The sequence below is a fragment of the Daphnia pulex genome, chromosome 5 (genome assembly GCF_021134715.1).
Source record: "Daphnia pulex isolate KAP4 chromosome 5, ASM2113471v1".
NCBI lineage: Eukaryota > Metazoa > Arthropoda > Branchiopoda > Diplostraca > Daphniidae > Daphnia > Daphnia pulex.
Genome location: NC_060021.1, coordinates 5,086,304 through 5,225,178, shown reverse-complemented (window position 1 = coordinate 5,225,178; position 138,875 = coordinate 5,086,304). Strand labels below are relative to the sequence as shown.

The 138,875-nt window shown below is 40.1% G+C and overlaps 13 protein-coding genes across 28 annotated transcripts in view; 4 read left to right on the top strand and 9 right to left on the bottom strand.

Annotated features, from left to right (window-relative positions):
- The window catches only part of LOC124195006 (formin-like protein 20), a 9,889-nt gene extending 1,508 nt beyond the window's left edge, over positions 1-8,381 (top strand). Inside the window, exons 1-4 of one of the 3 annotated variants that reach the window (XM_046589459.1) lie at positions 3,731-4,012; positions 5,475-5,561; positions 5,871-7,547; positions 7,632-8,381. In XM_046589459.1, coding sequence (XP_046445415.1) covers positions 5,873-7,547; positions 7,632-7,762 — 1,806 coding nt within the window. In that variant the 5' untranslated portion in view covers positions 3,731-4,012; positions 5,475-5,561; positions 5,871-5,872 and the 3' untranslated portion in view covers positions 7,763-8,381. Of the gene's footprint in view, positions 1-3,730; positions 4,013-5,474; positions 5,562-5,870; positions 7,548-7,631 lie in introns of those variants that run through there. The other 2 variants (XM_046589461.1, XM_046589460.1) reach the window with 2 other exon arrangements.
- Positions 8,382-10,590: 2,209 nt separating this feature from the next.
- Positions 10,591-16,144, top strand: LOC124195005 (cullin-associated NEDD8-dissociated protein 1-like). Its single transcript, XM_046589458.1, has 20 exons — positions 10,591-10,800; positions 10,918-11,087; positions 11,156-11,324; positions 11,400-11,737; positions 11,815-12,031; positions 12,097-12,195; positions 12,259-12,367; positions 12,435-12,613; positions 12,671-12,792; positions 12,858-13,041; positions 13,105-13,282; positions 13,342-13,570; positions 13,648-13,913; positions 14,005-14,309; positions 14,362-14,811; positions 14,874-15,002; positions 15,086-15,251; positions 15,322-15,497; positions 15,566-15,673; positions 15,751-16,144. The coding sequence occupies exons 1-20, from the start codon at positions 10,759-10,761 to the stop codon at positions 15,838-15,840; spliced, it is 3,726 nt and encodes a 1,241-aa protein (XP_046445414.1). The 5' UTR covers positions 10,591-10,758; the 3' UTR covers positions 15,841-16,144.
- On the bottom strand, positions 15,755-17,568 carry LOC124195007 (GTP-binding protein Rheb-like). 8 transcript variants are annotated; one of them, XR_006875103.1, is made up of 8 exons: positions 17,427-17,568; positions 17,157-17,272; positions 17,025-17,096; positions 16,750-16,957; positions 16,545-16,674; positions 16,368-16,464; positions 16,246-16,309; positions 15,755-16,170 (listed from the first exon to the last, which is right to left on the bottom strand). XR_006875103.1 is itself a non-coding variant. In XM_046589465.1 (7 exons), exons 2-6 carry the CDS (start codon positions 17,209-17,211, stop codon positions 16,372-16,374), a joined length of 558 nt encoding a protein of 185 aa, XP_046445421.1. In that variant the 5' UTR covers positions 17,212-17,272; positions 17,411-17,565; the 3' UTR covers positions 16,216-16,309; positions 16,368-16,371. The 8 variants fall into 8 exon arrangements, 4 of the variants coding, with proteins under 4 accessions (XP_046445421.1, XP_046445419.1, XP_046445418.1 ...); XR_006875102.1 differs by having other exon boundaries at positions 15,755-16,136; XR_006875101.1 differs by having other exon boundaries at positions 16,246-16,464.
- Positions 17,569-19,194: 1,626 nt separating this feature from the next.
- Positions 19,195-23,239, bottom strand: LOC124194812 (transcription factor SPT20 homolog). The gene is made up of 6 exons (XM_046589198.1): positions 23,212-23,239; positions 22,932-23,159; positions 22,791-22,885; positions 20,100-20,363; positions 19,520-19,705; positions 19,195-19,440 (listed from the first exon to the last, which is right to left on the bottom strand). The coding sequence occupies exons 1-6, from the start codon at positions 23,237-23,239 to the stop codon at positions 19,195-19,197; spliced, it is 1,047 nt and encodes a 348-aa protein (XP_046445154.1).
- An 11,134-nt stretch (positions 23,240-34,373) lies between these two features.
- On the bottom strand, positions 34,374-37,032 carry LOC124194811 (activating signal cointegrator 1 complex subunit 2 homolog). Its single transcript, XM_046589197.1, has 2 exons — positions 36,916-37,032; positions 34,374-35,152 (listed from the first exon to the last, which is right to left on the bottom strand). Exons 1-2 carry the CDS (start codon positions 37,030-37,032, stop codon positions 34,511-34,513), a joined length of 759 nt encoding a protein of 252 aa, XP_046445153.1. The 3' UTR covers positions 34,374-34,510.
- Positions 37,033-74,123: 37,091 nt separating this feature from the next.
- LOC124195004 (survival of motor neuron-related-splicing factor 30-like) lies at positions 74,124-75,189 on the top strand. Its single transcript, XM_046589457.1, has 3 exons — positions 74,124-74,697; positions 74,760-74,886; positions 74,974-75,189. Exons 1-3 carry the CDS (start codon positions 74,261-74,263, stop codon positions 75,121-75,123), a joined length of 714 nt encoding a protein of 237 aa, XP_046445413.1. The 5' UTR covers positions 74,124-74,260; the 3' UTR covers positions 75,124-75,189.
- On the bottom strand, positions 75,182-88,748 carry LOC124195003 (serine proteinase stubble-like). Of its 4 annotated transcripts, XM_046589452.1 has the most exons (10): positions 88,096-88,269; positions 87,068-87,930; positions 79,205-79,344; positions 78,877-79,140; positions 77,960-78,127; positions 77,186-77,654; positions 76,617-76,763; positions 76,313-76,455; positions 75,840-75,994; positions 75,182-75,568 (listed from the first exon to the last, which is right to left on the bottom strand). In XM_046589452.1, the coding sequence occupies exons 3-10, from the start codon at positions 79,287-79,289 to the stop codon at positions 75,410-75,412; spliced, it is 1,590 nt and encodes a 529-aa protein (XP_046445408.1). In that variant the 5' UTR covers positions 79,290-79,344; positions 87,068-87,930; positions 88,096-88,269; the 3' UTR covers positions 75,182-75,409. The 4 variants fall into 4 exon arrangements, with proteins under 4 accessions (XP_046445408.1, XP_046445410.1, XP_046445411.1 ...); XM_046589454.1 differs by lacking the exon at positions 77,960-78,127 and having other exon boundaries at positions 88,096-88,748; XM_046589453.1 differs by lacking the exon at positions 88,096-88,269 and having other exon boundaries at positions 75,226-75,568; positions 79,205-79,340; positions 87,068-87,756.
- Positions 88,749-89,304: 556 nt separating this feature from the next.
- On the bottom strand, positions 89,305-92,950 carry LOC124194999 (WD repeat-containing protein 3-like). Its single transcript, XM_046589447.1, has 4 exons — positions 92,626-92,950; positions 90,874-92,564; positions 90,489-90,807; positions 89,305-90,061 (listed from the first exon to the last, which is right to left on the bottom strand). The coding sequence occupies exons 1-4, from the start codon at positions 92,794-92,796 to the stop codon at positions 89,369-89,371; spliced, it is 2,874 nt and encodes a 957-aa protein (XP_046445403.1). The 5' UTR covers positions 92,797-92,950; the 3' UTR covers positions 89,305-89,368.
- A 173-nt stretch (positions 92,951-93,123) lies between these two features.
- Positions 93,124-96,033, top strand: LOC124195001 (importin-4-like). Of its 2 annotated transcripts, none has more exons than XM_046589451.1 (10): positions 93,124-93,274; positions 93,339-93,511; positions 93,569-93,920; positions 93,986-94,264; positions 94,326-94,428; positions 94,492-94,927; positions 95,062-95,194; positions 95,261-95,435; positions 95,522-95,613; positions 95,786-96,033. In XM_046589451.1, exons 1-10 carry the CDS (start codon positions 93,212-93,214, stop codon positions 95,804-95,806), a joined length of 1,827 nt encoding a protein of 608 aa, XP_046445407.1. In that variant the 5' UTR covers positions 93,124-93,211; the 3' UTR covers positions 95,807-96,033. The 2 variants fall into 2 exon arrangements, with proteins under 2 accessions (XP_046445407.1, XP_046445406.1); XM_046589450.1 differs by having other exon boundaries at positions 95,522-95,634.
- A 798-nt stretch (positions 96,034-96,831) lies between these two features.
- LOC124194998 (extracellular sulfatase Sulf-1-like) lies at positions 96,832-108,883 on the bottom strand. Its single transcript, XM_046589445.1, has 14 exons — positions 108,438-108,883; positions 104,907-105,406; positions 104,441-104,846; positions 104,202-104,307; positions 103,878-103,965; positions 103,233-103,680; positions 102,620-102,925; positions 101,935-102,470; positions 101,230-101,864; positions 99,452-100,075; positions 97,885-99,365; positions 97,701-97,829; positions 97,457-97,633; positions 96,832-97,390 (listed from the first exon to the last, which is right to left on the bottom strand). Exons 2-11 carry the CDS (start codon positions 105,168-105,170, stop codon positions 99,257-99,259), a joined length of 3,522 nt encoding a protein of 1,173 aa, XP_046445401.1. The 5' UTR covers positions 105,171-105,406; positions 108,438-108,883; the 3' UTR covers positions 96,832-97,390; positions 97,457-97,633; positions 97,701-97,829; positions 97,885-99,256.
- Positions 108,884-109,822: 939 nt separating this feature from the next.
- On the bottom strand, positions 109,823-113,332 carry LOC124195000 (polyadenylate-binding protein 4-like). 2 transcript variants are annotated; one of them, XM_046589449.1, is made up of 8 exons: positions 113,240-113,332; positions 112,403-113,166; positions 111,876-112,348; positions 111,459-111,816; positions 111,084-111,391; positions 110,679-110,936; positions 110,343-110,609; positions 109,823-110,279 (listed from the first exon to the last, which is right to left on the bottom strand). In XM_046589449.1, exons 2-8 carry the CDS (start codon positions 112,596-112,598, stop codon positions 110,190-110,192), a joined length of 1,950 nt encoding a protein of 649 aa, XP_046445405.1. In that variant the 5' UTR covers positions 112,599-113,166; positions 113,240-113,332; the 3' UTR covers positions 109,823-110,189. The 2 variants fall into 2 exon arrangements, with proteins under 2 accessions (XP_046445405.1, XP_046445404.1); XM_046589448.1 differs by lacking the exon at positions 113,240-113,332 and having other exon boundaries at positions 112,403-112,649; positions 112,798-113,063.
- A 1,347-nt stretch (positions 113,333-114,679) lies between these two features.
- Positions 114,680-115,592, bottom strand: LOC124194997 (fas apoptotic inhibitory molecule 1-like). The gene is made up of 4 exons (XM_046589444.1): positions 115,374-115,592; positions 115,090-115,315; positions 114,962-115,011; positions 114,680-114,896 (listed from the first exon to the last, which is right to left on the bottom strand). The coding sequence occupies exons 1-4, from the start codon at positions 115,497-115,499 to the stop codon at positions 114,741-114,743; spliced, it is 558 nt and encodes a 185-aa protein (XP_046445400.1). The 5' UTR covers positions 115,500-115,592; the 3' UTR covers positions 114,680-114,740.
- Positions 115,550-119,189, bottom strand: LOC124194996 (helicase POLQ-like). Of its 2 annotated transcripts, XM_046589443.1 has the most exons (8): positions 118,635-118,755; positions 118,002-118,573; positions 117,784-117,944; positions 117,388-117,723; positions 117,130-117,312; positions 116,754-117,068; positions 116,393-116,680; positions 115,550-116,315 (listed from the first exon to the last, which is right to left on the bottom strand). In XM_046589443.1, the coding sequence occupies exons 2-8, from the start codon at positions 118,567-118,569 to the stop codon at positions 115,656-115,658; spliced, it is 2,511 nt and encodes an 836-aa protein (XP_046445399.1). In that variant the 5' UTR covers positions 118,570-118,573; positions 118,635-118,755; the 3' UTR covers positions 115,550-115,655. The 2 variants fall into 2 exon arrangements, with proteins under 2 accessions (XP_046445399.1, XP_046445398.1); XM_046589442.1 differs by having other exon boundaries at positions 118,002-119,189.
- Between the last annotated feature and the right edge of the window lie 19,686 nt (positions 119,190-138,875).

The window sequence follows — 138,875 nt, the reverse complement described above, 5'->3', positions numbered from 1 at the left end:
CAGGTTTGCAGTCTCACAGGGATCTCCGAAACGGAAAGCCATGTTGATTAATAACTCTGTTTTGGCCGCGGCCACAGGGGGGAATCTTTCGGACAAAAACAAGACCCCACCCGTGTTATTAGGACGGTTAGCTTATTTTGGATGATGGGCTACGCGCGCGTATTCAATCTCTCGCGGATCCTTGTGCCTCATCGGTTATCACTACTAGGCTACTTTGAAAGTGTGCTGGCATTCACATCGCGGTGGCACGTAGTCATTCTTCCTGTCGGGGGGTTCGAGGTCGCCCTGAATTTTTAATAGATTTTCAGACTATTGTTTATAAGAAGAGAAATATTAGACCTAATTCACAATGCCATGAGTTTCCATCCTTCTGGGCTCGTGGCCCAACTGGCGTACGTGATGTGTAGCACGCTCCCTCATCCAGTTGTCCGTCATCCAAGTCAAAGATTGCTATCGAGTGAGCGGTGGATGGAATCCACTGGTTACCTCATGCAGATTCCGACGGGTTTATTAACAGCATAAAGGCGCTACGGTTGGGTGCGTGTCGTTCGACACGGACACATCCAACCAACCGTCCAGCGAACGTGTTCGGTACTTTGCTCTGTCCTGCCTTATACAAATCTTCGTCTCATTTGGTCACTTGATCGTTCCTGCTGGTTCGATGGGTCCGCTTCTTTATAAACCTAAACCAGCCAAACTATTGGGAAGTGTCCAACAAGTTTTCTTTTTTCTTCGAGCCTTATATACGGCGTGTATGTTTAAGGCTTTCGTTGTTTGTTGTTATTATAATCAAACTGGATACACTTGACAAGATGGGTGTTGTTACGCCAGATCCTCGATTGGCCCAGCACAGCAGCAGGAGGGCCTTTCGCTTTCATCTTTGTCCATCTTTCATCGCCTTGATCTGAGCTGGTATTCGGATCGCGAAAGAAAAAAATTTAATTAAATCAAATCAAAGAAAAGTAGGGAGACATGTCAATGCTGTTGGCGTTACAAGGACAAGTTTGTACGTAGTTCCTCTGCTGGTTCCACGAAGGATACGCAACAAAAGACCACGCAACCGCAACCAATAACAGTCATGTCCAAAATATCAAATCAACAAACAACTAGGTTACTTTTGAGATTAAGTTTCCTTTTTGAAAGTGGTTCAAAATTATTCTAATGTTGTTAAGCTTAATATATATAGACTGCAAGACTATTTGGGAGGGTTTGATTAACCTCCATTTTTGCCATGTAAATCTTTGCAAACAAAGTGATCGGACAGCTTGTAGCTTACCTCAAATTCTAGTTAAGGAGGTTGGTAACAAGTACCAGCAACAAAAAGCACTCAGTCAGATTACATACATGTGCATGAAGAAAACCGAATTAGAAAAACGAGTTTTTTTTTTAATTTAAAAAGAAATAATATGGTGTCATTCGATCGAAAGACTACGATATAAATGAAGGAGTTGTTGTGTGAACACGAAACCTTGCATAACGCCATGCAAATGACCGAACTGTAATCGCAGATGACTAACCTAACATATGATCGTGTCTGTTGAAAATTTTACTAAATAGGCCGGTTGGACTGGTTTTCAAAGATTCACTTTGGTAGGAAATCTTTAAGACAGAACAATATTCATTCCATATTCGTGGATAGTCCTATTTGCATGGCCTATAATATTATGCGTGAATTTTTCCCAAACGGCTGATGAATTATATGAGCCAAGACGACGAGCAATTGTAAATTCAAGATAATGTCGGGCAGCAACTTTTCGAAACTTGCTTGACAGCTGATTCTTTTAAAAAGTGTCTTTTACGTGGAACGGGTCAGCTGTTGCGCGAAAAAACTCGGGGAAAAACCGCTACTTAAACTCGTAATACTATCGTACTGAGCACACCTGCAATTTTTCTCACAATAACCATTAAACCTGCTGCATTTATCAAGATATATATGGCAATAATAAAGGTGGTCATTACCATTTTAAAAAGTTTAGGAGCAATTGAAACTCATTCGGGGGTACGCATAATTTATTGTACACCCTTTGCATAAAGCCTTGACAAGACTCGATCCTATAGACGAGAAGTGAAAGATATTCGCTGATTGATCATTGTCATAGCAATTTGAATAACTCCATCAGTTTGGCAACCCGCCGATATAAACCGGGTTCGGGTGCAGATTCTGACACTTTTCCCATTATTGGTGGACTATTTTACATATATTTATTGGGCATTCCAATCAGAGCAACCCGTTTTTGTTTTGTTTGTTTTTCTTTTTTCTTTTCGGGAACTCACCAACTTTTCTCAACTTGGAATGAAAACAAATTCGGCCACAAATTCAAATGAAAAATTGTGTCTTGGACTTTGAAACATTGAATCGTGTGTCATAGTCCTTCAACTTCACTCAATGTGCCAGAAGATGGATGCTATCTTGACAATCTTTTCAGGTCATCAGTATCTGTCTTTCTGAAATTTCGTATTTGATTACGTCGGTAAATAATAAGTTTATCACGAAAGAAGAGCGAAAGGGACAACAAGTGGCTACAACAATAAAAATGGAAACTTTGCCCAGCGCTAATACATAATGCTATATCAACCGTTTTCTATAGTTAGTATATACGCCGCCAAATTATTCAAATGTTGTCCGTCCGTCGCTTCTCGATCGGGATACGGAATCAGACAGCCGCGAGATGAAAGTGAGTTGGCCGCGTCTGGCCGCTATCGCGCGCGATCTTTTCACTCTTGTCCGTTCTTTTTCCGAGGAAAACCTAATTGCCGTCTATTTCGATCTTTCCAGCCGCAATAACACAAGAACTCTTCTGTGAAAGAAGGGACTTTCGATGCCGGTGGCGCATTATATGGCCACCATCATGAATTCATGACGCTATTTTGCAGGGGAAATTACATATGCATTTGGCTATGGCGCGCTATATCTCTGTCTGAAATCAGCACGAAGCTCAAGTCTCCGCCTAGCTGCTACAATCAATATTTTCGTCGGCACGACAACACGGCATGAATCTCGTTATCGCCCAGATATATTTATTTGACTGCTGCCGAGAATGCCCGGTTATCAAAGTTGATTTGCATCTCTAATGCATGTGATTTGTCTCGCCAAAGTGCCAGGACGGGGGAAAAAAATCCAAATTCTATTGAAAAAAAAAGAACATTTTATTACCTAATACACATTGTGGAAAGATTCAAGAAAACGTTTCTCAAAAGTTCAAAGTGTTTCTAGGAAACGGTTAGTAATTTATTGGCTGTCAAGATTCCGACCGAAGCGCAGGACTGGAAATATCTTTCAGGGGAAAATCATAATTCCAAAAGCCACGATGAAAAATATTTGCCCAACCTGTTCTCAGTGAACTGATACGCTCTTTTTTTAGTCCTAATAGGTGACGCGTGCCATGGCTCAGCTCTAATAAGCCGACCGCAAACCCCAAAACGGCTCCATGCCATTCACTTTGGTATAAAATAAAAATAATCCTGTAATTTCCAGCACCGCGCTTAACAAAAAACTTGCCACTTACAAATTCAAGGTACATTCCGGTACAAAAAACAGGTGCTAGTAATTTGTCTCGTCACATAGGCGATGCAAAAAAGAGAAAATCATTTGATCTATAAGCGGAGAAAAAAAACAACAAACAATTAACTAAAGGTAAACACGTAAAGGTTGGGCCCTGAATGGGTAACATTTCAAATAAAAAAATAAAAAAAAAGGGCCGAAGCGAGGAATAAACCGGTCCTGGACGGGTTCTCCTTAAAACCGCCATATATACAACATCCACGTTGAGAAGTGAAAGAAATGTTCAAGTGCTATCCAGGCGCGCACGGGAGTCCGTGTCTGTGTAATAATCAGGTTTCTAGGAAAAAAAAACCAGAACCCCCCAAAACAAACGAACGGACGACTCTAGCAGTAGTAGAGTATAAGACGTAGGAGCGTTTTTTTCTTTCGTGCAGAACATGTTTGATATCTCTTGCGAGTTAATGCAACCGCCAGTAACTCTGTCTGGATTTCCGACCATCAGCAATTAAGGTAGGCGTTATATTGATTGATTGTATCACACACCACACATCAGAGCAGAAGCCTAGCGCACACAAAAAAAGTGACAGATTCGTGCCTTTCGTGTTATTATAGAGCAGTTCCGCAGATGTTATTTCGAAAGGGAGTTTTGTTCTACGAAAAGCTTATACCCAACTTTGAATGATTGGGTGTGTTATTATTTCCCTGTGGTCCGGGATATTAACAAAAGATGGATATTGTTTTGACAACGTCGCTGAATATTCTTGTAGAAAAAAAAAAAACATGTTGAGAAGACATTTCAATGTCAGCTCCGAACCCTGGACAACAAAGAAATCCGAAATTCGACCTATTTTCTACGGTCAACAACTGCCAATGGCAACGGCGATCTAACGGGGCAGGCGATGTTAGTTGCACTCCTCAATCTGTGAACTTGTCAATCTTTCAAGAAGAAGAGCTGTGATCACGCAGACTCAATCTTTTCGTCGTTTCTAATTGGAGGGAAGGAATAGGTACTACACTGAAATGGGGGGGAGCGTGATGGTTTGGGTCCCGTAGGGTATGCACTACTGTTGCCTACAGGGCTATACAGCCGCATCTAAATGGTGCAAAAAAGTATAACAGGTATTCAACGGCATATAAGGGAAGCCCAAAAAATAAAATAGCCAGAAAAACAGGTGGGCACGACCCCACATTACACTGCTCGAACGGGATGGATACCTACATAATATATTACATTTTATATCAACTGGAATGGCTGGTATGGAATTTGTTTTTATAAATTCTCTTCGTCCAAAAAGTCGAACCAACATCATTCAACTGCCGGGGAGATTTAGTAATCTGTCGGAATGAAATGGCAAGATCCCAAAATCTATTACAGAATGCGAAATAATGTATATTCGGCGCATCTCAAGTATTTGGGAAATTCGGTACGCCCAAATAGTTTGTCGTCAAGTGCACAACGTTTAGCCTTGGGAGATGTTACAACCGTCGGTTGGCCAACAACAGCAGCATTTCGAAATGAAACGTTCAAAAAGAACTGGATTCTCGCACGGAACCCACTCCGCGAGCTGCAGCGTATCGCAGGTGGTCGACTGGTCGCCATGGTGAACCATTCAAAGAAAACCCCTTCGACTGATGGTACTAACCAGAGGTATACACAGCGTGCAAGGGCATTCGCGATGACCCAGATCGTATATATATAACAGAAAATCTAACGGAGACAAGGCGAGCAGGTTGCTCACTACTAACCCTCCCCATTTTTAAGGAGAAGAAGAAATGTTTGATTTTCAAATGAAAATCAAAAGTTTGTCTTTTGTTTCTTTCTCCCGGGGTTGGATTTCCCATATCGACGATGTTGTATCAGCTAACAAACGTACGACGCAGGCTGTCATTGGGTCGACCAGCCAAGATAACAAAACGATAAGAGCTAATGCAGAGACAGTGAAATTCAGGTGTTATTATCTTGTTTCTCCAGAAGCCAACGAGAAGTCGAGCTCATTCCACGTAGACACACTCTCTTCATGCCTCATCACCAGCCACTGCAGTCCAACACATAAAACAGGTACGATATTTCTTGGCTTCATTTTCCTACTACCGTTTCCCTTCGTCGCACGCCCATCTCAAATTCAATTCACCCCCAAAATTGGTGTGAATACCCTATGTTTAAAAATTAATTGATGCATTACAGCATCCAAAATATCCATAGCCGTCAAATAAGTTGTGTGACTTTTGTTATCTATTACATAGTCGAGAGATAAGAAAACGATCGAGGCAGTTGAGATAAGAAATCAAAAGAGACGGATGACAGTTGACTGATTCGTTTTGTGTTTGCGCTTTTCCTCTCTCTCTACTATCTCTTTCTACACTTCAGATATGGAACAGCGCACCGTAACGGCCGTTACGGCCAAAATGACGACGGCCCAGTCGCGGATCCGCAGCGAACTTGGCAATTTCCCATCGGGGCCTACCAAATTCACCGTGGTGCACAGGCGGCCAGTCTTCTTCGTCCCTCCCCAGCAGCAGCAATCGCCGCAGCCCACTTCTGGCGCGTCGGTCTTGCTGGCCAACGCCATGTGTCGCTTCGCTCATCACCCCGTGGCCGGCACTGCTCAAAAGTCGACCGCGCCCGAATGCAGCCGGATGAGTTCGGCAGCCAACGCGACGACAACAACAACATCTTCCTCGGGCTCCGTTCTAGTCAGCAGCCAGCAACAGACAAATGGAATTGGCAAACGGGCGGCGGCCGACGCTGTGGCCCGTCAAAATAGCGGCAGTGACATCGTCAAACCAGCAGCGGCCCGCATCAAGCCCATCCTGAAGCGTTCGCTCTCGGCCGACCACTTGGACAGTTTCCAACCTGTGCCGGCCAAGCGTCCGTTCCCCGTTCAGATTTGGTTCAACAATCCACCGCGAGGTCCGCGTCCGCTGGTGGCCACGGCTTTCTGGCTGGACAGTCCGCTGCACGACAGCCAGGCCTTCGTCTACATCAAACTGTTGGAAGCGTCGCAGGCGCGTCGCTATCTCCAGCTGCAGAGCAAACCGCGCAAGTACCTTCACTTGACCAGCGGATGGATCGTGGTGATCAACAATCCACCAGCGGCATCTCGCAAGCCCGAACTCATGTTGCCACCCATGACGGTCAAACTGATGCCAGCACAAGTCAAACCGGTTATTTCCACCGCAGCGGCACAACGTCCATTACCGCAACAAATAGCAGCAAAAACTGCGCAGCAACCGGTGTTGGTGGGGAAATCAGCCCAACCAACGCCACAAAACCAACCATTTAAAAAGTCATCGTCGAGTCAATTGCCACCTCCGCCGCCGCTCATCAGCCTGCGACCTCAGAGCCAATCGGCCCAGCCGCAGCAGCCGACCATCCCGAAAAGAGAAATTGAATCGCCGCCTCCCCTTCAAGAGCATCCGCTGGAATTATGCAACAACAAGCGAAGCCGAAAACAGTCGACCGACGACTGCGATTCGCCACCGGATAGTCCTCGGCTAGTGATCAATCATTCGGCTCCCTCGTCTCCGCTCAATCTCGCCATGAACGGATTGAATAACTCGTCGATCCCTGCCACCTCCAATAACAACAACAACTCGCCAGCCATTGCGGCGGCAGCGACGACAACCAAGCGGAAGATTTCTCTTCCAACGCCTTTCACCCTGACCGAGAACAATAGAAGTCAGAATGAACCGCTGGATTTGGCTTCGCCAAGCCCGACGGCCGTTTTCAACCGCATGACTCTGACTGATATTCTGTCGCCCGCATCTCCTGCCACCGAGAATTTCCGACGTCGATTGATTCTCGTCCTACAGGTCCTCCTCGGGAAAAGGCGATTGCTCAATTTGGGCCACCCGGAAGCCTCTGTCGAGGAAATCCTAGCCAGAATACTGAAAAAGGCCGACGTCGTTCCAGCCAAGAGCTCCGACGTCCGTCTCAATTGGCTCAAGTTCCTGCGGCTCTGCGTCAAGAACGAGGACGCCTGGAAACGCGAAGGTTGGGACCGAAAATCGCCCGATGCCATCCTAGACGAAATCTACCTACAAGGTGAAACATACGCTACTAATACTACTACTCATTGGCCTATTTTTAATGACTGTGTACACTCTGCAATGATTTATACAACAAAAGAGACTTCAATGACTAACAAGATACACTGTGGATTTCATGCAGATGTTATCCCAATCCTTCGAAAGTCGGAGCCTTCCAGGCGAATCAACGAATACCTACAACAGGTTGATGCCGAGAAAAACGTTACCTGATCAGCACAATTGTCTCATCGATCCAACAACGAGACAGAAACGATGACACGTACTAACTCCCCTGACGTATATGGCTTTGTTTTTGTCCACTTGTTTTTTCGTCCCCTTCTCGTTCAGGTTTCCGTGTTTCGAAAGTCAACAGATTTTGATTGCGCAAAAAAAAAAGTTCAAATGAAAAAACAACAACACGCAGAACTGCTCTCCTATTATTTGAAACGAGCAAAATTTAAATGACAGTAGATTCGTTAGTTTTCCCAGTCTGCTGGGGATTCAGAAATCAGATAACGAGTTGTACACTGATTGCCAAAACGAGCTCAACCAAAGATTTCCACTTAACTAATATATTGTGTCGCTGGTCCCTTTTAAAATGTGTTTTTTAATAGAATTGAAAGTTGCACGAAAAAAAAGGCAACTATTATTTCTTGATTTATCAGTGAATGTTTCTCCCATTTCGCTTCGATGGTGGTAAAATTCGCCATCGTGGCCAGATTTCATCCTTGCAAACTTGTTGTGTAGCATACCTATCCTACAAAGCGATCCAACCTTCTAGCAAATTAAATTTGTGGGCTCTCCCCGCTGATGTATGTCTCTCTACTTGTAATAAATGAGATGAAAGAAATATGACGCTCGATCTCCACAATTTTCTCTGCTTGAGAGCAACAATAATGGCATCTTCTGCCGGTTGAAGTGAACCCAAGTGCCTTGTCCACAACGACTGATTCGATCGCAAGACCTACTTTTCCAAGTCGTCGGAGAGAGGGAGAGAGAGAGAGGGGGTAGCACGAGCCAAACGAGCCTGACGATTATGTCCTTGCTGTCGTTGTGAATAACAATCAATCAAATGAAATGTTGTCATTCTTTTCTCCAGCCCCTTGACTGGCTGATTGTGTAGCTTGATAGCTAAGAATGATACGAAAATGAGGAATGAAGGCTGCTCCGTCAAACCGTTCATCATCCCATTTTGAAACAGCGAGTCCGGTTGAGAATTTTCTAGAGGAGTTCACAATAAGATCAAAGCCGAAGAATTGACTGAGTGGTAGTTCAGCAGGTTCTGCCTTCGTTTCATGAGACAATCAAAACAAGTTTAAGAAGCTAGTGTGAACTGGAATAGGAGTGAAGTCATAAGGGAACTTCTTATTAAGTCAAAGATTGCTACATATTCCCATCCATAAAAGTAAATACTTCTTCAAAAACTGTGTACTGCCTTTATAAGTCGACGGAAAATATATGCTGTTATCTCAAATTTTACCCTATAAGTAAGAGGAATAAAACAAAAATCAGGTTGCTGGGTTCACAAGGAATTGATGGAGAGCGCGCGCGTGTGGGACTTGATCGGCAACTACAAATTAATTTATGGAAATGTTTCCTTGAAATAATTTGTTGAAGTCACGTAGGCCACATGCTGTGGTCTACGTGACGTTTCTTCTCCAGGTAAAACATGCCAAAAATAAGAGTAAACAATTTTGCAGCAACGAAAAAGGATTGAAAACTTGTTACTGTGGTAGAAGGGAACTTCAATCGACCAGTCGGTAGAAGTGATGGGACGGGATCAGGGACTAAAGAGATTTCGACAGTCGACGCAGGTGCTATTTTGCTCCGAATCCTTCAAAAAGACTTGCTTATTGCTACTGCACAGAATAGGGCAGGAAAGTAGAGAAATGTTTTTAAATTTTGTGGCCAGTTAAACCGTTTACTTTCACGATTTCGAAACTCACACACCTTTCGTTTTTTTTTCTTGTTCCTTCATTCACGGACCCGCATAGGAAAACACTAGCTAGCTGCCAAGAGATACCACGAAAATAACCGTTAATGGAATTGAATCTTTTCCTAATGAGTGAGCTGAGCCGAGAACACGCGATCTCCAGGCCTTTTGGGCAAGAGAGTATTAATTGAATTGAATCTCGATTTTTAGAAAAAGAAAAATGGAAACGGAAAAATTCAAATTTCCTAGATGCACCGTGCAATGAGGTTCACTTGAAATTTGGGGTGCTATCATGCAGCGCAGCTCAAAGTATAAAAGGACCGAAGGACTTGTAAGTTAACTAAACTTTGTGACTTGACTGTCCGAATAGTAAACCAACCAGCACCCTTTAGGGGTAATTTACCTTTTTCGGACGGTAGCAACACAAACTTATAAAGTAGAACACATTTGCATTTGCTATCCTCATTATAACCTGGTCATGTTGTAATAACATCACCACAACAACAAGAAACATCTATCATTCACTAGTACAAGGTTATCTCCATAGCCAAAAAATGAAATGTCATAATAACTAAATTTCTACGATAGGTGCTGATGAAGACTAGAAATTTTACAAAAGATTCCCGCTCTTCGATTAACTAAACCTTGGCCATGTGTCTCAATCGTGATATTGTTCTGATTTTTTAAACATCAGGATTTGATTTCTACCTAGGGCTTTCAAGTTTCAACAAGTTCTTTTCTTGGAGCTTTTAAATGGCTTAAAAAAGTTGCGATGCTCATATATACGAAAGAATATATTAGAATAGAAGCCCATATCGCGATCGGGCCATTGAAAACCTGTCCCTGCAGAAGGTATTTCATAATCGATATAACGCTCCAATGCACCAGAGAAAATAATAACAATTCCTATCAAATTCGGCGGCGGGCGGTTGAACGAGTCAGCGACCAAATAAATAAAAAAAAGGCTAGCCCTTCACTTAATTAAAGGAATTTCTAAAATCCGCAATTCACATGTAGAATCCTTACAAATCGTCATGTAAATTTTATAATAAAAAATGAATAGGCCTATCTCATCTCTCCATACCCCATGGCCTACCCTGGCTGGCCTACCTTTTCATTACGTCGGTTTACGTCTTCTCATCAGTGCAGACTGCAGAAGAAACCAGAAGAGGCTTCTCTTCCTTCTTTTCTCTTCAACCGGCGAGTCAGCACATAACAGATACACACTCGATTGAAAAAAAGAGACGTCGTAGTTTTTTTTTGCCTCTCACAATTCTGAATTCAAGGCTAAAGAATGTCGAACGTCTCGTACCATATCGCCAATCTTTTAGAAAAGGTCCAAATCTTAATGTCAATTATAACAAATCACTTGAAATGCTTGCTCTTCAGGAGGCAATGCATGCTCTCTACTGTATCCAAACAGTCAATGTAATGCAAAAAAATTCACTTACAGATGGCTTCCAGCGATAAGGATTTCCGATTCATGGCAACCAATGATTTGATGGGAGAGTTACAGAAAGATTCCATCAAGTTGGATGATGACTCTGAGCGAAAGGTTGTTAAGATGCTTCTTCGCTTGTTGGAGGACAAGAATGGCGAAGTTCAGAACCTGGCTGTCAGATGGTATGTATAGTTAAACCAGAAATGTACAGAAATTCACTCAGCACTTATAATTTTAATTGAATTCACAGTCTTGGACCTTTAGTCACAAAAGTGAAGGATGTTCAAGTGGAAACGATTGTTGAACATCTTTGCACAAATATGTCATCAGACAAGGAACAATTAAGAGATATCTCTTCAATTGGTTTAAAAACTGTTATTAGTGAACTCCCTTTGACTGCATCTGGAATGGCAGCATCTGTAAGTTCTACAGAATGGCATATTCACTTTCTTTTCTATTGATGTTTTAAATGCTTTGGTTTGTTACCCAACCAGGTTTGTAAAAGAATAACAGGTCGCTTGAACACGGCAATTGCCAAGCAAGAAGATGTGTCAGTACAACTAGAGGCCCTTGATATCTTGGCTGATTTGCTTACCAGATTTGGTAGTCTCCTGGTCTCCTTTCACGAAGCTATCCGCGAAGCATTATTACCCCAGCTAGCTTCGCCGCGTCTTGCAGTACGCAAACGTACAATCCAGGCTTTAGGCCACTTGGTTATGTCGTGCCATCATACTCTATACGTGAAGATTATGGAACACCTTCTTGATGGTCTGGCCAAGAACTCTACCACTTCAACAACCAGAACTTACATTCAAGCAGTTGGTGCTATATGGTATCCAAACACTTGATCAGTTGACAACTTAATTGTTGCATCATAAATGCTAAATGTTTTCCTCTAATAAAAACTAGTCGTCAAGCCGGTCATCGCTTTGGTGAGAACGTGGAGAGAGTGGTGCCGTCTCTAATTCAGTTCATTAACGTAGATGATGATGAACTCCGAGAGTTCTGTCTTCAGGCTTTTGAGGCACTCGTTCACAAATGCTCCAAAGAGATGACACCTCACATTGGTACTCTCACTGGTATCTGCCTGGAACTATTAGCCTATGATCCAAACTACAATTACGAAGTACGAAACATCAGCTAACATTTATTTGAATTATCAAACTTACAGAGTGATGATTTTTGTTGTAGGAAGAAAACGGCGAAGATGACGAAGGAGATATGGAAACTGAAGAAGAAGATGAAGAAAATGAGGAAGAGTATTCGGATGATGACGACATGTCCTGGAAAGTGAGTAAACGATTTCATCATCGGAAAAAAAAGGAAAACATTTATTTTATTTCTTCCCCTCAGGTACGACGATGTGCTGCAAAATGCTTAGAGGCGATTATCAGCACCCGCCCAGATTTGCTAATAGATTTTTACCGTACCATTTCTCCTGTGTTGATCGGTAGATTTAAAGGTTCGTAAAATTCAGTTGTTCTGATCAAAATTGGAACAATTAATCAAAACATTTCTGGCATTTTCAGAGCGCGAAGAAAACGTAAAAGCTGATATCTTCCATGCATTCATTGCTCTTTTGAAACAGACCAAGCCATCTGGATCTGTTCGCGACGATGGTACTGGCTTCGGCGCTAATCAAGAGATTTACAGCGTGTTGATGCAACAAGTCCCTCTCATTATTAAAGCCACCAGTAAACAAATGAAGGTAACGAAAGGTTCCCTTTAGTTCTTGGAATGGTAAATACTTACACTTTTAATACAGGACAAAAGCCTAAAAACTCGACAAGGTGTGCTTGCCCTTTTGACCGAGCTAGTCTTGGTTATTCCCGGGTGTTTGAGCCCTCATTTCAGTCAGTTGGTCCCAGGAATCCTCTTCTGTCTCAAGTATTTTTTTTTCCCGCTGGCATCGTCGTAACACACCGACCAACTAACTCTTTGATATATTACAGTGAAAGGAATGCGAGCTCTCCGATGAAAATAGATACTTTGCAATTTGTACACACGGTACTAATTCACCATCCGCCCGAAGTGGCTCACGAGCATATTGCAGCATTGTTGCCTTCTTTGTTGAGTGCTGTATCCGATCCGTTTTACAAGATCACATCCGAAGCTCTTTTGGTTCTCCAGCAGTTGGTAAATGTTTTTGACTGAAATATTTATTTGGAATTCACTTTAAATGCTTCTATTTTTATAAAGGTGCGAGTGATGCGTCCATTGGATTCAGCCACCACATTTGACTTTACACCATACACAGTCTCCATTTATGATAGCGTACTAGTCCGGCTAAAAGCTGCTGATTTGGACCAGGAAGTCAAAGAGCGCGCCATTTCATGCATGGGTTTCATAGTTTCTCATCTGGGAGATCACCTTGCTGGTAAGAAATTAAAAATGATAAATTCTGCATACTTTTGAATTCACAACTTCTTTGCTCAGATCAACTAATGGTATGCCTCCCCATCTTTTTGGATCGTCTTCGAAACGAGATTACCCGGTTAACGACAGTCAAAGCTTTAACAAAAATTGCTTCGTCTCCGTTACACATCAATATAAGCCCATTGTTGCCCGAAGCACTTCCAATTCTTGCGGGATTTTTGCGTAAGAACCAGCGGGCACTTAAACTAACTACCCTTGCTTTGCTCGATCGTATCGTCAACAACTACAGGTAATAACTTACTTAAAAGTTTTATGTTTTTCCTCTTGGTTCCCTTTAAGACTTCTCTTTCTTTGTTTTTTTTTTAGCGCTGCGCTAACACCGGAACTACTGCATGCGGTTTTAACCGAAATACCGCCTCTGCTGTCGGAATCTGATTTGCACATCGCGCAGCTAACCCTTCATTTGCTCACTTCTGTTGCGCGGAATCAGCGTTCGGCGTTTCAAACCGGTGGAGTTAATGGAGGCATTTTGTCCGAAGTCTTCAATCTCTTGCGCTCACCTTTGCTTCAAGGTGTGGCTCTGGGATCCCTTCTCGATTTCCTACAGGCTTTGGTCGAGTTTAATGCTCCGGGTTAGTGATTTTTTTTCTCTTAATTTCAACTGTATTACTTAGAAGACAACTTATTAACAATATTAACTGTTCACTTTTACTTTCCATTCAGGATCTGGTCTTGGCTACCGCGATTTGTTGATGTGTCTGATGAATTTGGCGTCAAAACCTGGTCTCCACAAGACTGCCCATCATTCTGTCGCCCAGGCTGTTGCTTCACTGGTTGTGACGCAACCTGTTTCTGAAGCTTTTACTTTGGTACAGAATTTTCTTCAGGAAGCTCAGAGACCTCATTCTGATTGGCAACACATCTTTGCCCTGCTCTGCATGGGAGAAATTGGCAAAAGAATGGATCTTCACCAAGTCCCAGGGTTGGGACAAGCAATCATCGATTCCTTCGGCCCACCAAATGAAGAAGTATTTCTAATCTTTTCTAACGTCAACATCAATCTATATCCGTTTTCTTTAGGTAAAATCTGCAGCTTCGCACGCCCTCGGTTCAGTAGCAGTGGGAAATCTTCCAGCTTTCTTGCCCTTCATTCTTACTCAGATTGAAACTCAATCACGGCGTCAGTATTTGTTGCTCCACTCGTTAAAGGAAGTGATTACTTCGCTGTCACTTGGAACCGAGGCCATTGCACAACTGCGCCCTTTCGTACCCCAAATTTGGGATCTTCTCTTCCGTCACTGCGAGTGTAACGAAGAAGGAACACGCAATGTTGTGGCGGAGTGTTTGGGAAAGCTTACTCTCACAGACCCAGAGGGATTGCTTCCACGACTTCGAGCAGCTCTGAACAGCCCTAGTGCGTTGATGAGAACCACGATCGTCACAGCAGCCAAATTCACAATTTCTGATCAAGTCCAGTCCATTGATCCTCTGCTGAAGCAATGTATGGGCGATTTCCTTCAAACCTTACAGGTAATGATCAATTTCATTGGGGTTGATTAGAACGGATCAGTATTTAATTGATTCTGTAATAGGATGATGACTTGAATGTGCGACGAGTGGCATTAATTGCCTTTAATTCGGCAGCACACAACAAGCCTTCCTTGGTCCGAGACTTACTCGATTCCGTTTTGCCTCAGCTCTATAACGAAACCAAAGTCAGAGTAAGTATTCTAGTGATGGAATCAATTTCTTAAAACTAAAATATGCTAAATAAAAAAAAATTATAACTAATTATAATTTTTAGAAAGAGTTGGTCCGCGAAGTGGAAATGGGTCCCTTTAAGCACACCGTTGACGATGGTCTTGACCTTCGTAAAGCCGCTTTCGAATGCATGTATACCCTTCTGGATTCATGTCTTGATCGATTGGATGTTTTCGAATTTTTGAATCACGTTGAACTGGGATTGAAAGGTTGGTGTTTTGTTTCTTGGAACAAAAACGATGTTACTTACAGCTCACGTTCATTTACAACTTCTTACAGATCACAACGACATCAAAATGCTGACTTATTTAATGGTTGCCCGTCTGGCCACGTTGTGTCCTACTGCCGTTCTTCAACGCCTCGATCGATTAGTCGAACCCCTACGAACTACTTGCACGGCTAGAGTTAAGGCGAATGCAGTCAAACAAGAATATGAAATGCAAAATGAACTTAAGGTGATTGATTTATTACTTTATAGAACCGAATCAAATGAATTGGTAATCAAACGAAATATTTAAAATAGCGATCTGCCATGCGAGCCGTGACTGCATTGCTGATCATTCCTGATTCGGACAAAAATCCACAACTTAACGAGTTCGTTCTGCATATTCGTTCATCACCCGATCTTCAGGTAACTAAATAACAACTGCCAAAAACCAGCACGTACTATTCGCCTAAACTTAAAATTTTTACACTTACCATTTTCAGACTCTTTTCGACTCGATCCAGAAAGATGGCTCCGGACATCATGGAAATGCTGCAGGTGGATCCAGTGATTCGAACATGGATTTAAGTTAAAGTGGTGTATAATTATGTATCTATTATCGAAAAAATCGGATCGGGGAATTGTCACGAATGAAACATTGTTTCGTTCTTTTCTTTGAAATGTCTATGGTGGATGAAAGGGAAGTAGGGGTACATGTATTAACCATTCTTCTTGAACGGATGCGTTGAACATTGTTTAAGTTCAGTTCCACTACGATGCACTTTTCAGCACGGTGTGTATCTTTTTCTGAGAAAAAAAGATCTGTTGCGTTATTTCATCTTTTCCCCCATGTCATTTTAGATATTCAAAATCGAGAAATACAACTTTCCTGCAAAATGTTAATCGTATTTAATGTTCAAAACCTAAATTTGGTGAACATCGTTTATACAAGATAAGAACCACTTACATAGTACAAATGATAAATGTATTTCGCTCACCATGAAAGCTTTTCAACGTTGCTTCACAAATCCAAGAAACCGAGATAACGGTCGTTATGAAAAACTGCGTAATATTAGAAGGGAAAAAAATTGGCGCTGGTAGATTTTTCTACATTTCATACCCGTTCAGGACAGAACACAACTGCTCTTTTCGTTTCCATTACTGCTATCTGCTTTCTCCATTTCCGTTATCAGTCGGTTAAAAATTTCGCAGACAGACTAGAGATGAAAGGAAAAAAAAAAAAATTCTTAATAGAAAGTACAATTTCAAATCTCCAAATGAATATTAATCAGCATACCTCGTGTGACCTAGCAGAAACTTCATAAAATGAGGCTTTCCAAGTGTCGGCAAGCCTTTTGCCCTCTTCTGTGCTGACTACTCTTTCACGGTGAAGGTCTGTTTTATTACCAACAATAACAAGAGGTATTCTATAGTGATGAAAAGAAACTGGTTGTCAGACATAAAATTATTGAGTGATGAAATGCTACCTTAGAGAAACTTACGTGATTTTACCAGTCATATCCATAATCTTTTCTAGCAAAACTTGTAACAGCTCAAAGCTTTGAACTGAAGTAATGGAATATACAAGTACATAACCATGCATGTCCATTGAATGTTGAGCTGGGAAAATAGCATATTCATCTTGACCAGCAGTATCCACCAACTTTAGCTCAAAATCTTGCCCTCTTACTTTCCATGGTTTGGTGAAGGCTGGATTTCAGTCAAGACAAAACAAAAATTAAACAGTGTTCCTTTACAACACAAACAAGGAGCATACTGTTTTCAATTGTAGGGTCATAAGAATCAACAAATTGATTTTCAACAAATTGGATGGTCAGTGAAGATTTTCCTAGGTAAATGAAAATTATAAAAAATAATCTAACATGATCTTTCAACTGCAACAACTTACCAACTGAGCGGTAGCCCATAATTGCAATCTTCCTCTGTTTTCTTTGAGGTGGCATGTTGGACTAGTATTTCCCAAGTTATGCAAGTATGTATGGCGAGTGCTTCTTACGTCATGCACTACAAAATACAAACAACACTTATATTTCAAAGCATATACTTTCAATAAGGAATGGTGAAAGAAATCAATGGCCACCACTTGCAACAGCATTTAAAAAATATTTTCATAAGGTACTTCATTAAGTTCATTATAAATACCAAGTAAGTTTAATACCTTCTTGTTCTGTGCTGCTAAAACGTTTCCTTTTAGATTTTTCTTTTGCAATACAAGAAAAGATTTTTACGGATCAAAATAACGTGTTTTCTGTTTAGTTAGTTGGACAGCTTCTTTACTGATTACAGCGTTGCAACAAGTACTGTTGTGGAGATAACAAATATGCGTATAAAATTTAAATAAAATATAAATAAATTAGAGTTTAAATTATAAATTTATAATACGCATCTTAAATGAACTTTACACTCAAATCTAAATAATATTACATGTAAAAAATACCAAACAGAGACTCCGTCTATAGCGACTGTCCCAAACAAGTTTTTTACTATGCTCTGCAAACTGTTTTGTTTTTCTGAACTTACAGATCGAGCGCTAGATGGCGAGCAAACTTCTGCACGTGAATCAGCACACACTGAAACAGTTTGCCGAAGGTTTGCACGTGATCAGCACACGCCGAATCGTGGCAAGTCGAAAATGGTAATTTCAATGCCAGATATTACCAAAGCCGAAACTGTAAATGGAAAAACTTACCATGAGAATTTCGTCAAACTAATTCGATTTCGTTAATCCTTCTTATTGCACAACTGAATGAGCCCTAGACATTATGAACTTTCATGTCCTTCGGGGAAGACCAATTGGTATCATGTGGTCACAGCATGGAGTATGCAGAGACATGATCACTTGGCTATGCCTACGTCAATTTCCAACAACCAGCTGATGCTAAGATAACAATAGTGAGTGAAGACTTATCGTTTATCCTTCTTATCGTACAACTGAATGAGCCCTTAGTCTACTGTATTGATTAAGTGAAAGTTGAGGAGTTGAAAAATTTTATTTGTTTAGTAGCAATGCAGTAGTACAATTTCTGTGTTTTATTTCAATTTGAAGTAAAATTATTCGTAATTGCGCCTACGGTGTTGTATGTCCAGTTTGCTTTCTCGCTGGCGACGTTGATGTTCTTCTCTTAGTTGTTCTCATCTATTATCTTCATCATTTTGACGCTCGAACTGACGACGCGGATCAATTTGTGGCTCCCGTTGTTGTTGAGAGTCCCGTTGTTGTTGAGAGTCCCGTTGTTGTTGCTCCCTTAGTTGTTGTTGCTCCCTTAGTTGTGGCTCCCGTAGAATGAGACGTGGTGGTTGTAGGACAAATCGTGTTTGTTGTGGTTGTTGTTGTAGGGAGTATAGATTTTGTTGAGGAATGTTATGGGGCGGTTGAGGAGTGTGTTGAGGCAAATACTGAAAAAAGTTGAAAAGGTCGGCGAGTAATGGAGGGAGCACAAACATGAGCATATGGAGTACTGGCACTGTACACAGTACCGCAGTCAGTATTTTGGAGGGACCGGGCAGGAGCGGCCGGAAAAAGGATGACCAACAAGAAGAACAAAAAAGACGGGCAACGTCATCGCCACAGCAACGCAAAGTGGAGTTTAACGCCAAAAAATTCCGCATGTACACAAAAAAAAAAAATGAAAAATAGAAGAAAAATAGTCAGTTTTCAGCTGTTTACTTTTGCTTCTTCCTAGCTTGAGTAGGTCGTATGAGTCTCGATCCTGATTCTAAATTATTAAATATTATAATTTTCTTTTTCTTTTAAGAAAATGTATAGGAAATTTAGTTACCTTTAGTCATTCCGGAAACGTATCCCTCAACTGTTGCTTCTCTCGAAGTGGGGAATCCCACAAAGTCAGTTGGCACATAGGGTTTAGTTTTTTCCATGAACTCTTCACCGGTGACCAATGTGAAATTCGGCTCAACACCTTCACTGTTCAATACATGTACGCCAGTTGTATACGCTGTAACTGACGACGCGGATCAATTTGTGGCTCCCGTTGTTGTTGAGAGTCCCGTTGTTGTTGCTCGTGTTGTTGTTGTTGCTCCCTTAGTTGTGGCTCCCGTAGAATGAGACGTGGTGGTTGTAGGAAAAATCGTGTTTGTTGTGGTTGTTGTTGTAGGGAGTATAGATTTTGTTGAGGAATGTTATGGGGCGGTTGAGGAGTGTGTTGAGGCAAATACTGAACAAGTTGGTATGTCGGTATTGGAATGTTGGGCATGAATGGCATGAATATGGGAATGTTGATTATTGAAATTTGCTCGAGCATGAAACTGTTGAACAGGTGGGAATTGTTGAGTGGATGTTCCACGAGTTTGAAAATGTTGAGAATGTGTAGCATGAAAATGGACAGCTCGACGATAATTAGGCTCCTTAGGTAATGAATAGTATTGCCACATCAAAGTTGTTTTCCTGGGTCCCCATCCAAACCCTTCAATTGGTGGATACTATTGAAGGATGAAAACATAAGTTAAGAAAGTGAAATTGTTGTTAACAAGGTGAAAATATAATGTACCAGGTGGTGAGGGAAAGCCCACGAATATTGAACAACAGCGTTGTTAAAAAGATAATAAAATCCAGGACGATACAGGGGATCCAGAACTTTCAAACTGCGTTGAATCTCTCTGTGTGCATTGCATTGTTCTACAAAACTGAGGGGTTGTAACAGTAAGGCTTTGAAATGTTGAATCTTTCTTTGATGATAACTACTTCCATTCACAACTCCCGCTTTTGCAATATCTTGCATGGAAATCACCATTTTTGACTTAGCACGACTCGGCGTGTGCTGCTCACCTGATGCTGATCACAAACGTTTGGCAAACTGTTTCAGCGCGTGCTGACCTTGCCGCCTTCAAAGAGTTTGCAGCTTTTGATGAAGATTGGTTCCTCACCCGCATGGTATCTCTGGTCAGGCATATTTACATCAGGTCTCCCATTGGAGTCAAGAACGTTAAGAGAATCTATTGAGATTGAGCGCACCTGATGTTGTTGTTGAGGGCGATGGTTCCGGTTAAAAAGTTGCTGTTGTTGCTGAGAGCGTTGGCGTTGTCGCACCTGATGTTGTTGTTGAGGACGTTGGTTTTGGTTCATATGTTGCTGTTGTTGCTAAGAGCGTTGGCGTTGTCGCAGCTTTTGGCGTTCACGATTGCGTTTCCTTTTTTCTCTTGGGAGAGAGTGGTAGAGCAACATCAACTCCACTCTTCTTCCACCCCAGCCAGGACCAACAATCGGGGTTTGATGTAAAGGTTAGTAAGATGAAGTGAAGGCAAGATATGATGAATACATAACCAAAATATAAATACATACCGTATCAAAATACCATGTGTTGTGTACTACAGCATTATTAAACTGGTACTCAATGCCAGAGCGATATGTTGGTTCCAATTGGTTCAAACTTAAAAAAAAAACTGCTGAAATTTTATTTATTTTAAATACAAAGGATATTCTCTCATCTGTCATGGTGGATCCAGCAATTAATAAAACCCTTCTGTTACGAGTTTGATAGGCACACCCATGAGTAAGGTCGGTATAACGATGTTTAATTTTAAAATTTATTCAAGAAGAAAAATGCGATTTAACGAAAAAGTAATTGTTATTGTCCGAAAATGTTGGTTTGAATTTTTAACTGCATGCTACGACTTGTGTTTCCTTCTTTTTACCGTCTCCCCATGTGTCTCCGAAAATGTGGGTTTAAATCTTCAACTGCATGCTACGACTTGTGGATTTCCCTTCCTTTTCTGTTTTTTTAAAAATACGTCTTCGGATAGTGTTATGTAGTCTTTGCTGGACTTGTCTTTTTTTGAATTTTTTGTCGTTTGAAAAAAAGCTTAGCTAAAATCGTGCACGGCGACCAGCCGACTATCCCATTCGAGAACAAGCAATGGTGCTTCCTAATTAGGTAGGTAAGTGGAAAATTATAAAGGTAAGGTAAGTGATTAAGCTCGTGCTCATTGAAAAATACTATTAGAAAGTAAATGAAGTTGTGCGAAACCTCTTTATTCATGCACTACTCAACTCTATAGTACGCAACGTGGGATTAATGTTCTTCCGCGATCGTTGAATTTTTCTGTATACTAGATTTTCCGTTTAATTTCCACATTTTTGCTAAATTACCTGTTTTTTTTTTTTAAATAATTTTTTTGCAATTTTTTTACATTTTATTTCAGCAATTGTTATTAAGTATAACTTTACCTTTGACGTCATCACTATTTCATTAATTTTCAATCGTTTTATTGTGTTTGATCTCTGTTAGATGTGGTTTGATTTTTAATCGCTGTGAAAAACATTGTTTTTTTAAATCAGTGTATGATTTGGTTTGATTTATGTTTGATACATTTGATCCATGTTTGATTTATGTTTAAATATTTTTGTATTCCTTTGTATGCTTATAGAAAGACAAAAACCGCACCTTATAAGAACGATTGATTTTTTTGACACGTTTATTTGTCTTTCAAGTTCCAAGTCAGACTAAGCGCCTTTTAATGATAAAACGCTTCGCATGTAAGGTTTAAAAAACTAAGGAAATTTAATTGCACTTTTAATTGTAAGTTGTAAGTAATTAAGTAAAGCTGTAAAGTGGTAAAAAATGCATCGTTCTTGGCGTCGCTTGTACTACTGTTTAGTACACTTATTTTTACTCTGAAATTTCAGTAGCTTCTGCTCGAAATTTTAATTGTGTGCTCGAAATTTGTCCGCATCAGCAAAAAGATTGATTTGTCGTTCGCAACGACTGCAAATTGGCCCACTCATTATCGGCAACGGCTTCTTTGATATCACGATTCTGGATTGCAGAATAATAAGTAAACCGACTGATAGTGTTACTTGCCTAAAAAAAGAGGAATTATGCGAGGGGTCGCCGACTCATTTACTAAGTGAACCAAGGGGAAAATTGGCAAAAATGTTTCCCCTCCTTTTCCCATTTTCCCTTTTTTTCCCCTTTTTTCAAATTGTTTCGAATTTTTTCGAATTTTACGAATTTTTTCCAATTTTTTTCCAGTTGCTACTTTAACCATTTTCCCCCTATTTTTCCCAGGTTTTCCCTTGTTTCCATTTAATTTCACAAATTTTCTCAGAATTTCCCCATTTTCGTATTTACCGATTGAATGTACAAAAATATTTTGTATTCGCAGATATTGAGCAGTTGCAGGGTATTTACTTTAAATTTTATAAGAAAGGTGTATTAGCATGTACAATATCTTCTCGATACACGACGTTATTACATGACGGAATTGATGGTGGAGGGAGACTGCAGATGTAGCTATAAAACGGGTGAAAGGCATGGGCAATAACGGCTAATTTACTTCCCGTTGAAGATATTGTTTTTCTAATTCTGGTTTGGCCATCAAATTTATACCATGTACAATTCACACAAATGTATTCATCGGCTTTCTTGTCTTTATACCCATTTGCCATTCGTATATCAGCTTTTGTTTATTTCCTGAACAAAATTGGAATTGTACGTCCTAGTAAAAACAAATAATTCCTATTTTTTCCGAGAGGAGTTTCAAATAAACACCAGTCTCCGATTCTTACGATCATTTTTCGAGAGTCAGGAAATGAAGCTGCATAATGGCATGAAATGGCGACACGTAAAGTACAGTTATTGCTCAATTTCTTAGTTTGTTGTTCTAGAAACCAAAAAGATCATTGTCTTTTGAACGAAGCGTTGGTTACCTTCTGCATCAGCTATTTTAACAAACGCAAAAAAGTGAGCACCGCCTTCACCAGAAAAATGTTCACTAAAATCTCTGGAATCTCCTTGTTCTACCGAGCGAAGGACCTCAAGATCATACGGATCTTGTTCAGCTACACTTTTGGCGCTTTCGTCGTCTTTTTGACAGTACTCAGGAACTTCCTCTTGGTCTTGCTCTTGCAATTCTTTTGTCTGATATCGTTCTGTTGCTTATGTTTTTCCCGTACGACGAATCAAACTGAAAATTTGCTGTGTCGCTACCATCTAATCCGATTCCTAGATCTTTCATTTTTTTCTTTGTCTTGAATTCAATTTCTAGATCTTTTATCTTTTTCTTTTCAATTTGCATGCATATTTTCAGTCCCTTCGATCTCAACTGAGTCTCATCTGAGGGTAGAATTATCTTTTTCAGAGTGTCACATGAGCCACCACTTCGGTTTCTTTTTTTTGACATCACGACGATAAATAACACAATCTTGGGCACCCTGCTGCTGGAGAACAAGATTTCGCATCTATTTTCCTGAAGCGATCTAAAAATTCCGATTCCGTGATGCTTGGTTGGTTCAGGCCGACTGGACACAATGAACGCAATTTACGAAAAAAAACTCTCGCACTGTTGTCTGCTCAGTAGCCATGGAAGCAGTAGGGCTGGATTGTTTTCAGTTCGGCACTTCCGTATGAGAAGAATAAGAGAATGGGTATTTATCTCGATCGACAGATACGCATTTGAAGAAATCAAATTTTTTGCTAGGGTATACATTTTGTCGCTTGTTACTCACAAACACCAGTATTCAAAGCAAAACAATACTGTCCAAATCTGGTTGATGCGCTGCAGAGGCAAAAAATTCTTTTCAAGGAAAGCAGTCCTTGCCAGGTACATCATCTCTAGATAAAACGATGTACCAGCAGCATCCCCCTATTTTTTCAAAAATTTGGATCATTACATGATGTTTAATTTGAAATTTTATATTCTCGGCTATGGTTGACCTTCCAAAATTTGGCCAACATCTCACGAACTATGGGATTCGAAATTCTATCAGCTGCGCCAAAGTTCATCTTATCCAGATAGATCGACAGCAAATAAAAGAATAAAATAAGAGTATATATTAGGATTATAACATTGATCAAGCTAAATGAAACGTACCTTTTCGAATTAACACCTTTTCTTTAGACTTATTTTCCATTAGGCAGTGGATGTCGTTTGAGGTGGCGAAATTGTTCCCAAGAGCAATGAAGTCTGGATTCAGCAACTTTGTTTAAAGTTTTGTTAGGATATGGGGAACATCTTATATAAAATTACAAGTCCGGATGTTACACGACAGCCCCGGACATAATCCCAAAAAACTATGTTCTTCTGAGTTTTTTCAGGAAGCTAGAAATTGGCCTTTCAAGACCTGTGTGCTCGAGCATGAACTTCATTTTTCTGCTATCACCATCGGATCCATTTGCTATTACTTCAATTCCCATCTCCTTTAGGCATTGTGTAATATAAGTATGCCTATTTTTTACGTCAAGTGATTTCATCTTGTTGTCACTGGCAAAAGACCCGATTCGAATAGCAGGAGAGAAATCTGCCAGACGAACATAACTTTGGCCGCCTTGTAGATCTTGAAGTCGAGTTCAGCTTGAGTTATTTGCCTAATAAGAGAGAAATTATGGTAGTGGTTATTTAAAACCAATGGAAAGAAGTAGAAAAAAAACAAGAAAAAAGCAATATTCTACGCAGTTAGGTGCCTGGAGGTCCTGGAGCTACAGAGGCGAGCAATACACAAAAATTTTGATGACATGGACCAATGGCCAGCACATACAGTGCCAAAATACTAGCCACACAAGATTTTTCACCAATTGATGTAGATTTTTTTTCTCTGATTGTTTTGGAAGAAGTACCCCGTCAACGAACTATATTCTCTCTTCCGTGTGTAGTCGCAGAATTAGCATTTTTTTCCATGTTCGTTTTTAGATGACACTTGAATGCCATATTTCGCGAACAGGGAAGTTTTTCCTGCTCCACCCTTGCAACTAGCTGGTCACCACCTGGTAGTCTCAATCTGGAATGGCATGTCTTCTCTCGAGCGTAGGTGACCTTATGTCAAAGAAAAAACAAAAATTTGTAAAATTCTTGGATAAGGGGGAATGTACAATAAAATATGATCTGTGACTTACGAAGGCAGCGCACTTTCAGCGATTCATTATCTTCGCTCTTTGGATATTGGAGGGAGCTATGCATTCCTCATCCGTGTACTCGTTTTCATTTAAGTCGCTGCAAATATCCCTGAAGAAAGTTTGATTTGCTGGAGCGGTTGCGTTATAATACATGTTAGGTTTGTATCCTTTATTTGGTTCGAAATTAACTCCAAAATAATGCAACGAAGAATCAATTAATGCCGGATTCACTTTACATATGGTACTCTGTACTCTGTAGCATCCTCATATTGAAACACACTGAAGGATAACATAACCAAGTACTGCATATCTGAGTGATCTTGTACGTATTTCAACAAATTTGCCTTTCATGCGATAGAGCGTCCATTTCTATACTGGAATAGTATGAAACATATCATTTGCTCAAAGTTCACTCCATATATAAGTATTAAATAATTAAACTTATATTTGATAGACTGCCCGTCTATCTGCATTTTTTGTCAAATTACTAACAAAACAATTCGGTGTCCCAGCTATTTGCCGCCATTGTTGTCATCTTTCTTCAAAAATTCAGGCATTTCCTATTACATAATGAGAGAAAGTTATGGGTTTTTGCTATTATAAATGCTATGACAACAATCAAGCTTTGAGCTATAGCCTCGATGACATACACACGAGATAGAGAGGTAATCCAACCCCGGAGAAACGGATCTTTCATCTCATTCCTTGTCATATTTCCTAACATAAATTGGGTGGCCAAAACGCTTAAACGGCTGAAACGCCCCTCAACCATTAAACGTTGGCGTTGATGTGATTGCGTAAGCATTTCACGCCATAACCGAGTCATAGAGGGGTGGCGTTGTGTTCATCTGATGCTGCAATTTTTTTTCTGTGTGACTCTTTCAGAAAAAAAAACTTGTTTTGTTTAACGTTCGTCAAATATTGATCAGTCTAAGAAAGATGATACACTTCTTTTGTCAGTGCCTGTTTCACACCTACAGTATATTCAACTAAGATAAAAAGTTAACGATACCAATATTTTTATCTATCAATCACTTTATTTGAGGGATAAATTATGAAGCACTGTTTTCAACGGTTGGCTCTTTATCAGTAAAATTAATGAAATTGGATAGATATAGCTTTGTTTCGAGTAAAATTTTCTACTGCGTCGTGAGTTGTAATTTTACCGACATTCTGTTTACATTGGATGTAAAGTTCGTATTTTTGCAACGTTTATTACGCTATCTGTAGCTATTGCAGCTAAAATTGATTTTCTTTGAAGGAACTTGCCACTGGCCACAGCAATGAACCATGTCATCTGATTCCAATTTGAATGTGTTTTGTAGAGAAGATATAAATGTTTTGTTACTTTTAAAGCCATATACAAGTATTATTATCATGTTAATTTTGGTCGTAACTGCATGGGTTGCAGTTAGTATTTGGTTGTTGCCACAAGACCTTTCCCAAGATAGTATTTGATAGTTAGAAATTTTTATATATTGCCTTTTGTTTGGGCAGCGTTTTATTTACAACACATCGAATCCGATCAAAATACACTGTATATCTTCCAATGGTTTTCCTGTCAGTTTGATAATGTTTGCCATTTTTTGAGGAATTGAGTTTAAAATTTCTTTAATGAGGTATAACTGTACCAATCAAATCCGGTTTGCTTTTTGTGGTCTACATCTCTAGCTATTGAAAATTTTTGTTACTCTATAGTTTTAATTTGTTCTTATTGTTTGTAAAACAGTCATTACAAATTGTTGTTGGGGTTTCAAGTTGGTTGTGTTTTATCACCAAGAGTTCTGGTTGCAGGTGATAAAACAAAAGGAGTGCATGTGCATCTCTTTCTCAGTTCTTTTTTGTTGTTTTACCTGATCATAACCAAATAAGCCTTAGAAACCTAAAAAGGATGTGACAATATCCACTTGAGAATGTAATTGTTTAAGTTTGAATACTTGAACTGGGCCAAACAACATTTTTTCATGAAATCTTGAAATGATTTAAATAATACGGACATGTCAAATTTTTGGTTAAACTAATTTTCATCTGATCTTTCAATTATCAACCCAAACTGCTGTCAAAGAGATACAAACAACGAGATTAAAAAAAAAGAAGACGCAAAGCACCACAAGGAAAAAAAAACAGCTCTACTGCCCGCCGTCTCCGTAACACTGTAGAAAATCAGCACGTTTTGCAACACACATTCTTCTTCTTCTTGGTGCACATTACAGAAGTTAAAACCATGGCATCAATGTAGATTGACGTCGAGGCCTCTGTCATCGATATTCAAATTATGACAAAGATCCTATTGTACCACCAAACGACCGTAGTTTTACCACCAGCATTGGGCAGCTTGCCAGCTGCTTAGAAAACCACGCCCCACCCATTTACTTTCCGACTTTTAAAGGAAGAAACCATGGTGAAAAGGTGGTCAAGGGGGCTGCAAATGCCGTGTGATTTGTTCAAAATCTCCCTGAAACCACTGCTACTTGGTGGAAGATATGTTAGACAACCCAAACTTCAGGATTCTCAAAGCTCTTGCTGTAAAGGACCACACAAAGCCATCCATTGAAGCAAAAGAATAAAAGATGATATGAGGCCAAAGAAAAATAAAATTGTGATCCGAAATTGGCACAAAGGATAAGAAACCCACCCTACGACAACATCGAGTTCAGTTTCCTTTCTGACTTCACTTATTTTGTCGTTAACTCTGTTTAAGACTGCTGGTATTCTAATTCGGGAGCCACGCAACAAATGACCGGTAAACGCTTTTTCTTTAGAAACTTTGTTACGGTAAAGCACAATTTGGTTCGTGAATGATATAGGAGACACACGTCTCCAGGTCCACTCTGATAGCAACATTGTTTTAACATTAACAGTGGATGAATCAACACTCACTCAGTATCCGTCTCAATGGTGCTTTATATTCCCCTGTGGATCGAGATTATATGGGCCTGTAGTTCCTAAGAGGAAGTGCAAGCAGGACGGAACGACAAGCCGGGGAATTTGGAACGGAATTTGAAACAAACGAAAGGAATATATGATGCTGCTCGTATTGATGCAGATCGTCGTGATGACGACGACTGATGCAGCAAGCAGCATTTAATAGTAGAATGGGGCTCTCTGGTGAGAACATCGTAATGCACTCCAAAGTAATGAAAAAGGGGGCTCACAGTAAATCAGGAACTATGAAGGGTGCTCAGTTGAATGCGTTTTTAAAGCCACAACAGTTCCTTAAGTTTGCATAACCCTTTTCCTTCTCTTTTTTTTTCTTTTCCGATTTTCTTTGGGCAATTGGATGTAAATGTTTTTGGGATGCGATTGTTACCCTTTGTCAGAGTTTCCTATAGTGCATGTGGATGTACCGTGTGTGGTGCTGAGTGGCAGGTTATCAGCAGCCAGTATCCAAAAAAGATCATTGAGTTTGGTCTCCTTTTTTAACATTTTTTTTCAAAATATTTCATTGATATATACTAATTTTTTTAAAGGGTTGTATTGATAGAAGTTCTCAAAGAAGTCACAATCAAAGATTTGGTCGATCAATTCCCCGACGTAATTACATTTGTGCTTTATGACAATACGTTCCCTGCCACCAAGTTCTGGTATTATATAAAATATTTATAAAGAAACCTTAAAATAACGACATTATTTTTACAGCCTTGCTTCTCTCCGTTTTAAAAATGACGAAACGTAACGTAACGAAAATGACAGATTCAAAAATTTCCGGGAAAAAAGTCTATCCTTTCCCTGTCTACACCGAATTCCTCCGTGACTTCCCCATGATGGGGGAACCTACAAATAACATTATTTGAAGAAACAAGAAGAAGTGACAAAGTCGAAGAAGAATGATTGTTTAAAACATTTTTGCTTTTAAAAATTTTCCTGAGCAGATTTTAATGGATTGCCTCGCAACAAGAACCTCCGAGAAAAAAGAGGAAAGTCACACAAGAAAATGATTATAATGACAATGGAGAAGATGAGAGTGGAGACGTTGAAGATGAAGAAGAGGATAAGGATGGAGAATAGGATAAAGAAGAAGAGGATGAAGAAGAAGAGGACGAAGAAGAAGAGGATGAAGAAGAAGAGGACGAAGAAGAAGAGGATGAAGAAGAAATGCTGGACCATCTTTCATTGGGGATGCTGTACTGGAACGAGGAGAAAGAAAGCAAGATGATTCCGGCGTTATGCAAGAGATTATTAAATGCCCGAAAAACAGCCCCAGAATCAGACGAGAAACTGAAATTGCTTCTACGAGAAAGAAATTCGGGAATTGAGGATATTCCCAAAATTGCATGTATTAACTGTTAAACTGGCATTGTGTCAAAACGAGGCTCTCTAGACGGATAAAGAGAAATAAAAAAAAAAATTGTCTACTATAACAATTAAAAAAGTTTTGGGAGGTATGCAATAAAGAGACGCCATTTTTAACCAGTCTTCTTCTTTCCCACGCTCATTTGCCACGAGCCAATGCACGCTCCAATTACTTTTAGTTAAAATGGTTATTCGTGAGATTTAATCAGAGCTAATTCTGTTACTGGGAATGGATACCATCAACGGAGAATTAATCAATCCATGAGGTTTTTGAATACAAATCATTCCTTTTTGAATCAATGCAACGCCCATCGTGAACGAGATCCAGAAGAGTCTTAAAAAAATTGATCACACCTTCACAAATGGAATCGAGTTCAAATTCAAAAATTGCGTTACACACAACACCTGGCTTTTTATCATGGTAGGTTTCTTCTTATTCTTCAACTATCTCCTCTCTTACTCTTGGACTTTTTCTTTTTTGGTATTTTTCCTATCACACTCACTTACCTCTTTGCAGGAACATCCGATAATTGGTCCTGGCTGGGGAGGAAGGAGTGTCCAGCTAATGATGATGTTCACTTCTGTACAAAGAGAACCAAAGGTTCGTCGACAAAATCAACAAAGTGGACGACGACGTGGTCAACAAGCTGACCCTAAACGCCAACAACTTCGACAACGTCAACAGCAACAAACAGCATCATCAACGAGTTGGCCAACAACGAGGTCAAAGAGGAGGTCAAAGAGATGTCCAACGAGGTCTTCAAAGAGGTGGTCAAAGAGGTGGTCAATAACATCACTATTGTCCAACACAAAATTTGGAAAGCTATGTAGTGCGTTGGTTGAATGACACTAACTACAGCTCTTTTTTTGCCCCAATTCATGTTCTCGTGCAACTGTTGTAACCTAGAAACTAATACAATGTCTGCTGTCGTGTTCAGAGAATGAATAACCTTTGCTTTCTGTAATTCAAATAATCAATACAGTGTACAATAATTACACTTCGAGAATTTCATTGTTGAGAAATTGATTTTATTGCTTGATATCAATTTATACCAACTGATTAGTGATTGTAAGGCCAAGGATTGTACTTTAATAACATTATGTCCCTGTAAAAAGAAACAACATTTTTTAAAAAGTAGCCTGAATTGAAGTACATTTTTAGTTTGAAATTGGGATCCACGGTTACTGCAACTGCATCAGCAAGAACATCTACAACCTGCAACATTCAGGCTCGTACATCAGCTGCAAATGGAACATCTTTAGTAAAATAACTGTATGCTTGAGCGATCTGGCGAAGAGCTGCTGTTCTCAGAAGACTTGGTAGACGATACATCTATCAAGTATCAAAAGAAGTTACAGATCCACACGTTATACTGATCCCTTCATGATTTCGCTCATGTTTTCAAACTTTTGAAAAATGCTCAATTTTTTAAATGTCCAGAAATAAGTGATAAAGAAAATGGAATTACATTGTTTTGTGTGCCCACAAATTTTGTAGAGAAATGGAAAGATGCAATCCCCTTTTTGAACAAATCGTCTCATGTTTGCTAACATCCTTTTGATGAGTCAGATATTGAAAAGGGAAAGGAGATTTTAAATGTTTTTTACCCATTTTCAAGATGGCAACTAAAGCCTGGTTCATTTCCCAAACGAATGATACTTGACAGTGTTTATCCCCAAGAATTAATAAGGAAACGGTCAGGAGGAAATGATCAACTTGCAAAAAAGTTAGTGTCAAAATAAGGAAAGTGTTGACAGACTTAGTAATTACTTAATGTATTAAAATAATATACAAATAAACAGAAATAAAAAAAATTAAATTGCATTACAGTTATTTTGCAATATTTTGATGTTGTCTGGCTTACAAAATTGAATTTTTTACTTTGTATTCATTCTAACTTTTCCTAGCGCAAACGAATAAGCAGGATTTTTCTGAGAGCTTTGGCATGAACTACTTAAGCTAGAGGACGGGACTCTCGTCCTATCCCGCCGTGTTATAGCTTGTCGGGTGGATTTTTCATAATAATTTTGAAATGGGGATCAATCCATAGAGTTTAAAATGCTAAGTCTCCAGAGCACCTTTTTGATAAAGTTAAGAGATAAAAAAATATTTCCGTTTTAATTTAGAGGGGAAGGGAGAGTTGTGCGTTAGTTGTCTCCACCTAGCGCTAAGAATTCTAAACTCTTCTATGGTTTTGGAGAGAAAACAAGCAGAATACGGATCACAAACACAAGATTCCAGAGAATCACCAGAGAATTACAGGGTGGTCAACCAACAATCACCGCTAGGCGGGGACAACTAACGAACACCTAGCCCTTAATCCACCATCTTAGAATGAAAATATCACCGAAATTAAATATTTCCCGCATAGGGACAATTTATTAGACTTTAGCTAATTTTTTAAACTCAACTTTTTAAAGAAATAAAAAAAGGGTAGCCGACATAGGAATTGTCGAAGTGTCCCGTCCTCTAGCTTAAGTAGTCCATGGCTTCGGGACTTGGGAAAAAAGAAAAAAAAAACAGCGTTTCCCAACACGCCCGCTGTGGCTCTGTCAACTAAGTGCCAGCCAGAACACTTCCAGGCGGAAAATGCAATGGAAGGCCTTTCAATATAAATGGCTTTACCATAATCTATAACTTTGGTTCTAGTATAGTGGTTCTTCGACATCTTTTTTCGCATTTGATTTCATCGCGCAACGCAGCATTTGAGTAAAGATGATGTCTGCTACAATAGCCTGCTCCGCCTGTCTGACGTTTGTCTGACCAATTGACGAAGGTCAGACAAACTTTATCTGACTTATACTTTGTCAGACTTTATCATCTGACCTTCGTCGATTTTGACTATCTCGTGAACGAAAAGAGATAAAAATGTGGACTTTGAAACGAAGAGATAAATTTGTCCCGTAGAATCGCCTAACAATTCTGAACAGGATAGACTTATTCCGGAATTTTAAAGTCTCTTTCCGGATTTCTTTCCAAAAACTAACTCCGGAAAAAGAGGGTTTTTCGGACGCTTTGATTCGGAGATCGCTTGTAATAATGATATTTGATGGTATTCAATATACTATAGCGACCTTTCGTATTCAAAATGGACGATATACACCCATTCTTTTTAGGGATTACACAACTGCTAAAAAACCTACTAACAAAACAAGTCAGGTTGAGGAACTTTAAAAATGCGAACCTCTTCTGATACCGAACGGATGATCCACTGATCATTCGTGAGCGTTAGCCAAAAAATTGATGCTAAAAAAACTCGATCACCAACAGAGTCCAAATCGATTGTAAAGAAACCATATGGATTGACTTGAACCTCTTCCGCTGGAATTCTACGAGAAATTGGAGCCCGTTGACTCTGAGAAAAATGGGGTTTTCTTAGTTGAAAACACTTTATGATTTGCATATTTTTCCAAACACGTATTTGCTAATAACAAATCGTGGTGTTTGCTATTGGCAAGCAAAAAGGTTTGATATTTGAAGGTATGTTATGGGACGGGAAATAGTCCCGGAGCTATCAATTCAGCAACAAAAACTTATAGTTTGAGAAGCGCGCCTTCGTTGTGATTGGACAACAAAATTCAAAAATGGCATCCGCAATAAAGGACTGTATTTTAAAAACTAATTGTCCGAAATGGGCGAAATTTGGAAAATAAGTTTTTTAGGGTAGTATAAACCTACTGTCCAAATTTCGCTCAATTCTAAAATATGAGCGCGCCTACGATTCGTTGACATCGGCTGGATTGACCCCACAAAATTTTCATTCGGTATCAGTTTTAAAAATATAAAGATGTACTGCTGTTCAGCTTGTAAAAAAGATATCCCCCTTAAATCGATTGAAGAGCTTAGAGCCGATTTGAATAGTCACAAACTTTTCCTTCGGTTACGTTTCCCCATTCAATGTAACCAAAAACCTTGTCGGGCCTCTACTGGTGGCATTAAAGAATATGTTAATAAATTAATGAATACTAGTTGGACAGTTTCTTTACTGATTACAGCGTTGCAACAAGTAGTGTTGTGGAGATAACAAATATGTGTATAAAATTTAAATAAAATATAAATAAATTAGAGTTTAAATTAAAAATTTATAATACGTATTTTACATCTTAAATGAACTTTACGCTCAAATCTTAATAATATTACATGAAGAACCAAGAACGTGCAATAAAAAAATTTCAAAAAATACCAAACAGAGACTCCGTCTATAGATGTTATACCAATGAAAAAGTAGTAGACATGCCAAAAAGTCGTGCGCAGTTTACGCCGATGCGCACCACAGAGGCCGATAGAAGAACTAAGATTGTTATTACGCTTTACCACCTATGTACCACAAGAAACGAGACGAGAACCGACTGCTTGTCGAACAAAGGACTTGAAGTAGATAGGGAGTCAAGCGTAATAACAATCTTAGTTCTGCTATCGGCCGCTGTGGTGCGCATCGGCGTAAACTGCACACGATTTTTTGCTCGACTACTACTTTTTCATTGCTATAACATCTATAGCGACTGTCCCAAACAAGTTTTTTACTATGCTCTGCAAACTGTTTTGTTTTTCTGAACTTACAGATCGAGCGCTAGATGGCGAGCAAACTTCTACACGTGAATCAGCACACACTGAAACAGTTTGCCGAAGGTTTGCACGTGATCAGCACACGCCGAATCGTGGCAAGTCGAAAAAAGAAATTTCAATGCCAGATATTACCAAAGCCGAAACTGTAAATGGAAAAACTTACCATGAGAATTTCGTCAAACTAATTCGATTTCGTTAATCCTTCTTATTGCACAACTGAATGAGCCCTAGACATTATGAACTTTCATGTCCTTCGGGGAAGACCAATTGGTATCATGTGGTCACAGCATGGAGTATGCAGAGACATGATCACTTGTCCTTCACTTGGCTATGCCTACGTCAATTTTCCAACAACCAGCTGATGCTAAGATAACAATAGTGAGTGAAGACTTATCGTTTATCCTTCTTATCGTACAACTGAATGAGCCCTTAGTCTACTGTATTGATTAAGTGAAAGTTGAGGAGTTGAAAAATTTTATTTGTTAAGTAGCAATACAGTAGCACAATTTCTGTGTTTTATTTCAATTTGAAGTAAAATTATTCGTAATTGCGCCTACGGTGTTGTATGTCGAGTCTGCTTTCTCGCTGGCGACGTTGATGTTCTTCTCTTAGTTGTTCTCGTCTATTATCTTCATCATTTTGACGCTCGAACTGATGACGCGGATCAATTTGTGGCTCCCGTTGTTGTTGAGAGTCCCGTTGTTGTTGCTCCCTTAGTTGTGGCTCCCGTAGAATGAGACGTGGTGGTTGTAGGACAAATCGTGTTTGTTGTGGTTGTTGTTGTAGGGAGTATAGATTTTGTTGAGGAATGTTATGTGGCGGTTGAGGAGTGTGTTGGGGCAAATAGTGAACAAGTTGAAAAGGTCGGCGAGTAATGGAGGGAGCGCAAACATGAGCATATGGAGTACTGGCACTGGTACTAGAATGTTGGGCATGAATGGCATGAATATGCGAATGTTGATTATTGAAATTTGCTCGAGCATGAAACTGTTGAACAGGTGGGAATTGTTGAGTGGATGTTCCACGAGTTTGAAAATGTTGAGAAGTTGAAAATTGTTGAGAATGTTTAGCATGAAAATGGACAGCTCGACTATAATTAGGCTCCTTAGGTAATGAATGGTATTGCCACATCAAAGTTGTTTTCCTGAGTCCCCATCCAAACCCTTCTATTGGTGGATACTATTGAAGGATGAAAACATAAGATAAGAAAGTGAAATTGTTGTTAACAAGGTGAAAATATAATATACCAGGTGGTGAGGGAAAGCCCACGAATTATGAACAACAGATTTGTTAAAAAGATAATAAAATCCAGGACGATACAGGGGATCCAGAACTTTCAAACTGCATTGAATCTCTCTGGGTGCATTGCATTGTTCTACAAAAATTAGGGGCTGTGTAACAATTCGCCCAAAACGCACGCTGCCATAACAATGTGATTGAACTCAGCAGATCGATCTGCATACACATGGTGACCAGCGCCATGAAGAACATTGAGCTTGACAGTAAGTCCATTCCAGCGCTCTTTGATACTCCGGCCCGGCTGCCTATCAATCCAAGAGTTCACTCCGTATATAAAGGTAATGGGAACGAGTGGTGGAAGTTTCATGATACGGTCGACCATGGGAAATCGTGCGTAGTTCGAATTGACCATCATAGAATGGAAGGCCGATTCTCCAGTTGGGGTACGTGCATTGCACTGGAAAAGATATTGGGATAGTGTTTCAACGGCGTTTTTCACCGCTCCCTCAAACTTTCGATATAGGTAGCTTCCACATCTTCTCGTCATTGTGAGCACTAAGGGTCCAGCCGCTCGGAGAAGAAACAGTGGATTAGCCATGCGGTGGAGTAAATCGAGAAGTTTCCACCAGAGAGGTGTGTGGAGTTGGGCTGCATCGTTCCCAGGTGGTTCAGCAGGATCCGGAAACCACCAGGGATCTGCCAAAACCAGGTGGACAACGCGATCGGGATATTTTAGAGCAAAGGCAGACGAATAAATCCTCCCATGCTGTGCCCGATGAGAATAAATTTCTCATATCCAATAGTCGTCATCAACAACGCGATCGATTTGACAATTTGATCCTCGGCTTCACGAGCATCACTGCTGAACTTGGGTCGGCTGTTGCCGCCAAAGCCTAAAACATCAATAACGATCACCGGCCTATCTCTTGCAATTGCGTCAATGTTGAGTAGCCAAGTTGCCAAGGCAGCGGCGAACCCGTGTATGAATAGCGCTGGCGTCCCGGTTCCATCTTTGTTGAGAATAAGTGTCCGGATTAGATTGTCCGTTTCTCCAACACACCTCCCGATGTTGACTAAGCGGACTTCTTTTGGAGCAGTGAGGCCTTCCAGAATTTTTTCTTCTGAAGATATGAGCAGTTTCATTGATGTTGGACACCACTGAAACGCCATCATTGAACGTATCCAAATATGACTCGCAGTCACTTCCCAATAAAATGGGCCTTGGCTTTCAGGTCTTAAGTAGGAAGTGGAACGTAACCAGTTAAAGCTCGCTCTCACTTCCCAATGAAAATGGGCCTTGGCTTTCAGAATATGGAACGTAGCAATGTAAGCCTTGCTCGCAGTGAATTCTCAATGAAAATGTGACTTCCAAGTCTTACTCGCTCTCACTTCCAAATGAAAATGGGCCTTGGATTTCAGGTCTTGAACTCTTACTAGCGGGCTTACAAGTTACAATTTACAAGTCGGAAGTCTCTGCTGAAGTAGGAAGTTAGGAACTACCACAGACTATTTTAGACGGAGATAGATGTGACGTAAGCGTAACTACAAGAGGGGCAAGCTTGGACTTGTTGTTGTTGGGAAATAAAGTGGGTGGATGTGAAGTTAAATTGAATGTTCGTAACCAAAAACTGGCACGTTCACCAATTTGTGATGATACACAATAAATGAAAACTATGGAAGACTTGTCGAAAATGTGTATTTACCAGTTCGGAGCTTGTTGGAATTACAGTTGCCGGTGAAGATCTGCCGGGACTAGGCAGACGTCGGGCTTTTATAACAGGGGAAGACAAAGAGAAACTTAGGGGAACATATTGCACCATAACTAATCGTTATGGTCCAATAGAGAAATACAAAGAAAGGAAAGTAGGAGACTTGGTCCAGTGATCAGTCACGGCCAATGAAGAGAAAAGCTGAGGCAGAATGTCTAGTAGAGTGTCAAGCAGGTGCAAGTTGCTTGGCCTCTTACTAGAAGTGTGAAGTGGGTGGGGCGAATTGTTACAGGCTGTAACAATAAGGCTTTGAAATGTTGAATCTTTCTTTGATGATAACTACTTCCATTCACAACTCCCGCTTTTGCAATATCTTGCATGGAAATCACCATTTTTGACTTAGCACGACTCGGCGTGTGCTGCTTACGTGATGCTGATCACAAACGGTTGGCAAACTGTTTCAGCGCGTGCTGACCTTGCCGCCTTCAAGAAGTTTGCACCTTTTGATGAAAATTGGTTCCTGATCCGCATGGTATCTCTGGTCAGGCATATTTACATCAGGTCTCCCATTGGAGTCAAGAACGTTAAGAGAATCTATTGAGATTGAGATTGAGCGCACCTGATGTTGTTGTTGAGGACGATGGTTCCGGTTAAAAAGTTGCTGTTGTTGCTGAGAGCGTTGGCGTTGTCGCACCTGATGTTGTTGTTGAGGACGTTGGTTTTGGTTCATATGTTGCTGTTGTTGCTAAGAGCGTTGGCGTTGTCGCAGCTTTTGGCGTTCACGATTGCGTTTCCTTTTTTCTCTTGGGAGAGAGTGGTAGAGCAACATCAACTCCACTCTTCTTCCACCCCAGCCAGGACCAACAATCGGGGTTTGATGTAAAGGTTAGTAAGATGAAGTGAAGGCAAGATATGATGAATACATAACCAAAATATAAATACATACCGTATCAAAATACCATGTGTTGTGTACTACAGCATTATTAAACTGGTACTCAATGCCAGAGCGATATGTTGGTTCCAATTGGTTCAAACTTAAAAAAAAAACTGCTGAAATTTTATTTATTTTAAATACAAAGGATATTCTCTCATCTGTCATGGTGGATCCAGCAATTAATAAAACCCTTCTGTTACGAGTTTGATAGGCACACCCATGAGTAAGGTCGGTATAACGATGTTTAATTATAAAATTTATTCAAGAAGAAAAATGCGATTTACCGAAAAAGTAATTGTTATTGTCCGAAAATGTTGGTTTGAATTTTTAACTGCATGCTACGACTTGTGTTTCCTTCTTTTTTCCGTCTCCCCATGTGTCTCCGAAAATGTGGGTTTAAATCTTCAACTGCATGCTACGACTTTTGGATTTCCCTTCCTTTTCTGTTTTTAAATACGTCTTCGGATAGTGTTATGTAGTCTTTGCTGGACTTGTCTTTTTTTGAATTTTTTGTCGTTTGAAAAAAAGCTGATCTAAAATCGTGCACGGCGACCAGCCGACTATCCCATTCGGGAACAAGCAATGGTGCTTCCTAATTAGGTAGGTAAGTGGGAAATTATAAAGGTAAGGTAAGTGATTAAGCTCGTTCTCATTGAAAAATACTATTAGAAAGTAAATGAAGTTGTGCGAAACCTCTTTATTCATGCACTACTCAACTCTATAGTACGCAACGTGGGATTAATGTTCTTCAGCGATCGTTGAATTTTTCTGTATACTAGATTTTCCGTTTAATTTCCTCATTTTTGCTAAATTACCTGTTTTTTATAATTGTTTGCAATTTTTTACATTTTATTTCAGCAATTGTTATTTAGTATAACTTTACCTTTGACGTCATCACTATTTCATTAATTTTCAATCGTTTTATTGTGTTTTATCTCTGTTAGATGTGGTTTGATTTTTAATCACTGTGAAAAACATTGTTTTTTTAAATCAGTGTATGATTTGGTTTGATTTATGTTTGATACATTTGATACATGTTTGATTTATTTTTAAATATTTTTGTATTCCTTTGTATGCTTATAGAAAGCAAAAACCGCACCTCATAAGAACGATTGATTTTTTTGACACGTTTATTTGTCTTTCAAGTTCCAAGTCAGACTAAGCACCTTTTAATGATAAAACGCTTCGCATGTTAGGTGTAAAAAAACTAAGGAAATTGAATTGCACTTTTAATTGTAAGTTGTAAGTAATTAAGTAAAGCTGTAAAGTGGTAAAAAATGCATCGTTCTTGGCGTCGCTTGCACTACTGTTTAGTACACTTATTTTTACTCTGAAATTTCAGTAGCTTCTGCTCGAAATTTTAATTGTGTGCTCGAAATTTGTCCGCATCAGCAAAAACATTGATTTGTCGTTCGCAACGACTGCAAATTGGCCCACTCATTATCGGCAACGGCTTCTTTGATATCACGATTGTGGATTGCAGAATAATAAGTAAACCGACTGATAGATTTACTTGCCTAAAAAAAGAGGAATTATGCGAGGGTTCGCCGACTCATTTACTAAGTGAACCAAGGGGAAAATTGGCAAAAATGTTTCCCCTCCTTTTTCCATTTTCCCTTTTTTCCCCTTTTTTCAAATTGTTTCAAATTTTTTCGAATTTTACGAATTTTTTCCATTTTTTTTCCAGTTGCTACTTTAACCATTTTCCCCCTATTTTTCCCAGGTTTTCCCTTGTTTCCATTTAATTTCACAAATTTTCTCAGAATTTCCCCATTTTCGTAATTACCGATTTAATGTACAAAAATATTTTGTATTCGCAGATATTTAGCAGTTGCAGGGTATTTACTTTAAATTTTATAAGAAAGGTGTATTAGCATGTACAATATCTTCTCGATACACGACGTTATTACATGACGGAATTGATGGTGGAGGGAGACTGCAGATGTAGCTATAAAACGGGTGAAAGGCATGGGCAATAACGGCTAATTTACTTCCCGTTGAAGATATTGTTTTTCTAATTCTGGTTTGGCCATCAAATTTATACCATGTACAATTCACACAAATGTATTCATCGGCTTTCTTGTCTTTATACCCATTTGCCATTCGTATATCAGCTTTTGTTTATTTCCTGAACAAAATTGGAATTGTACGTCCTAGTAAAAACAAATAATTCCTATTTTTTCCGAGAGGAGTTTCAAATAAACACCAGTCTCCGATTCTTACGATCATTTTTCGAGAGTCAGGAAATGAAGCTGCATAATGGCATGAAATGGCGACACGTAAAGTACAGTTATTGCTCAATTTCTTAGTTTGTTGTTCTAAAAACCAAAAAGATCATTGTCTTTTGAACGAAGCGTTGGTTACCTTCTGCATCAGCTATTTTAACAAACGCAAAAAGGTGAGCACCGCCTTCACCAGAAAAATGTTCACTAAAATCTCTGAAATCTCCTTGTTCAATCGAGCGAAGGACCTCAAGATCATACGGATCTTGTTCAGCTATACACTTTTGGCGCATTCGTCGTCTTTTTTACAGTACTCAGGAACTTCATCTTGGTCTTGCTCTTGCAATTCTTTAAGTCTGATATCGTTCTGTTGCTTGTGTTTTTCCCGTACGACGAATCAAACTGAAAATTTGCTGTGTCGCTACCATCTAATTCAATTCCTAAATCTTTCATCTTTTTCTTTGTCTTGAATTCAATTTCTAGATCTTTCATCTTTTTCTTTGCAATTTGCATGCATATTTTCAGTCCCTTCGATCTCAACTGAGTCTCATCTGAGGGTAGAATTATCTTTTTCAGAGTGTCACATGAGCCACCACTTCGGTTTCTTTTTTTTGACATCACGACGATAAATAACACAATCTTGGGCACCCTGCTGCTGGAGAACAAGATTTCGCATCTATTTTCCTGAAGCGACCTAAAAATTCCGATTCCGTGATGCTTGGTTGGTTCAGGCCGACTGGACACAATGAACGCAATTTACGAAAAAAAAACTCTCACACTGTTGTCTGCTCAGTAGCCATGGAAGCAGTAGGGCTGGATTGTTTTCAGTTCGGCACTTCCGTATGAGAAGAATAAGAGAATGGGTATTTATCTCGATCGACAGATACGCATTTGAAGAAATCAAATTTTTTGCTAGGGTATACATTTTGTCGCTTGTTACTCACAAACGCCAGTACTCCAAGCAAAACAATACTGTCCAAATCTGGTTGATGCACTGCAGAGGCAAAAAATTCTTTTCAAGGAAAGCAGTCCTTACCAGGTACATCATCTCTAGATAAAACGATGTACCAGCAGCATCCCCCTATTTTTTCAAAAATTTGGATCATTACATGATGTTTAATTTGAAATTTTATATTCTCGGCTATGGTTGACCTTCCAAACTTTGGCCAACATCTCACGAACTATGGGATTCGAAATTTGCTCAGCGGCGCCAAAGTTCATCTTATCCACTAAAGATAGATCGACAGCAAATAAAAGAATGAAATAAGAGTCTATATTAGGATTATAACATTGATCAAGCTAAATGAAACGTACCTTTTCGAATTAACACCTTTTCTTTAGACTTATTTTCCATTAGGCAGTGGATGTCGTTTGAGGTGGCGAAATTGTTCCCAAGAGCAATGAAGTCTGGATTCAGCAACTTTGTTTAAAGTTTTGTTAGGATATGGGGAACATCTTATATAAAATTACAAGTCCGGATGTTACACGACAGCCCCGGACATAATCCCAAAAAACTATGTTCTTCTGAGTTTTTTCAGGAAGCTAGAAATTGGCCTTTCAAGACCTGTGTGCTCGAGCATGAACTTCATTTTTCTGCTATCACCATCGGATCCATTTGCTATTACTTCAATTCCCATCTCCTTTAGGCATTGTGTAATATAAGTATGCCTATTTTTTACGTCAAGTGATTTCATCTTGTTGTCACTGGCAAAAGACCCGATTCGAATAGCAGGAGAGAAATCTGCCAGACGAACATAACTTTGGCCGCCTTGTAGATCTTGAAGTCGAGTTCAGCTTGAGTTATTTGCCTAATAAGAGAGAAATTATGGTAGTGGTTATTTAAAACCAATGGAAAGAAGTAGAAAAAAAAACAAGAAAAAAGCAATATTCTACGCAGTTAGGTGCCTGGAGGTCCTGGAGCTACAGAGGCGAGCAATACACAAAAATTTTGATGACATGGACCAATGGCCAGCACATACAGTGCCAAAATACTAGCCACACAAGATTTTTCACCAATTGATGTAGATTTTTTTTCTCTGATTGTTTTGGAAGAAGTACCCCGTCAACGAACTATATTCTCTCTTCCGTGTGTAGTCGCAGAATTAGCATTTTTTTCCATGTTCGTTTTTAGATGACACTTGAATGCCATATTTCGCGAACAGGGAAGTTTTTCCTGCTCCACCCTTGCCACTACCTGGTCACCACCTGTCTAAATCTGGAATGGCATGTCCGTCTATGGTTTGGGCCAAGAATGTTGTATTTCATCCTTCTGGATTGGAAATAATCAGGGAAATAGCTTATTCAATGCTGCATCGCATGTTTTTAGGAGTAGTTAATCTTTTGTTAACTTTCTAGTTTAATTTACAAACAAGTCTTATACCAACAAAAAGATGTACAAATTTAATTGATGATGTGCAGTGTGAAACCAATCAGTGAAATTGAGAGACATTTTAGAAGTATTTTAAAATATTTATCTTTCTGGAAGGAAAAGTATTTTTATTTTTTTATACGGTCGCAGTTTTTGAAATTTACTTCCTTCGGCTAATTATTCACATTGGTTACTTTTAGTAAATGCAGTGCGATTAATCTTTAAACAATAAATTAGTAAAGAAGACATCCAGAATAGTAAATTATTAATATCTAAATTGTTTCCCAAATGCCAGTGCTTTATTCCTTGCACAACGTCCTATACAATATCCACATTCTTCAGCATGTAGTTGAACTGTAGAATATTGTGGCGCACCTTGGGCTTCATCTGCTTCAGTTTACGTTGATTGTGGTGGAAAGTTGAAAAAACTTTTCCATTGTATCTGCTATGCAATTCCTGAGCAAATGCTTAACAACTTTTTGCTCCATGAAATAAAAAAAAGCGAATAAAAAAAACTATATTCCTGTTTAGGGATGACAATGGGCGATCTCTTTACAAATCACTGGATGGGTTGATTACGGCCACAGTCTGAACAGATTTATGTGACCATGGCGAAAACGGTAAAACAAATAAAAAACTACTTCCCTCAGATTATTTAGAGATAGAGGGTTTCTTGAATTTGATCTTTCTTGCAAATTCTATTTATATTTTAATAGATTAAGTTTTAATGGTAAATTATACTTCACATATTCATTATTCAGTAAATTTAAAGTAGATTGTAGTAACCCTTGTAGTAACCACTTTTTTCCGCAATAAAATTTAAAAAAATTGAAAATTTAAAAAAAAAATACTCCTACATGGACATTCAATCTCGCAGATGAAAACTGTGGCACGTCAGATATTTATTTTATATCCCCAGCAGAAGATACCATTTTGATTTTAGCTAGAGAATATTGTGTCAAATCTTACCATTATTCGATTGCATACCAATATTCTGGTATAAATCTTACATCGTTAAAACAAGGTGGACTTATCTCGCAACATAAACCCACCCTTGGTTGCATCAAATCACAGAAAAATAAAGTAAGTACATAAACATAAAATGCATACAAACAGAAATCGAATTCTAAAAGAAAATGATGTTAGATTTGAATTACATATACATAAATGTGTATGTAAATGTATGTATAGACATGCTGATTGCCGTAAGTGTATATAGTCTTTAATAATCTGATTTGTTTTCTATTATTACGTTTGTACCTAGGAAATTTACCTTAGTTAGGCCATAGGACTTTATTTGGTTATATTGGACTCCAAAGTGTTAAGTGTGTGCAGCAGATGGAAGAAATTTTGGGCCTCCTGTGTTTCAAATTTTCATTTTTTTCGATGCAATTGATAGTTTATTCATTCAGCATTTAAAACTATGTTGCTTTGGCTAATTTCCATCGTGATAGATTTCTTTGTAAATAAATCATGAAGTTTTCAAGAAAAATCTAGGAACAGCCATGTGTTAAGTCGGTTAGTCCTTTGTCACTAAAAGCCTTTATCAACTTGTTGAATTACGGACCTCCAAAATATTCAGACGTTGATTAGGAATGTACAGGGTATATATTAGTCCTCATGCGATCATTTTATTGTTGCGATCACTTCCCACGGGAACTACAATACGTTCGAGACCTTAAATCTGTGAAATCTGAAAATGGAATATTTTCATATGCAGTTTGATAGAAAAAGAAGTAAGTCAAAACATTTTTTCTAAAAACTTGCCGGGGAATTTAATAAAATTCAAGTATTTTTATTTCAGTAATCTATTAAAATTTTTATCGAAATTATATACTGGGTATTTCTGGAAACAAAAACAAAATTTAAATTTTATAAGTAACCGAATTTAACTTAATTGTTCGACTGTTAAAAAGTCTTGCAATTGATGTTTCTTAATATATACGTATACATCCCCCATTCATTGTGACGTAAGAAACATTAAAATCCGTATTAAATATGATCATTTATGCATATTTATGCAAACGACCCTTTCTCATAATGCATCTAATCGAATATCCTCTAGGTAAAATTTTTCGAGGTGCTTTGCCTAGGAAAATGTAGTGGAAATCAAGAAAAATTGAAGATTATTGTTTAGAAAAACACAGTCAGAGCTTACTTTAGAATAATAATTATTATTTCCAAAGTGTGTGAGTAGATTAAAAAATTATTTCATTAGATAATTGATTTAGGTAATGTTTTTTCATTCTTTACATTTTTTTTTCGATACAGATTTCGTTCTGAGATATAAATGAATAATTTTCTTAGACACTCACAAACCATAGAAAGGGAAATGGGCTTAGTTATCAAGAAATCTTCAATCTCAGCATCCTACTTAGCGGCATTCAAAATAGCTTTCAAGCTGAAAAGTCGAATATTAGTGAAAATTTTTGGAAACTAGATGTCAAGTTTCCAACAAATATAAAATAAATCACAGTAACATTTTACCCTAGTAAGCTGAAGTCCCAAAAATTTCATTTTCTGTAAAATTGAAACATGATAGATTTGATTGGAAGCTCAAAGTCTTAAAGGGAGAGTGTGTATTGGGGGAGGGGATGGTGTAGCCAATGCAATTACTTTTGGCGCAATTGCTTTTGATCTACACTTCAATGCTTAGCGTTATAAGCAGCGGTCTGAGCTCAAACATCCGTCCTACGGCCAGTGTCACATCGAGATGTGTATCGCCGAACTAGGGCGATACACATAATGGTACACAAAACGATTTTTATTCTTTCTAAATTCAGCAAGGGTTTTGTTAACTTGTAGCTTCAGTGAAAACAATTCTTCAGGCAAGTAAGATCAATTTTCTTGTGGGCGTTTTAAAAATTGTTGTTTGCTCCCAAGAGTTTCATTGCATCTTGCAACTATGATATTCAACGTAATAATAATAATAAAAATAATAATAATATATTGAATTTGATACCGCGCTTTTTCAACAAAAGTTATAAAAGGCGCAGCTCCTGTGACATGCATATACATATTTACAGTGTTGTTCATTCTAAATATGAAACGAACAAGTGGGTTTTTAGACGATTCTTGAAGATGGAAACTGATGGGGAAGAGCGTAGACGGAAGATTATTCCAAAATTTTGCGGTATGAACAGAAAACCTGATCGCCATAGATTTTAGTGCGAGAAGAAGGTACAGCTAGCTTTTGTGTCGAAGAGGAGCGGGGAGATACAGAGCTATTAAGTCTATGGAGCTGCAGAAGATTAGAAAGGTAGAGGGGGCGCAACCGTTCAGACACTGATAGCAAAGCAGAGCAACTTTGAAATCGATTCTGAGCTTGATGGGGAGCCAGTGAAGAGACTTCAGATGAGGTGCTATGGAGTTACACCGTCTAGTGCCAGTGATCATACAGGCAGTGCAGTTTTGGACTGTAATGTATTACAGGGTGATCAAATAGTTGTTGGCTTACCTGCTGTCATCAACAATCTTCAATACATACTTTTTCCCTTGCCAGTCAATCATTTTAAAGTTGAGAAAATGCTCCTTCGCCTCAGTGATGAGCTATCTTAGACAGTCGTAAGAAGAAAGTAAACAATCGCTGATCCCTCTTGCCCTCCACGAAGAAGTTCTCCTCCGTCTCATATATCCTCTTCGAAAGCTTTCTGACCCACCAGATCTGCTCAGTTATCGATTGGTTATCCGAAAGCATCATCCCTATTTTCCTAAGTAGTGGCACATGTCTGTCCAGCACCGAGACGAGGTAAAAATTGTACTGGGTTAATAGATTATCAACATAATATATCTAGATTTATTTTTTTTTCTTTTCATTTGCTAAAAAATTGTCCTCAAAGTCATGTTTCTCAATTCTCAAACTATATAAATCTACTCTACTTTTGTGCACTCCAAAAGTGACCTATATGTATCCTAGCCTCTATATCTGCCATAAAATCCCACATTTTGAAAAATATCCTTGAAATAAAATTAAGAGGCAACCAATATAACTGAAAACGCGTCGGTAAATTTTCATCAAAAAACATCATCAACACCAGCTAGGTCGTTGATTAGAGGTAGGGGGTAGCCCTAAAACCCTCGGCATCAATTAACTTAAGTCGCCTAAAATTAATGACTATTTTTGGGCGAATAGGACGATGGACACGAAGAATCGAACTGTGGACAATGGACAACTGCTTTAGCAGAAAAACTATATCAATTGTTTTAATGGAACAAAGACTGCATATGAAGAAGCTTGTGCATCTTTTATGGAGTTGAACTTTTTCACAACAGGATCATATCGTACATGGACATGTAAATTTAAAAATACTCCACAATGACTAGATGGAAAGGTGATTCAGCCATATTTTCAAGAAAGTAAGCGAATTCACACAGCCACCTGTGGAGCGACAAACCACAACGACTCGGATGTAAATGGAGTTCACAGAAAGTGAACTTGTATGGGATGTAGCTTGATTCAAACGTTGACTGCACAATAGAATTCAGTAAGACATTTTCAATCCAAAGCCAGGCATGATAGAGCTGAGCTTATCTTCTTCCACCACTGCTACCATCATCGAGTGAAATAAAAACTGAGTTACTCATTTCACCAAATATATTCAACCATTAGAACAGAGAAAACCGCTAAAACTAATATGAATCACGAGCCATTGGCAGGTGCAACAACTCAAAGTGCTCGACTGCAGACGACTTTATATTTTTAATTAATTTAAGAATATAAATGCAAATGTATCCTGTATAAGGTCATATCCTTGAAGTAGGGGAAAGGGGCCAGTTGTCAGGTAATTTTTCCTGAATTTTTTTGAGTATACTATTGGTAAAATGAATGAATAAAATAGATTCAGATTCCAATTCTTTTTGAATTTATCGTATTTGTTTACTTTGTTCATTTTCACAAAATTGTGAAATTGAGAAAAACTGCAAAACAGTCAGTCAACTTTTCCCACATACGACGTGTAATTGAACATACCTCTATCGCACGAGTTACATACAAACCGCTTTCCAAGTATTTGATTCTATTCAACACTAGTCATTCATTTTGCTCAAAGGAAATAAGACAAATATGCTTTTCAACCTGAAAAACAGGACCTACAATATTTATCAAGAAATAGAAAAAGGTATCAAGACAAAAATTGGAAAGAAAAAATTCCACAAATAGATCACATGATCTTCTTGAAAAAAACCGAGGATAAAATGAATGTAGATGATGAGTCTGGTAAAAAAATTTACTACTCCCGCACACTCCTCCCGCACACTCCTCCCTTCAAGAAAAGTTGACCGCCTAAAAAAAAACATTACCCATTCCCTAAATCCAAACCGCAAAAAACGATAAAAGCGGTTCAATCGAGAGGGCACACGACCCTAAGAACGGATCGGGTTTATTTCCGTGCCAACTTTTCCGTGTCATTAAGTTTGACTTCACCTACCCACCGCGGACAGGATAAAAAAACAGATTTGCTTGAAACCCGCAAATTGTCCGAAAAACCGGCCTTTACGCCCCCAGTACCCTTTTGGAAGCCAAGAGGGAATAAGCATATTTTCTTCTGTCCGATGTGTGCGATCCAAAATATGCTAATTTCATTAAAGGCATCAATTCAAGAACCACATTGCCATACAGAAAACCTTCATGTACACCCATAATAAGTTGTAAAGACCAAATAGTCAACTCACGAAAAATTTCAAAGAAGGTTTGAAAGTGTCACCAAGACAACATCATCATGAAATTCACGATCAATTAAACCTCAGCGAGAAACTTTCAATGAAACCCTCCCGTAGGTTACAATACAACTAATAAAAAGATAGTTAATAAATAATAATAGAAAGTTTCTATTAGTAATAATAACCTAAATTTAACACGAAAATATTTTAAACTGAATCCGACACCTGACGTCCTGACCAACGATTTTCTAATTTAGTTGATGGTCAAATGTCTGCTCGACGATCAAAACGTACCCCAGCACGTTACTAAATTTGTCCTTGAAACACCAATTTGCCGTTGGTATCGGATCTTATCATTAGTAAATTTGTTAGTAAGTTTATTTTAGCAAGTGGTTCTTATATTTTATATAATTTTTTTATACATTGCTGGACGAAAATGGTAAATATCAGCTCAAGATGTTATCAGAGCTGAAAACGTGATTGAAGTGGGTTATCATCAAGACATCATCCGCCGTTTTCTACATTCTATGATCCACATTCTCACTTTCGTTGAACAATGCAACATTATTCATATAGAAGTTAGAAGAGTTTTAGGGCTTTGAACCCTCTTTATTCTCCAGGTTTCCTATACCGATTTAACAGCGCCGTTGTCAATAATTCTTTGACGTTCCTATGTCATCTTGTAATATTTATTTACCTTATCATCACCCTCTTTATGTACTCACCTTTATCTTTTCTTTTTACAGCATGCCCCTATACAAGGTTGTGGATGGGGTGGCAGGAGGCGATTTTTAATACTCTTCTTCTATTATGCACAGCCAAGAAACCCAGTACAGGATACATAACTAACTTGAAAGCACTCATCATCAAAACCAACATCATCAAGCTCATTAGCTCAAGAACATTATCGTAATGGCCAACATCATCAACATAACATTGATGATGAGCGTCGACATAATCCATAGTGAAAAATACAACCAGAATGATTAAGATCAACGTCGGGGTGATCAACAAGAACAAAACCAACGTCGGCAGAAAGAACGAAGACAGGGCAGCAAGAATAATATTCAACATAAAAAATCTTAACATACGTTAAATAGTTTTCAAAAAATTCGAAATTAATACTCAAACATAGATATTGAAAGGAACAATAATAAAGAAATTGCATATTCTCTTTCATCGATAAATTTTTTTGTAACTTAATAAATATAAATAAACTTTTAATCGATGCAGAAGACTTCTAGCATACCATTGAAGTTGAGGTACCCAGTTGCTAGTTGCCAGGTCTTCATGTCTTCTTTTCGTTGAGCGAATAGGTTTACAACCTAAAGATGAGCTGCCAATCTGGTGAAGATTACTCGTTTATTAGTTAACCATTTGAACTTTTCTTTCGACTGAATTGCGTCAAGTTAAGACTGACAGACTGATGTTTAAGGCCGCGTTAACTGTTAAATGTTTTCTCCAGTTGCCATGAAGACACTTTACGGGTAGTTCAGTAGGCTATATATAACAAGGCATTTTTATTATTATTATTTTTTTGAAATGGGATAAATTCGTTCTCAACATATTTTCTGTTTTGCTATTGCTACATTGATACTCAGATCCAATACACTGAGAAATGCTATGTTATTTCTAAAACTATGACTAGAATTTTAGAAAACAAAAACAAATTTTTTTTACTAGACGTATATTGATATCTCTAATGCCAAACTTCAACAACACTCTCGGGCCTACACACCCTCCTCTAAGGATGGGATTCCTCTAAGAGGGGAAGAACGTTTACTACTGTTGAATGAAGCCGAGTATTAAGATTGTCCCCTAAGATTGTCTCGCCTCTTTAGAAAGGGAACACCTTGTTCACTAGATCATATCAATATTTTCAAAATACAAGTATTTTTATAGGTAGTGCCCGGATGTGGAATTGAACTCAAGGTCAGTAGGAAAGTATGCTAACCATGCTAATCAACACTGACGCCTTATCGAGCGAAGAGAACCATCATCACTCGACATGATATGAAAAACAAATATTTAGATTAACACACCCTGCTAGCATATTTATTTCGCCTGGGTACTGAATGATTGGCTGATTGGCTGTCTCCCTCGAACGGTGAGATATCCAATCAGTCCGTCCATAGTCCGTGCGTAAGACAACCAAATGTCGCGCCGTGGGATGTTCCAATGTGAACATACCAATGCCGTCAACTTCGGACATTTTAGGGACATAAAACTTTTGGAGGAATTGGGGGAAAGACGTAAATGTAATATTAGTGAAATACTTCTACCTATTTAGGAAACGCCATTGCTTGTTCCCGGATGGGGTAGTCGACGTCAACATATTGAAGCAATTTTTGATATGCTCTTCAGACGACCAATAGAGAAGCGAAAACGCAGAAAATCAAGGAAAGACAAGCATAGCAAAGGCTCCACAACGCTATCAAAAGTTGTGTCCGAAAACAGAAAAAGAAGGGGAATCGTCAAGTCGTTGAATTCAGTTCGTAATCCAAACCAACATTTTCGGACTATAATAATTACTGATTCGTAAAATTGCTTTCTTCTTGAATAAATTTAAAAAGTAAACATCGTTATACCAACCTGTTTTCTATTCAAACTCATAATCTTTATAAAAACACACCATACATTAATCTTTCTCAATAGATTCTCTAAGCGTTCTTGATTCCAATAAATGGAGTCATAAACAGGAATCAAAATCGGAACAGGCGACAAAATCAACGGTTGCAGCAAGCAATGCGGCAGTTTGGGCACGCAACCCCTCACCACCCACCTGTAGTCCATGGACGCGTAAACAGACGTGTCGTACGTGGTTCGAAAGGTCAAGATCGCTGTTCCCTCAATCAAAAGAGTAAGTTATCTAATTAGTTTAAACATTTCAAATTTTACTAATCCAAGGTTTTTTTTCGATGGTAATCTCAATCTATGAGATAAGGGCTGCGGTGGCCCAGGCCGTTACTGCGGATTCACTCCCAATGAAGTAAGAGTGAGGTATATCCTTCACTCTCTACCACGGGGTTCGTGAATTCACGATACAATGAATGAAATACCCAAGAACGCTTCAACAGACGCAATAACAACAAGAGGCAGCAAACGGAACAAACGTTGCCTCAAACGTAAGTTTCAATTTTTTCAATTTTTTTCAAATTTTATTTTTTCTAATAAAAACTTATTTTTTGATGGTCTACGAGTGCAGGGCTGCCCAGACCATCTCTGATGGCGATAAGAGAAATGCAATGGAAACCAAAATTTGATCAATTCTCCGTATCCTTCTACGAGTCATCGTCCAGAACAGCCTCATTATACAGAGTCTATTCTATAGGGAATTACAAATCTGTCTCCGGGCACTTCTTCCTAATTACACGAGCGGACCGGAGTAAAGATTAAACATAATTGCACACTATCCGTTGTTTTTATATTTTGGTAAGTATTTATATTAAAAAACCTTCATAGGAAATGCCCATTATTGAGCCTGGATGGGGAGGGCGCCAGGAGAATTTAATCGGAATTTGCGTGATTATCTCAACAAACGTATGTTTTAATTTCATTAAGTTTTAACATTTTAATTTAATTATTTTATTTAACTTTATTTCACCATCCCATGTCTCTATCACCACGAGATTCAAGTTTCGCTCCGGATTCTCCAACCCAGTTTCCAAATCGGCCAGGAGCATAGGGTTAACAACATTGTTGCCCATCATCCATGGTTGTTCATTTTTGTAAGTACTTATATTCTAAATATCAAACCATACCTTTGGGCCCGGTTTGAATGGGTCAGAAGCCTCTGTAATGTTACTGGCAGACGCACTTGATCGCAACCAAAACGCCTACCAAACCCTGCTTGACCCCACCTCCCCTGTTCCACAAAGAAGAGAAAATATAGACGAACTAGACGACGCCTGTGACATCGTGTCCAGCGTCTAATGAGGCAAGTCTGACTTGTTGGCTGATCTGTTTGCTGTTTTTTATGTTTGCATAACATTTACTTTTGCAACAATTTAGTGCGCACGAAAAGCACAGTGCACAATGCAGTATGGATCACATTCCTATGTGAAAAGGAAACATGAAACCTTGCACCTCGGAATGGTGAAGTGCATTCTAAAAGAAGGTTCACGCTTCTTCATGAAATTTCTAATGAAAACCTGAAAAGTCTCAATCACTTAAATAAAATGGGTTAAAAAGGGTAAAATAAAGGGGTGGATTTCAAGGTTACTGGCAAACTTATGCTGAAAAATGGACATCAGCTTTAAAAGATTAAGAGAAAGGAATGAGGAAAGCAGAAGAATGTTTTGTTCTACCTTATCAAAGAGAACATCATCTATGTCGATGTTCTTTAGCTATTTGGCACAGCTTGTGTTTTTAGAAAATACTGGCTACTGCTCCCCTCAACAGTGTTGCGCAATTTCATTTGAAAATCAAATATTCAATCGTGCAACATGTCTATTTATCAGCACGAAAACACGAACTAGTGGTGCCATCTATGGTGCCGCCGACGGCCAAAGCAATGAAACACGTTTGTTGACATTCAAAACATAAATTAGATTGTCGGCTGCGTATCCTAAATTAGTAATTATTTTCCAATTGTATTCTTAGTTATTATTCCAGTGAGGACCAATGGATACAAATTTTTACACATCGATAATCACATTTTTAATGGGTTTTTTCTACCTGAAACCGATGGTTAACGGGTTGTCTAACATTTGATGGCCTAAAAAAGAAATTAACAGATAGAAAAAAATCAAGCCCGGTTATTATCGGTGTTTTTATTTTTTTTTTTAATTATTGTCAACCCATGAGAACCTTCGGTAGATTTATATATATCTTCAGGGATAAAACATATATGAAAGGAATCAACTCACCCTTTGCCATATCGTATAGGTACATGACTGATGTTGGTTGTATTCCGCAGAATGTCACGTTGTCTTTGATGGCGGTGAGAAAATCTTGCCATAAAACAACCGTCTCATATTTCTTCGACTTGGAGTTAGTGGAGTCTAAACAATGACAGTAGATTCACAATCGTTCCGTAATTATTCCGCGCAAAAATAGGTATGATATAAATGATTCCTACACACACACAAAATCAAATGAACGTTTGGAATCAGGTCTGTTTTTCCCCAAAGGGATCATCGTTGCTGCATCACAAAAAAGGTAAAAGAAATGAAATAACCATTCAGTTTTATTATTAGTTAATCATCGCTTACCTTTCAGATTGTGTCAGTGATATTTCAAGTGACACGGGAACATCTGTTGGCAAGCTTGGTCCACCAGATTGTCTGGCACATCAAAAAGCCAAAGTCCTGCTATTCCGTTCTGTTTCTTCTCCAAAGTATGAGTACAAATTTTGGTTTCTTAGATGTTGTTTCTTTGGAATTCGGACTTTGCAATGATTCCAAAGTAAATTTTTCCGCATCAGCAAAAACATTTAGGTCGCGCCTATTGCCCACTGGAATCCAGTGATCACTAGTGTTAAGATGTGCTATTGCCCACCGGAAAATGGGAAGCCCTCTCCTGAGGGCGCTAGGGTCAAAATATTCTATTACCCGCCGGAGTAATTTTTTTTACAATTTGCTTTTGCCGGCTTCCTAGATGAGCGAGTGAGTGACACTACATATATTTTGAAAATTATGCTCAATAACTTGCACCTGTGAACCAATAGGTTGACATAAGTTAATAAAAAGATTATACACTATTGTAAAAATAAACCCGCTTGTGATTTGGGTTTTTATTTGTTAACTTGATTCACAATCTATTTTAACAACAGCTAGAATAAGCCATCATATATTTTTTTAAATTCTTAGCCGAATTCTAACCTTTGAAAATCTAAGTATACCATTATTGAAATAAAATATATATTTCAACGGGATTACCGATTTATGTCACAATTAGAAGGATACAAATTCGTTATCTTGCTTGTGACGAACGAAGGAAGACTACAATCTCCGCGGTTACAGGTTAAATAACTGTTTAGGATACCGTAACAGGAACGAATTGCTACTGTCACTTATTCAATCGGGAAACCGTGTTCCTGTTACTTTATCGCTACATGATCAACGAGGATTAAAGCGCCTTATGCAAGATCACAATGCAACTGATGGAATGGTGGCCACCAGATACCACTATAGTTTTCAAAAAGGAAGGCGGCGTCAATCAAGGGAACAGGAAGGCGGAAGATGGTAAGTTCACAAGATGGTATGACGGCAGAGCCGATGAAGAAAAATTGACGGGGAGGAGCCAAATGTTTTTGGGGGAAAACCACCTGTTTTTTGTCAATAGTTTTGTTTCTTGCCCAACAATGTCGATCCTTGATTCTCTGACCAGAACAAAGATTTTTGATAGCCACGAAGATATAGTGAAGTTCATCAATCAGCTTAACGATGAAAATATGTACCTGCGACGTGAGAAAGTAACATCGGTTAAAGCATTCAACAACGACCAGCGTAACAAAGTGAAGTTAGATGATGCAATTGCATTTAAAAGTGTGCAATACATTTGTCCCCATTTCGGAACTCACAAATCGCGTGCAAAGAAAGGTTTAAGGCTTAATCAGCACGTAATGGCCAATGACTGCCCAGTGCAATTTTCAAATGAAATTGCGCAACACTGTTGAGGGGAGCAGTAGCCAGTATTTTCTAAAAAAACAAGCTGTGCCAAATAGCTAAAGAACATCGACATAGATGATGTTCTCTTTGATAAGGTAGAGGAGAAGGTGGGAGAAGACGAAATAAGAAAGGAAGTAGAAAAGAGGGGAAAAGGAAAAAGGTGGGTCGTTAAGAGAGTATTTCTTTCAAGAATTCATGGCCAGTTTTATTTTTCGTGAAAAGTAAAATTATTTTAGCATCCAATAGTTCGACTCAACAAATTTCAACTGGAGTAACTATATCCAGTTGGGTTTATGAGCGTACATTTGAATTCTATTTTGGTTCGCTTTACTTTTATACACGCTAGTTCGAGAGCGGTATACTGTGGTCCATTCCGATAATTTTATGCATTCATAGGAATTAACGAACGATTACTGATGACGTTAGGTTTTCAGTAAATGAACTTAATTCGAAGTCATATCAATTATCAGATTTGGCAATAAAATTAAGTATAACCACTATTACATACTGCAATGTGCTAGCCCTATTTTCTATTATTTTACCATCCAAAGTTGTGAACAGCTTTGTTTTAATACAGGGCTATGCTCTGTTTAATGTACGAACTCAGAAGGATGCATGACTGAAAAGAGAATCAATTATTAAACCAATAACTTGTTATTGATGTCGATTCCTCATGAACATACTGAGCCGAATGCTTAACAATATGAAAATTAAACAGATCAATATGTACCCGCCGTCTGACATAATAGCTATTGCAATACACAGAAGTATTATGCAATCACTTGAGGAAATTTAAAAGATGATGAAAAAATCAAATTATACAATTCTACGCAATACACTTGGATTGTCATTGCTCATTGGGTGAAACATTAAAAACTACTCAATTTATAAAGTTGCATTTGAAATTTCTGAAGTTGCATTTGAAAGATTTCCTTTAGACTCGTTTCTTCAGTTAGAATAATAAGTTTTCAAAATGACGTAGTGCGGAGTAGGCCTGCGATTATTCCCGAGTCCTGATCTATGAACGGTTTTCTCGATTGATTCTGTCGATTCTGATTTGCAATTTGCTGAACTGTTTTTCTCGATTGTTCGATTGCATCTTTTTTAACTCAGTAAGAGTTCATGAAATAACTCATTTATAGAACGACTGTAAATCAGGCCCAGTTTTCTACCTTAAAACTTTGTCGGTGGGTAAATCTAATTCAATATTTTTAAATTTTAAATACTTCAAGCAAAGTTCAAATAGAAAATTTTATGGTCAAAGGGTCCTGCCACCACAATTGCTCCTCCTCGTTTTCCTGGCTATTTAATACAAATGGCTTTCTCGTTATGACGTAAAGTAGCCAGGTTTAAGAAAAAATATAAATGTTTATTTGCTGAGATGGGAACTATTTTGACCGAGGTTTGAAATTTGTGTGCATATCGGAAGGGGGGAAGTAGAGAGGCGGATGGAATAGTAAATGTTTTCCGCCATGTAGGTGTGTCCGCCTTTTCCCCGGAACAACTTCCCTTATTTATGAGCTTGGTATCGAAACTTATGGATATTGAGCCACGTAGTAGCTACGAGCACTAATTTGTGCAGGAAGGCCTGGTCACTTACTCGAACGGTATACAGTTATTAATATTATGAAAATGAATTTTCAAAGTTATGCCACGTAGATCGGCGGGGTTTTGCTTTCGTGAATAACCAAAACGAAGCAAATGCGCATACGGGATATTGAATGGATATTTACTATATCCTTGCTGGAAATCTGACCACCCGAGAACGCGAGAAGAACTTTGAGAATTTTCGTCCGAGTCTCACGATAAAATTGGCACGCAACAAGAAGACAAATGACAAAGAATTTTAATGTTTATATTTATGTATATGGATATATATAATATACCTGTTGTGTATGAGTGAGGAAACAGATAAGATTTAGCCTAGTAGGATTTGGGAGTTGAAAAAAAAAACAAAGAATACCAATACCTATTCTTTTTTCTTTAATATATACTATAATATATAAGCAGATAAGAAGGGCTATAGGAGAAAGAATAAGGTCATTTATATATTCCTAATCATTTCTAGTTTTAGTATTTCTTCTTTGGTTTCATCTTTTTCGGTCATCTTTCTTCATCAGCTCCGGTTCTATTCTTCCGAGTCTTCTTCAGCTCCAGTCCTCTTCTTCAGCTCCGGTCCTCTTTTCACGAAAAATAAAACTGGCCACGAACTCTTGAAAGAAATACTCTCTTAACGACCCACCTTTTTCCTTTTCCCCTCTTTTCTACTTCCTTTCTTATTTCGTCTTCTCCCACCTTCTCCTCTACCTTATCAATGAGAACATTATCTATGTCGATGTTTTTTAGCTATTTGGCACAGCTTGTGTTTTTAGAAAATACTGGCTACTGCTCCCCTCAACAGTGTTGCGCAATTTCATTTGAAAATCAAATATTCAATCGTGCAACATGTCTATTTATCAGCACGAAAACACGAACTAGTGGTGCCATCTATGGTGCCGCCGACTGCCAAAGCAATGAAACACGTTTGTTGACATTCAAAACATAAATCAGATTGTCGGCTGCGTATCCTAAATTAATTATTTTCCAATGGTATTCTTAGTTATTATTCCAGTGAGGACCAATGGATAAAAATTTTTACACATCGATAATCACTTTTTTAATGTGTTTTTTTTCTACCTGAAACCGATGGTTAACGGGTTGTCTAACATTTGATGGCCTAAAAAAGAAATTAACAGATTATGATTCAGCAGAATGTCACGTTGTCTTTGATGGCGGTGAGAAAATCTTGCCATAAAACAACCGTCTCATATTTCTTCGACTTGGAGTTAGTGGAGTCTAAACAATGACAGCAGATTCACAATCTTTCCGTAGGTATTCCGCGCAAAAATAGGTCTGTTGTAAATGATTCCTACACACACACAAAATCAAATGAACCAACTAGCTATACGATCTCTCCACAACTTGATATTTTCCCAACTACATATCCTATACAGTCAATGGCTAAACCTCTTGCCCAAATAATCATACTTACTATGTGTTGTGGAAATATTGGACAAATTGCTGGTGGTGATAATAAAATCACTATAGTGTCCTTAGGACGGTAGTGATTAATAACGTAATTGGGAAAACGATACATTGCAGGACAATCTACTTTTGTCCGCTTGTATTTTCTGGCATTGCGCTAATTGCCGCTGTAGCTGTCGCATTTGCAGAAAATGTTCCCTCGATTTAAAGTAGAGTTGGGAATCAGGTCTGTTTTTTCCCCCAAAGGGATCATCGTTACTGCATCACAAAAAAGGTAAAAGAAATGAAATAACCATTCGGTTTTATTATTATTTAATCATCGCTTACTTTTCAGATTGTGTCAGTGATATTTCAAGTGACAAGAGAACATCTGTTGGCAAGCTTGGTCCACCAGATTGTCTGGCACATCAAAAAGCCAAAGTCCTGCTATTCCGTTCTGTTTTTTCTCCAAAGTATGAGTACAAATTTTGGTTTCTTAGATGTTGTTTCTTTGGAATTCGGACTTTGCAATGATTCCAAAGTAAATTTTTCCGCATCAGCAAAAACATTTAGGTCGCGCCTATTGCCCACTGGAATCCAGTGGGAACTAGTGTTAAGATGTGCTATTGCCCACCGGAAAATGGGAAGCTCTCTCCTGTGGGCGCTAGGGTCAAAATATTCTATTACCCGCCGGAGTAATTTTTTTTTACAATTTGCTTTTGCAGGCTTCCTAGATGAGCGAGTGAGTGACACTACATATATTTTGAAAATTATGCTCAATAACTTGCACCTGTGAACCAATAGGTTGACATAAGTTAATAAAAAGATTATACACTATTGTAAAAATAAACCAGCTTGTGATTTGGGTTTTTATTTGTTAACTTGATTTACAATCTATTTTAACAACAGCTAGAATAAGCCATCATATATTTTTTTTTTAATTCTTAGCCGAATTCTAACCTTTGAAAATCTAAGCAGTACCATTATTGAAATAAAATATATATTTCAACGGGATTACCGATGTATGTCACACAATTAGAAGGATACAAATTCGTTATCTCGCTTATGACGAACGAAGGAAGACTACAATCTCCGCGGTTACAGGTTAAATAACTGTTTAGGATACAGTAACAGGAACGAATTGCTACTGTCACTTATTCAATCGGGAAACCGTGTTCCTGTTACTTTTTCGCTATATGATCAACGAGGATTAAAGCGCCTTATGCAAGGTCACAATGCAACTGATGGAATGGTGGCCACCAGATACCACCATCGTTTTCAAAAAGAAAGGCGGCGCCAATCAAGGGAACTGGAAGGCGGAAGAAAGGTCGTTGCTGGTTTGCAATGTTGTTACAAGTTCACAAGATGGTATGATGGCATAGCCAATGAAGAAAAAATGACGGGGAGGAGCCAAATATTTTCCAAGGTAACTTTTTGGGGGAAAACCACCTGTTTTTTGTCAATAGTTTTGTTTCTTGCCCAACAATGTCGATCCTTGATTCTCTGACCAGAACAAAGATTTTTGAGAGCCACGAAGATATAGTGAAGTTCATCAATCAGCTTAACGATGAAAATATGTACCTGCGACGTGAGAAAGTAACATCGGTTAAAGCATTCAACAACGACCAGCGTAACAAAGTGAAGTTAGATGATGCAATTGCATTTAAAAGTGTGCAATACATTTGTCCCCATTTCGGAACTCACAAATCGCGTGCAAAGAAAGGTTTAAGGCTTAATCAGCACGTAATGGTCAATGACTGCCCAGTGCAAATTCAATTTCTTTACGATGATGCACTGAAAGAGTTTCAGATCACAAAGTTGGAACTTGCGCACAAAAACCATCCAGTTTCTGAGGGACACTTTAAAACTTATGCAAGAAAAAAGTAAGTTAATTATTGTACCTTCTGTAAAACACCGGTAACTTTAAGTGTTAATTTAGGCATTTGGTGCCAGACGCACTGGACTTTGCTAAAAACACGCTTGCTGCTGGCGCTCAACCCACGAAAGTGAGAAATTTGCTCCTGGATAGGTTCGGATCTCATCTCAACAACCTGAATCAGACATTAACTGGTAAGCTAGAAGTAATAACACAATTGTTTATTAGTCTAAGAATTAATTCAGCAACCTACTTTTAGAAACGGAAGTAAGATAATGAGTGGAGAGATGCCGTAGACTTCCTTTTTACCCTATAAAATGAAAAAAACAACGTCATCAAAGTATCATGATTCGGACGAAGTGACTGCTATATTCGTTCTACTCGAAAAACAGTGAATGCTCTATCAAAAATATGGAATAGTGGTTCAGTTAGATGGTACATACGGTCAATATCGGTCAATCTATATTTGCATTATACCACATTCTTGTCGAAGATAATAATGGCGAAAGCCAACCTGTTGCTTTCTTCTTTATTAAAGAAGAGACTATAGAAGCAATTTCAGCATGCCTGAAAGGGTTTGCAGATGTAAGAATCATTATATTTTAAGAAGTAATCTAAAATTGCGTACCTATAGTAATTGTTATCTTATCACAGAACAATGACATCTCCGTAACGAAAGTTACAATCAAGGATAAGGATTGCGCTGAAATCGCCGCCTTAGGGAAATATTTTCCAGTTCTACTCACATCTTGTGTCAATTCCACGTGTTGAAAGCCGTTGACGAGTTTCTAACCAAAACAAAGAATGGGGCGGGTGACAAGGAAAAGTACCACGACATCTGAAAACATTTCCGAGCGGCAATGTATACCGAAAGTCAGGATGAATTTGATTCATCTAAGGCGTACCTGACCGGAAAAAGTAAACAATTATTTCATCATGAAAATCTCTTAAATTTACTAATTATTCAATCCTTCCATTATTCAATCCTCTTCCGATGAAGATTTGGGAAACATTGGGGTATATTTTTCTGCCAACTGGTCTAATATTGAAGAAAAATGGACCGATTTGGGACGATGAAACTTGCTAAATGCTGGAAAAACCACGACAAATCGCCTAGAACGGTACAAATTTGTTTTAATCATTAAGTTCTATTCTCTAATTTACAGGTTTCACCACACCATAAAAGATGTACTTCAAAAGACAAAACGATTGCCAGAAGTTCTCCGCATTCTTGTAAATATCGTTTTTCTTCGGTTAAGTGACAGGCAGCTCAAATTCATTATTAGAGAGCTCAGATTTTCATGTGGGCATCACTTCATCTACCGGTTGCTCCAAGAAAGAGGGACAGGCCAAAGGAAAACAAGAGCTATTTTAACACCTACCACAAGGAGGAGAAAAGGAAAAAAACGGAGAGGAACGAGCGTGACGACAGTTTGGACGAGGAAGCAGCCATTCTGAATGAGGAAGCTCAGGCAATCGCTAAAGAGGAAGAAATTTGTGAAATGGAGACTCAGATTACAGCTGCATTCTCGGTCGCTGATTCGCCTGTCGACAACTTATACCAAATGGAAGTTCCCAACGACACAGCTTCATTCTCCGACAATACGTCTGTTGAGGTATAAAAATGATATTAGTCAAGTCTTTCATTCAATTCGATTTTTCTTAATTTAGTTTTACCTGAAAAAAGATTCTGTCACCAACTGTTACTACAGGAAGGGAAAAACCTGGCTCAAGTGCAAAGCCATATTTTTCTTGGATAAGAGTCAAGTAATTATGAAGACTAACAAATTGGTCTCGGTGACATCAACAAGACCCAGTCTATAATAAAACATCATCGCACAGACATCGGCGGATTGTTCTGCTGCACTATTGGAGGGAGTCTTGAATTTCCACAAGCTCGAGGCGATAAATGGATGCAGATTATTCACGATAGAAACGATCACTGGGTGTTGATCGCGAAAGGATTCAGCCAACCCGAACACGTACTGATTTACGATAGTTTGCCCGGCAGTCCATGGTAAAGAAACCACATACTGAGTTGTATGTCCAGTCTCTTTAAATCTGCAAATAAGGAATAGCATACATCGTGAAAAGATGTCAGCGGCAAAGCAAGGGCTACGATTGCGGTGTTTTCGCTCGCTATTGCTTTTGCAACCAGCCAAGCAAATAGCGAAGACCCTTCAACGAGACTTTACGACCCGAATAAGCTGCGTTCTCACCTTATTGCATGTTTTTCTTCCGTAAAATTGTCTAAATTTCCTTCAACTACCAGTTGATTAACGAGGTCACCAAAAAATGAAACTATAGGAGTGGAAGAGCTATTCTGCAACTGCCGGAGAACTGGGTATCAATTAAATTCCTCTGAATGGGAATTTGTTGGATGTGACAACAAAGATTGTGGTTGTTGGTATGACAGAATGTGTTTGAAATCTTGTCCTTAAAATTTAGAAGACGAATGGTTTTGTGAAACCTGTGAATGTAAATAACTCGTAATAATTGTGAAAAAACTGACAAACCATTAAACATGATTTCAATGAACCTGCTAATAGAACTTTTTGACACTAGCGCCCACTGGATTCCAGTAGGCAATAGATTTTACCAAACATTTATTTTTCGTTCGCAACGACTGCCAATTGGTCCACTCACCATCGGCAACGGCTTCTTTGATATCACGGTTTTGGAATGCAGAATAATTAGTAAACCGACTGATAGAGTTACTTTCCTAATAAGAGAGGAATTATGGTAGGGATATTTTAAAACCAGTGAAAAGAAGTAGAAAAAAAGAATAAAAAAACAATATTCTATGTGGTTAGGTAACCTGGAACTCCTTGAATTACAGAAGCGAGCAATACACAAACATATTTGATGAGATGGACGAATGGCCAGCACACTGAGTACCGAAATACTAACAACAAAAGTGTTTTCACCAATTGCTGTAGGTTTCTTTTCTCCTGATTGTCTTGGAGGAACTTCCCCATCAACGAACTATATTCTCTCTCCCATGCGTAGTCGCAGAATTAAAATTTGTTTCCTGCTTTAAGAAGTTTTTCCTGCTCCACCCTTGCAACTAGCTGGTCACCACCTGGTAGTCTCAATCTGGAATGGCATGTCTTCTCTCGAGCGTAGGTGACCTTATGTCAAAGAAGAAACAAAAATTTGTAAAATTCTTGGATAAGGGGGGAGTATACAATAAAATATGTTCTGTGACTTACGAAGGCAGCGCACTTTCAGCGATTCATTATCTTCGCTCTTTGGATATTGGAGGGAGCTATGCATTCCTCATCCGTGTACTCGTTTTCATTTAAGTCGCTGCAAATATCCCTGACGAGAGTTTGATTTGCTGGAGCGGTTGCGTTATAATACATGTTAGGTTTGTATCCTTTATTTGGTTCGAAATTAACTCCAAAATTGTGCAACGAAGAATCAATTAATGCCGGATTCACTTTATATATGGTACTCTGTACTCTGTAGCATCCTCATATTGAAACACACTGAAGGATAACATAACCAAGTACTGCATATCTGAGTGATCTTGTACGTATTTCAACAAATTTGCCTTTCATGCGATAGAGCGTCCATTTCTATACTGGAATAGTATGAAACATATCATTTGCTCAAAGTTCACTCCATATATAAGTATTAAATAATTAAACTTATATTTGATAGACTTCCCGTCTATCTGCATTTTTTGTCAAATTACTAACAAAACAATTCGGTGTCCCAGCTATTTGCCGTCATTGTTGTCGTCTTTCTTCAAAAATTCAGGCATTTCCTATTACATAATGGGAGAAAGTTATGGGTTTTTGCTATTATAAATGCTATGACAACAATCAAGCTTTGAGCTATAGCCTCGATGACATACACACGAGATAGAGAGGTAATCCAACCCCGGAGAAACGGATCTTTCATCTCATTCCTTGTCATATTTCCTAACATAAATTGGGTGGCCAAAACGCTTAGACGGCTTAAACGCCCCTCAACCATTAAACGTTGGCGTTGATGTGATTGCGTATGCATTTCACGCCATAGCCGAGTCATAGAGGGGTTGACCTTGGACTAATGGCGTTATGTTCATCTGATGCTGCAATTTTTTTTCTGTGTGACTCTTTCAGAAAAAAAAACTTGTTTTGTTTAACGTTCGTCAAATATTGATCAGTCTAAGAAAGATGATACACTTCTTTTGTCAGTGCCTGTTTCACACCTACAGTATATTCAACTAAGATAAAAAGTTAACAATACCAATATTTGTTATCAATCAATTAATTTTAAGGATAAATTATGAAGCACTGTTTTCAACGGTTGGCTCTTTATCAGTAAAATTAATGAAATTGGATAGATATAGCTTTGTTTCGAGTAAAATTTTCTACTGCGTCGTGAGTTGTAATTTTACCGACATTCTGTTTACATTGGATGTAAAGTTCGTATTTTTGCAACGTTTATTACGCTATCTGTAGCTATTGCAGCTAAAATTGATTTTCTTTGAAGGAACTTGCCACTGGCCACAGCAATGAACCATGTCATCTGATTCCAATTTGAATGTGTTTTGTAGAGAAGATATAAATGTTTTGTTACTTTTAAAGTCATGTACAAGTATTATTATCATGTTAATTTTGGTCGTAACTGCATGGGTTGCAGTTAGTATTTGGTAAAAGACCTTTCCCAAGATAGTATTTGATAGTTAGAAATTTTTATATATTGCCTTTTGTTTGGGCAGCGTTTTATTTACAACACATCGAATCCGATCAAAATACACTGTATATCTTCCAATGGTTTTCCTGTCAGTTTGATAATGTTTGCCATTTTTTGAGGAATTGAGTTTAAAATTTCTTCAATGAGGTATAACTGTACCAATCAAATCCGGTTTGCTTTTTGTGGTCTACATCTCTAGCTATTGAAAATTTTTGTTACTCTATAGTTTTAATTTGTTCTTATTGTTTGTAAAACAGTCATTACAAATTGTTGTTGGGGTTTCAAGTTGGTGGTGTTTTATCACCAAGAGTTCTGGTTGCAGGTGATAAAACAAAAGGAGTGCATGTGCATCTCTTTCTCAGTTCTTTTTTGTTGTTTTACCTGATCATAACCAAATAAGCCTTAGAAACCTAAAAAGGATGTGACAATATCCACTTGAGAATGTAATTGTTTAAGTTTGAATACTTGAACTGGGCCAAACAACATTTTTTCATGAAATCTTGAAATGATTTAAATAATACGGACATGTCAAATTTTTGGTTAAACTAATTTTCATCTGATCTTTCAATTATCAACCCAAACTGCTGTCAAAGAGATACAAACAACGAGATTTAAAAAAAAAGAAGACGCAAAGCACCACAAGGAAAAAAAACAGCTCTACTGCCCGCCGTCTCCGTAACACTGTAGAAAATCAGCACGTTTTGCAACACACATTCTTCTTCTTCTTGGTGCACATTACAGAAGTTAAAACCATGGCATCAATGTAGATTGACGTCGAGGCCTCTGTCATCGATATTCAAATTATGACAAAGATCCTATGCTACCACCGAACTACGTAGTTTTACCACCAGCATTGGGCAGCTTGCAAGCTGCTGAGAAAACCACGCCCCACACATTTACTTTCCGACTTTTAAAGGAAGAAACCATGGCAAAAACGTGGAGAAGGGGACAGCAAATGCATTGTGATTTGTTCAAAATCTCCCTGAAACCACTACTACGTGGTGGAAGATATGTTAGACAACCCAAACTTCAGGATTCTTAAAGCTCTTGCTGCAAAGGACCACACAAAGCCATCAATTGTAGCAAAAGAATAAAAGATGATATGAGGCCAAAGAAAAAGAAAATTGTGGCAGCCGACATTGGCACAAAGGATAAGAAACCCACCCTAAGACAATATCGACTTCAGTATCCTTTCTGACTTCACTTATTTTGTCGTTTACTCCGTTTAAGACTGTTGGTATTCTAATTCAGGAGCCACGCAACAAATTACCGGTTGACGCTTTTTCTTTACAAACTTTGTTATAAAGCACAATTTGGTTCGTGAATGATATAGGAGACACGCGTTTCCAGGTCCACTCTGATAGCAAAATTTTTTTAACATTAACAGTGGATGAATCAACACTAACTCCGTATCCGTCTCAATGGTGCTTTATATTCAGGTGTTGGGTCAAATCTCCTGTCGATCGAGATGATTTGGGCCTGTAGTTCCAAAGAGGAACTGCAAGCAGGACGGAACGACAAGCCGGGGAATTCGGAACGGAATTTGAAACGAACGAAAGGAATATATGATGCTGCTCGTATTTATGCGGATCGTCGTGATGACGACGACTGATGCAGCAAGCAGCATTTAATAGTAGAAGGGGACTCTCCGGTGAGTACGTCGTAACGCACTATAAAGTAATGAAAAAGGGGGATCACAGTAAATCAGGAAATATGAAGGGTGCTCAGTTGAATGGGTGATGGTTAAAGCCACAACAGTTCCTCTGGTTTGCATTACCCTTTTACTTCTCTTTTTTTTCTTTTCCGATTTTCTTTAGGGAATTGGATGTAAATGTTTTTGGGATGCAATTGTTACCCTTGGGCAGAGTTTCCTAGTACATGTGGATGTACCGTGTGTGGTGCTGAGTGGCAGGTTATCTGCAGCCAGTATCCAAAAAGATCATTAAGTTTTGTCTCAACATTTTTGTTCAACATATTTCATTGATGTATACTAATTTTTTTTAAGGGTTGTATTGATAGAAGTTCTCAAAGAAGTCACAATCAAAGATTTGGACGATCAATTCCCTGACGTAATTTCGTTTTTGCTTTATGACAAGACGTTCCCTGCCAACAAGTTCTGGTATTACATAAAATATTTATAAAGAAACCTTAAAATAACGACATTATTTTTACAGCCACACTTCTCTCCGTTTTAAAAATAATGAAACGAAACGTAACGAAAATGACAGATTAAAAAATTGCCGGCCTTTCCCGGCCTACACCGAATTCCTCCGTGACTTCCCCATGATGGGGGAACCTACAAATAACATTATTTGAAGAAACAAGAAGAAGTGACAAAGTCGAAGAAGTCAGAAAATTTTCCTGAGCAGATTTTAATGGATTGTCTCGCAACAAGAACCTCCGAGCAAAAAGAGGAAAGTCACACAAGAAGATGATTAGAAAGACAATGGAAAAGATGAGAGTGGAGACGTGGAAGATGAAGAAGAGGATATCATATCAGACGAGAAACTGACATTGCTTCGACGAGAAAGAAATTAAGCAATTGAGTATCTTCCCGAAATTGCATGTATTAACTGTTAAACTGGCTATGTGTCAAAACGAGGCCTTCTAGACGAATAAAGAGAAATATAAAAAAAATTCTCTACTATAACAATTTAAAAAAATACAGGGAGATATACAGTAAAGAGACGCTATTTTTAACCAGTCTGCTCCTTTCCCACGCTCATTTGCCCCGCGCCAATGCACGCTCCGATTGCTTTTAGTTAAAAATGGTTATTCGTGAGATTCGAGAGGTAATTATGTTACTGGGAATGGATACCATCATCGGAGAAAAATTCAAGTCATGAGGTTTTTGAATACAAATATTTCCCTCTCTTCCAAAATTGATCACAGCTTCACAAATGGAATCGAGTACAAGTTCAATAATTGCTTTACACTCAACACCTGGCTTTTTATCATGGTAGGTTTCTTCTTATTCTTCAACTTTCTCCCCTCTTACTCTTGGACTTAACCGTGTTGGTATTTTTCTTATCACACTTACTTACCTCTTTGTAGGACCTTCCGATAATTGGTCCTGGCTGGGGAGGAAGAAGAGTCCAGCTAATGAGGATGTTCACTTCTGTGCAAAGAGAACCAAAAGTTCGTCGACAAAATCAACAATAAAGTGGACGACGACCTGGTCAACAAGCTGGCCCACAACGCAAACAACTTCGACAACGTCAACAGCAACAAACAGCGTCATCAACGAGTTGGCCAACAACGAGGTCAAAGAGGAGGTCAAAGAGATGTCCAAAGAGGTCTTCAAAGAGGTGGTCAAAAAGGTGGTCAATAACATCACTATTGTCCAACACAAAATTTGGAAAGCTATGTTGTGCGTTGGTTGGATGACACTAACTAAAGCTCTTTTTTTGCCCCAATTCATGTTCTCGTGCAACTGTTGTAACCTAGAAACTAATACAATGTCTGCTATGTTCAGAGAATGAAGAGAGTAACCTTTGCTTCAGAGAATAACCTTTGCTTTCTGTAATTCAAATAATCAATACAGTGTCCAATAATTACACTTCGAGAATTTCATTGTTGAGAAATTGATTTTATTGCTTGATATCAATTTATACCAACTGATTAGTGATTGTAAGGCCAAGGATTGTACTTTAATAACATTATGTCCCTTTTTTTGTTTGTAGAAAAAAAAAGATGCAATCCCCTATTTGAACAAATCGTCTCATGTTTGCTCACGTCCTTTTGATGAGTCAGATATTGAAAAGGAAAGGAGATTTTAAATTTTTTTTATCCATTTTCAAGATCGCAACTGAAGTCTGGTTCATATCCCAAACGAATGTTACTTGACAGTGATTATCCCCAAGAACTAATAATGAAACGGGCTGGAGGAAATGATCAACTTGCAAAAAAGTTAGTGTCAAAATAAGGAAAGTGTTGCTTACAGACTTAGTAATTACTTTATGTACTAAAAAAATACAAATAAACAGAAATACAAAAAATTCAATTGCATTACAGTTATTTTGCAATATTTTGATGTTGTCTAGCTTACAAAATTGTATTGTTTACTTTGTATTCATTCTAACTTTTCGTAGCCCAGACGAAAAAGCAGGATTTTTCTGAGAGCTTTGGCATGGACTACTTAAGCTAGAGGACGGGACTCTTGTCCTATCCCACCGTGTTATAGCTTGTCGGGTGGATTTTTCATAATAATTTTGAAATGGGGATCAATCCATAGAGTTTAAAATGCTAAGTCTCCAGAGCACCTTTTTGATAAAGTTATGAGCTTAAAAGATATTTGCGTTTTAATTTAGAGGGGAAGGGAGAGGTGTGCGTTAGTTGTCTCCACCTAGCGCTAAGAATTCTAAACTCTTCTATGGTTTTTAGAAAGAAAACAAGCAGAATACGATTCACAAACAAGATTCCAGAGAAATACCATAGAATTACAGGGTGGTCAACCAACAATCACCGCTAGGCTTGGACAACTAACTAACACCTAGCCCTAACCCCGCCATCTTAGAATGAAAATATCACCGAAATAGGGACAATTTATTAGACTTTAGCAAATTTTTTACACTCAATTTTTTAAAAAAATAAAAAAAAGGGTAGCCGACATAGGAATTGTCGAAGTGTCCCGTCTTCTAGCTTAAGTAGTCCATGGCTTTTGGACTTGGGAAAAAAGAAAAAAAAATCGTTTCCCAACACGACCGCTGTGGCTCTGTCAACTAAGTGCCAGCCAGAACACTTCCAGGCGGAAAATGCAATGGAAGGCCTTTCAATATAAATGGCTTTACCATAATCTATAACTTTGGTTCTAGTATAGTGGTTCTTCGACATCTTTTTTCGCATTTGATTTCATCGCGCAACGCAGCATTTGAGTAAAGATTATATCTGCTACAATAGCCTGCTCCGCCTGTCTGACGTTTGTCTGACCAATTGCCGAAGGTCAGACAAACTTTATCTGACTTATACTTTGTCAGACTTTATCATCTGACCTTCGTCGATTTTGACTATCACGTGAAAAAAAAGAGATAAAAATTTGGACTTTGTTCCGTTAGAATCGCCTAACGATTCTGAACATGATAGACTTATTCCGGAGTTTTAAAGTCTCTTTCCGGATTCCTTACCAAAAACTAACTCCGGAAAAAAGAGGGTTTTTCGGACGCTTTGATTCGGAGATCGCTTGTAATATGATATTTGATGGTATTCAATATACTATAACGACCTTTCGTATTCAAAATGGACGATATACACCCGTTCTTTTTAGGGATTACACAACTGCTAAAAAACCTACTAACAAAACAAGTCAGGTTGAGGTACTTTTAAGATGCGAAACTCTTCTGATACCGAACGGATGATCCACTGATCATTCGTGAGCGTTAGCCAAAAAATTGGCGCTAAAAAAAACTCGATCACCAACAGAGTCCAAATCGATTGTAAAGAAACCATATGGATTGACTTGAACCCTCTTCCGCTGGAATTTGACGAGAAATTGGAGCCCGTTGACTCTGAGAAAAATGGGGTTTTCTAAGTTGAAAACACTTTGGATTATAGACGGAAAGGCAACTCTGGAGGAAGGTAAGTCCAAAAAGGCAATTGCCTTTTTGGTAAGGCCAGTTGCCTTTTTGGTTGGCTCTGAAAAGAACCGAGTGGGCCGAAATCCAGGTGGGCCGAAATCCGAGTGGGCCGAGACTCAGCAGACATTCGTCTCGTTGCAGCTCTCAGTGAAGAATGGTTGCTCTGGGCTTACCAGAGGGCGATTATAAAGGTACGCACGGCTTAGGCTCCTCCTCTTTGGGCCGAAACCGGGTGGGTCGAAACAGAGTGGGCCGAAAACCGAGTGGGCCGTAATCCGAGTGGGCCGAAACCGGGTTGGCCGAACTCCGAGTGGGCCGAAACCGGTTGGGCCGAACTCCGAGTGTGCCGAAAACCGAGTGGGCTGAAAACCGAGTGGGCCGAAAACCGAGTGGGCCGAAATCCGAGTAGGCCGAAAACCGAGTGGGCCGAAACCGGGTGGACAGAACTCCGAGTGGGCCGAAACCGGGTGGGCCGAACTCCGAGTGCGCCGAAAACCGAGTGGGCCAAAAACTGAGTGGGCCGAAAACCGAGTGGGCCGAAAACCGAGTGGGCCGAAATCCGAGTGGGCAGAAAACCGAGTGGGCCGAAATCCGAGAGGGCCGAAATTTAGTCAGGTGGGTCGAAATTCAGTCAGGTGGGCCGAGATCCGACTGGGCCGTGGGCCGACTTGGCTGAAATTCAGTCAGGTGGGCCGAGATCCAAGTGAGCCGAGATGGGGAAAATGATCTCCACCAACACGGCTCTCTATGGCTCCGCCAAAATTTTTGGACGATATCCCACCCAGTCGGATCTCGGCCCACGGCCCATTTGGATCTCGGCCCACCGGACTGAATTTCGGCCCTCTCGGATTTCGGCCCAATTGGATTTCGGCCCAATTGGATTTCGGCCCACTCGGAGTTCGGCCCACCCTGTTTCGGCCCACTCTGTTTCGACCCACCCGGTTTCGGCCCAAAGAGGAGGAGCCTTGCGGCCGGACCTTGCGGCGCCGGATCAGCGTTATACTTGATTTCAAAACTAGGTCCCCTTGTAACTGTCGAAAGGGTAAATGTTGAGTTTTCAAATCTTTTCGATTCCTTGATTGTTGAACGTCCTAACAAGCCTCATTCGCTAACTGACTTTCTATATCCAGGCAATGGTTTCGCACCGAAACAAAGCGCAGCTCAAAATTTGGCTATCATTAGACATTTCCCACACATACTGAAAAGGCTAATAAAAAATTAAGCATCCTTGCCTTTTCTAGAGTTGCTAGTTATTTTGCAAGAAATTGTCGATATTGTATTTGCGCCAAAAGCAACCGATTCCTTGTTGGCACATTTTTCATCGTTAGTTGCAATTTCTTTCTAAGTTAAAACTTCTATATCCTGACGTGCGTATTAAACGAAAAATGCATTTTTTGGTTCATTACGCAAGCATTGTCAAGAAGAATGGTACAATGAAAAACTATTGGTGCATGAATTACGAGCGCATGAATGGTGCCCTCAAGTGCCTTGTCACATAATGAAAAATTTTGTGAATCCGTTAGTAACTTTGTCTTACCGACGGCAGTGCGCAGCATTTCATCTCTTATTAGAGGGGCGAGCCAATCGAAATTTCGTTTCTTTCCTAGTACCCATAGCATAATTAGAACATAAACTGTTGTTGTGTGCGAAAATTTCAGATTGTATGAAAACAAATTTAATTGTGATTTCATCACTACGACAGTGTGATCATCAATGGAACAAACTATCGAAGTAAAACAATGGTAGTACTCGGCTGCGGGGACTACGTAGGGTATCACTTCGGAAAAATAGAATTATTTATTGCTGAAAACACTGTCAATCCAGGGTTGTTTGTCAACGAGTATGAAACCACCGATTTTGATTGTCTCTCGCACTGCTATAATTTTAAACAGTTTTTTCCCAAAAAAATTAGGTTATGTGAACTCAGAGACCTTTTAGATCTTCTTCCGGTCGATTTAATCAAAACTCACGGGGACATGAGAATCAGACTTCATTATCATATTTTAGATTTTTTAAAAGAATAGTCTTGTTTAATTTTTCACTATTACAGTTGAGATCTTACAGTACGGCAATCGGCAATCGGCAACGCCGAATAAAATGCCTAAAAAATGTGTCGTAATGGGGGTATCACGAAAATCGTGATATCTCGGACATCTTAAAGAATTTTTAAAAATACTTTTGGATTCTGAAAGAAGGATGAAAGGGCTACATATTTTATCAATCAGCTTTTTTGTAGAAGCCGAATATACGGCTAAAAGCGATGTAGTCGGAGGGGGAGACTTTGGGTTTTCGTGATATTTCAAAATTTTCAACCGTGATTATCTCGTGAACGGGAAAAGATAAAAATCCAGACTTTATTTCGTTGGAATCACCTTGCGATTCTGAATAGACCTAGTCCGGATTTTTAGAGTCCTTTTCCGGATTACGATCCGAAAAGTACCTCCACCAAAAAGTGGGTATTTCGGTCCGGTTGAGTGGGAGATCGCTTGTTAAAGCTGCATAACTCCTAAACGGGTGGGAATTTCGTCTTTCTGCAAACGCAGGTAAATCCGACGTGCAGAGACAAACATGGTTATATTTTTTATATTTTTTTAAGGCCTTTTCTGGATTTAGATCTGGAAAGCCGCTCCGGGATTTCGGTGTACTTGAGTCGTGGATCGCTTGTTAAAAAAAGAAAAAACAAGGACATTTTTTTGAAAAAAAACATCTCAAATGCGATACAACCGCCTAACCAACTTGGCTATCTATTAGTTTCATACTTCATAAAATTGCAATAATAAACCCTTTTTGGGACGAACACGATTCAGTAACGCCAAGCGTGGTGGCAGCACCATTCGAATCAATAAACAACATAGAGAATTTTTTAATTTACTGTTTTTATTCTAAATTTGAGATTTATCCTAGGGTCCGCAACTTAAATTAGCTTATTATTTTTATTTATTTTTTACTTTTTCCTTGCGTCGATAAAGGTGAAAGGAAATAAGATAAAATTGAACGGTTTTCCTTCTTTTAAAAATAAAAAGGTAGGAAGGGAAAGAGTAGGGACGGGTAAGTAGGAGCCAAGTAGGGTGGGGAGTCGATCGCAAGCGCCCTTCTTTAGCTTGTTTTGTACATTTTCTTATTTTTCTTTATTTATCCCTTTAATTTTAAAATAAATTTGAGTTGCGGAGCCCTTGGATTCGACTCAAATTAATTCGATGCTATGGCTTCATTAAATTCAAATTTTCAACAAAAAAAACACCGTTGCCAGTTGCATTTTATTAATTTAAAAAAACTTGGAAATGAGCTTGAGCGAACGTGAGCTTGAGCGAAACTCATCTCTTTTTGTGCGAGCTTGAGCTTGAGCTCCGCTCACTTTTAGGCCATGAGCGGAGAGCTTGAGCTAAGCCCACGTTTCGGTCAGCTAGTTTCAACTCTGCGTAGGACTTTTAAACGCCAGCAAAGAATTTTAACAAGACAGAAGGAAAACAATCTTCGTCTGCAACACCCTTGGTAGCCACGGTGCAGTACAGCAGTTTATCCGCAAGGGGCAGAACAAGCAAAACAGAAACTCGGGGTCAGTAGGGATAGGGCTAAAAGGATAGAACATGCGAAACCAGTCTTCTTTATCTATGGTTCTTTGCTTAGCTTGTACCATGGACTACTCTAATTAAAGGCCCGTTCACACTAGGGGTTTTTCGGCTTTTTTTGAGCCCTTAAGGACGGGACTCTTCGCCTATCTCGCCGTGTTAAAGGCTTAAAGCTAGTCGGGTGGGTTATTTTCAGGAAAAAATTAATAACAAATATCAATAAATTCAGTTTTTTTCTCTGATTCTAACTATGTATATAAATCTTATTGAAATAAACTAATCAATAAGATATTGTCTGATATTGTAATTTTACTTTCAGCAGTAGGGGTAAAAGTGGGAAACACCGGTGCCATCAGCAACAAAGCACCCTAAGCCAATTTACCCTACGCCAATATACCCTACAATATACCTCTTACAATATATACCCTACTAAAGGAGAGTTAGGATATCTGGTTCCTAGATGGCACCAGTGTTTCCCACTATTTCAAATTTTCAATTTTGTCGTTTATTTTTTGTTGTCCCGATACTTTGAAAATTGAAATATCTTCATAAAAATCAATTTTAGGTATAGGAACATTAGATCATTCACTACTTATTTTTTTAATTTTAATTCCGATTCTCCCGGAAAATTTTTACATGGCCGACATAGGAAATGCCGAAGAGTCCCGTCCTTAATTAGAGTAGTCCATGCTTGTACTACTGTTTAGTACACTTATTTTTCCTCTGAAATTTCAGAAGCTTCTGCTTCTGCTGCTGTGTTTCTCTTAGCTTATTATTCTACATTATTTTGACAAGAACAATATTTTCAAAATAAATCCCCTACAGTTTTAATTAAGATGGAAGAACTCAGACTTAGCTTAGATACATACAAACTTCAACTACAGCAAGTTGAAGCTGCATTAACTGCAGACGCAACGAGCGAGGAATTGCTGAAATTGAAGCAAGATCTAGTTGAAGTGATTGCTCTTACCAACGAACTTATCAATGCCCAGCGGGAAACCGAAGATGATTCTAAAAACAAAAGCAGCGATAGAGGGTCACACAAAAAAGTAATTCAGTGGTCCGTTGGAGACAAGTGCATGGCTCCATGGAGCAACAACAAGCAATATTATGATTGCACAATTGAAGCACTGTCAGAAGATGGAGAAGTCTCCATTCGTTTTGATGCCTACGGAAATTCAGATGTAACAACTACTGACAAACTTAAAGAAAGACCACGGGGGCTTGAAGGTGGGATGTCAGACAAGAGCTTGGCAGAGAAACTCAAAACCAAGTAAGTAAAAAAGAAATCATTGAAATGCTTTATATTTCATCTATGTTTTCTTATTTATTTAGGAAGGAGCAGCTTCAAAAGCAGCGAGAGTATTTGAAGCAAAAGAAACAAAAGAAATTGGTGAAAATGAAGGAATTGGAAGAGGCCAGGGAAGAGGAGAAAAGCAAATGGCAAACTTTCAATGCCAAAGTATGTTGGCATTCTTTTGACAGTCCTAAATTTAATGTGTTTTTTTTTTTTTACATTTACCATTCTTTCTTTCTTTTCTTCTTTCAGGCTCTGAAAACCAAGAAAGGTGGAATAGTCAAAAAGTCCATCTTTGCCACCCCAGATGGACCTGGCGGTAAAGTTGGAGTTGGAACTTGTGGAATTTCCGGCCGACCCATGACTGATTATATGCAAGCAGAAAAACGCAAGAAGAAATAACAAACCTATCCATCAAATATGAATTCGAATGAGAAAAAAGTAAAAAATAAACCTTTCGTTTTGTAATTTGCCAGATGGCATCATTTTTTGTCGTTTATTTTGTGTTGTCCCGATACTTTGAAAATTAAAATATCATAACACATTTACTTAAGAGACATACGAAAGATAAGGAAAAGGCGTGTGTGGAAAATAGGATCACAAGACCGATGAATTCGCTTCGTTTGTATTATTAATTAAGTATTGTCATTAATCGTCGCGTTATTTTACTTCTTTTTTCCTCGTTAATTTAATCGTTGATATTCGCCAAGATCCAAGGTACCGTCTTACTGACTTTGTGGTAAATTCCCGGCTGATGGTCCACTGCGCAACCGAACCCGGCCGAAGTGATTCCGACCAATGTCCATCTGCCTCCATCGTTCACCACCAATGGTCCTCCAGAATCGCCCTGAAAAACACAAAAAAAAAATTACATGAAAATCTTACTGCTTTATTGTTTTTCTGTTAAATGCTATCAGACACGAAATCGTGACTGTCATAATGGCTAAACGCCGAAAGTGATCTCTACACGAGATCTTATTTTTGTTTTTTTTTGTTTTTTTTTTTTGTGTGTGTTTTATGTCACAAGGACATGTTGACAGATAGACATCGCAGTAGTACAGGACTACAGGGTAGAACGTATCGTTGATGTGGAATAGAATTGTGTTGATTGGACTTACGAGACATGCATCCATTTTGCCCTGTTCGTGTCCGGCGCAGAACATTTCATCGTGCAGTTCTAAAATGATGTCTTTGAGTTCGTGCCAGGCGTAGCAAACTCGATTGTTGATGATCGGTACGTAGACTTTTTGAAGCAAGTTGGTCCCCGTTTTTCCTGTACAACAAACACAGAAATATGATCATCACACGATAGATCAAATAATTTAAACAACAAAGAGTCTTCAATTAAGAATTTAGTGTCGCCTATAAATGAAATGAACGTGGGAGGGAGTCACACGGAACCAACAGGCCAATGTGTGCTCTTGCGTGAGTCACGGTCGGAGCTTTCGTTGTTAGGGTGCATTGGGTGGGTGATGTGGCGGAAAAAAGTGGGGTATATGTACAACAGTAGGTACGACTGTACGGTGAATGTTGTTTTTTATATTAATATATGAAAGAAAAGGTCGCAAACAGTGGCGAAAGCAACTCGTACCGAACGATGTATCCGTTTTTCCCCATCCAGCCACAACGCCGAGGGCTCCTTCGTAATCTTTGCCCTGCGGTGGTAGGCAGATGGGTAGGATGTTGTCGCGAAAGCCGACCGAGCGGCTCAACTTGAGAACGGCCACGTCGTAGCTGTCAAAGTGGACGATTTTATGGCAGCGTTTTGGTGACCGAACGAAACCGGAACCACAAGGAATTCACATACAAATCAAATAAAAAATTCGACAAGAAAAAAACAAACAAATGACGGTTATTACTGGAGAAAGACCAACACATTTTTTCTTATTTTTTACCGGTCGGGTTGAGTCAGCATATATTTGAATTGCGGATGAATCTTTCTCTCGATGACGCCAAGTGTCTCTTTGGGTAGAATTTCTGCCTTGTCCAAGTCCTTTGTATCGTACTCTCCCAGGTAGATGATGATTTGCGATAGTTTGGCCCTGCGAGTCGAGAAAAACAAGATTAGAATCTGAAACACTCGATCACATCAGTGACAACAAGGAAAAGGAATGCGTGCAGTCCCGTCGTCTCACGGAATGCAGCAGGCTCCTCACTTGTGATACAAAAACAGAGAATTCTAATTAGACAAAAGAAGCGGAGGACCGCAATAACTCAATAACGGACGCGGTTGCGGGTCACAAAAGAAAAGAATCATTAAACGAGACTAATGCGGTTTTCGCTTCATTTTGGGCAGCAGCGGACAGACCGTGCGCTGGGACAGACACGAGTCCAGCTTACTCGACTGCGGTCAGCAAGCGTTTAGTAGCGGTCAATTGTTCAGTTTACTGAGCAGCAAGAAGGGGGGGGGGGGGGGGAGCCTAAACGGTAGGTAGCGGTCAGAAGCAAATTAGGAAAAAGTCACCTGTGAACGCAGTGGGCAGCCGTGGCGATGTACTGGTGATTGAGTAAGACTCCTCCGCACTGGAATCCAGCGATGCGGATGTGAGCCTGCCACGGGAACTCTCCGAAGGCGGCCTGATCCCCGCCGATGATCCGTTTCTGAAGCTTGCTGGACTTGAGCGGCTGGACGCCACAGACGGGCCGAGGCCCTGACAGACTGTTGAGACTATTCAGGCCGATGTAGCCGTGCGGCTGTTGCGGGAACATCTGCTGTTGCATTTGGAAATTCTTGTGCTGGTAGAGCTGCTGCTGTGTCATCACATGATGTTGTGGTTGTTGTTGCGGCGGTGACGGGGGCAGCGGCGGTGGGAGAGGTGGCTGCAACTGGTTGTATGGCACGGCTGACGACGAGAACGGACTTCCCGGAGCCTTGTTGTTGTTGTTGTTGTTCTTGATGAAATAGTGATTTTGCGATGGTGACGTCGACATCCCTTTTTTATTTCAATATCGAGTCAAAAAGAAGAAAGCAATTAGCATTGTTAAAAAATTTAAATATTAGTAATTTTGGACCAATACCAACAACACCTTCAAACTTTTAGTTTATTTTTAGTAGTTGTACCGTTTGAACGGTCTTTTAAAAGACACTATTATTGTTTGTTTTTTTTCCTCTTTTCTAGCGTGACGAGATGCAATCGGGGCATCCGGTCCATTAGAAGTTCGATGAGTATAAGTTTGTCCGGTTTTGTTCCATGACTGAATTTCTCGTGCTTTTGCTGTTTGTTTTAAATATTTTTACCTGTCGTGGTAGTGATGACATTCTCGAACGCTGGCATCGCAGGAGGCAGGATAGGAGGTTCTCTCAAGCGAGGTTCAAAGCGAAGGAACAGACTCGGGTGGTTAGGCGGCATATAGAACCGAGCATGCGAGATAAACGGTGGACTGGATGATCCTCCACCTCCACGGACTTTTTGTTTTTGTTTTTTTGGTTTGGTTTTTTTGGTTTTTTTTTTTTTTTTTTTTGTTTAATTGGGTCAACACCAAACAGGATTCGGTTAGGTTGAATTTTGAATTACAAATTATTGAAATTGTTTTATAGGAAAAGGAGAAAGAAGCACAAGAAGCAGTTATTTCTGAATTGTAGAGCAACGCTTAGACTAATCAAATTTCCTCCTAAATTATACAGGTGAAATATGGTGTGGAGGACCCTATTTTTCCCTGCCGTTTCCCAGCTGCTTTAAGCAGTGGGGGCAAACAGAATAAACGAATGTCGAGCAACAACGAGATAAGGTCGGCGGGGGGAACGACAAGAGAATAAATAAAAAGGGGGTAATTGAATGTGTTAATCGGTTAGAGATCCGTTAGCTCTTTTCCGTTTTGCTTCGTTTTTTCCTCACTCAAAACACACACACACACACACAGCTCACGACCCCTCGCAAAGTTACGGTAGGTTCATGGGAGAAGGTGTTTCCCTCCTTTCACAACTCACGCTCAAGTGAACGGGAATCCGGCTTCCCCCCTATTTCGCCCGCCCCTTTTTCTCTCTAATGGGAAATTTACAAATGAAATGGAAAAGTATTTGGAGAGCAACGCATCATGCAAAAACAAAAGCAACACGGAGCACTCGATCCCACCGACACCGAGGGCCCATAAAGTTTGATACAGTTAAAACAAGGAGAGAGATTTCGGCGAATAAAAGAAAATGGTCCAACTTACAATCATCGCGGCCCTGAAGGTTGGCGATCGACTCTCCTAACGTGTTGGCCAGGATGAAGGGAGCGCCTCCTGGTGCGGATCGGAGTCCAGCGGTGAGGGGCGGTCCCCGAAGGTCCGACTGGATGATGGTGTCGTCTTCGCTGTTGCGTGTCACCTGAGGGACGCAGCACGTCACCAACCACGACGGACCTGGACATCCTCCCTCTCTGATCCCGCCGTTCATCCAACACATCACCGTCAACGTGCAACTTTCGCACTGTCCATCTATATCAAGCGCAAACAACTGTTAACAACGTGCTGCATTCGTGTGTGTTTCACTGGACTTTACCTGTGCTCTCGACTGAAGTGAAAATGACAAAGATGAAAAGGAATGACAACCCATGGAATGAGGCCAGTAGCCGGGTCATCATCATGGACGTCCCGGAACAGGCTGCACGACGACGACGAAGCCGACGTGATGTGAACTTCCTGGCCAAAATGAAAATTGAACAAAATTATGAAGAAATAAAATAAAAAACCATTTCGGATTGGACGACCATGTTGACCATTATTACAACTCTATTAAAGATAGTATGATATTCTACCGCAAGCGGAATTTTGGTTGGAAATTAGTTTCGAGTATCGCGTCGGTTGGAAATAAATTCGTAATAAAAAGAGCGAAATGATAACCGCCACCCCACTGCAACCGAAAATTGCGTTTCAAGCAAAGCGGGGAGCCGCCAATTATGCCGTCACGTGGGCGGCGGTGTGATATCACGTCGTAATTCTATTCTTTTAATTGGCCGATTGCGTCGAGGTGTACTCACCAGTCCAGTCCAAGTTGAAGCCAAACCTGCACTGCCTCTCTATGGTGGCAGCCGTAATGATGGCCCCCAAAAGGGAGGAGGGAAAGACATAAATGTCGGTCACTTGGTTAGTTTGTCACGCCGAAAAGAGAATGAGAGAGAAGTCCGCCAGAGTTGATTTTACTTATGTCTCTGTGTGTGTGTGTCCCGTGAGTCGGCGGGAGAGAACAACACCGTTAGAATAGTGTTCCGTGTTCAGAGGGCTTATTAACTATTGACTGGAGCCGAGCTACCGGCGTGACTCGATAATATTCCAAAATATCGGACAAAAGAAAAATAAAAAAAAGGAAGAAATTTAATGATCAGACAGATTCATCATCGCAATGACAGTCGAGAGGAGCTCAGACGATTAAAGTCAAATAAAATATTTCTTTCTTATCGCCCGTGAAAAAAAAAGCCCCCGAATATGGTCAAAGGAAATTACGGGTCAATCAAAAGACTGTTGCTCGTGATCGTGCGTTTACTTGTCCCTCTCTTATATGGGACAGGAGCGCGGCGAAACATTATTAGATGTTTCTCAATTTCCTACTGTCGTTTATCTTCCCGCCGCCATATTTCAAAACGACTGGGGAAAAAAGAAATGACCGATGGTCGTCTCATGACAAATAATGGGCCATCCCTTTCGGAATATCTCATGTAATCCTGCGCTGTCTGGAAACCCGTACGGGCGATATGTCATTTTCTTTTGTGAGCAGTTGCAGAAGCGTGACTCTATAGCTCAAGTTGTGACGGGCGGGCGTTGGATTTGCGGCTCGTCAGGTTCCTGCCCAACTGCTGTTTTCTTGCCATTCATTCCAACGTGGTCGCTGTCGCGATTGTCGGCGGCCGAAAAAATGTTCTCCTCGACGAACAAGACTGGCATTTTCAATTTAAAACAAAAGAAGAAAACGGTACTCGTCGCCTGGAACGTTGTTCCCGTCGCCGCGGTTCCGCTCCGCCACGGTGAAAGGTAAAAGGACGCCAGGAAGAAAAAGAAAATGACCGTGTGAAAAAATGTGAACAAATTTTCCCACTTGTTTCTCCTTTTTTACTTTTTCAAGGCCCCACCGTCGGGGAGTTCGGAAAGAGTCAAAGGTCTTTCTGTGGGGTTTACACCCCTAGGAAACATACCGGTGAACGCGTAATCTACCGGGGCATTACCGTTAAAAAACATAATCCCGTGTACACCCAATCATTCACACACAAGAGAAAAAATGTTCAGCATCTTCTTCTAACTAAAAAAAATTCTTCTTTTCCGATGAGAAGAAATGACTCGAGAGTTTTGTAGTTGGTTGCACGTTCATCATCGTCATTTTATTACACGCAAGAGAGCCCCAAGGGGTAAAGAGACCAGCCGAGTTATTCTTTTTTATTAGACGCGTAAATTTCTTTCTTCTTCTTCTTCCTTTTCTTGACGGTGTCATAGACCAACGGTTGTTTTTTTTTTCTCGTCCCGCAATGCCACCGAACGGGGTTTGGTTCAGCAGCTGAAATCCAGTGTAGAGTGCTGCTGCTGTCCCACTGAGTTTAATTTTCAGAAAAATCCAGGGCGTCTTTGTCTCTACACTTGCACACACGAGCAAGAAAAACTATCCATCAATCTGGCTCGTCTGGTTAGAATTGTGTTGGCGTAACGAGCACCACCAACGAGATTGAGAGATAAAAGGAACCTGCACGGTCGGTCCGCCCAGATGCCGGTGCCCGTCGTGTACCCCCAGAGACTATGTATACCCCCAAGAAGAAGAAGAGAAAGAGAGTTGGATGTCAGGCGAGTAAGTCGTGTAGTAATGGAGAAAGCAAAGCACCACAGGTGTGTGATGGATGGACAATAAGCAACTTGCTACTACCACTACTACTACTACTACTACTCCTGCTGCTCACGTGCATACCTCTCTCTCTCTGATAATATGCATAATGCGCGGGCAATCATTCCTCCCATTTTCTACTTTTAAGTCCTCGTTTGAGTGGGCGGGTTTTCTCTTTCGGCCCTGTACCGCGCGTGCGTTTAGAGAAAACGCCAAAAAGACGTTGGAAAAATGGTTGGAGAGAGAAAGAAGTCGACCCACATTCCCCCCCGCTCGCCCGTGAAAGATGATGACGTTATCCTATCCTCCTCCATCCGTGTGTGCACCTACATTTCTGTTCTCCTTTTTGTGGTTCTTTTTCCTCCTCCCAATATGGCTAAAAAGTGGTCAGCGACATCCAAATTAGTTCACTTCCCACCCAAAACTCCTGTTTTAAGAAAAAACAAAACAAGAAAAAAACAACAACCAACTGAATCAACTTCTGAAAGGACCAGATTTTTAAAGGGAGTTGAACGAGAGACAATAACACATAAAGGATCAGCTGGGTTTGACCTATTAAAACGAGGAGCGTCCACTTTTGGCTGCGTGAACGAAGTGGGGCCCGCCGTCTCTGTTATGTGTTATTTCTCTTTACTAAATTTGCATCTCGGGGAGAAGAAGATGCAAACCAGTTTGTTTTTTGGCTTTTTCTGGTTCAAGATTAAATAATAACCTGGCGACCTTAAAAACAATTTCAAGTGGAAACAAGAAAAACGGCTCGCGTGCCAATTTTAAAAAGGGCGCCGCCGTGTCAAACCCACACAATGTTGGCCGCGAAGAGGTTAATCGCCATTTAAATGAAATTTTCTCTCTTTTTTGTTTGGACCAGGAAGTGAGAGCTAAGGAGAGCAGACCAACTTCCGCTTGCTGTTTGATTGCCCAATAATTACCAAATCAAAACACGAAACAACTCCAAATCTGGATGAATATCTCACACAACATCGGCCTAGATCCGTCACCTCCAAAATGCTCACAACAGGGAAAGAAAAAAACGGAAACCTGTCTTTTCTTTTTTTCAGTCGTCGCCGTCCAAGTTGAACGAAGAAATCATTTCGTATTCAAAGGTGGTGACGACGAGCCGTGAGTTATAGTGGCGGCCAGTCGAAAGAATGGTGCGGCGAAAAGGAGACGAGAATAAATAGTGAGAAGAAGAAGAACTAAAAAAAGACGGGAAAACCGGTTTTGCTGATAGCCTCTTGTTGTGTTTCTTATAGCCCTTTGGCTCTATACGCGATCTAACGGAGTAACCAGTGTGACGACCGAGCCTCTGGTCTTCTTCTTCTTCTTTTTCCTCGTATAGTTTCAGCCAAATAGACACAAAGAGGAGACTGGGGGGTTTTGAGCAGTAAACCAAAAAGTTGTTGTTGGACTTGTTCGACTAGCTAATTTATTTCGGCAACTGGTTGATGGCAGATTTGCCGAACCAGCCTCAAATAGTTTCAATGGAGGGGGGAAAACAACACAATTTTGGGCGGTGAAATTCAAACTAGAAAAATGCCAAACGGCCAATGCGGGTACTCCGGCCAGACAATATATGCTCACGATTATGCAATGCTCTTTAATTCTCTGACACAGACAACCTACATCAAAGTGAATAAGCAGCTCATTAATCAGTTCGCTCCGGATTTTCGCAGACGATCCACGCCTTCCTCCATTCTTTTTTTTTTTTCCTCTTCACGCGCTACTCACAAAATAATGAGCCAAAACAAGTGCCTAGACTATTGAGAGCGTGAGTTATTCATCCAGACACGGTGCAATTGCAGTTGCATTTCTCTTTTTTCTGATTTGGGACGAGTTAAATGCAGCCTCACGAATTCAGTCAGAAGGAGGAAGTCGATTGCGGCACATAAAATCTAGCGCCAATCGGACAAAACACGCAAAGTGTTCCTCTTGAGCCAAAAGAAATTTTTGTGGGCCGAGTGGCATTTGTCCCGATGCTCCAATGATCGGCGGCAACGAAAAGACTCACACAATTTTATGTATGAAAATTGCCTTTTTATTTTTCATTCTTCTCCGTTTTACGATAGGAAATAACCGTCCACGGCAAGTTTGTTGATAAAAGGCTGACGATGTTATAACTGGACTTGGCAGTTTTGTCTCCGAATTATCTCCGTGACAGGTGCCATTTGAAAATGATCCCAACGGCTGACGGATGAAAAAAGAAAGAAAAGATCCGTTTGTTTTGTCTTCTTCAAAATTGTGCGTGTTGGTTTGGAGTTTTTTTTTTTTAACTTAAAATGCCGTTTGTCACGTTCCATTTCTCCGATTTTGAAAAGAAAAGAACAAGGCCAGCAAAGAGAAAATGGTGTCCCAGAATGTGTAAAAAGATTCCGAGCGACGATCATCACTTTCAATGACCCGCACAGAATTGCAGCCTATACGTGCGTGTGTTTATCTGATAGCGCGAACGAGATAAAGACGAGACCTTCCGGTGTAGTATCTAAGTTAACTTTTCTCTGTCTGTGGCTCCGCCTCATTTGATTGTCTCGGACCGTCTCGGTAGGCAGGGGGTTAGTGACCTGCAGACGGTTGCGTGTCTCAACAAAGGAAAATAAAGAAGCATAAGGGTCTATCCCACTAATGCATCCGCCGAATCACTTTTACAGTACCAGGTAGTCTTACATGCAGTACTGTAAATCATCTCTCTCTCTTTCACGATGAGATCCTACTTTTTCTTTGATATTAATAAAAAAGACCAGGACAGAGAGAATCACGAAATATTTATATTGCTGTTGTTTTCCCCATCCGAAAATGGGAATTTTCGGTCTTTTAGTATTCCAAAGGTAGGTTGAATCTCGTGAATAAAATACATTCACCAGACGAATCGAAACAACCAATCCCGGATTTATATCGACGAATAAAAAAAAAATCGTTTCTTTCCCAGAAAAGTTTTTTTTTCTTTTTCCCCATTTGATCATTTTCTATCGTTTCCCTATTGAACTGCGACGTGTGGCCTCATTGGCAGCTGGGTCGGGTTCGTTCATCCGTGACTTTTCAGTGGAAACGACATCCACCCAAAGTTATGGGGTAAAGGATCATACTTCTTCTTTGTGCTATTAAAGAAAGTGCCGCTGCTGCTGGGCCACAACAATGTTACAAGCACCACTGCACGCCGAACGTTACACCAGTTGGATTCAAACGGCGACTTTAAAAAAAAAGGAACAGAGTTTGGTAGCGGATGAATGGATGGAACCGATCTCAACTTCATTGTCACAGACGATTTTACCACCGTGAGTTTTCGGTGAGTAAGTCAGCAGGGCTCTACCGAGCGAAACGGCTATAATACAACAATGCAGACGGGCCGGAATGAAAATATTGAGGTTAGAAGCCACATACAACCCGGGCGGCGATCTCGACATTGAGAGCACTCACGAAGAAGACTTCTTAATTCTTCCTCCTGCTCTTAAAACTGAATTGCACCCATTTTATTTTTGTTACTGAGTGAACGACAGTTGAACGAGAAAATGTGTTTCACCGGACGACCCCATTAAATCTACTAGAGCACTTTGGAGCTGACAAGAAAAGCAACAACCCAGTCAGAAAAAAGAAAAGGAGATTTCTTAATAATTCTAATAGTGGCACTATTCAACGTCCATTCAGGCGAGAAAACGGCTGTAAATCGTATCAATTCTATAGGATTCGAATTCAATTCGACTAGTGGCCGAGATATTCACGCCATTGCTCAGGGCTCGTCCATCGCTTATAAAGAAAAAAAAAGGTTCCAAAAAATACAAGAAAACAAGGTCGCGTCCTAGTGACGAACGAAAAGATAAGAGGCAGGTGATGAGAGAGAAAAAAAAACGTGATTCGTCGGTATCGCCAAAACGGATTTTTTCCTCCCTTCAAAAAACAAAATCCATCATTCCCTCCTCCCCGTCTAAATAATGTTTCCAAATTTCTTTTGTTTCTCATCTTGGCATTGTCGACGACACTGACGGATTTTCCCATCCGTCCGATAAGAGGAATGCTCCAGCTGCAAGCATTGTCTTTTTTCCTCGTGTCACACGATGGGATCCAACAGAGTTATTTCTTCAATCGGGGATTATATAGACTACATCCATTTTTAATTCTATACAACTAGAATTCAACCCCATTGGGAGGTGTGTGTAGGAATTCCGGTCAACCCATCCGTCAGCACTTGTCCGATTTACTTCCAAAGTTCAACGTTAAAAAAGAAAAAGAAAAAAACAACAACCTCATTTCAAACGGTCAAACAAAAACAAAACAAAAATAGTCCACTGGAAATTCTACAGTGGCCAAGGGTTCCCTACTGCAATGAATAAGGTCGTCATAATAACAACACCAAGCGAGTTATGGAATTACTGGCGAAGCTGTTGGCCTTGTGGCTACTACCAAGAAGAAGAAGAAGAAACTTGAAACTTTTCGAGGGGCTGCGCTAGTTCACAAAAGTGCAATCAGCTGTGCTCTCAAAAAAGCACAAGAGAGGAGGCGCACATAACGGATTCTACGGATCCCAAGATGGGGACATCAAAAGTCGTAATCCTCGATGAACATTTGCGAGCCGAGAAGATCAAGGAATCGGCACGTGCTTCTTCTTTCATGACCAATAACAACAACCCAGATGATCGTGTGGACCGTATGGTCAAACCAAAAACAGCGATCGTGAAAATAGGCTCAGCAACCAAAACCGCCGTTACGTGATCAGATTTATCAATAAAAAAAAAGTTTCAAAAAACTGACCCTCAGAATGTAGAGATCTGGTCTCCCCTACTCACGAACGATGGAAACCGCGGCCGCCCGCAAAGGAAAAAAAGATGCTGCATAGATGCGAGTTTCTCCGTCAATGGCATGCGGCCACGGGTTTCTTTTATTTCATTGAAATCGCGGTCGAGGAAGAGAAAATGAAAAACAAAAAAATTGCAACCCGAATGATAATAGTCAACTACCGTAAATTTTGGTGAGCGATCAAATGACGAAAACATTAGCAACTGCGGTTCGGCGGAGGATAGAGAGAGAGTACGACCGCTGCCAAAGAATTGAGAAATGACAGCACGCGACCCAACACCGGATTTGAAAGCGGAACAATAGGTGAGGACGTGAAAGTTTTTTGACGACGCGCGATGACGGATAATCGACTTGGTCGTTTGAATTGAATAATCGACCGACATGAGGAAACAATAAAGAAAGGACGTCGGTCGGTCGTCGGACAAAGTCGTCCACCGAAAATCATCGGACTAAACAACGAGAACCACGAAGGCGGGTTGCAACAACTTTACTCGTTGGTGGAATAAAAAGAAATCGAGGTTAGAGCGCCAATCGCCGGTTCGTTGAACACAACAACAAACAACACAAAAAACAAATCCCCCCGGTGTGCCGTGAAAGGCGCGTCCTCTTTTAAGAGTTTCTTCTTCTTCTTCTTTTCACCTGAGCTTTTTTTTCTTCTTCCTACTTCTTTGCCAATTTGGCTGACAACCCAAGAAATACGAGTCAACGTGACTCACACCCTAAATACCGTCCAAAACTGAACTCAACTTTCTAATAATAATCGATTTGGGGTCTTACCTGATTTTGGGGTGATTGAATCCGTCTTGGATGTCGACAACTTGGTGGTGGCTAAATGGAAGAAGTCCTTTCCGGTCGTCGTAACAATTCGGGTGATGATTTTATTGCAGTCGGAAGTGGAAGAAAGAGAAGAGGATTGGTCGATGGTACGGAGGGAAAAGAAAAGAAACTTAATGTAACATGGACGGTAGCGTGTCTGGGCACATGGTTGTTGTGTTTTTGTTGTTTTTCGATTCAATTTCCTGTTGCCATTTCCAAATCAGCGACGGAAAGAAAGTGGGGATCGCACATTGAAATCTCACGACTGATTGTTCGAGACTGTTTTTGTGTGTGTGTTGTCTTTTGTTTACAAAACAAAGGGGGATGACTGGAACGCACGCACCGCGGATCAACCCTTGCCGGACGATCGACTGGATTATTTACACACAAGGAAAAAGGGAGGAACAAATTAGGATTTGAGGTTTTCCGTCCGTTTCCTGACTCTAGTTTTCTGTCCACACAGCAGCGACGAACCACGAAGAATCGTCGTCTCACCCACCTCGAAGAAAATAAATCAAAGCGAGTGATATTGTTGACGAGAGGAAGGAAACGAGAAGAGAGGAGCGGTTGTGGGGAGTTGTGAAGTGCCCCACGGCTCAACGTGGACTGAGTGTCGGCAGAGCGGTACTCGTCGACGAGATAGTTTAAGGGGCGCGTACGCCAACCAACAGGACGGACCCCCGAATGGATGGGCGAAAAACTCTGAAAAAAAGAAAACCACCACTACACTACGAGAAGGAGAATGAAGAGAGAGAGAGAGATAGAGAGAGAATAAAAAGGAGATGGAAGAGAAAAGGGGAACACGCTGGTGCACAACCCAAGAGCTAGAAAGACAGGTGGTCCGTGTGGTCAGCATATACAAACACATGGAAACGAAAAAGACAAAAAAGAAGGTTGTTAAAATAAAAAATATATATATGGACTAACTGACTTGAATGTGCATAAGAGGATCGAAACACCGGGCACTGGGTTGTTAGTAGTAACCTTACCTTTGTATATAATACACGCGCTGCTTAACTCTTCTTGTGTGTAGCGGTGATTTCTTTGTCTTCTACCTGGTGTGTCTACAACACCTTGTGCTGTTGATTCGGTATCGGGTCCACCAGGTTTTCTCTCGGCTGGCCAAGATTTATTATTTGTTTTTCACACATGAAGGAAAAGATGATTCGACAATTTATCTGAACACGAAAATAAAACATTGACAAAGTTAAATGTTGGTAACTATCAACCTAGCTCTTTTTCCTATTAGCAGCGCGAGAAGAACCGGTGTGTGTGCTCATTTCCGGGAATGCCGTACCGTACACAACTCCAATCACCTTTACCTTCGAAGAAACGAGTCTCAAAAGAGAGGGAATAATAATAATACGAGAAAACAAAACGAAACCAAATAAAGGGGAAAAAAACGGGGGAAAAAAACGGGGGAGAAAGGAAGGAAAGAGAAGACACGACGACGCAGAAGACCTCGAGTTTCTTTTTTTAGGGGGTTAGAACAAGATAAAAAGACAAACTAAAGTAGCTGTACTACAACAATTCATAAACCAAGGAAGATACGGTATATATAGAGAGGAGGAAGATATAAAATGTACGTTAAAGGCAAGCATAGGGTAGTGCGCAGGCAGACATCCGGGGCTACAATCCCGTCTGTCCACTACTCTTCTCCTGGTTGCCTTTTCATATTTCAAGTCTCAGTAGGTCAACAGGTCAGTCGACGCCGCCTCATTTTCTCAATCCCCCAGTCTCTGGGACGTTTTCTCCCAGTTAGTACCTGCAAAAGACCCACATCTTCTCTCCTCTCTCCTATCTCTCTGCTGGCTACACACTTCGTTAAACACAAACAAAGTTTGATGTCGTCAGTCACATTAATGATGAAAATGATGAGCAACCAACGCTACTTTTTCAACAGAGAAACACAAATGAATCGTCACAAAAAATTCAATTATTTTACACTCGACAAAATTTTTCTTGACTTGATCAAGACGCTAAACGTCGTCAACCGGGTCGTTAACATTTCCAACTTTATTTTTTCTTTCCCAAGTCGCTGACACATTTCTTCGTGACAGTTTTTTGTTGCCTTAAATTTATCGTTTCTTTCCAAGGGAATTTTCCCCTTTTTTCTTACCAACCGACCCAAAATGACTAATGTTCTCCATCCCCTTTTTCTGTTACTTTTCCCTACAAAAAAAAATGATTTCTTTTCATTTCATTAACTTTTTTTATTGGAATTTTCTCTTTTTTTTCTGTCATTATTTCTTTTCCATAATTTTACAGTGTCAGAATGGCTCTTTGTTTGGCTTTGTCTTTGTTGCGGCGTTGCTTGCGTTTCTGCTTGACACGGTCGGAAGCGTCGGCGAATAACTGTACGGCCTCGCGTTCTTCCAGTTCTCGGTGCAGGTACTGAAGTCCGGCCAAGTTGAAGCCGATGCGATCGCGGACTTGATCCACGCGTTTGCGGGCCACTCCTTGCAGTCGGTTCAGGATCGGCAGCAGGGAAGGAGTGTTGGACAGGGGGCCGTGGTGGAGACGAACGAGGAAGAGCAGGATCCTCATCACCAATTCCGTTTCCCAGCCTTTTTCTAGCAACTGATCCAGCAGGGACAATAGGCTGCCGACGTAATGGAAGGGCAGCACCAGAAGGGCTTCCTCCACTTCGCTCGATTTCACCTGGCGCAACACCTTCAACAAATACCTGTCGGGATCGGTCGTGTCGTACGCCACCATCAGCGGATGGAGTTGAGGAGCGGCGGGAGCTTCACTGGCATTCCGGCCGGATTGCTGATGAAGATCGATTTTTTCACGGTACTCGGCCAACTGCTGCGAGACTTCCTTGTGAACTTCGACAGCTTCCATGATCCTCTCGGCTGCCCGTTCAGTTTCCACCGTTTTGCGGCCGGGTAGGGAGGCTTCCTCGCCCCCCTTGATGCCGGGCATCACCCGATCCTCGCCAAGAGCCAATGCCTGACAAAATCGCAGATAAAAATAACAAAAGGACAAATCAATACAAATCAATGAAAATAGGGGGCGAAATCATGATGGTAGTTTATTATTTCACAAGAAACACGAGAGCAATGGCCCAGCCTTTCTCTTTGCCGGCGGGGCCAAAAATAACTCCTCGGTCTCAATTATTTTCTTTCTTTTTTTGTTGTTGTTGTTGTTCAAGAAGAAGAGGCGGAATTGAATGTTTCTATGGTTCGTGCAATTTGAAAGGCTCGAGGCTATGGGGGAATGTTGCGAATATTATTAACCGATTTGTAAAATGAAGGTTGCCCCCAAACGCCAATTGGAATAATTCAAGTGGAATGGGAGCAAGTTTTTTCTAGCGGCAAATCGGGAGGGGAAAAAAAGAAAAGAAAGAAAACAAGACCAAAAAGAAAGAAAGAAAAACCTGGTCGGCTTCAGCTTCACGCTGAGTCTCGCGTTCATCCTCGAGCACCAGCGGTTCCTGGGTGCGCTCCCATAAACGAATAGAGCGATCGTGTCCAGCCGTGCTGACGTACTTGCCATCCTCACTAACGGCCAGCGTCCACACTTGTCCGTGATGACCCGATAAGGTGGTGATGTTCTCGAAATTGTCCGCGTCCCACTGCTTCAGCTTGCCGTCCTTGCCGCAGGAGAAAAAGAGATGCGTCTTGGAGACGAACTGCAATCCCAGGATGCTGTCCTCGTGAGCGAAAATGGACCGATGACAATCGCCAAAGTCCAACCTATTAATAGAATTCAATAGGGATTAGTTTTTAAGATCGCTGATCATCTGTTGTGTCCCAACTGACCCCCAAATTTTGATGTTGCGGTCGGCACCACCGGTGATGATGGTAGTGGAATCGTAAGAAATATCCATACAGAGAACGGGGAACTTGTGACCGTAGAGTGACAAAAAGAATTTAAGCGTGTCGGCAAAGAAAATTTTCACGGTCGAATCGAGCAGAGAAACCGCAATGAGACGTTGGTCGGGGCTAAATCGAACGCAAAGGACATCTTCTTCCAACTGTAACGTCTTCGTGTGGGTCAGACTCATTCTTTTACCGCCGTGTCCTCTCATCTGACCGTCCTCATCTTCTTCCTCCACTGCCTTGTCCACCACCAATTCAAATTGCCAAAATTTCACGCTCTTGTCGGCGCCTCCACTGGCTATTCCTCGAAGATCTGGGCTCATGGCCACAGTCCAGGCTTCGCCCTCGTGAGCTAGAATTTCTTCCAGCAGTCGTCCGGCTGCAATGTCGAAGATTTGAAGCTTGCCCGTCTTCGTGGCGACGATCACGTTGCGGTCGCCAGTGGCGAAGAGAATCGACAGGGCGTAATCACACGCCATTGTTCGGATACAATTCTGGGAGCCTCGGTTCCAGATTTTCAATGACTCGCCACTGGCTGATGCCAATGCAATCTTGTCCGAGCTGAAACAAAGGGCTCGTACATCTGTGCGATGTCCGGGGATGGACAGAGCCCCGACTTTAGTTGCGTCATTTTTGTTGGAGACTTTGGTATCCACAACGTGGATCTCGAACGAATTGCCGCGTAACAATGCCAACAACCTGAGCTCTCCTTTGGTAGAAACATGGACGTCGATAGCTTTGACTTTGCCGGAAGCCTGGACGGATTTGATTCGCAGCACCTCATCTTGCAGGGCAACAGTCAATTCTTCCGTCGATTCGGGATTTTGCTTTTTGAATTTCCGTTGGCGTTTGCTGAATATTTTTTGAATTTCTTCTTCGTCGTGGAAACGAAACAGTTCCACGATGGAATCCATTCCGTGGCACGACAAAATAGTACGACTCGGGTCCGTCACCATGCTAAGGACTCGATCGCGACCCTGTCTCAAAATTGTTCCAATTTTGGTGCACTGAAGAATGCTGTTGTCATCATCCTCTTCTTCGTTGCCATCTTCATTCTTTTCTTCTTCATCGTCGGAATCTCTCCGGGTTTTCTTGGGAGTGGCTTTCTGCTTCTCGTCATCTTCCTCAGAGTCAGGGAAGCGTATTTTCCACACTCTGAGTTCACTGTCGCCGCATCCAGTGACCAAGTAGCGATCGTTTTTCATGACGACCATATCCCATACCTCAGATCTGTGACCCACCAGGGTTTTGAAACAGTGCTGGGTGTCGAGGTCCCAGAATTTGACCAACGTGTCCAGTGAACTACTAACCAAAATGTTTTGGCTCTCAAGAAAACAGCATTTAGTAATGGGGCCCTTGTGCCCACTCAATCGGAAAAGGCCAGCTTCCGCCACAGTGTCCCAGACAATGATGTTTGTGTCTTTTGCTCCAGACACAAGCCTCATGCCTTCTATGTCAAATGACAGAGATGTAGCAGCACTTTTGTGTCCACTAAAAGTAACCAAACATTCTCCACTGTTAAGATCAAATAGTCTGACAACACCATCTTCGTATCCAACAGCAATTTGTCTGTTATTGGGGCTCGTTTTCAACATAGTGACACAATGCTTCTCACCCAACAAAGTGTTGATCTGCAAACAAAAATAAAAGAGTGTGAGTTTTACCTACAAATTATAAAGAAATGTTATCGACCTTTTCTCCAGTTTTCGAGTCCCAGATGATGACATTTTCGCAAGCTCCGGCAGCCACATATCGACCAACTTGAGCTCTCAGTTCGACAAACACGGCATTGGACTTTAAGCTTGCAATCACATTGAATATTGGACCGGAAATATAACGAAGATATTGCTTTGTTAACCCCATTTTCGAACAAGGTAAAGAATATGAAAATAATTCAAATCAACCGAAAATCTGACATTCGATTCAGCACGTGTGAATGTGCACAACTCGTATATTCGAAAAGTCGTCTGCTGCAACCTCCTGCGTTGCCTGATCAGAATATTGACAAAGAAAATATAAAAAAGTAAGTAAAGTATACCATGAGTCAAGGACGTTATCGTGCGTCACAGTTGGCACCCCCCCCAGCGGCTAGCGGTGCTGAATCGAAGCGCAACAGCCACTTTGATCCCAACTCTACAAACCCGATCAAGGACTGGAAAACGTCTACAGTACACACAGAGAGGGGAAAAAAACAACTACCATACACGTGTTATTCGTGGTTGATTCTTGATTGAGTAGTCTCCTCTAAAGTTCGCAGTTTTCCTTTCAAGCGGTCAACATGAATTCTGTGGACGAGATTCTAGCTAAGGTTTTGGAACCTGATGATGAATCAGTTAGAACGGTAAATTCAATACGTCATTAATAAAATTATATAGGCCTAACCATTTTTATTTTTCGGATTTTAGGGCACGGCTGAACTTAAGGAGGCAATGAAACGTCCAACTATTTTCCCCACCTTGCTTCACATTGGGAAACACTCCACTAGCCCACTGATTAGGCAGTATGCACTTGTCCTTCTCCAAAAACGACTTTCAAAAATTTATCATTGGGAGAAACTGACAGTGGACTTCAAGCAAGGGTTAGAAAGCAATCACAATCTAGTTGTCGATTCACTACTTTACTAGTTGTCTCATAGGATCAAGTTCGGTCTTTTGGATGCTTTAACCAGAGAACCTGACATCAGTGTAAGAAACATAGCTGCCCAAGTGGTTGGGTCGATTTCAAAACATGAGTTGGCTGAGAGAAAATGGCCTGAGCTGTTGGAATTCATTCAGCAATTGTGTTGCCAGGAGAATGCCAACGAGAAAGAATTAGGATGGTTCATCCTAAGCATTGTGGCAGATAGAGCTATTGAAGAATTGAAGTTGTTCTTGAAGCCATTTGTACCCATCTTTGATTCCGCTTTGCAAGATTCCGACACCATTTCTGCCTGCTACGCCTGTGTTGTTTTCAAAAAGCTTATTCCATGTATTGGAACTGATGAAATTGTAAGCATTTTTTCTTTCTAAATCCTATTGTGTGTTATAAATAATTAATTTATTTCCTTTAACAGACAATGATCCAGCCACTCATCCCTAAAGTTTTAATTGTCGTTAGAAATTTCATTGTCATTGATGGAGTCAAGACAATGACTTGGATCGCAGTTAATTTAATGGAAATTTGGGAAGAACTGTTGATGAGAAGAACTGCAGTATTAGCCCCTCATTTGAAAGCAGTCACAGAACTGTGCTTGGAAATTGCTTCCAAAAAAGAGTTGGATGATTTCATGCGAATTAAAGCTCGAATTAAAGCTCTGAGTTGTATTGCCACTCTCGTGCGACTCGAGAAGAAGGTATAATTTTTCGCTATAGCACCTTATTGCTACTCAGTACTAACTAAATTTTAATTTTTAGTCAATTATTGAAAATAAACTTGTCAGTCCAATTCTCCAAACGCTGTTTGCTGTGATCAAAGAAGACGAGAAGGAAGATTTGCGCTTTCCGCTTCAAGCTTTAGGTTAATATTCCACTGTTATATTAATAATGTTCCCAATTAACGAAATCTTTTTCAAATTTTTAGATACGCTGGCCGTAATTGCTGGAATGATTGACGAACAAACCTTCCAGCCGTTTGCTGACGAATGTCTCAGTTTAACTCTTAATCTAGTTCAAAGCAATGACTATCCTATTTTCCGCATACGCGCATTCAAAGTGTTTGCTTCGCTTGCTAGTGTCATGAAAGAGGATGGTGCAGCCCTGCCGGTTATTATTCCTTTATTGGTGAAGGCCATCGAGAGCAACGAAGGTGTTACTAACGAAGATGTTATGGCTGAAACTAATGATGATGACGACGAATCAGCTTTCCCACCTCTCGATTTTCTCGACGATGACGAAGAGTCAATGGACAACGAAGATGATGACGAAAGCGATGTGGACGGCTACTCTGTGGAGAATGCATATCTGCAAGAAAAGAAGGAAGCTTTCCTTGCCCTTGGGGAATTGGCCCTGCATGCCCGGTACGTTTATGTTTGATTCCGATCCTTCGTGCCAGTTCACTTTCATCGCTCTTCTCGTTAGTATACTTGCAATTATTGACAGAAAAAAACATTTTTCAACTCGGCTTAAAATGATTGTTTTTTTTATTTTGCAGATATTTCCCACTTATTCTTCAATTACTGTCCGATGCATTATCGCGCGAGACTAATCCGCTTGCGCTGGATAATATCTGCGCTGCATTTACTCGGATGATCATCGTCAACATCAGTGCAGTACCCATGGATCAGGTATGGAACTGCGGTAAATTTGTGTGTTATCTCTCGATTATTTACTATTTCCCGTGTGTTTTGTAGGTTTTCCCAGTGCTGATGAACTATCTGCCGTTGCGGGAAGACTTTCACGAGAACTCTTCGGTGCTTAAATGTTTCCTTTTTCTATCCTCTAATGGTCACCCGCTCTTTGCATCACATTTACCTCAAGTCATGAACGTGATATTAACGATGGCCACACAACAGGAACTCCAACCTGGTATGTTTTTTTGTTTTTAATTCATTTTATTTTCTATTATCACGTTATCAGATTAAAACGTTTTGTGTTTGTGTATATTTTTGCAGAGCAAAAACCCATGTTTAATGAGCTGATGGCGCACATCGCGTCCGATTTTCCTGATCTGTACAACGAATGGGCGTCCGCTCTTCCAGCTGAAGTACATCAGAAGTTGAAAGAGGTTTTGGTTTAATCAGTGGTAGTATGTGATGAAACAAAAAATTGTATGAACAACTGATTTAAAAACTCCTTGCAGTCTGATACTTAATGCCGTACAATTAAAATCAGTATTATTATGTAGACATGTAACTTTTTTAAATTAAATTATACAGGTTTTTGAGTGTAGTGGCTGAAATATTGGTCCCATCTCAAATGGAAAGTTGATTGTTCCCAGGTATTAGTTTTGGCCTACCGGAAAATTTGGAGTAAGAACAGAAACAAGTTGGTTCACAAGATTTTATTTGAGTAATATGCTTTCATGATCTGTCAAATTGTTCGAAATGTTTAAATTGGGGATACAAACTTTAGTTTCTGTCGACAGGTTTTATGATGTAAACCAATACAAATGCTTAACTGTGTACCCACCAGCTTATTTGCTTACCGGATTATTTGTAACTTGTGTTTTAAAACGTATAGGCAGAAAAGAAAAAAGATGTAGTTAATCACAAGGACCATTTTTTTTACTGAATATATAGGATATCGTAAATCTGCCGTGGATTAGGAAAACATTTTCAATCAGTATCTCTAAATTAAATGGTGGAATTTCACGAATACACCTCGTAACTTTAGCCACCTACTAACAGCCAATATTAGGTTCATCCACGCTTGCTAAGAAAGACTATGAACGGAACGGATGGATTGCTTTTCGAAGGATCGAATGTTAACATCACGAGAAATGAATCGGATACAAATAAATCTGATGAGCTTGAGTTGCCAAACATTCAAACAGACTAATTAAAACACGGATTGGTAAACCCGAACCGGTGCGTCGGATACGGATATGACGGTCTTAGTGGCGGTGATGACGTGATCCAGTGTGTCGAGCTTGTCCGTCGTCCGTGATTCCACTTCCGGCAATCATTGTAAGTATTATTTGAAACTAATACTACGTTCGAATAGCCAAATAGAGAGCATCTCGACAGGAGTGAAATTTCTACGAAGCACGATATCAACGCGGAAATGTGTTCGTTCGTCTAGCGTCTCCTTTATTAGTTATTACCTCGGTATCACGTACTTCTCGCCAGAACTCCTGTTTGCAGAGAGCTTAAGTTAACGTTACGTTACTTACGTACTGTAAAACTCAACTGTAATTTTACCTAGAAAAAAAATAAAACACAGGTAAAACGATGAACTCAGCAGAAAAAAGGCTGCAATTTTCCGAGTTCTCATTTAGTATTGATTTGTTACATATTGCAGCTTGAACATTTAAAAAATTTTTAAAATCCATATTAGACTGATGGGAGACACAAAGAAACATATTCTGACATTAAATTCCATATAGAAACACATGGAAAACGACCGCATCGCTAAAATAAATTCACCATCTAGGAAATAAGGTTAAGGAATCCCTGTTACATCTACTAGTGAAAAATTACGATTATAAGAATATCACAGCATATAATGAGATTTTCAGATCCTAGTTCTAAACAATAAGGAAAACAACTGGTAGCAGACAATGAAGCAGATCTTCACTATTACCTCCTACTCTCTGGTTGTTTAATAGTAATAAAGTGATTAAACAGGCCAATACATAGTTAATAAAAACAATTTACCTTAACAACATGAACGAGGGTGCTAATAATAGCGCAACGTAGAAGATTGTGCTTCTCAGAAGCATCCCATAAAGCGGGAAGGAGTTGCAGCAACGTACCGAGGAAAGGCTTCATTTGTTTCCCCAGTAATTCGATGAGAAGCGACATCACATTTAACACATTCATCTATAAGGCAAAAAGATAACAATGGAAAACAAAAGTATTGATCGAACAAAAATTTATGTAACAAACTTTGGTTTCACATTCTTCAGTCTCTTTCAAAAGAGTGAATAACAATGAGAAAGAGCGTTCTAGAAACGGAAGAAATTGCTCGGCGTTGAACTCAAAGTCATCCAGAGCTGATCGTAATGTCACAGCAGCAGACAGTCGAATGACAAGATCTTCGCTGGGTTCCATTAAACCAAGGACCTTTTTAGATTAAACACAAAAACGACGTAATCACACAATTATGGGAGAAAGAAGTGACAATTGTTACCGTTTCGTAAATCAAGGGTCGGAGGTCAACCGATAGTTTAACACCAATCCAACGACCCAACAGCCAGACCACCCTTCGTCGTAGAATACGGTAGTTATTCTCTTTAACGCGAAGTTCTTGCAACAAAACCTTTGAATGGAAGGGAATCAGTTACTGTTACGAATAGTTTTCAAATGTTACTAACCTGACTAAACCAGCGATCAAAATCCACCTCATCACGATTGGCGCATCGACGCACAAACGATTGGGCGCCAGTGAACAGCTGTTGGCCGTCAGGTAATAAGGACGGGTAAGAAAATCAACCGAAAGACCGACGTCAATCACACTGCCGACGAAGAAAAGGTAACAGGTTTTTTTTTTTAATTTGCCAAAATGGTCATTGACAACCATTTTTCAAAACCCATGTTCAAATATAGTTTTTTTTCCAGCATAACGCGAATAAATAGTCAATGTATTTTCCGTGATTTTCCGTGTTTAATCAACGACATAAAAAAAAAACACTTTACGACAAAAAAATGAACAGTTTGAAATGGCAAATAGAGATGACGGAGTATTCACATCATTTGAACGTAGAGAGAATCAACAAATACACAAAAATATGGCTACACACTTATAGTCAACAGAAACCAGCTCAGAAATAATGAACACAGCCTTTTTTAAGATTTTAACATCCAAAGAGAAGAAATCCATAGAACAATTTTGAAACGGCAATTTAGGACATTGCTCGTCTCCGTTGTTTTTCCTTTCACCTTGTTTCTCGCCGTGGAACTGTCGGGTGTTTATACACATACGGAAAAGGTAAGCAACGTGAAATGAAAAACAAAATTCCAGATGGTAGAGCCACCTAACGACATCCGGGAGTACATCTCTGGCAGTTCAGTAATATATACAAAATACAACGGGGCGTAACGAAGGAAAATATAGAGGGGAAAAAATATCGAGAAATTTTTCGTGTGTGGCCGCGAGTCAAAGTCGAGGCCACAGTCAAAACATTTGATGGCAAAAAAAAACTTGATAACAAAATTCAACATTTTTTTTTCTTTTTTCTCGTTTTTCTTTCTGAGTTTTTAATAAAAAATTAATAAAGCAAAAAAAAAAGGAAAAAACATCCAAGTTTGTGTGTAGAATAATAATTAAAAAAAGAAACGGGAGAGAAAGAAGTCAATAATTTTGTCAAGATCCGATTCCCATTCGTCGGCAAGAAAATGTGACGTTTTGGCACTTTGCTCCCGCTCTAATACGAAAAGTCGGGACACGACTGAGAATGTGAATCCTTCATCTGTTTTACAGAAAACCGCGAACGATAAACATCTAGGGGATATAAACGATCCGGCGAAAATAACAAAATCAAAACGATTTTTAAAAAAAGGCGAAGAATTTTTCCTAAAAACAAAAAAAAAAAGGGGAAGGGGGATATAAACATTGACCGAGTCTGGCTGCTCTTTTATATCCATCTGTGTCCTATAATAATCTCTCGGGGGTAGTTAGTGAACTTTGTCGAGGAGGGAAGGCGGAGTGAAAAAGAAAGGGAAGCCGTGAGGGACGACGGAGATCAATCACGCGGCGGCGCTGGATGACGCAACAACAACATCTGGCGTCTGCCTTTCTCGTCGCTTCGACCGGCGCCAGTATCCGTCACGTCTCGGTTTGACTTTAGCCAACCTCCTGTTTTTTTTTGTTTTTGAAAAGAAGAACAGACACATTTTTAACTTTAATTGCAAATAGACGAGCAGCTTGAGATTCATCGTTACCCATTGTCGAGCAGGTGACTACTTTGTAGGTGATAACTGGCGTTTTTGCCCTCTTCGGGATCCGACTTTGCGGGTCCATTAGCCGCCAGTAATTTGGCGGCGGAGGGATGAGTGTTGACGAAACAGTCGGCTCCTTTGCAGACGCGCAACCGTTCGAGCGTCTGATGGAAGAAGGCCAATTGATTTTCAGACAAGGTGTGGGCGATGTTGCGCAGCTGGTAGGGGTCGATGCGCATGTCGTAGTAGGTGACGAATCCGGTGATGAATTCGCAGTAGAGCGAGTTGTGGGTCGTGTTGAGCGTGCGGACGCACCAGTACGTATTGTTGTTGGCGTTCATGCAGACGCAGAAGGGGCCGTCGTTCCACAACGGGGCCGTCCGCCAATGATCCTTGTCGTGGCTGAAGCAATTCATCTTCTCGTAGTTGCACTGGCCGTTGTGAGACTCGACCATGGCCCGTTTGCGGCTCAACTTTTTTTGGCGTCGCTTCTGTCGCTCCTCCTTGATCTTGCGGCGATTCGCCTGACGCACCAGACGCTCCTCGTTCCGGGCCTCGCGACTCCGGGGAGACCAATTCATGTCCACACAAGGGCACATCCCAATCCGTCCGGCGTTATTCGACGGCCTAACGAAAAACACAATGAATCAATGAATGAATGAATGAAGGAGAACAAAGGAGCAATTAGAGGGGAAACCTCAGCAGAAGAAAAGATGGTCAAAAGCGATACATGCGCCTACACAACAAGACGGGATCATTAAGGTCAATGGGAATTAGCATTTCCAATTCACAGTCCCTAATTGAATAGAATCTATTCTTTTGAAGCGGCCAGCGGAAGGCGGAGTCGTCGTGGATATGTTTGTGTGTGATGATTCGAAAGAAGAAGAAGAAAACACACACACAGGTAGAAACAGCTGATTTGCCTAATGACGTAGACTACCCTCCTCATCGCCTCAACACACTTTTTATTTTTATTTTCTTTTTCCGTGAAGGGGAGGAATGAAATAGAAGCCAAAGGAGAGTCACAGAGGCCCTGGTTCTAGCCCAATGGATACCGACAGCAGATCCATCTTCAAGGTCGCCACATTCGAACACGTCTCGAAGAATTCCTCCACAGAAACAACAAGGAGTCAGCCCCCGAGTTTGTTCCTCTTTTGTTCTTTGTATACACATTTTCCTATCGCCCATCTACTCGGCTATTCAAACGACCGTACGTATGTGCGTTTCTTTTGTTCCCAAAAGGGAAAAAAGCCATCCATTCATCCACCAAGCAGTCCGCGGATATATCTCCGTGACCCTGCCACCGATTCGACCTCCCTTCCAGAAAAAGAACCGCTACTATTACTACTTCCACTACTACACCCAACAGAAAACCACACACCAAACAGAAAAAGAAGACAGAGAGAGAAAAAAGAAGTTCTTTTTTTTTTCCGTTTTTCTTATCTCCTTCCAGTTCCCCCCCCCCCCCCCTCCTCCTCCCCGAAATCTACTTGTACTACAACAGAGACTGGGGTAAAAGGTAAGGCGGTCGGTCGGGATTATCAACGTGGTATCATCTCTTTCTTCTCTCGCATAGTTTCTTTCTTTGCTTCGTCGTGGCAGTGTGCCACATTCTTAATGGATCGACAGACGCACAAAACCATACATGGCAACGGCCAGGGTGATAGGGAATGCGTGCGGATTAGAATTTCAATAGACTTTCTTCCTTCTTCTTCTTCCCCCCCACAGAAAATATAAATAAAAATAAATCTTTTTTAGTTTCTTTTTTTTTCTTTACTCACTTGATTTTTCGATTGTCGTAGATGGTCACTTCGATCGTGCTCTCGACTGGACCGGCGACTGTCGATTCATCTTCGTCCTCATGATCCATCTCTTCTTCGTCAATCAACTCGCCTTCGTCTTCTTCTTCTTCAACGTCGTCCGCATCAACTTGCGGCATCTTGGGACGATGTTTTCTTCCGCCGGGCCCTGGGTCCGATGTGTCACTGCTGTTGATTGCCGTTCGCTTCGGCGGCGACGACCAGTCAAACAGCGACTGAGAACTCGAAATTTTCGATTTGGATTTCGAATTCGTCCGTTTCTTGCTGATGGCCGCATGAGATTTATCCGGACGCATGGCCCGCAGGTGCTTGCGGATGACTTTGAGTTCGTCCAATTGGACGCGCAAGATGCGGATTTGCTGCTCCAGGAAATCTCGGCTCAGCCGCCAAGTAGCCGGATCGCTGTACACTTCGCTGCTGCAATTGATTCGCGACTGACCAACAATTTGACAGTTGAGCTTTCCGTCGCTGTTGTTCAGCTGCGGTGCACTGCTACTCTGGCTACCGGTTTGCAATCCAGCAACGGTAGACGGGGCAATCGTGACCGGGCTTGCGGGTTCCGTGCTGCTGGAAACGTTTCTCGCTTCCGTCAGAGCCTGAAAACAAAATTGAGATTAAAAACGGAAAAAAAGTAGAAAAATAAAAAAAAAAAACAATTAAATTCACCTCAAGATCGGAAATCTCATCGGAAATGTCCTCCATGATGAGTTCGACCTGTTCCAGCTCGTCTTCTGCAACATCGCGTAACACACTGCCTTCCGCGGATGCGGCCGCCGTCTCCGTGGACACGTTCGTGACTGGCGATTCCTCGCGTTTGTGGCGGCTGTTATTCCTGTTGTGGAATTTCTTCTTGCCGGCCACCGTCTTGAGGAATCGAGGCCGGTACCCGCGCCAATCCACGTGCCGCGTGTGCTCCTTGAGAAAGGCCCTTTGCATCCTCCTCTCTTCCGGCTCCAATTTGCTGAGCCGATACTTGGAGAGGGCCTTGCATTGGCACCATTTCTTCTTGGCCACTTTGTGAACGGTGGGCCGGCACTTTTTCATCCGCCAGCGCTCGTCCACAAAGAGGCACTCGTATTTTTGGAAGCCACTGCACGGGCTCTGGTATTGCGGCTTGCGGCACTCGACGGCCCAGCGTTCGAATTTGCCCCTGGGCGGTGTGTACTCGACCGACACTCCGTCAGCATCGTCGCCTTCAGCTCCTTTTAACATCGACGACCCCAATCATTAAATTATTATCCACAACATTCGGCAAATATAATCACCCGAGTCTAGTCGAGGTGGGGGATGGATGGATGGATGTTGTTCTTGCACACACACTTGTTCTTGCACACACACACACGTAACGTACCTTCATTGTTATTAGGAACATCTTCGACGACGTTGAGTTTTGGAAAGTGCGCGGGTGGCATTTTGCCTCGCTCGATCAAGTACGTGTCCCTCCAGGGCGCCCGGCTTTTGACCTTCTCCTTCTGAAAGAAACGGAAAATGGAGGCGCCGTCCATGTGCGGTGGCACGGGAACGCCGGCAATCTCCAAAAACGTCGGCGCCAGATCCACGTTGCCAATCAGACTCTGGACCACCCGACCGCGTCCGACGCCCGGACCGCGCACCAAAAATGGCACTCGAATGTCAGACTCGAACGGGAACGACTTGCCTACAACATTTCATTTTATTATTTCATGTTTTTCTCTCCCACTCGTCGAAGGTTGTTGTGAACTATTTCAGTCTCTTGCCCCGAATGCAAATCGATCAGCAGAGAGAAGAAATATTAAAAAAAAAAAAGATATCCATCAGACGATTCTTTTGACAGTTGATTGACAAAAGTAAAGCCCCCCAGAAAAGGTAAGGCACAAACGTTGACAATTGTTAAACAAAATGAAAAGATGACAGTCGCTTTAAAGGGGAGGGAAAAAAAATGACAAGCGGAAAATGATAAGAAAGAAAAGAAAGAAATTCTTTACCTTTGATCAGTCCAAACTGTCCGAGATGATAGCCGTGATCGGACGTGTAAAAGATGTAGGTATTTTCCAGTTGGCCGAGAGCCACCAATTCGCTAAAGATTTTCTCGACAGCTTCGTCGACGCTCTGCAGCGTCTGGAGCCGTTTTGTCATGAGCAAATCCGTAAAACGATGATGGACTGGCTTCATTTTGCCCAGCCAACGCAAAATCCACTGCTTGTCCGGATTGGGGGCGAAATCGTAGCTGGGCGTCCGGTGTCGCGTCACGTTGAAAAACATGTCCGAATATTGCGGAGCAGAGTCCTCGGGGCCGTGCGGCGACGGGAAACTCATCACCAAATGGAACGGCTGGTGGTCGTAGTGCTGCTTAGACTCGCGAAGGAAACTAATCGAATCGTTCGTGATCAAATCCGGGTAATAATCCGTCTGGTAGTCGGCGCCGTGTTTAATCTGTCGAGAAGCGCATTATTAAAAACATTATCGTTATTAAAAAAGAGAAAGAAGGTGCCAGACTCTCTCTCCACGAAAAGAAAGAAAAAAGAAAGAAAAATGTTAATTTCAACAAAATTCCTGTCGACGTGGGTCTTAATGGGTCGCGCCGCCGTCGAGCCAAGAAAAGAAAAAGGAGAAGGAAAATATTTTCGTACCTTTTGTCCGTTGAAGTTGATGGTGTAGTTGTAGTATCGTGAATTCATGACTTGACCGGCCCAGACTCTCCATCCAGGCGGGACGTAACTATTCAGTGAGGAGAAGAGAAGAAAAAAACAACAAAAAAAACAAAACAAAGTCGGTCAGGATAGTAATGAAGACGGATGTTGATATAGGCCAGAATGGATCGGCAAGGCGTCACGCGCGTGCGTTAAAGGAAAAATCTTTTTTTTTTTCCCTTTTTTTTCTTTTTGTTTGAGAAAAAATAAATAAATAATTTGGCGCTGCAAAAACCACGAATGTAAACGTCTCTCTCGACATACCTGCCGTTGTATTTGTTGAGGTATTTACCAAAATAGCCCGTCCGATATCCAGCGCTGGCCAAGTAAGCGCCAAACGTCCTCGGCTCGTGCTCCGCTTGCCAATAGGCTAATTATATTTGAGAAATAAAACAAGACAAGGAAGAAAGAGAAAGAGAAAAAAGGCCATTTTTTAGTTGGACAGGACACGGAGGACGAAAAAAAATGGGCGGGGCAAGGCCGGAAACGACAAGACAACTGACCTGATGAGCAATTCTCGTTGTTTGTTAGGACTCCGTGATTGTGGACGAATAAACCGGTGAGCATAGAACTCCTTGACGGACAGCACATGGGCGTCGACACGAAAGAGTTTGGGAAGAACGCCCCGCCCTCCTTGAGAATGGCTCGCGTTTTGGGCATGTACTCGAGCGAGCCGAGTTCAACGTCCTGGTCGTCTGTCACTATCAAGATGATGTTGGGCTTCTTGCCGTTCGCTGGAGATGGGCCGGACTTTCTCGAGCCAGCAGAGTAATTATCCGATGACTGGCCACCACCGCCACCACCACCACCAGACTTGGACGGCTTCTTCTTGTTGTTGTGACTCCCAGTCGTCGTCGTCTTCTTCCTGGAAGAAGATTCCGCTGGCCCACCGGGGCTCCACAATCGCTCCTGTAAACGGCCAATTCATTAAATCGACTCTAGTGAGTGCAATAAGTTGATTAGTGTTACCTTCATGAAGGAGAGCCGGATTTCACGCTGGTCGGTAAAGAGCGGGTCGACGGGCAGAGGTAAGTTACGACCGTCGCCGCCACTGTGATCAGGACGAAAAGCCGAAACACCGGGGCCACCACCGCCACCGACGCTACCGGATCCGCTGCCTCGATTGCGTTTTCTTCCTGGTCGGCGTTCACCTTCATCGACGGCTTGGCAGTTGACGATGCCGTAAAAGACGGCCATCGCCCATAAAGTCCAAACGATGGTCCGAGTCTTCATTCTTCCTTCTTCTTGGCCAAGAATTTCGGCGTCCTTCCTTCACACTCGAGTGGCTGCTGGACGACTGCTGGTAGTGGTGGTGATGGGTTCCTCTTTTTGGGAGGATATTTTTACGACTCTCCTCCTCCTCTACCTCCTCATCCAGCTGCTCATCGCCTCCTCCTCCACTTGTTCAACTCTGATCCGATTGGACACGGCAGAGAATCAAACAACTCCTGGTGCTGAGCGAAACCTTACTGCCAAATGGGATTACACCCACAAGAAATATGAAAAAAATAAAACAACGTTGTCGTCACATTCCAGTTTTTTCTTTCTCTCTTTCGTCCTTGCAACGTCACACGACAACATTTTTAACAAGAAGTTAAGAAGAAGAAGAAGAAGAGGGCGGATGGTGTCAAGTGGAGGGTTCTTCTTGGTTGGTGTCAAAAGAGAAACCGGTGGTGAGAGGGGGGTGCGAAAAATGTATTCCTTAACCCGTAAAAACCAATTCTTTCTTCTTCTTCTTCTAGTAAAACCTAACCGCACAATGACTCCGACACCACCATAGAATGACACTGTAAGAAAAGAAAAATGTGTCGGTCGCTCGGTCGGTCTCTCCTTTCAAATAAATCCACGTAGTGCGTGTGTTCGTTTTTCTTCTTCTAGGGGCACATTGTATAAAACGAAATAAAATAAAAACCGATGGGGGGGTTGGGAGACAATGGCAATTCACAGCGACCCTTTTTAACCCTCAAATGTTTTTTTTTCTTCTTCTTCTTCAAGAAAGAAAAGGTTTGGAATGTGTCATAGAAGAACTTTCTTTTTCTTCAATTATTGGGCATCAGGGGCGATCTCTTATTACTAGCGTTGCAAATTTAGTTTAGAACTAAATTCAACTAAATCAAATAATTTTAGTCTTTCGAGAAACGTAGTAAAATTTAATCAGCTGAATTGTTTTTCGGCCTTAAACAAAATCATAAACAAGATAACATTCGGTTGATTATTCAGTTTTAAACTTAATTTTTCTTGAGATATCTGAAATAATTATGTTCTAATATTGGATACTGGTAAAACTATACTTGCAACGCTATTTATTACTTTTTTCTCTATCGGAAAAACAAAAAAAAAACATGCGGGGCTTATCCTTTGCCTGTGTCAGTTTTCACCGCCATCTCAATCCTTTTTCTTTTACTTAAATGAACCACGGACGGGATGAAACCTGACAGGACACGTTCAAGTTCATTCCAATTTAGAATCGGAGCTAAAAAAAAAATGTTAAAAAAATCGGAAACTCCCATCGGAATATATACCCTTCCATTTCTCTTAATAAAGAGAAGCAGAAGAAGAATAAAAAGAAGCCGGCAACTAAATGTGTGTGGTGGTGGTGTGGCCCATGGGGTTCGGTTGGTTGGTGCTGTGGGGCCGGTAATGACCCCGGTGGGTCACCGGAATGTTGTTCCTCTCATCTTTTCCTTCTTCCTTTTCCTTTCAGAGTTGAAGAAGAAGAAAAAAGTTTAAAACCTTCCAACTAACCAACCACCCCCCGTCTCGTCCTCATCGTATACAGCCCATTTAGAAGGTGATTGTAGTCCTCGTATATAGAGAGATATAGTCAAAAATAAAAGTGTGTAGAAGATGTCTATACTATACGCAGCACTTCTTTAAGCTATTAAACTAACTAGTCGAAAAAGAAAGAAAGAAACATTCCTTTTTCGGCCCCAAAAAACACTTGAAATTCCTTCCCTTTTTGAATGTTTTTCGCTTCGGCTTGACGGAGGCGATTGACCGATTCAACAAAATGTCGCTCGTCAAGTTCTCTTGATTATTCAACTAACAGGAAGCAGATCCTTCACAATAAAAAAGAATGTCTCGAGCGGAAATTAAAAAGACGGTCATTGTCGCCTCTCACGTCACATTTGCCAGAAATAAAATAAATAATTTAAGCCAAACCGAAAACAAGAAGAAGAAAAAGAATCTCTTCCATCTGACAAGTTCCAGCTGGCATGGAATCAAACCCTAAAAACTCGTTTGGGAATTTTTCTCCTCTCCCTTCATTTGCGGTCTCGTGAAGAAGGGAGATTTCGTGTCTTTTTCATCTCGTCTTTCTATAATCTGTCTGCCCTGTATTTGTGTGTATTGAGGATTATTTCACGTCAGTGGGCGGCAGTGGCGGCCAAAGCCCCGACGTCATCAAGTTAACAAGTTGAAAAATAAGAAAAGGATAGATAGATAGATGTACTTTCATCAAAGTGCACTCGACATTTGATGGACCCCAATCCATCGCCATGCCAATGCAGCCACCGTGAGTTGCTTGCGTCACGATAATTGGTTAAAACCCCAAGAAAAAAAGCCAAAAGAGCTTTAAAGCAGAAGATGGTATCGTATCGTCTTTTTGTTTCAAAAGAACCGCAAGATCGTGTGTCTCTTATTTCCCGCTCACGGGCACACGTGATATCATCCACCAGTCGAGAGAACAAAAAAAATAAAGAAGGGCAGAAAAAGAATATCGTTGGGTTGTTTTTCACTTTGTGTGTACGAGGGGGTTACGAAAAAAAAGGACCAGCAGAAGAAGAGGGGCAGAAAAATCGTTTTTCTTTGTAGACTTCCCGTCTTACCTAGAGGGCAAGAGATCAGTCGTTTTTCTTCTTCTCTCCCGAAAAAATAAGCACAGCTCACACACAAACGACCTTGCCTTTTTGTACGCACACACACACACACACACACAGACAGTGGAAGAAAAAGAGACAAGAGAGAAAATATGCCTCGTAATTCATTTCCTTTTTTTAAAAAAACTTGTGAATTCGTGTGACCGCTCAAAGGCATTCCTTTCTGTTTCTCCTCGTCGCCCGGCTGTCACTCCCTTCCACCTTTTCTCTTTTTTCGACCTTTTCTTCTTCCTCGAACCAACTATCTTAAAGCAAAAACTAATTTTTCATCAACCAAACCCCAACGAATTGTGTGTGACACTGGAATCTAATCATTACGACCAACTATTCATTTGCCAAAACGTGGCACCACCAACTCCCATTACGTTTGACACAGTCTCTCCTTCTTTTCACAGAAAAAGAAACTGGTCTGAGAAAAAAACAACTAATATCATTCCATTAATAAGTCTAAACATTTCAAGCTCTCAAGTCACAAGCTCACACAAATAGACATATGGGAAGACGACACACGTGCAGCCCCAGGAAGAAAAAAAAAATGGCCGAGAAACGGGACACTCGAAAGATCACACGAAATTAACACACAGACGACAAGGTAATAATGATTATTGAATGAATTCAATACCTGAGAGAAATTCAGTCGGTCAGCAACAACTCGACGCAGGGCAGCAACAGCATGACACGTTTTTCTTCTTTCGTATTATGTCTGTCGCTTTTCGATAACAAATTCTTCGCCTCACGAGATAAAATCAAACATTGATGAAAACAAATTCAGAACAAGTCTAGAAGATATTTCGTAACGAAACAAAAACGAATATTTCTCAATAATAAGAAAACATTCGAATATTTTAAAAAAATTTCAAGTCTTGTAAAAAAAAAAATAGAAAACAGTCAATGAAGCAGATGAAATTTCGTTCGTGTGCTCTTCCAGCAAATAAAAAAAAAGAAAAACGTGACTGGTTTGAACACAGCGCTGCGGACCCGATGGACCGACAGCCAGAAACGTACTGACTAATCGAACCGAATTTTCTCGCCAATAGAGGGAACTTGACTCCCGACTGCAGCGCCACCACGACAGAAAGAAAAAGAAAACTTGAAAAAAAAGAAAAGAAAAAAAAGGAAAGGGAATGAGCGACACTTCATGATGTTTGTAATGTAACATGTCTTATTACTAATTGTATGCCATATTGCGAATTCTTCCCTTTCCGGTGTCTTTCTTCTTTCCGTTAACTTGTTCAACAGAGCTCCAATGACGGCTCGTTGACACAAAACATGTCAAGATCCAACAACAAACAACAGAGTGAATAACCCCTTTTTCCTTCTAAGCCATCTTTCTCTTTTTGCTTTCGAACGATGACGAAAGATATCAGTCGTCAACGATCGTAAACATTTATTCAGTGTGTTGTTTACTAGCCGTCTGCTTCCAAAAGAGGCAGCAGACGAGAATTCGATGCTGATAAATAAATTAAGAAGCTCCTCTCGACTTGTCCACCAGTTTCGTGAAGAAAAAAGAGAAAACTTTTTTTTCGAATTTTAATTTAAACCCTCCTTAACTTGTTCAAAGATAACACATAGCTTCTCTTACAGAGGGAGGAATAAGAAGAAAGGGGATGAAAGATTTACAGAGATTTACGAGCCTCTGTTTCTCTCCCTTTTATTTTCTCCTCCTCCCCATCCCTTTAGTGGAACCGTGTACTGTACTAGTCCTCGAGAGCTCCTAAAGACACCCAGACTTTGTACACGCAGCAGCAACTGGTTGCTAGTGCATTCAACGTCTGCTTCCTCCTTTAGGTGTCTGGAACGAAAGGCAAATCACCGGTGTGTAAAAAAACCCCACCAGCGCTCTTCACGCGGGAAGAAATTCCTTCTCTCTATTTAGCATAGCGTTAAAACAAAAGCGCGCCGAAACGGCGCCTCTTACGTCTACTAACCTCGACGGCAATTGACTCGCCTCTTTTCTGGCCATCCTCCACGCAAATCGACAAAAAAATGCTAGTGAGTAGCCACCAATTTTTAGCCTGAAACCCATGTCTTGTATTTCGGAATTATACCAGTACAAGAAGAAATTGTAATTTGAAGTATAACCCACAACCTGAATGGGATTACAAATGAAAAGAGGAAAATAATGATCAAGAAAGAAACGGAAAATAAAGAAAAAGAAGGGATAGAATAAGCGAAAAATAAAGAAGGCTGGGCGACCAGGAGGTTTTCTTCAAAGGTGGTCGATGACATCAAGATTAAGACAGAAAAAGTAGAACAGAAAAGAAGAGTTGCGTTATAACTCCGTGTCGTAGACGAAGAAAAAAAAAAAACTTTTGTGGATTTTTTGAAGTTTTGCCATTTTTTTGTGAATTTTTGTTTTAAATTTCTTTCTTCTTTATTCCTCCTTCGGTTGAACAACTGATGCAACTGCAGCAGCCACTTGTTTAGCTTGATGAGCCTGAAGTACGGCGACAGCCTCATCCACCTTTAATCAAATAAAGTCAAATTCAATTGCAGTTCAACAAAAACATGATTTCTAGTACCGTACCTTGGCTTTGAGTGATTCGTTGTGTTCCAACATGTGCAACAGCTCCGAATTGTCGATCTCCAACAACATGCCGGTGATCTTTCCAGCCATATCCGGATACATGCGCTGAATAAGAGGGAACAAACGTTCTCCAAGCATTTGCTTCTGATCATTGGGAGCGGCAGAAGCTAACATGGATGCGGTCAACGGCTCCTGTCCTTGGACGACGAGGGCTTGTTGCATTCCACCGGCAGCCGATCCACCCATGGCGTTCGAAGGCAAGGAACCCTGTAAAGATGGTGAAACATCCATCATATCGTATCCGATACTCGTAATGAAATGTTACGAAAAACATACTTGGCTGGGCGGGTTTCGCATTGCTGGAGTAAACTTGAATCCGGGGCGGGGTTGAGGCATGACGGGTCCGCCTGAGGGCATACCCATCGAACGGCCAGGCATTCCTTGCGGCACCATCGGCTGCTGACCAGTGATGGGACGAGCTGACTGCATGGAACGGACGACCGGGGGCTGACCGCGTGGCGGCACTCCGCCACGGTACTGAGCTGAAACGGGATATCCGGCACCTTGTTGGTTAAGTTGGGCAGTCGGGCGAACCTGATACGTATTCAATTTTAGATTAATCATCACGCCATTCTCAAGTCGATTTATCAATGAATCCAATTGAGAAAACAGGCCATTTGGCCACACATTTGTCAAGCCGCAATACCATATGTCTCACTCGATTTCAGATTAAAACTGTACCTGAGGCTGAGCCGACCAGCGAGGAGTAGCACGGAATTGTGCCATCTGAGCTGGCGTGTAGAAGCGTTGAGGCTGAATGGGAGCGGGCATGAAATAACCTGGACCACCCGGTTGGAACATCTGACCCATTTGTTGCATACGCATACCAGCCATTCGCTGCATGTACTGCGAAGCAAGCTGTGCCTTGCGGTCTTCTTTTCGTTGAGCCAAGGCGACGTACAGGGGCTTGGAAACGAGGATACGGCCATTCATCTCGGTCACGGCCTTCGTTGCTTCTTCCGGTGATGAAAAGCAAACAAAACCAAAACCTAGTCAAACAACCAAAAAGAAGTTAATAAACAAATGATTCTGATGAAAATGAACAAGATCTCTTACCAAGTGATGTCTGGAAACCTCCCTTGTTTCGACCTCCTTCAGTCATAACCTTAGCTGAGGTGATGGTTCCGTAGGGGGCGAATTCCTTGCGAAGGCGTTCATCATCGATAGTGTCATCCAAGTTCTTAACGTAAAGATTGACACCTTGATAACGATTAAGGCGCTCGATTTTCATTTGTTCGAACTTGCGTCGGAGTTCAGTTTGGCGTTCATTGCGTTTTTGAGCACGTCCAACAAATAGGGTCTTGCCATTCATGTCCTTTGCGTGCATATCATCACAAGCACGCTCAGCAGCATCAGGATCTTCGTAGCAAACAAATCCGAAACCACGAGATTTCCCATCGTCACTAGACATGACCTGAAAAATAAACATTATAATTAACATGAGAATAAAACAAGATAAAGTCAATGTAATACCTTGTGAGATGTGACTTTTCCATACTTGGAGAAACATTCGAAGAGTTTCTCATCATCAAACTCATCACCGAAATTCTTGATATAGACATTGGTGAAATATTTAGCCTTCTCTCCCAACTCACGCTCGCGATCCTTACGTGGAATGAAGCGGCCAACGAAGACTTTCTTTCCATTGAGCAACATGCCATTTACCTTTGTAATGGCATTAACGGCAGACTCTTCTGTTTCAAAGTGGACAAACCCATATCCTTTTGAGTTTCCAGCTTCATCCTGAGCAACTTTGCAGCTCAATATGTTGCCAAAAGCAGAGAATGTATCGTACATAGCTTTGTTGTCAATTGTTTTGTCAAGGTTCTTGATGAATATGTTGCCAACACCAGAACGACGAAGGGATGGGTCACGCTGTGACCACATGATACGAATTGGTCTTCCCCGAAGGACATCAAAGTTCATGCTGTCTAGGGCTCGTTCAGCTGCACAATGAGAAGGATTAACAAAAGTCTTTACTCAATATAATTATGTCTTACCATCAGCTGGTTGTTGGAAATTGACATAGGCATAGCCAAGTGAACGACGAGTGATCATGTCTCTGCATACTCTAATGGAAACCACAGGCCCAGCAGTGGAAAATTTCTCGAAAAGCATGGCTTCAGTGACCTCATTGTGAAGATCACCAACGTATAGAGAGGCAATTGGGTAATTAGCTCCAGCAGTGTTGTTCATTTTTCAGAAAGTTGTCAAATTTATCAAGATGGCAAAAGATATTTAGTTGATCTGCAGATAAAAAGAGAAGATTAGCAAAAAAATTAGAGCAACATTATCAAAAGGGATATGAAACGTTTCACTGACGTCAACGACTAATTGACGCAATGTGATACGAACGCGTGAGAAGGGATGGTTGCCATGTTGAAAATGTACTTACGAGACAAATGGCGTAGAAACCGAGTGTAACTGATTGTGATGGAATAAGAGCACAGTTGTTTCACCAAAGGAGATTTTTTTTCTAACTTAAATTAAGTTAGTGTTCTTAGTTTTTTTTTTTTTTTTTAGGTTTTTGGCAAAATTACAATTTTTTTGTGATTTTTTGCATTTAGAAAATAGAAAAACGAAGAAGTCGACCCACCACTCTCGCTGTCGCCCGGAGAGTGTGCGATCCAGGCTGAATTCGAGAGGCGCCACCAATCCAAGAAAGCGCATTTCGTTTATTCGAAACTTGGCAGCGTAGCTTAATTTCCTTTTGAAACAAAGGACGAACGTTACGCGATGAAATTTCTCGATAGATCTCCTTAGGCTAGAATGAATCAAAAAATTAATTTAACTTGCCTTTACAAAACTATTGCGGTAGTGAGAGAAAAAAAAAAAACCTTTAAGGAACATCAGATCCGTTTATTTGGAAGCGCGACGTCATCGATAAAGCTTCCAATTGCCAGATGCGTTATCATACTTTCGCTTAAAAGTCAATAACCTGGCCTACATTTTTGCGTGAATGGAGAAAGGAAATTTGGTGAAAGTGGCGAATTTCTTAAAACTGGGATTTACAAGTTCGATGACTGAAATAACAAACTGTTTCTGCTCATGATAATCGCTGATTACGCTGAACCATCCCCAATATCTGATTACGCTATTTGCTTCCTTTGATTTTTACACTTATATGTTATATTACGTTTCATAAATAACGGCTTAGCAGCACCGACGAAATGGGAATACTCGGGCACTCGGCCAAGGATATGATAGAAATCGCAAATATTAGCAAATAAACAAATAATGGAAATGTGAATAAACTCTCGCGGTGAACTCTGATTGAATAATCATACATAAAAGTGGTCTTTATCTATGGAATAATGATGCAAAGTTGTTGGCAAAGCGCACTTGAACGTTTTTAAAACGTAATAAGAAAATTAGAAAGTTGTGACATATCACGTTAAATAATTTTCTGCGCTTTTTTATTGCACTTATTTGAGCTATATATCATATTTCATACTTTATCGGTGTCGGATTCAGTTTGAAATATTTTAATGCCAGCTGGATTTATATTAGCCTAGTATCAATTTAATATTAAAATAAAAATAGCCTATTATTTAAATTTAGGTTAGAAACTTAGAAAATAATACTTCTCCGTTGACATATTTTCAATTTCAAACAATTTTTTTAGGGGTTTATTATTTTATATTTATTATTTACAAATTCAAATATAATGTGTAGAATGTAGCCTTGGTGCATCTGCATGTTCTATGGCATTCGCCATTTATCAGCCAAAGCAAGCAAAACGTAGAGTCAAGACTAGAGCCAACCTTTTTTGAACATTTTTCAAGGTGAATTGAATTACTAAATATTTGTCATGTGAATCATTAACCAATAGCCAATTAAAACTGATTAGGAAATGTGTGCTGGGCATGCTAAAAATATTGATAATTTTACTCATCACTTCTTATCTTTAGATGGACAAAGAAGGAGAGCCTGTAAAAAAGCAACCAATGGTTTATATTTGTGGAGGTGAAAAGTCATTTTAAACCTTGTATAAAGTTGGAACTATTATTTAATTATAAATTTTACAGATTGCCATGGTGAAAATGAGTTGAAGCCAAGGGATCCAATTCGTTGCCGAGAATGTGGCTACCGTATGTTATGTTTTGTATATTTGGAAACTGGTCTTCAAATTCCATGTGCTTAAATCTCTGTTTTGGTTTTTCAGGAATCATGTATAAGAAACGCACAAAGAGATGTAAGTTTATTGGTTCACTTACAACTTTGTTTAAAAAATATTAACTTTGTTTTAAATTTGCAGTGATTGTTTTTGATGCTCGCTAAAAATGTGCTCCCAAGAAATGAGTCAACTACTCTTCTGGAACTAAAAGTTCAAATTCCTCATTTGCTGTCGATGTCAGGTTGTAAAATTTCATTTCCCAAAATAAATTGGTGAATCATTCCTTGTTTTTTATTGCCACTTGATAGTGATTTGATTACCACTGGAGTACCATTAACAGAGAATCTAGTTAAGTTACCCCCATCAATGAATTGAACCTGCAAATATTTTCTCTTGATTATCAAACTAACAGACAGAAGCAATGAATCAAGTGGTATCATACCTCACAATCAATTTTGCTTCCATTAATCCAAACATCAGTAGTGTCTTTTTCTTTGAAATGAGAATTATTGAAGTTTCAAAAGGTTTTGATTAGCTTAAGATATTAAAATTTAATGATGTGGTTCCTACCAAACAACACAGTGTGTCGGTTTCCTGGTCCAAATTCAACATTCCAAGTCATCCATTTCTTTTTGTTAAACTCTTGGAATTCATCTATGTTTTGACCATTTATAAATAAAGAGTAAAGTAAGCCAAAGGTCCCGTCCGGTTCAACGTCCAGTTTGCAATCAAATCGTCCAATACGAAAATGTTCAGATCCAACTAGACGAAACATCCAATCCCTTCGAAGGTATTCCTGAATCAAAGCATGCTACATCATTCGGCGGATGCTGGCGGGCATCCGTAAAACTTACGATTTCATTAATCCATATTACACGTTTACCGGAGGTTGTTCCGTGTTCAAATTCGATGAGAAATTCCCCTTCCGGAAGAACTATATTCCAACTTGCGACAACAGATCGGCTTTCCAATAGAGGCATCCTGAACTAGTCAAATGGAGGAGTAACCATGGCAACTAAAAATGACAACATAATAAACAAAAGATTTTGTATTTGTAAATCAAACGTGCCAACTTTAAGGGCAATCGCGCATTAGAAAATTTTACAGAAAAAATGATTCATGGACTAGATAAATTTTCAATCATCAAGAAGGGATACATTGCTTGCTTGTGTCTGAAAAGTTTCGTCAAGTGGAACAAGTGGTTGAGGTCTGGGAACCAATTCCAGTAAAGAATCGGCTTCTTCTCTTAAGGCATCGGCTTTTTCGTAGACGAGTACTTTTGCTGCGGCGATCATTTGCAATGCGCTCCGTTTCGGCAAGTGATCCACACGAGATACCAGTTCCTCTGGGTTGGTCTTGGCAACGTCAGTCAGCGTTCGAAATCCCGCTTTAAATAACATTCGCGCTCGACCTTTGCCAACTGAAGGTAACTCCATCAATGGGATCAATTCAGCAGTACAACACATAGACAGCTCGCGACTAAAAGGAAGCAGCAAGTCAGAAAAAGCCCAAAACTCGTCCAATTCTTGAACAAAGTGGAAAACGCATGAAGCGAAACTTGATGCGCTGGAAAGTAAATTCTGGACGTCTCCGCGTGTACAGCCATACAATTCACTCACATTCCATACTGATTCTCCTTTGAACAGATCGTTGAGCATCAGGGTTAAATAGAAGCGTTCTAAAACAGAGCGTTCTATTTTCGGTTGTTGGTTTGACATTAGTTTAACCATAACCGTTTCATTGATGCCAATCGTTCTGGCTACACCAAGTTCCTCGGCGGACAGCTTATTAAATGACTAATGAAAAATCAAATAAACATAAAGCTTAAGCTGGACAGAAAACAAATTCGTTTGAAAATATAAACAACAAATACCTGGAAGTAGGTTGATGCTATAGGGATCACAGTGCCGACCATGTCATACGGGGTCACGAGATACATCAAATGAAGTTTCGTCATCAGAACAAGACCAGCTTGGGCCAGACGCAGATCATTATAAAGTTGCTTTGACCGGTCCAAATCGACGATACCTTTCAGTGTAGCTCGGCCAAGTTTCGTTACCTCCAGCTTTTCGTCTTTGCCAAATAATATCAAGTTCTTTTCCGCCATGCTATTCAAACTTTGGTCAACAAGCTCTGTTGCAGTAATAGTTTGACGGGTACTCTACATGTGAAATTCCGAGTATTTACATATAAATCGAACATTTGTTAGTAAGTGAAGCAAGATTATGACGCACCTGTTGTCCAAGCAACGTAGAATGAAGAAGAGTTTCAGCCAATGTTTTACGGTCTCTTCCGCCAAGATCTAGCGAAATAAGACTTAGCAACAGCTGCTGTAACCCACGAAGATTGTCTTCAGCCAACTGGCTATCGACGCGATTTGTCGGTGCCATGAGAATGTCATTAGTTACAAAAGTTAATTCATTTGGTTTAACAATCATGAAACTTTCGCCGTGTGTATCAAAACCAGCTCGACCAGCTCGACCAATCATCTGCTGATAGCGAGCTCGTGTTAAACGGGTATTTCCTATGTAAGGCGATCTCAATATAACCTATTCGACAAAGCTCCTTTTAGTTGAATTTTGGAAAGAAAAAATTATTTAAAATACCAACCCTTCTTGCTGGCAAATTGACTCCAGCAGCAAGTGTCGAGGTACAACATAGACAACAAAGTGTTCCGGATGAAAATGCTTCTTCGATTAACTGTCTTTCATCCGCAGTGAGTCCGGAATGGTGATAAGCAATTCCAAAAGGTAAAGTAGATTTCAAAATTGGACAAAGTCTGCCGCTTTCTTGCTACAAAGTACAAATAAGAATTAGTTTAACTAGAAAAAGGAAAACCCGAGGTAAAACAGCCGAAATAGATTTTACCTCTAAAGCTCTTCGTAGTTTTAACTTCTCGGCCGTTTTCCATTGCAGTAGGTTAGGCGACAAATTGCTACTGATGAGTTTGGCCACACTTTCACAATTCTTTTTGGTTGAGCAAAAGACTAGACAACAATGTTCTGGAGCAACTTCTGAAACCAGGGCACTTATGCCATCAGGATCGTTTTTACGAGATTCTGCCGATAGGGATGACACCGAACGGCAATGCTTGAAATTCTCCTGGAATCCACGCTGTCTGCCACTCACTTCAAGTACCTGATCTCCAGTTTTGATGAACTCTCTGAGTTGGACTGGTCGAAAGTCCTCCGTGTAAATTTCAGCCTAATTAAACACGAAAATGAAAGTTATACTAACTATACGAGTTCATTTTAATTCATTTACCTTGAGAAAATTACTCAATTCATCGATGTTTCCAATGGTTGCACTCATGGCGACCAAACGAGGACCTACAGGAGCCAAAAGAAGTTTGCAGAGTAAAGTTTCGAGCGTTGCTCCACGTTTACCTTCGCCGACTATGTGAATCTCATCCACTACAACCAATCCTGAAAAAAATAAACAACATTAATTTGAATAAATTAAAATTAAATATCAATTAGTACCAATTTCATTCAATCTTCCAAGCTCCAGCAAACTGTTGACGATTCCATTAGCTTTTTCTAATGTAGCGATGTAAATGACGCGTTTCGATTTCCGTTTCCGAGGTGGATACGAGCCCCGATTTCCGGCATACTCTTCCACGGCAAAATTCAAGGCTATGGCAAGAGATGACAGTGTCCGAATTTTCTCTTGAACAATGCTGACGTAAGGCATGACGAATAGACAATGGTTTTGATTGCATAACAGTTCACGGACCATCAATATTTCTGCAACAAGAGTTTTACCACCAGAAGTTGGCAAAGAATAGAGCAAGTTCTGATTGGTTTTGATTGCTTTGTTTAAACATTTATCTTGCCAGTCGTATAAACTGTTGATTCCTTTTGTTTGCTGGATTGCTTGCCATACCCCAACTGAAAGCCCATAGTGAGGTCCACAGTGAATTGATGTTTGGGAAGGGAGGATATTGCTATTATTTAATGTATAAATAGGAGGAGTTTCACCAGATGAGGAACGGCTGGAACACCCAATTCTTGTATTATTCAGTCCACCATAGTGTAGAGCTTCTTTCATTCGACTATTTAACCCAAAATGGTTGGTGTTTAATGTACTCCTTAATGAACTCATGGAGCAATCACCTAAAACTTTTGAGTCACTTGATAGCATAGATTGATTGTTGTTGTCATGATGTTGCACTGAGGAAGACAACAAAATGTTCTGTTTTGGGCTCTGCTCTCTAGAAGATTGTTGGGATTGAAGATAGGATTTGGATGAAGGGCGCAATTTTGTTAAATCTTTAGAAGGAGTTTTGCAAATTAACGATTTCTTGGAGTCTTGTTTAGTTTCTTTATCAGAAGAAATGACATCCTCATCTTCATCGGCAGCAGCAAACATGTCGGGGGAATTATCTCTTTCTCGAATTCTCTTCCTCGTGGCAAATGCAGTGAAGTTTTTGGCATTCATAGTGATGTACAAAAAACAAAAACTTAACTTACAGCATGTACTTACAAATATGGGGAAATCTTCCCGGATTGGAAAACTAGGGGTTTTTTCAACTTGAAATTTTTATTGTGTTTACTTCTACAAGTATTACAAAGCCTCTTCTCACTCTGACCTTCTCTTCTCACCTTCTCACTTCTCTCACCAGGGGCACAGAATCACAGATAAAGATTACAGACCACGTCGTCTTTATCTATGCAGGGGTATAGAAAAGATGGTTGCCCAACTTGTATCTTTTTTCTCCATATGCCTCTGAAGATTTTTCTAACATGAGGGCAGTGCCATCTGTTGCGTGTAAAAGAGAATAATTTCAAACTTTTAGGCGGTAAACTGCAACTACTGTTACTTTTAATCCAGGAATAATCTGAATTTTTAAATGCAGCGTGTTTTATTGTTAATCCGTGTAACTAAATATAGTTATTTAAATTAGTTGAACATAACAATATGACAAAATGACAAAAATTAAAATGAACAAAAGAATTCAGTGATTTCAGTCGAAAGTGGAACCTAATCTGCACGTATTCCATAATCAGAAAGGGAAGAACATCTTCATGGTCGTCACAACAGATAGGGAGATGCTTCAATTCCGAAAATTTTAAAATAAAATCTACGAAGCAGTCTATTACATAGAGGTGATTTTCATTTTTGAAAAAATCTTCGATTACTGATTCCACCCCAGAAAAAGTTCTTAACATTCCATCAGTAGCCAACTTCAACCCACCATAGCTTCTAGAGAGTGTGTAACTAGCTGGAGCATAATCGTCTGGTAGATGCTGAGACTCCTCTGTCTATACCCTATACTCTTTTCTATACCCCTGCCCCTGCTCTCAAGATCTCACCATCTCGTTATTCTTTTGTTTGTTTTTTTTTGCGTTGAAAGGGCTACAATGTACAATTAAAAGTGTCAACACAAAGTTAAGGTCTTCGCTTTATTACATACAATCCCAACTACAACAATTTACTAATAAGTCTTCTACCATCCTTGACACGCCACACGACACGTGCTGTCCTTTTAAACATTGATCTTGCTTTTTCTTGCTTGTTTGTTTTGGAATCAGTTTCAGTTTTTGAATTTTTTTTGCTAAAAATGATTCTTCCCATACCAAATATAATAAGACCTAGGGTGGTAACGGGTAATGATTATTATCAACGCCGTATCCGAGATGCCATGAACTACTTGTCTACAAACACCAGTTTCACAGATCAGTACACCATGAAATTCAACGAAGTTTAAATAGGTTGAAGTACTGGCATTGAATATCAGTTTAACAATGCCCCAATTGTTGGTCCGGGATGGGGTGGGAGAAGAGTGGAGTTGATGTTGCTCTACCACTCTCTCCCAAGAGAACCAAAAAACCGCTACCGCAATCGTCAACGCCAACAGCTGCAACAACGCCAACGCTCTCAGCAACATGTAAACCGGGACCAACGCCCTGAACAACAACATCAGGTGCGCCAACGACAAAGACACCAACAACAAGTTCCCCAACAACCACAGCAACAAGAAATTCAGGCATGTAAATTACAGCGTCATTAAAGTCCATTAAATTAATGTAAACATTTTATCAATTAGCGTCCACCCCAACATCGTTGTCGTCGTCAGCGTGGTGACAAAGGATCGCAAAGGATAACGTGATGGAGAAAATCAAATTTAAATTCAAAACGAGTTCACTAGCTAAATTACTTTCATCGAAATCACAACAAAGAAATACACATTTTGTAAACATTTCCATACAGTCTTTGTCTATTGTATACGTATATTATATATTATTACTCGCAGCTGTTGTTTCGATGTTGGTAAGGAATTGTACCCAAGAGGAACTTCAAACTCTAGTTGCTACCAGCTTTCCATGAGACCCTAAACGCACAAGATGGAACATTTCGAGAAAATTGTTTTGTTGTAGTAATTTTTCATAAAGCAAAATGTTCTTAAAGATCTGATATACTTATCTAAATTAGATTATCTTGCAGTTTTGACTCCAATGGGATACATAATGTAAATGCGCCTGAAATTTCACAATCCCATATTAGAAAAAAATGCAAACACAAGGAAGAGAAAGAGATTGAAAAAATAGTGTCTGCGTTTTTGAAAATATTTTACATAATCAAATATCAAATATACTTAATCAAAACGAAAACTAAAATAAAAATAATGCAAGACCAAAAGTGAAGTTATTAAGTTAAATTAAAGGTGGTTGCTTTTACAAGGATATTTGGTCTTCAGCTAGTTATATTCATCATTCAAGTCAGAGTAGTCCTTACTATCATCTAAATTTTGAAAGATTGTATGTAATTATCAGAAAAATGTGGTCATACATAAATAGGAATAAAAATAGAAACTATAATCATTATACCCAACAAGTGAGATTCATTAGAGTAATCCCGCTCAAAGGTCATCTAAGCTTTTTTGAAAATTTTCTGCTTTCTTCACAAATTGCATCTGTTTTCGCTTTATCTTAATGTTAGCAGCTTTTTCCTTGGCAGTCTACAAAAAAGATCAACTTGAAATTGTAATTATAAAACGTAAAAAGTTCACGGTGTAATATTAAATCATTATGCTATACCTTCAAAACTTTACAATCTTGGTCAAGATCAACTTGAGCCAAATTTAATAGTTTCTGCAGTTGAGGACATGGCTCTGGTATCTGCCCCTTTTGAACACACAAGAATTTGATGAATTCAATAGTCAATTGAGAATTATCCTCCAAAGCAATGTCGTAGTTTAGGGTTATGTCAAAACATAAAGGCTCCATCTTCCTCTTAAACATGCATCGAGAGTGAAACGACATAAAAAAATTTCCCGTAGGAATTCTAATTCATGGACTACTCTATCTAGAGGACGGGTCTCTTTCCTTATCTCGCCGTGTTAAAGCCTGTCGGGTTGGGCGGGTTGGGTTAATTTCACTGGAAATATTTAAAATACAACAATCGATAGTGCTTTCAAAGGCAGTTACAATTGTGTAAATGGTTTTTAGAGAAAATTTTAAATATGGACAATAGTTTCTGGCCATTTTTTTCTGTTGTTCGAACGCGGCTACTCCCTGCTCTCGTATGTACCGCATTTCGTCTCTTCGGAGTGCTTTTTTTTTGGTATTTCGTTGTTTTGTCGGAGAGAATTTTTGCTGTACTGTATATTGGATAGTTGGTAGATTGCCTTCTTACACAACTGCCCCAAATGTGAGGGTCCATCGTCAGGTGAGTTGTCCATGACGAGTCCAAGATTGTGGACAGCATAAGATGTTTTGATGAAATGATCACCGAAAAAATCATAGCCGTGATTTGTAATCCCGTGAGTTGCGGAGATGTCGTGAAAAGGACTGTTGTATATGATATAAAGGATGGGGCCGCATACAGAACCTTTGGGGACACCAAAAGCCAGTGAGACAGGAAGAGAAAAGGAACAATTTTAGACCGATACACTGAGTGCGACCGGTCAGATATGACTGAAACAACTGAATAGCAGAGCAAGAGATGCCGAAGCGTGAAGGTGTCAAATGCAGCACTCAGGTCCAGAAGAGCGAGTATAATACAGCTTCCCTCTATCAACACATAATAGAAAGTCATTCATAACTTTTAGTAGAGCTGGCTCAGTAGAGTGAAATTGTCTAAAGGTAGACTGAGTAGGGGCGAGCAGCTGGTTTGACTCAAGATATGTATTAAGCTGTCTTACAACAACTCGCTCTAAAAGTTTAGAAAAAAAATGAAAGAAAAGATATAGGGTGAAAGTTGCTGAGCAGTTCAGGATCGAGGGCGGGCTTCTTCAGTAGGGTTAGAACATGGGCCAGCTTCATCTCGTCAGGAAACATACAGTTGAATGGGAAAGATTCACCAACCGGGCAATGGGTGCAGCAAGGACGTCAGCCAGTTTTCTTACTAGAACAGTGGGAATCGGGTCGCGAGACGACGACTTCGCCGGACAGGATCACATCAAGCCCTCAATCTCTTCAGTAGTGACTTCCTTGAAAGCAATGCGTGAAGCTCTCCGTCGGAAGGGTCTCGGGTCTTGGTGACCGATGATCTGCTGCTGCCGAATGTCGGAGATGTTTTTGGTGGAGAACGGCGAAAATCTTTTCGCGAGCTCAAGAACAGAGTTGTGCGATGGTAGCTTTAGAGTTGGCTTCTTCAGAAGGAAAGTGTTCACAATCTTGTATTGCGACATCCTGTCAGTGTTTTCGGCGATTTGAGTGTTGAGGGAAGTCACCTTTGCAGCCTCGCGTCACGCAGCTCTTGCACTCTAGCACGCAGGATCTGCCCGTCAATCACGAGTGCCGTGCATTTCCACCGTCTCTCCAGGCGCCGGATACTTCTTCCCTTGGCCGCGATTGCTGGGTTGGGCAATGGATTAACAGGGCGGATGGCGAACGTTCTTCTGTAAAGTGGTGCATGGTAATCCAACAAAGCCCTCAAACCAGAGTTGTACTGGTTCAGAAGTAAGCTGACGTCATCGGCAGTATTCGTGAAGAGAGGTAGTTTGGTAAGGTCAGCTCCAAAATCCCTGATTGATTGCTTTCATCCGCCGGAAAGAAATCGTCCTTCTGGGATGTAGTGGACGGCGAGTTCTTGCAAACCAGTGCACTAAAAAGTGATCAGTCAAAAGGTCAGAACCAAGCAGTCAGAAAAGAGATTATCCGATTCTTTTGAAATCACCAAGATCCAGAGTGTGACCGTGAGGTTGGTTGACTGGTTGACGTGCTGAAGAAAGTCGAATGACTCGACCATGGAGAGAAATCTCTTACCAATGGAACAAGACAAGCTGTCAATGTGGAAAATTGTTGAAATCACCCCCAAACGGCCACGGAGGACAAGAAGAACCTCCAACAAGTCATAAAATTCACTCATAAAGACGTCAGTTTTGCTAGCAGGTGGGCGGTAAATAACAACAAGGTTGAAGCCGGTTGAGGTGAACTGGAGGGAGAGAGCTAGCTTTTCAAAAGTTGCTGGACGAGCTTCCAGAAGAATCGAACGTGCACGGATGGTATCTCGATGGATGACAGCAAGGCCACCGCCTCTTTTCCCAGGTCTTGTAATTTTGACTGCACGGAAGCCGTCAGGGAAGACAGATCGGAGGATCTCCTCGCCGTGTTTAGGGGTCAGCCAGAACTTGGTGATGGTAAGAAGATCTAGGTCAATCGGATTCAATGATGTTTTGCTGCTGACAGTCTGATATTTGAACAGTGATCTTGAGTTAGCCAGGCTACATTACAGGATTTTTTTTGCCAAGCAAACCCTCTTCGCAGTATCAGGCCACCACGGTATCCACTTCGAGACGAAGGAAAATTAGCAACGTTGAGGTTTCTCATCATGCTGTATGTTTTCTCCGGAAGGCGTTGAGAGATCAATGAAAAGCGCAGAGAGCGAGAGGAGATCCCGCCGACTTGTCGACTCGGGTATTGCATTTATGAGCATTCAAACAATGAATATTCTTGAAGTTTTTCCCACATTCACTACAAACAGCATTCTCAACTAGTGAAATTTCAAATACGATCAGACATACAATAGCAAGGTAAACAAATATCACTAACTTCCATGAACGTTAATTTTTTTACTATTAAAATATTTAGCATTCTTGAATGTTTTCCCACATTCACCACAAGCAGCATTTTCAAATAATTAATTAAAATTTCAATTATGATCAGACATAAAATAGCAATCGAAAATAATGGTATTTACCTTTATATGAACGATCCTTTTTTGACTAATTAAATTTTGAATATTCTTGAAAATATTTAAACAAACTTCACAAATAACTTCCTTAACTTTAAAAAAATAATAATTATCGCATATTCTAATATGTGACACAAAGAAGTTTTTTAATAACCTTGGTGTACTCGATTTCTATGCTCCTTTAAAATTCGTGGATTCCTATAACTATTTCCACACTCGTCATAAGTAAGTTTATCAATATCATCTAAGGATAAGTAAAATTATAACTAATTAAAGATTTCACACAATAAATGAAATAATTTTAATCACAATGGTGAACTATTTTTCTGTGTAATTTTAAATAAAAGCAATTTCTGTGCTCCTTAAAACACCACGTTTTTCATCAACTAAAAAAGTGCAATTAAAGAGATTTTAGACTAGAAACGAATTAAATATGTTTACTTAAATTTACCTTCGTGAAGACGTTTTTTGTGCATTCTCAGTATTTCTCTAGTTGCGAATATCTTACCATAAACATAACATGGGAATTTGACATTTGAAAAGTACTAAACATTTGAACTTGAAAAAAAACAGTTCGTTTAAAAGTAAAATTTTAAAAATGTGCTAGAATTTGAATGACTATTGTTGATGGTGGATAGTAAAAAGCGCTTTAAAATGATACATCTGCTATTCCATTCACCAATGAGTTTCATATTTTTGTGCTGAACAAAAATAAATATCTTTTTTAACTTTGATAGAAAGTCATTAAAGCAATCTATACGTTTAAATACCCCGATAAGCCCAATTTCTTATTCCTTTGGAAACTTGGTCGTTGATCGAGTTAGGATAAATGAGTTCGGCAGATGATTTTTTCTGGCTTTTAACTCGTTTCATCACGACAACCCTTTTTCCCATGGATTTCTTTTCAGGCTGATGGTGTGTGATGACTGCCTGTGTCCCATATTCACTGAAGCAAATTTGGTAGAATAAGCATAAAGCCAAAATTTGCAAAATTAGCAGGAAGATACAACGTTTGAGTAGTTGTTTCCATGTTAGCTAACCAAGAAAAATTAAGCTCGGGATTTACCGGGATTGACCACAAGATGAAACAACATTTTTTAATGTAACCTTTTTTAACAAGTTGACATATTTTATTCTTATTCTCAATTCCTTATCAATTAGAACATTATTTACGGTAATCTATTGCTATAGAAAAACCAATGTTCCATGGTTATATGGAAGCTCTTATTTTTGTTGCCTCAGTAATGAATACAGAGTGTAACTAAAGATCTGTAGCATTAAAAAAAAATCTGTAATTATATTATCCAATTTGTTAGATAAATTATCAAAGATCAGTAAAGATAGCACACAGTTGTTATTAAAAATTTTCTAGGAGGGAGCTTATTGCCATCCATTTAGTATTTACAAGCGATTGAATCCCAATTCCACAATTGCAGATTGGAAGACACTGGACGAAGTTGAAAGGGATATTTATCTTTGAATCAGAATTATAAGAAACACTTTTTTTTAAACAAAAATGAAACTTTGGATCTTGACATTTCAATTTTTCTAAAAATACAGGAACAAGGTAACAAGTATCAATACTTAGGAAATTCAATAACTAATTTTTACCAAAAAAGTGGAATACCAAAACCAAAATAAGAAACAAAAAAGATAAAATGCTATCGATTCAGTCTCTATATCGTAGTGGAAATCTTAGAATGTGTATACTTGCTTTAAGCCTTTGACAAAAATTAACCTAATTTAAGTGTACCAACGGCTCGCAACTGAAAAGTTCAAGTTGCAAAACCACTTCAAATCCAACAACAACCACGCCAAGCTCAACGACAACACCAGCTACCACGTTTCAGTCAACATCAAGTACCGTACAAGTAAAAAAAAATTCCGTTACGCCAATAACAACATCAAATAAACAACATGTCGCCAACCTAACACGTCGAATACAGTAACCTCGTAGCCAGCAACAATGTGGTTGACGACGTTGAGGGCTGTAACGGGTAATAGATATCATCAACGCAGTATTCGCGATGTCTTGGCTTACTGGAATTCACTTAGTTGATGCCGTGACAGGAGCCAGTCTGTTGATGCATGGTCTGAAGAGATTTTTTTTTGCGATCTAGAACAATATGAGAGTTTGGAGGAGCTTTGTCATTCACTGTATTCTCCTGGGGTAGTAATGGATCGATGCTGGTTGTTCTCCCTTATTTTGGTGAAGGAGCTGATTGTTTAGGAATTATGTGTTCTTAATGGATCGTCAATGGAATGTGAAGGCGTACAGTACCTACCGGCGAAGTTGGTACTGCGTACCAACTTGTACCCGTTTTTACATGGCGTCTTATGGCACTACGCGACTTTAGTTTTTATTTTTTTATTAGCAACCTAGTTGCTGTAGTGTTTTTGGATTTTTGGGAAGGGGGGTCACTACATAACTGTTAACATGAAAAAAATACGCCCCCCCCCCCTTTATGTACATTTCCCTACCCCCTGGAACTGGCGCCATGCGTAACCGCTTCGCCGAGCGAAATTTTGGGCAGTTTCCGTGCTTTTCTTATGGCTCTACCAAAAAAAGGGCCCTGTTTCAAAAAAATCATAAAAAATAACCGCAATACTTACGCACTTCTAGCTTTTAATAAAAGATGAAGACTAAGTTTATCTACATTTTAAGTAATTCAATTTATTTTTTTGTTAAAGTTTAGGGGTGTAAAAAAAATAAAAAGAAAAAAACGGCAAAGTGTTTGTGGTGACCCTGGAATTGGACTTCAATGACTGTGTACAAACTGGTGCAATCCTGCAAAACGACCATCAAGAAAACACTCTTCGGTTTATTCATTCTAACAGGTTACGGAACCAGAATTCCGAAAATAATATATTATTTTGTGTATGTAAACCTATCAGACAAATTGCCCTGCGACTCGTCAGAATGGTCAGCTCAACACTAAAAGACATTAGTCACTTGGTGAAATTTGATGGAAATAATTTTCATGAATTGAAATTTGGATGCAGGCTACTTCTTGAGACACGTGGCTTACTTGATGTCATTTATGGTATCGAGAAGATCCCTGGGTGAAGTAAGTCATATGTCTGGAAGGTTACGAGTAAAAGTTTTGCTTACTCTGTTTCTTTGCTTCGTCTATAAATTTTTCTTTAACTCCTTTCCCTTTTCTTCTCTCTAGAAAATGATGTTATGACACACATATCATTGATATCAACCATTGAAAAACTGGCTTCACAACTCAATGATCTCAAAGAAACTATATCTGAATCCCAACTTCTAAAAAAATCCTTATCAGTATTCCGTCTAGCTTCAGATACTTTCTGCCAGTTTGGGACAATGTACCGTCAGACCAAAATAAAGTTCTGTTTACTAAGTGTCTTTTTTTAAAAAGAAGAGAATTTTAGCAAGCTTTGTCTGGATATCAAATCTAGTTCAACCAATGATCCAGCTTTCTCAAGTCAACCTCAAAGGCCGTTATTCAGAGGACAACGCTAACGAAGCAGAGGAGGTTTTGGAGCCAGAAGAAGTGGACATCCATCCCAGCCCAATCGAAAATGCAAATTTTTGTGGAGGGACGAGCCACTTCATCGCAACGAGTCGTGAGCGAATCAAAGCCGAAAAGAAAGAAGCCAAGAAGAGAGAAATCTCAAACATCGCTACCGACATACAACAACCTCGTCCAGAGATAAACAACAACCAAGACATTGCTGACTTCAGTTACCAGTCCTTTCTCCCATCAACCGCTCAAATTCACGATGAAGACAAGCTATGGTTCGCCTACTCCGGAGCGACACAATATATGACTCATCTGAAATCAGTACTAAAGAATTTCATTCCCGTTGAACATGAGTCATAGTTTTTCACTGGAATCGGCAACACACGTTTACGTGTGAGAGGAAAAGGAGACATAGAAGCAAAGTCAACCATCAATGGTACTACAACTGTAATGTCTGTAATCAATATACTCTATATCCCAAAATCATGAACCAATCAATTTTAATTGGCGCTGCAACATCACAAGGCGTAAAGGCTACTTTCACGAACGACGAAGTACACCTCTACAGGGATGGAAAACTTCATCTGTTTAGAAAACAGACAAGAAGCACCATCTACTGCCTCAACATCTCAATAGATATGGAGGAGACCAATGAGGCTATGGCTGCAAAACATTCCTGTCCATTGTCGGATTCTCATATCATTCTCTTATCCATCTTCACTTATCCATTCTCTGGTGCTAACCTGGCACGAGAGGTTCTCTCATACATCCGACAACACCATCTTAAGAATGTCGGCTCTAGGTCTTACAGACAAGCTGAATTTCAAGAACATCACCCCGTCCCATAGTCTTTGTGTTGGCTGTAAACTTGGAAAAATGACTCGTCTACCTTTCTCCATTGGTTGACTTAGAGCAACCACGGTAGGCAACTTAGTCCACTCCGACGTCTGCGGTCCCATGGAACACCTATCGCCATCTGGAGAAAGATACTTTGTACATTTAAGGACGACAATAGAGTCCTCTAAAGCACAGCCGAAGTATCTCCATATGAATCATGGTACAAAAAAAGACCAGATGTATGTCATCTACGCATATTTGGCTCACGGACGTTTGTACACATCCCAGAATCACTTCGCAAGAAGTTAGACCCAAAAAGTCGTGGAGGTGTATTTGTAGGTTATTGCGAAACTTCAAAAGCATTTAGAGTATGGATTCCTAGTATACAAAAAGTTGTTACCAGTCGCGATGTGTTCATTGATGAAACTAACAAAATTTTTCCTGCCACAGACAATACAGGTTCTTAAACACTTTGGTTTTCCCCGTTTCAGACACAACCTGAACTAACACTTCCTGAACCGGCAAACACCAACAAAAAATGTGTCTTCACCCAAGCTACAACCGAATTCTCATCACCGATGCTTTCACCAGAGCAGATGGACACTGAAACGGAATCTAGTACCAACCCCATCGAAGAAACCATGCCAAGTGAGATCGCTCCAGTCCCTAACATTGCTTCGGACGCCAGCAGTCGTTCAAAAACAATCCAGACCGGAACCAAGGCGTTCACTACGAGTACCCCGTCCCCACAGAAAAATAAAGAGAATGGAAAGAGTCACTAGGATTGGTATCACTAGTCGATCCTCAGGAACCGCAGACATACACCAAAACACTGGCCTCTGATGACTCACTCCTCTGCAAAGCTGCCATAGATGACGATTACTCATCTTTAAATTCAAATGAGACCTGTGCTCTTCATCCTCCGGGAATAGTTCCGATACGAGTTAAGTGGATTTTCAAGATAAAACCTGGCTCCAAGGATACTCTAATCCCTTACAAAGCCAGACTTGTGGCCAAGGGCTTCATTAAAAAATGTGGATTGGATTACCAAGAGATTCAGGGGAGAGAAGAGATTCAGTGCGTTTTTAGTCAAGTTTGGTCTGTTTCGCTGCTCGTCCGATCACTGTGTTTACTATCCCCGTAAAAAGGAGGAAATCACCTTTGTTCTCATTGTTGTTGACGATGGTTTAGTCTGCAGTAATAGGGCAAATACACTAACTGACATAATTGAACATCTAAAAAGTTTTTTGAAGTACGATTTTTTCCAGCCAATCGTTTTCTAGGACTAGACATCAACATAGAACATGGAAAACGCTAACTTCACCTCTCACAGCCTGATTTCATCTAAAAAATTCCGGAAAGTTTCAACATGCAATCCTGTCTCCCAAAAGGTACACCAGTAGAACCAAATGTTCCTGCAGATTCAGTCAATGACCACCAAAATGCGCCTCCAGTACTGTATTGCGAAGCCATCGGAAGTTTCATCTACGTGATGACAATGACTCGCCCAGATATCGCTTTTTTGTTAAGCCAAGCTTCTCAGTTTTGCAAGAATCCCGGAAAAGGACACTGGAATGGAGTCAAAATGATCCTGGCTTATCTAACTGGAACGTCACATTTTGGTCTTCTCTTTGATGGCAACAAAGAAGAAAAACTGATCGGTTATTTTGATTCAGACTATGCAGGGAATATTGATAATCGTCGTTTAGTTTCAATTCTTCTCTTCGTGCTCTGTGGCTGCTCAATCTCCTAGTCAAGCATGCTACAACGTTGTATGTCCCTGTCCACTACGGAAGCTGAGTTTATTGCTGCTTGTGAGTCAACAAAAGAAGCAGTCTGGCTACGCTCGCTGTTATCTGAAATTATTTGCGTAAACAACGGTTCAACCCCACTCCTATGTGACAATGAAGGTGCAATTCGTCTGGTGAAAAAACCCGAGTTCCACAAAAAACTTCGCGAAAAACATCAGGATAAGGAAATCGGGACCATCTACACTCCAATAGAAAATCAACTTGCTGACTTGTTACGAAATCTCTTCCGACACCGGGATTCAATCAACTCCGGAAACAAATAAGTGTGTCCCCCTTGTAATATTGCTATCAGTTTTTGTTTTCTATCATGATCGCGTTTATCCTGTCTCTATTTAACCAATATGTTTGAGAGGAGGTGTTTGAAAAGAAAACAATAATTGGTTGCCGAAACCAATAAGGTTTATGTTTTAGGTTAAACATTCAATATTCAATAAAACCTCATAAAAACAAGCTACCGTTTCGTTCCTTTCTCTGCTCATATTTGTTATCCAAACGAGCTATTTTATTTGGATCCCTATCAAGTATTTTCGTTCGAACCGTTTCAGGCAAATTTATACAACGTATTAAGGAACTTGCTAACGGTGCTAAGAATAAAAACAATTACACTTATCAATCGCCCTGTACCCTGTGGTGGCATAATGTACCTGTTTGGCACCCTGTACCGAGTTCCTGTCTGTCCCTAACCATTTCTTGCTGTTCTTCTATGAAAGAACGATACAGTTGGTTTAACAAGTTATCCATATGCGTAATCAGCCATTTTAAGCTTTCCTGGAAAAGGTTTGCCTGAAATTCTCTCGCAAAAGTTTTGAAGTGGTTTTCTATTCCCAACTGCCCTTCCGCCAGCTTCAAGAGAAGAGGTTGGTCTGCTTGCATTTGATCCGATAATCGATAAAGCTTTACTCCCAAATGAAATAACAAATCATAAAGCTGTTCCCACCCTTTTTTTACTTGTTGGATTGAGCGTTGGAGTTTATCGAGATTATCTCTAATATTTCCCCAATAGCCCAAACATATAACTTTCAGAGAAGGCCGATGGGTCAAATTCCTCTTGCTTGCTTCCAAAGAACAATTTGAGGCGCTCTCAAAGTTCATTTGATTTTTTCAGAAAGAAAGAAAAGGAATATGTCAAAAAGAGACGTCCCAAAAGCAGTTCCCATCATTCCTAAAGGACGTTGAAGACTTTCTTTAGAAAAGTCCAAGCCTGAAACATGATCGGTAGGCAAGCGACAAAATCACCTGTGAAATCGCATGAATAGTCAAAGACAATCATCAAAAAGTTTCCAAAAGCCATGAGAAAAAAAGCCTCCATATCACATAGCAAAACCCCTCATGAATCGTTTGAAATCCTGATGATAAAAATTCCTGAAGAAACAGCCGTGAACTTCGGGAAATGCGTTGCCCCTTCATAATTTTTGCCAAAGGATGAAGAAGAGAAGAGGTATGGTAAAGGTCCCAAACAATTTTATTTTACAAAAAAGGCCCTCATACAGGGCACATTAGTTTCCCTTTTCCTTTTTCGTTACGACGCCGCTGATAGTCTGTTTACCTAGCTCACTTTCGCTAGTTTGTTGGCCTATTGATGCACTTAATGGTAGCATCTGCTGCTGTTTAAAATGACAGATTCGTTTGTATTGTCGACTTTACTCCAGTCGCCAACCATTTTTAATTTTCATTTATTCAAGAAATGGGGGAAAATGATAATAAATTACGTTATACTCTGATATGCCCTAACGCATTACCTCAGGTACGTGTTTTAATTGTGCAATGCCTGTACCACAGGGAATTGCAACTGTCAACGTTTTCCAGATGACCATTATAGTTGACGAGATGAGGGCTGCACAGGCTTTGACTGGATTAACTACCAAGGAATGGCGAATCCCGAACCTCCTGCACGAGTTACCTCGGGTATGTATTTTCATTGTGCAATGCCTCTACCAAAGAGAATTGCAGCTGTCCCTGCGGATTTTCCATCCTGGATTTGTGCTGGGACAGGAGTGACGCTTCAACAATATTTTTGCCCACAGTTAGTGGGTCTTCATTTTGTTAAGTGTTTTTTTTAATTAAAAAATAAACTAAATATTAAAAATTAATTTCTGCCCTTCTTAGCAAAATCTTCTGGTTGGGCCCGGGGGCCGTTCACATATGACGTCACGAGCCGAGGGGGGGGGGTGCACCTTGTATGACGAATTTTGACGAGGGGGGGTAGGGGGAGTATTCACATTGGGACGTCACAAAGCACTACACAAGCGCCACCAAATGGGATATGTTGGCAACTTCCTAAATTTATTTTAGTTTTTCTGGATCGTTAGATTAAAGTGATTGTCAGCATCTATTTTGCTTGATCAGTTAAGAAAATAATGAACAACATTGTGTTCTGTATTAAAAACTACAGAAAATACAGAAAAAAAAGAATTTTTAGTGGCTTAAACAATTTTTAAAAAGGGAGGGGGGTTTCTGACTTTGTGACGTCATATTAGAGGGGGGTGTAAAATCGCCAAAAAGTCCGTGACGTCATATGTAAACGGCCCCCGGTATGAATGGGCGGGAAGGGGATCTGTTGGCAATGGCGGACGCAGTTGACCGTAATCAACGACCACCAAATCACCGAAGAAACCGCCGTCGCAAACGATTCGCGAGGAGCGGATGCTCCGTAAGGTTCGATGGTGCCAAAATTTGATGGTATATCTGATATTGACTTACTCCGAAATCCCGATGCTAATCCCGCTCTGGGGGCAGCTGGAACGTAGGTAGTGATGAATGTAGTGATGTACGGATGGTCTGGAAGAGATGTTGGATCGTATGACAAGGTCGCCAATTGTAATATTTCGTTACAGGGGTTAAAGATGAATACAATAAAGATGTCAATTCATTGAAGGGTGCAATCAAAATTTTTGGGATTTTTACTTGTATCGTTGGCCCCACTACCAGTCTGGCTGAATTTAGAGAACCTCTGCGAAGGTTTTCCCATTTAGTTTTATAACAAGTGACCCTTTTATCTTCTCCTCGTACAAGAAAGCCTTCTTCTTCAAGGCCAATAGCTTTTTCGTCCCACACTTGTTTTTACTTGTTTTGTTATTTGTCAAGAGACCACTTCTCTTTCAATATATCTAAAGAAACAAATGTAAATAAGAACTACAACGAAAAATTATAGAAAGTTTCAAGTGATTTTTTATACTTAGCAAAAATTCTGTGGCTACACAGTCAATCAATATTTGGGAAGCCCTATTCCCACCATTCCAGCATTCTCTTTGATTACATTTGTTTTTTAATGTTGCACTACAACTCTACAAGCACGGTTACTTTCCATTTTAAATATTTCTATAGCCAATGTAAGAATTATCAAAAAACAAACAAACTGAAAACACAGTGGTAACAATCAGCGCTGCCTCATATTTTTTTATTGAATACCCAACAGGGGGCAGGGAAAAATATATGTTGAAATTGAACTGAAGATCAACGGTGGTCCAGACCACCGTTGAGCAAGTTGAACTTTTCAAGTTCAACTTCAAATTCAGCTTGACGCGGAAATGGAGGTTGAACGGACCTCAAGTTCTACCACCTAATGGCAGTTGACAGAAAAACGGCAGTCGACCTAACCAGTTCAACAAAAAGTTGACGCGAAAACGCACCCAGAAAGTTGTTGACTTCTGTTGAAACAGCTGACAATAAAAGTCGTCTGCTGTAACAAAAAAAACGGGAGATATACAGATTACCTAAAGAGCCGCTATTTTGAACCAGTCTGCTCTTTCCCACACTCACTTGCTCTTTCCCACGCTCGCTTGCTTTTTTCCCACGCTCGCTCGCTCTTGTTCACCTTGCTCGCTCGCACGCGCTCTGATTATTCGACTCTCAGATTCAAAGATGGTAATTCGTGAGATTGATTTAACCAGGGCCAATTCGGTCACTGGAAATGGGTATCATGAGCGCCGAATTCGTCAAGCAATGAGGTTTTTGGCTGGAAATCTGTCATTTTTTAATCAATTTAACGCCCATCGCGAGATTCAAAGGAGTCTGAAGAGGATCAATCATACCTTCACCAATGAAGTGGAATACAAATTTAACAACTGTGTTACACATAACACCTGGCTATTCACCAACGTAAGTTTCTTTAATTATCTCCCTTCCTATACTTTGTTGGACTTACCCGTATTGGTATTTTTCTTACCAAACTTATTCACTTACCTTTTTGCAGGAAACTCCGATCATTGGTCCTGGCTGGGGAGGAAGGAGAGTCCAACTTATGCTAATGTACACTTCAGTTCAACGAGAACCTGGAGTTCAACCAAATCAACAAGGTGGCCCACATATGCAACATCAACAAGGTGGCCCACAAATACGAATTCAACAAGCTGGCCCACCCTTTCCATTTCAATAAGCTGGCCCACAACGCCGTCAACGCCGTCAACGCCGTCAGCGTCAACTGTCGTCGTCAACAGCATCAGCGTCAACAACGAGTTGCCCAACAACGGGGTCGTGGTCAACAACGGGGTCGTCAATAAGTTTGGTTGAAAGACAGTAGAGTTCTTTTTGACCCATGTTCTGCAACTGTACTCAATTGCAAACAAATACAATGTCTGCTGCAGTGTCAGCGTATGAATAACCTGTGCTTTCTTTAACTTTCTTTAATAATCAATGCAGTAGACCAAAAAGCCAAAAGAATATTCCGCACTCATCGATTATTTGGCTTGAATCCCATCAGGTAACTTTTAAAATCAGTTTTCGACACAAACTGTGTGACTGAGATTGTGTGACACCAGAATAGACCACATGTATTATTTATTTTAGTTTGAAAGTTTTTTTTTAATTAAATCAGCATGTTTATATAGGTTATGGCAATGGGGAGTCCGGCATCGAGATTGAAGTTGACTAATGTTAATTTGTGGTTGGAAAGCCTTTGATGGCATGTGTGGTCGATTGAAATGTGGAAGAAGGTGAAAAATACATAAGGATTCGACCTAATATATCGTAAACTTATTTGTTGATTAAATAAAGGGCATGGCGGGAGGTTACACGTCCCGGCGTGGTGTTGGAGATCACGGCGTGGTGTTGAAATTCATGGCTTCGTGTTTCAAAGCCATAACGGGGTGTCGAAAAACAATTCTGTGGTGGGTGAGACCGGTGTAAGAAGATAAAAATAAGTTGTATGAATGAGTAATTCTATTTTATTTCCAGATATTTTATAAGAGAACAAATTGTTTTTTTTAAGGAAGATTCAGGCAGATAGCGTTTATTGTATTCAATTCTGAATGTTTTTTTAGAATTGGCGAAAATGCGTGGCAAATTGTGTTTTTAATTAAAAAAGTATAGCGCGGTGTTGGAAGTCATGGCGTGGTGTTAAACGCTTATGGCGTGGGGTTGCAAACTCGGTAGCCTGCTAGTTCTAAAATACTCTTCAGGATTCTCCGGATGTGATTGTTTTTTTTTTATGATTAATTTCATGTAAGTTGGGTTATTATTGAAAAAAGAAGTATTGGGCATGAATATTTAGATTTGAGGAAGTATGGCACGGTATTGAAAGCCATGGCGTGGTGTTGGAAAACTCAAGAACAAAAACTCATTTTCACCGCAATTTGAATCATTGCGACGGCGACGGCGATTATAACCCTCTTTTGCCCAGTCCACCCAACCACCGTCGCAAAGACCCTGTCGCCTAAGGGGGTATCAATCGAATAGCAGGAAGTTCGAACAAAAGAATTAAAAAAGGGTGGAAATGGGAACCCTGTAGAGAAAACTAGTTCCTATCGGCATAGCCTTGACATAATATTTCAAACTACTAAATAGAAAAAAGTCTTCGTAAAGGCAAAAAATGCCAAGTAAACTATTTCATCACGGGAATAGGATTTATAAAAATAAGTGACTTAAAAACCAGTATGATATATGATATCTGGTTACATACGTCAGAAATTAAACATGCACGGACATGAAAGAGAACCTCTCTACATACCGGTGTTAGACGAAATGAGGCCTTCTTCCTTCGCCCTTGGTGGCCCTCTACCGGACATCTATGCGCATCACTAAACACAAATAATCTAAGAACACATATCAGAGTTGCCATATTGCAAAAAAAAACAGAGAGGCTCTTCGCATCGTATTATCCTAGCATTTTGATGATAATTCTAGTCAAATTAGCTTTAAAGGTAATGCGCTCCTTAAATAGCTTAAAACGGCATGGAATCTTCATCATCTTATCCAATATAGACTTTTGCCTACGGTTTTGAGAGACCAACATATATCTGCTTCCAGCGTCCGGTCTGAAGATATATGTAACTGATCTGCAGAACGAGACAGCTCACGAACTTTTGCTGCAGTTTATGTACCTGCCGTTGAAAATGGACTATTTTGTACGAGTCAATTTTCTGTTTCAATGACTATGTTTCAGTTACTGCTTGAAGTTGTATTAGTTAAAACTTAAGTAATATAAGTCATCAATTTATTAATAAAACTGAGTTTAATCATCTTTTCTACAATAAATGATCGACTTCTAAATTCTGTTCAAAGATCCATTAGGTCGAGAAAATTTTTAAAATTTTTAAACAAAACTTTGTTTTGTAATGGCTAATAAATATCTGATTCACAAATCATTGTCTTGTCAAAGTATCTGAGACAATTTCCAATGATACCTTTTGTCTAAGCAAACTTAAAGACAGGAAGACAATTTGAAATCTACAAGATTTTTAATGTATCTTGTTCTACTTGGGATTGATACTGATTTACTTTCTCATAAACCATTTGATTCGTTGTTTGTTAATTTCACTTTGGTGGGTGGCTCCGTTTCGATGGCAGAGGGTAAGTTATTGGCTTTATTAAGTATCTCCAATGCTATCCACTATATCAGCTCTACTCGTCACATTCATGCTTTCATAGTCTCCTTTAACGATTCAAATAAGTTGTCTGCTTAAAAAAACTTTTTTCTCATCCACCCGATTACCAGCTAGGGTGCCACTTTTGCTCCACTAATCTTTAGGCCTTCAGTCAGAATCTCAGAAAAGTTTTATCTTGCCTTATATCTTATAGTAGACGGTTGATCCACCTGGCTTCTTTTTATAACTCACATCCGGTTACATATTCTTCCTCTGTGGTTAAAAAGGGAGTGCATCTTTGTCTCCGACTTGTCCATACTACGGGCCTTCTATGAAAACGTAATAATATTTCAAAATCAAAGCAAAGAAAGACTCCCAAACAATTTAGAAATAAAAAATCCACAACACAGAAGTATACACATCGTAATTCCCACAGAGAAAAGATTCAAATGAAATGGTTGCTAGAGAGAAGGAGAGAAAGACGTCGATGAAATGCTGCATCATAAAGCTGGAGAGCAATCAAAGAAATCGTGAACTATTAATCACTTTTTATCCACGTAAATTATGAAAAAAAATTAACAGAGTCAATTCTATCATTGCATTGCTTGACCTTATCACTTTCAATCGTTTTATTAGATCTCAATTAAAAAATTATCAATTAAACTTATTAAAAAATACCTTTATACTGATTTAAGGAAGGTTCTCATCAGCGTCCATTTTAGTGCCCTTCTAATCGGTATGTTATTATGCCTAACGCTATATAGGTTTGGCTTGTTTTTGAGTGTGGGAGGCCTCGATGCGTTCTGTTGCCACCTTTTGCATGTTTTCTGGTTCTCGGGGGTGTCCTCCTTCATTTGGCAAGGAGATTCTGTTTGTGACGAGTCGGGATCGTCATTGATTCAAGTTGTGCTTTTATTAATCAAGAGTAGATTTAGGCTAGGGCTTTGCGTTTTATTTCTTGTTAAGTGAGGGGTGCTCACTTGCCGCTGTTTGTTGTTGTTTCCCATTATAGAGTTTTCTTTGTCGGAGTTTTGGGCGTATAGTATGCCTAGCTGTTGCACGGTCTGAGAAGACTTTTCTATTGATAATTTATGGTTGCATGCTTCGCTTTTCATAATTATACCTTACTGAGTTTCCCAAGGAATTAATCAAGTATTTTTTTTGTTGGTTTTGCTATTGCGTAAGACAATCCTTAGCTAAGCTCATCGTGTGGACAGCTGGGTTAGAACGGGGGCGGGGGGCCAGCTTCATCCAAGCAGAAGCAGGCCAAATGATTT

Coding starts and splice junctions, on each gene's coding strand:
- LOC124195000 (XM_046589449.1), bottom strand. CDS start 112,598: ATGAACAACACTGCTGGAGCTAATTACCCAATTGCCTCTCTATACGTT. Junction 111,817..111,875: donor GAAAAGTCACATCTCACAAG/GTATTACATTGA, acceptor TTTATTTTTCAG/GTCATGTCTAGTGACGATGG. Junction 110,937..111,083: donor GCTGGTCGGCTCAGCCTCAG/GTACAGTTTTAA, acceptor AATACGTATCAG/GTTCGCCCGACTGCCCAACT.
- LOC124195007 (XM_046589463.1), bottom strand. CDS start 17,211: ATGCCACCTCAAAGAAAACAGAGGAAGATTGCAATTATGGGCTACCGC. Junction 17,097..17,156: donor TATGGGCTACCGCTCAGTTG/GTAAGTTGTTGC, acceptor TCATTTACCTAG/GAAAATCTTCACTGACCATC. Junction 16,958..17,024: donor TGACCCTACAATTGAAAACA/GTATGCTCCTTG, acceptor ACTGAAATCCAG/CCTTCACCAAACCATGGAAA.
- LOC124194811 (XM_046589197.1), bottom strand. CDS start 37,032: ATGGTGCAATATGTTCCCCTAAGTTTCTCTTTGTCTTCCCCTGTTATA. Junction 35,153..36,915: donor TTCCAACAAGCTCCGAACTG/GTAAATACACAT, acceptor ATCCTTCAATAG/TATCCACCAATAGAAGGGTT.
- LOC124194812 (XM_046589198.1), bottom strand. CDS start 23,239: ATGAAAGATCTAGGAATCGGATTAGATG. Junction 20,364..22,790: donor CTGACTCTCGAAAAATGATC/GTAAGAATCGGA, acceptor CAACGCTCTTAG/CAACAACAGCAACATATGAA. Junction 19,706..20,099: donor AACTCTTTGAAGGCGGCAAG/GTCAGCACGCGC, acceptor ATCCTTCAATAG/TATCCACCAATTGAAGGGTT.
- LOC124195005 (XM_046589458.1), top strand. CDS start 10,759: ATGTCGAACGTCTCGTACCATATCGCCAATCTTTTAGAAAAG. Junction 12,368..12,434: donor GTTGATCGGTAGATTTAAAG/GTTCGTAAAATT, acceptor TGGCATTTTCAG/AGCGCGAAGAAAACGTAAAA. Junction 13,042..13,104: donor TTTTGGTTCTCCAGCAGTTG/GTAAATGTTTTT, acceptor ATTTTTATAAAG/GTGCGAGTGATGCGTCCATT.
- LOC124194996 (XM_046589442.1), bottom strand. CDS start 118,959: ATGAATGCCAAAAACTTCACTGCATTTGCCACGAGGAAGAGAATTCGA. Junction 117,313..117,387: donor AACTACGAAGAGCTTTAGAG/GTAAAATCTATT, acceptor TGTACTTTGTAG/CAAGAAAGCGGCAGACTTTG. Junction 116,316..116,392: donor TAGCATCAACCTACTTCCAG/GTATTTGTTGTT, acceptor ATTTTTCATTAG/TCATTTAATAAGCTGTCCGC.
- LOC124195004 (XM_046589457.1), top strand. CDS start 74,261: ATGGAAGAACTCAGACTTAGCTTAGATACATACAAACTTCAACTACAG. Junction 74,698..74,759: donor GCAGAGAAACTCAAAACCAA/GTAAGTAAAAAA, acceptor TTATTTATTTAG/GAAGGAGCAGCTTCAAAAGC. Junction 74,887..74,973: donor GGCAAACTTTCAATGCCAAA/GTATGTTGGCAT, acceptor TTCTTCTTTCAG/GCTCTGAAAACCAAGAAAGG.
- LOC124194997 (XM_046589444.1), bottom strand. CDS start 115,499: ATGCCTCTATTGGAAAGCCGATCTGTTGTCGCAAGTTGGAATATAGTT. Junction 115,316..115,373: donor TAATATGGATTAATGAAATC/GTAAGTTTTACG, acceptor GCTTTGATTCAG/GAATACCTTCGAAGGGATTG. Junction 114,897..114,961: donor GAAGCAAAATTGATTGTGAG/GTATGATACCAC, acceptor AAATATTTGCAG/GTTCAATTCATTGATGGGGG.
- LOC124195003 (XM_046589452.1), bottom strand. CDS start 79,289: ATGATGATGACCCGGCTACTGGCCTCATTCCATGGGTTGTCATTCCTT. Junction 79,141..79,204: donor CACTTCAGTCGAGAGCACAG/GTAAAGTCCAGT, acceptor CGCTTGATATAG/ATGGACAGTGCGAAAGTTGC. Junction 75,995..76,312: donor AAAAACGGATACATCGTTCG/GTACGAGTTGCT, acceptor TTTGTTGTACAG/GAAAAACGGGGACCAACTTG.
- LOC124194999 (XM_046589447.1), bottom strand. CDS start 92,796: ATGGGGTTAACAAAGCAATATCTTCGTTATATTTCCGGTCCAATATTC. Junction 92,565..92,625: donor ACTCGAAAACTGGAGAAAAG/GTCGATAACATT, acceptor TTTTGTTTGCAG/ATCAACACTTTGTTGGGTGA. Junction 90,808..90,873: donor CGCAACATCAAAATTTGGGG/GTCAGTTGGGAC, acceptor TTCTATTAATAG/GTTGGACTTTGGCGATTGTC.
- LOC124194998 (XM_046589445.1), bottom strand. CDS start 105,170: ATGAAGACTCGGACCATCGTTTGGACTTTATGGGCGATGGCCGTCTTT. Junction 104,308..104,440: donor CAACGAGAATTGCTCATCAG/GTCAGTTGTCTT, acceptor AAATATAATTAG/CCTATTGGCAAGCGGAGCAC. Junction 101,865..101,934: donor ATGAGATTTCCGATCTTGAG/GTGAATTTAATT, acceptor TTTTGTTTTCAG/GCTCTGACGGAAGCGAGAAA.
- LOC124195001 (XM_046589450.1), top strand. CDS start 93,212: ATGAATTCTGTGGACGAGATTCTAGCTAAGGTTTTGGAACCTGATGAT. Junction 93,275..93,338: donor ATGATGAATCAGTTAGAACG/GTAAATTCAATA, acceptor TTCGGATTTTAG/GGCACGGCTGAACTTAAGGA. Junction 95,436..95,521: donor ACAACAGGAACTCCAACCTG/GTATGTTTTTTT, acceptor ATATTTTTGCAG/AGCAAAAACCCATGTTTAAT.